Source organism: Amblyomma maculatum, chromosome 10 (assembly GCF_055883805.1).
Source record: "Amblyomma maculatum isolate TAMU_Amacu chromosome 10, ASM5588380v1, whole genome shotgun sequence".
Classification (NCBI taxonomy): domain Eukaryota; kingdom Metazoa; phylum Arthropoda; class Arachnida; order Ixodida; family Ixodidae; genus Amblyomma; species Amblyomma maculatum.
The window spans coordinates 137,334,371-137,478,549 of NC_139353.1; the positions used below are offsets into that span (position 1 = coordinate 137,334,371).

The 144,179-nt window shown below is 47.1% G+C and overlaps 1 protein-coding gene and 1 pseudogene across 1 annotated transcript; both read left to right on the forward strand.

The window, feature by feature from the left end:
- The first annotated feature begins 4,082 nt into the window (after positions 1-4,082).
- Positions 4,083-44,590, forward strand: LOC146177533 (uncharacterized; annotated as a pseudogene).
- A 17,282-nt stretch (positions 44,591-61,872) lies between these two features.
- LOC146177534 (uncharacterized) lies at positions 61,873-62,778 on the forward strand. Its single transcript, XM_084581145.1, has one exon. It carries the CDS (start codon positions 61,888-61,890, stop codon positions 62,776-62,778), a length of 891 nt encoding a protein of 296 aa, XP_084437271.1. The 5' UTR covers positions 61,873-61,887.
- Positions 62,779-144,179: the final 81,401 nt, after the last annotated feature.

A 144,179-nucleotide genomic window follows, 5' to 3' on the forward strand; every position in this document is an offset into this window, starting at 1 on the left:
CTGAGTAGCCAAGATGGTGATGTCGTCCCCGTATAAAGTGAAGCCAATATCATTGCGGGTCAATAGTTTTTTTTTGCTAAATTTATCATTGCTATACTAAATAGCATTGGAGAGATTATAGAACCCTGCGGTGTACCTTTGTTCGGCATGGGTACTTTTGGTGATCGGATCTCTCTAGTTCCTATGGTGGCTGTGCGATCTGAGAGGAAAGCCTTCACGTATTTGAAGATTTTCCCCGCAGTTGATATTGTTTAATTAGTGCAATATGGTTTGGTGGCCAATGTTGTCGAATGCTCCTTTGAGATCTAGTGCCAGAATGAAATTTTCGCCTTTTCGAGGTATGGTGTTGATGACTTCTTCCCTAATCCGGAGGAAAGCATCTTGCGTGCAGAGTCCCTTGCGGAAGCCCAGCATGCAGGAAGGAAAGATGTTGTTTTCGTCGATGTAATTTTGGAGCCTGAGGTGGACTACTTTTTCATAGAGTTTTCCCAGGCAAGAAGTGAGGGAGATGATCCGCGTGCTTCCAAGCTGATGGGACGTGTCCCTTCTCCCACAGTTCTTCGTTGATGTACTTCGTTAGGTCTTGCAGATGTTCGGTGCTTAAGTTCCTAATCATGGCGTAGGTGTCTTTGTCTCCTCCAGGGGCAGTGTTTCTTGTAAATGTACGGGCGGCTGAGTAGACCTCCGCCAGTGTTATGGGGGAGTCAAGAGAGGGGTTTGGTTGACCCGCATATGGCAAGCCGGAGTAGGGTCTCCTATGTATTTCTGTGCATGGCGGTGATCAAGTCTGCATCTGTGCCCGGGTATTTATGGGCTATGGTGTGGAGGGTTCTTCTTGTGGCCGTTTTGGTTTTTGATGGGTCTATCATGCTTCTTAATATTGACCATGCTTTAGCCGTGCTTAGGGTACCTTTCAGCAAATTGCAGAAATCTGCCCAGTTTTGCTTGGCGAGCTTTATAGCATACTCTTGTGCTTCAGCCGTAACCTGTGCTATCTTAATTTTAAGTTTTCTATTTAATTTTTTCATTTTCCACCGTTTTAATAGACTTTTTCGGGCTTCCCATAAATGTAGGAGATGTCTGTCTACTTCTGGGGTTTTTGTCGTTGTGTTGATGGTCTGGGTCGTTTTTGCATGAGCATCCTTTAGGCTTTGAACCCAACCTTCAATTGTTGTGATGCCGTCGTGTGGCGGTCTAATTTGTCTGAACTTATCCCAGTCCATTATTTTAGTAGAGCCAATGTTCCTTTTCATACGGGTTGTCATTAGGGATAAGCTAAGGATTTTGTGATCGCTGCCGAGTGTTTCTTCTAGATTGGTCCAGGTGCAATGTCTTATGTTTTTGGTGAAAGCTAGGTCTGGGCAGGTTTCTCTGCTTACACTGTTTCCTATTCTAGTGGGGGACATGGTGTCCGTCATAAGACAGATATCCAGCTGCTCAGCCACTTCCAACAACTTGGTTCCCTTCGGGGTGTCTTTGTGGTAGCCCCATGCCGTATGTACAGCGTTTAGGTCCCCATAATAATAAGGGGGTTCGTTCCCGCTATGCGTGTGCATTCCAGTAAAAGTGGCTTGAAATCTTCCTGCGTGTTGCTTGGAGGACTGTAAAGGTTTAGGACAAACACACTCTGCTTTCTTCTTTTTTGAGAGATGACCTCGATGAGAACTTGATTAATTTCACTGAAGGGAAGGTCGTGCGGTATGACTGTTAGTGTGGGGGCCACTAGTGTAGCAATTTGAGGTGCCGTGTCATGGGTGTATGTGAGGTATCCTTTGAGGTATGTTGCGCATCCTGTTTCTTGGAGACAGATGACGTCCGGAGGTATCGGTTGATTTTGAATAAACATCTGCTTGAAGGAGCGACAGTTCCACTGCCAGAGCTCTAGGTGGTTTGGTTGCCGGTTAGGGGAGGCAGCCTTCAGCGTTGCTCGCCACTGACTCGCAGTCGCTGAGATCTGTCATGCAAGCGGACCTTCGGTGGACTTTTAGACGAGGGTCATCGGGGATTCCCGTGCGTTTTCGCACCCCCTGAGTTATTATTTGGATTTTCAAATTGAATTCTTCTTGAACTGTCGCAAATTGAATTTGCGTGGCAATTTGTTGGTCTTGGAGTTGTTTGGTTAGTTGTGTCATGGTCTGTTGCATTTGATTAATCATTTGTTGCATTTGACTAAGAATGCTTGGTGCGTTTTCTTGAGTGTGAAGTCCGAGAGTTTGTGTAAGCGGTTTCTGCCGTTGCGTTTGGAGTACACTCGCCCGTTGAGTTTGAGATGCGGAGTGTTTACAGCATTTTGTACCGGTACGGTTTCCTGGGCACAGGGTAAGGCAAAATGAATTTTTTTTTTTTTTAATTTGAGAAGTTCATCTATTTCTACACATATTTCACAGCCTCAGTTTTTTTGGACACTCATATTTTGGGTTGAAAAACTCTTTCCGAAACCAAGTAGAGAGCGAACATGCCCCCTTTTCGAATACCCTCCGCGTTTATCATGAATTTTTACCAAAGAAAATTCACCACATTTCAAAGCTTGTCTGGAATCAGCGAGATATACAAAGCGGTCTGGCAACTGTTTTTCTTCTTGTAGCCAAGACAATCTAGACGCTCGCACGTTTTTTTTTCCACGTTTCTCCAAACTTAGAGCAACTGCGTTCCAGTGCGTTTCCTAAGGAATAATATACATTTTGCCTGCGTTCGTTGACATGCCCAGGGCGAAGAAAACGTTTCAACAAGCGTTCATTTCACGGCAACCGTTACAGTCGTCCGGAAAAAGGAAATGGACGCCCGCGACGTGTTGAGACGCCAAACGTAGAACCGGCCAGCACCTCAACATCGAAGCTTTCAAGCTTTTCTGTGAGTTTCCAAGACGATGATGTGGTACAGAGCAGCCTGGAGTATGCCCTAATGGACATGGATGTTATTAGTGGCGCAGTTACACAGAGCTGTGCTTGTACAGCTTGAACTGTGAAGCATGCAGTGCCGCGAAACGATTTGAGACGTCGAAGAAAATTTCTGGCCTCTATGAAGCCAACCTCAGGCTGGTCTATGCCTTGAGGTGCATAGGTAAGGGAATGGCTGCAGGAAATATACTGTGTGCCATGCTAAACCTTACTAAACCGCCAACAAAGTTTTCGAAATATAATCGAGAGCTCTTAGTTCACATCGAAGCTGCTGCTATGGAGTCGATGAAAAGGGCAGCTGATGAGGCTGTGCAGCTGACTGAAGGAGACAAGGACATAGCAGTTGCTCTGGATGGAAGCTGGCAAAAGCGAGGCCACACTTCCAATAACGGTATAGTCTCTGCGACCAGCGTAGACTCTGGGAAAGTACTGGATGTGGAGGTTATGTCTAAACGCTCTCCAAAGTGTGGCATCAAGGGTGTACAGGGACCCCCAGCACACAATTACCACGGCACCAGCGATGGAATAGAAGTCCCAGGAGCAGTGAGCATTTTCGGCAGAAGTGAGGAGTTCCATGGCGTTCGGTACGTCAAATACCTTGGGGACGATGACAGCAAGGCTTTTATGGCTGTGAAGGCACAAATACCATACGGTGATTCCGTTGAAATATCGAAGTTGGAGTGCATAGGTCATGCCCAAAAAAGGATGGGCACAAGATTACGGAGGCTGATGAAGGATAACAAAGCAAGAAAACTCTCTGATTTAAAAAGCCTATCCGGCCGAGGCCGACTGACGGATGGAGTCATAGACAAGCTCCAGACATACTACGGGTTGGCCATCAGAAGGAATGTAGGAAATTCAGAGGAAATGCGGAAGGCTGTATGGGCGACATACTTCCACTTATCATCCACGGACAATGACCCATGCCACGGACGTTGCCCAAAGGGCCCCGATACGTGGTGTGCCTTCAACAGAAGTCAGTTAGAGGGCAAACCGTTTGTCCACAAGGAGAGTGTGCCTGCATCTATCTTGGAACCAATCAAACCCGTGTATAGGCAGCTATCGCAGGCTGAGCTCCTGGAGAAGTGCCTTCATGGGCGAACTCAAAACGCTAATGAGTCATTCAATCATGTTGTTTGGGAACGCGCGCCAAAGAACGTGTTTCTTAGTCTTCAGACCCTGAGAATGGCAGCACTGGATGCTGTCCTTTCATTCAATGATGGTGGCATCGCCCGAGCCAATGTTTTGAAGTCTTGTGGATTGAACTCTGGCCGCAACACCATCAAGTCCCTGAAGGAAGCTGACCGCAAGCGAATGTACTTTGCCGACCGAGCAGTACGACAGCTCGCAAAAGAGGCCCGGCAAGCGAAGCGATAAGCTGAAAAGCGCAGAAACGACGTTGACAGTGACTACGAAGCTGGGGGCTATTAGACCAATTACTTTGATGGTGCTTGTGTAAATAAAAAAATGCTGTTAACCTCTTTTTCTACTTTGAGCTCAATTATCTCAGAAATTGTTTTTTATTACGAAAGGTACCATTATTTTTTAAACCATTTCAGATAGACGGCTGGTATTTGTTTTCACACATCTACATAATGATTGGCAACTACTGAACTAGAATTAAACAATTTGCAGCAGACGTTGTTTTGTTACGAATTTTTAAATGCACAAAGAACGCCAAAATTCCCTTACTAAGTGTTACTATTTGATAAAAAACTTAATTTTCAACTGGTTCTAGTATGTCTAGTTTAGTAAAAAGTTCACACAATTATGAACAAAATGATGCATGTATTACCAGGATACCTCGTTTAATTACTAAGAAACATGTTCCTCAAAATGGCCGAAAATGCATGAGAAGTACAGGGCTTACCCTGTGCCGTTAATGTTTTCCTGACAACCTTAATCGTCTCAAAGTCACTTAGGCTACGAAGGAGGTCTATATACCGCAGCTTCGAATAATTGCGATTAATCTCCTTAAAAAAGCCTGAAATTTAATTCTGTCATTGTTACTAAACGTAATTCTTCGTATCAACGACCACCTTTGATGCAATATCTTATCACATTTCGTTCTAGGTCGTGTTCTCGAAATGCGATTTGTAAAAATTGATTCCGTGCAGATTATAATTTGAGATTTTCTCTAAGTCACGCTAAAATAGCGCCATTTCTAAGAATTAATCCGTGTAGTCGGGTATGAATGCTCCTGTGATTTTATCCCATCTGATGCGACCTCTCGTATTTATCATTAGGCGGCGCTGTAAAACCAAGGTTGAGGAACACCACGGCCTATAGAAAGAAGTGACGCAAAGATGGAACAACGCAATGAACCTTTTTCATTTAGTCCATTTGCATAAGACTGCTGTGTCGCAGACAACCTGGCATTGTCACCGGCAACTTTGTCGACGTTACTGAAAGATCTCAAAAAGAAGAAAGCAGAAAAATCCATATCAGTCTACAGGCTCATGACGACCCAGACACATCACTTAACGAGGGATTTTAAACACACAACTCCCATGTTAAAACTGACGTTACGAGCAGAATGGAGGTTATCAAAATAAATGTAATACAATAGAAGATCGGCATGAGTCTCAAGGAATGTGAATTTATATGGAAAGTGAAAAAACTGAAATTTTATGCGAGATTTGAACCCGTGAACTAATGTTGCGAGCCAGACTAAGCGGCGACTAGGCCACCGAATGCGGGTATGAAAGGTTTGGTAACAAGCCGACTTGTACGTCGTGTGACCTTTGACCTAAGGAAGTACCTTACGACAGTGTGCAAGTGAAGATTTGTTTATTTAGAAAAGTGTACGACATACCTTCAAAGCGTCACTAAAGTGCGCCCCTAGTTTGAACTTTAAGCTGCAAATATGCTCCTGGGCCGACATTGTCATCCTACATCCATGCAGTTAGTATGAGATAGAACTCGATTTCTCTACCAACTAGCGCCTGTACAGCCGCGCTGTATCCCGAATACCACCTGCTCGTGTTTTTCGCTGACTACGCCGGCGCCCATGCCGACAATACCGACGTCGACACCGACAAAGCCTGCGCCATATGTGCCCAAAAACCCAATACAGAACAATACAGTCTAATGCGGACTCACCAGGATGTAGAATATGCAAAGGGTAGAGAATAGAAAGAATTCTTTATAACTAGACCCTTGCAACCACCTGAGGTAAAAGTCCGAGAATTAAAAGTTAGCTAAGAGGTCAAAACTTCGTTAAGAGGTTCTCCAAAAATATGGCGCTGGCTTTGTCGGTGTTGACGTCGGCATCGTCGGCATGGGAGCCGTCGTAGTGAGCGAAAAACACGGGTAGGTGGTATTCGAGAAACAGCACGGCTGTACGGGCGCTGGTTGGTCGTAGGGTTTTGTGACATCATGTGACCCCGTGGCATGGCATATTCGGTAGGAGATCCAAATTTAGAATCCAAATAAGTTCCATGCTTTGGCAGTCTGTTCAACCGTTTTTGAGGATTTCTGCTGTGATTAGCGAAATTCTGTCCTATAGATATCTCGGCTTCATTCTAACATCAGATCTAACGTGAAAAACACACGTCAGTTTTCCTATAGCTTCCCCTAACAGCACGCTTGGATACCCTAGACGCAACTTCTTAACACCAGCTCCTGTCAAACTTCATCTGTACAAGTCTCTTGTCTCCTCAGTATTAGAATACGCTAAGTCTATATGGGACCCTATCACTAAAAGGCTCATAGCCGCCTTAGAATCCATGCAAAACTCAGAAGCGCGTTTATTTTTCGTAACTATGATCGTTCTTCCAGCATCGCAGAAATAAATAATAGTATGTAATAAATAATAATAATAGTATTGAACCATCTTGCTCTGCGCAGTAAAGTAGCCCGTCTGCGTCTACTTCTTTAAAAGAAATACTGTATGAATTTCACGCCTAAAGATGCATTGACCACAATATAAATGTATTGTTACGAGCCACACTCCGATGTAACCGCAACAGTTCGCCGTCAGGGACACACTCGCAGGACAAACAGCCTAGCTTCAGCAACATTGTTGTTCCCTAGTCCAGCATATCATCGTTTCCGAGACTGAGTACCGTAACAAAACCCCCTCCCCTTCCTCTTCCCCCGGAAGAAGCACTGTCCCGGTGCGTATACTACACAAGTGAGCGCGAATTATAGTGTTTCAGACGGGTGACATGCACGACTTCTGGATGAGGAGTTGTGTAGGAGACTTGGGCTGCAGAAGCATAATCTCTTAGGTGACGTCGGTGAGTCACAGAACTTTGCATATGAGACATATGACAGAACTTTTCATATGAGATCCCAGATCAAAATGTCCTGCTGGTTGCTTGCTGGAAGTTGCTTAATTGTGCTAGAACCAACAGATTGCCTGCTGGGTTTCTGCTGGTTGTACTGGTTTCAGCAGGGTGCTTGTTAGTTTTCTACTGGTCCCAGCAGGCGGCCTGTTGGTTGTGCTGGTCCCAACAGGGCGCTTGTTGGTTTTGTTTGCTGGTCCCAGCAGTGTGCTGGTTTCCTCCTGGGATGGTATACCGGAACCAGCAAGTAACGCGCTGAAGTTTAAACGCATACATTTGACTTGATGTATGCACATGAGAGTTTATCGCATTCCCCTACTGCCAGCTGATTCATTCTAGAAAAACGGAGCACGGAAATTATATACCTTCTTTTGCACCGCGTTTCCACTCCATGATAAAAATATAACCGTAAGCGAAAACGGGAGCTTTTTTAACCGAGCTAACCAATTTTTTTTCAATCGGTACTCAAAGTAGGCTGCCGCTATGAGGTATTGTAAACAACAAAGCTGCAAGAAATTTTGTCGAAGTTTACCTTTTTTTCATCATGGCATAACGTAAGAGGCCGTTAATGCAGTTTCATTCACCTATCTGCTAGCGCAGCAGATGACGCGCCTTCTGACTATCGGGTGCAACGAAGCGGAGTGAGTGCGACGGCTTGTAAGTAGGTGATAGTAACAGTAATATCAGCACACTGTGAAATAATTCACCTATTTTTTGCCGGAAAGTTTAACAAAAGGAGCTTTTCAGCGCTTACGGCACTATCATTGCCATCCTCGGCTTGCTGCTCAACAAACCAAAAGGAGCCGTTTTGAAGTCTAGACATTTACGTAGTGAAGTGTCGTGTGCTGACTCGGGTTTGCGAACGCGAAAGTATTTTGCGCTTTTTACAAGGTTTAAACGCCGTCATCAGTACGAAAGATTTAGGGAATTTTATCAGAAGCATCTATGTAAATTTCAACTTGTCTAGGGATGGTGTGACAACTTCTGTCAAGACTGAGAAATGTAATGCGACATCAGCAAGGTTAGGACCTGCGTTTGTTAAGTAAAACGTGCGTCTCATTTCTTTTGCGGTCCTCGCGTTGTGCAACGTCTTCAGAGTTTGAATTTAAGTCTAGCGGATTAGCGAGTGCTTACTTAGGGCACGGAGAAAAGCGAACAGTGGAGTAAATGGGTACGATGCTGCCGGCGTAGTTCGGCAAGGATGACTACCGCTTACATGTCGAATTAACTATCAAATTTAGATGGCAATTTTGTCGTCCCAAGTTTTATCTGGGCCGTAGCCTTTTTGTCTAGTATTATTGGCTCAATTTCCTGTCCGTAAAAGAATATTTGTTGCCCAGTTGCTGCTACCTAGTAATTGTCGCCGCTTGCCGGTGATCCCTAACGCTAATGAACCGCGATCCCATGAAACGCTGGAAGCTAGGTTTCAAATTAGGAAGCTAGATAAAAGTGTGTAAACACCCGCTGAAGTGGTTCAGTGGTTACGGCGCTCGACTGCTGTCCTTTAGCATAAGGAATGAAATCCCGGCCGCGGCGGATGCATTTCGATTGAGGCGATAAGAATGGCGTCCGTGTGCTATGCGATGTCCGTGCATGTTATAAAGAACCTCAGGTGGCCAACATTTCAGCAGTTCGTCACTACGGTGTATCTTATAGCCTGAGTCGCTTTGTGATGTTAAACCCAGTAAACTTAACCATTCGAAAATGTGTAAACGGTAAAAAAATCTATAACTTAAAACATTAGTTGTGGTTTAGCTCTGGTTAACCCTTAGTTGAATTGCGAAAGAAACGGCGGAAGCTTTTTTTGCCTGCTAAATTATTCCCCTATCATGCCATATCAGTGACAGGTGCTACATTATTGGGACACTTAAGCTCATCCTTTAAGTGCATGACGCGAGAGCGTAAGTCACCAGCCCACATGTAAAGTCATGCTTCACCCAAGCCGTATGGACGTGCCTGCGTATCTTAGGGTTAATGAGAATGCAAGAACCATTTTCGCTGGCTGATTCACCCTCCCATGTGAAAGGAGCGACCAGAGTTGGCAGCTCCTGCCCGTAGCATAGGGGTAACATGAATTCACATGACATGTCACGCTGATGTGTTTATGAAGAAACCGTAGCTACGCCTCTTCAGGGCGTAGCTGCGGCCACCCGAGGTCTCGCTTTGGCTGTCGTAGTATAGCTTTCGCAATAAAATGCAGCCCACGCTTCTTGTGACTCGATCGGTTCATTCGTGACTCGAGCTACTGCTTTCCGCTGAAGTGGAGCACGATTTTATAACAATAATATTGTTACGAGGCACGTCGAGATATTAGGAGGCGATGGTACGTCGTAGCCGCAACAGTTCACCGTCAGGGACACACTCACAGGAGAACCAGACGTAGCTGCAGCGTCGTCTTTCTCCACTAGCCCAGCACTTCGTCATCGTCTCTTTCACTGCGTACCGTAACAATACCCCCCCGCGGAAGAAGCACAGTCCCGGTGCGTAGACTACAGAGAGCGCGATATATAAGGTTTTAGACGGGCGACATGCACGACTTCTGGATGATGGTTTGCCGGGGAGTGGCGGTTCACAGGCATAATCTCGTACGTCACGTCGGTAAGTTGCCGCAAGACCTGGTAAGGGCCCACGTAGCGGGGCAGAAGTTTCTCGCACATGCCTACACGTCGAGCAGGGAGCCAGAGGAGTACGAGGGAGCCAGGAGGGCAGTAGGCGTCACGGTGCTGGAGATCGTAACGGTGCTTTTGAGAACGCTGGGACGCACGAAGCCGGTCTCGAGCAATATGACGGGCGGCATCAGCGCGGGCGATGGCATCAGAAGCGTAACTGCAGGAGGAATCGTCAAGAGGCAGTAAGGTGTCGAAGGGAAGTAGAGGGTCGCGGCCGAAGAGTAGATAAAAGGGAGAGTATCCGGTGGTATCATGCCGTGAGGAGTTATAAGCGAATGTTATGAAAGGTAAAGAGATGTCCCAGTCACGGTGATGGTCAGAAACATACATTGACATCATATCGGTCAGGGTACGATTAAGGCGCTCAGTAAGACCGTTCGTTTGTGGATGGTAGGCCGTTGTGAAGTTGTGGCGCGTGGCGCATGAGCGCAGAAGGTCATTAACAACTTTAGAAAGGAAGCAGCGACCGCGATCGGTGAGCAGTTGACGAGGAGCACCATGAAGCAAGATGACATCATGCAAAAGAAAGTCTGCAACGTCGGAGGCACAGCTGGTGGGGATAGCTCTGGTTATGGCATACCGGGTGGCGTAATCGGTCGCTACGGCAATCCATTTGTTCCCTGAAGTCGATGTGGGGAATGGCCCGAGCAGGTCGAGACCAACTCGAGAAAAGGGCTCAGTTGGAACTGCGAGTGGTTGCAGGGGCCCACTAGGGTGAAGAGACGGGGTCTTCCTGCGCTGGAACAGCTCACATGCGGCGACGTAGCGACGAACAGAGCGGTAGAGTCCAAGCCAGTAAAATCGCCGTCGAACATTGTCGTACGTGCGGGACACTCCTAGGTGCCCTGCTGTAGGAGCATCATGAAGGTGGGCAAGAACAGCAGAGCGTAGATGTGTCGGGACAACAAGCAAAAGGTCTACACCATCTGGGCGCATACTGCGTCGGTATAATGTGTTATTAAGCAGCACAAACATACTGATGGGCGGATCGGTGCTGTCGTTGCGCAGGTGATCAATAATGGGGCGCAGGGAAGGATCACGACTCTGTTCGACGCCGATGTGGAGAAAGTTCGAAATGGACAAAACGCGGTCGTCAGCAGTATTGTCAGGAAGTTCAGGAGGGTCAACGGGGTGGCGGGACAAGCAGTCGGCGTCTTGATGTAGGCGGCCTGACTTGTAAACAACAGTAACCGTGTATTCTTGTAATCGCAAGGCCCAGCGACCTAAGCGGCCAGTAGGGTCCTTAAGTGATGACAACCAACACAAGGCATGATGGTCCGTCACTACGCTGAAGGCCCGCCCAAACAAATAAGGGCGGAATTTGGTGCAAACAAGTGCAAGGCATTCGCGCTCCGTAATGGAATAATTGCGCTCGGACTGAGATAGAAGGCGGCTGGCATAGGCAATCACACGAGAGTGGCCGTGCTGGTACTGGGCAAGGATGGCGCCAATACCATGTCCGCTAGCGTCGGTGCGCAGTTCTGTAGGCGCAGACGGGTCGAAGTGCGCCAGTACAGGAGGAGCGGTGAGCGCGGAAATGAGCGTTGTGAAGGCCTGAGCTTGTTCGTGGCTCCACGAGAAATTCACGTTTTTCTGCAAAAGGGAGGTAAGGGGACGTGCTAGGTCAGCAAAGTTCCGAATGAAGCGACGGAAGTAGGAGCAGAGCCCGAGAAAACTTCGCACATCACTTGTATTACGTGGCGTAGGAAACTCGCGGACTGCACGAACTTTATCAGGGTCGGGCTGCACACTATTTTCGTCAACCAAATGTCCCAGGATTTTGATCTGGCGGCGGCCGAAGCTGCATTTTTTTGCGTTGAGTTGAAGACCGGAGCGGCGAAAGACTGCCAGTATCGTAGAAAGCCGTTCAAGGCGACTTGTGAACGTGGGAGAGAAAACGACAGCGTCATCTAAGCAGCCTAAGCACGTTGTCCACTTGAAGCCACGGAGAAGCGAGTCCATCATGCGCTCGAAGGTCGCAGGAACGTTACAGAGGCCAAATGGCATGACCTTGAATTGGTATAGTCAGTCAGGGGTGACAAATGCGGTTTTCTCTCGATCCCGTTCGTCGACAGCTATTTGCCAGTAGCCGGAACGCATGTCGATCGAGGAAAAATAGCTGGCACCATACAAGCAGTCGAGGGCGTCGTCTATTCTCGGGAGCGGATAAACGTCTTTTTTAGTGATCTGATTGAGGTGGCGGTAATCTACACAGAATCTCCAAGTTTGATCTTTCTTTTTTACTAAAACGACAGGAGACGCCCAGGGACTGCAGGAAGGCTCAATAATATTATTTGTCAACATCTTGTCGACCTCCTTCTGTATCACGTGGCGCTCAGCAAGAGAGACTCGATAAGGCCTTCTGTGAATAGGGCTGGCATCACCAGTATTGATGCGATCGGTAACGACCGATGCCTGGGCCAAAGGTCGGTCGGCAAATTCAAAAATGTCCTTGTACGAAAGCAAAACGTCGGAGAGAGCACCGGCTTGCTGAGGTGTCAAATCCGGTGCTATCATGGAAGTAAAAAGGGTCGAACGAGAAGCTGATACGGGGGGTTCAGACAGAGGCACAGGCTTGAGGGCAGAAACTTCGCAGTCAGCCAACGGAAGCAAGTCAGCGAGTGCAATGCCATGGGGCAAAACTTGGACAGAGTGGCTAAAGTTAAGGACGGGAAGATGGGTTCTGTTATCTGTGACGGTCAGGACAGTGTGAGGGAGTATGACGTTACGGTGGAGAACAACATCGGTGATTGGACAAGTGACGTATGTACCATCAGGAATAGCAGGAAACGGGGCCAAAGGAACCTACATGGCAGCTTCGGGCAGTAGGCGAACAAACTCGACGGAGCAGAGGCGTGGCTTGATATCTGTGCGGTCGGAGCAGAAAGGCAGGTCTAAGCGAAGGAGGCCACTTGAACAATCAATCAGGGCAGAGTGCGCCGTTAAACAGTCGATGCCGAGGATCACATCGTGAGGGCAGCGGTCGATTACAGTGAAGAGCACAGGGGTAGTTCGACCACAAATGCTCACGCGCGCAGTGCAAAGTCCCACGACGGCAGCGACGCCTCCATCGGCGACACGAACGGCTGATGAAGAGGCGGGTGTGACAACTTTTTTGAGTCGGCGGCGAAACGAAGAGCTGAGGACGGAAATTTGGGCACCAGTGTCAATCAGGGCGGTAACAGGCACACCATCTACACAGATATCTAGAAGATTGCGGCGATGAGTGAGGGTCAGCAGAGGATTTTCGGGCCGGGTCGTCAATGCAGCTTCACCTCCGGGAGCTGCATTGATCAGTTTTCCGGGAGCGGGCCAGAGAAGTGAGGGGACGAGGAACGGTGAGGTAGGGGCGAGCGGGAACGGCGAGTCTGGGGAGACGGCGATCGGCTGGACATGCGCGGGGATGGCGGGTTAAAGTCACGAGAGGGCATATCACGGAGAGAGGTTGGGTGTGGTCCGTAGGCGGTGCTGCGATCATGATAGAAGCGAGGTCGATGTGGCGGAACCCAACGGCTGCGGCAATGGCGAGAAATGTGGCCGGCACGTGAGCAGTTGAAGCAGATGGGTCGGTTGTCGAAGGTCCGCCATTCTTCTGGGTTGCGGTAGCGTCGGGTAGATCCGGGGTATCACGTCGGGAAGGGCGCAGTCGGAGCCGCAGCAGCTACCACCGGAACGGTGGGCTGGACAGATGGCTGTGCGGACGGCTGACCAGAGCTAAGGCTTACGATCGCATTAAGGCCCAGTTCGCGAATTCTTGGCGAACGACAGCTTGAATAAGTGCTATAGTAGCATCCGCCGGCTGAGGTGTGAATGCGACGGGGGCCATTGCCTCCAGCTCTCTGCGAACGATCCTGGTCAAGTTTGGCTCATGGGACGGCTGCTGCAGTGTTGGCAGATCCTCGCACGAAGACGTAGCAACTGTGTTTGGCAAGCGGTCGAAGCGGGGAGCAATACGACGATGTTTAGCTTGCTCAAACCGCCGGCATACCTCGAGGACGGAGTCGACCGTCGTACAATCTTTGAAAAATAGAAGGTTGAAAGCGTCGTCAGCAATGCGCTTTAAGATGTGGCCCACCTTGTCACACTCGGGCATGGCGCTGTTCACTTTGCGGCATAGAGCTAGTACGTCTTGTATGTACGACAGATATGATTCGGTCGACGACTGTGCTCGCGATGCCAGGTCCTTTTTAGCGCCGAGCTTGCGTCCGATTGGCTTGCCAAAGAGATCCCGAAGCTTCTCTTTGCACATGTCCCAGGATGTTAGATCTTTTTCGTGCGTCTCGAACCAGACGCGCGCCGTACCAGCCAGGTAGAAAATAACATTTGCAAGCATCAACGTTGCGTCCCATCGGTTGTGCTTACTGACGCGCTCGTACATAGCGAGCCAGTCTTCGACGTCGATGTCATCGGTGCCGCAAAAGGTTCCCTGATCACGAGGCTGCGCAACGACGACAGTGGGCGCTGGTTGTGCCGCTGTGGAGGTAGCTGCGTCGGACTGCATAGTGCTAGCACCAAGTTGGCGGCCACTACGGAGATCCAGCTTGTGGTATTGGTGTCTTACCCAGCAGCTCCACCAAGATGTTACGAGGCACGTTGAGATATTAGGAGGCGATGGTACGTCGTAGCCGCAACAGTTCACCGTCAGGGACACACTCACAGAAGAACCAGACGTAGCTGCAGCGTCGTCTTTCTCTACTAGCGCAGCACTTCGTCATCGTTTCTTTCACTGCGTACCGTAACAATGTTACTATTAATAATTTTTATTTCTGCCTCAAAAATTATTCGGACAGAGGAGCTGCAGAAAAAGCTGTAAAAAAAACAGCTTGACAAAGCCACAGCCCCCACTTGCATAGTAGCAGCAGCAGACAAACAACGAATCATTCATTCACTTGTAGTCTTATACAAACAAAAAAAGAAAAGGAAAAATAATTGAGATATAAACGAGCAGCAGATAACTAGGAACTGTGCAGCATTATTCCCTGCGAATTGAACAGAGACCGCAAAAAAAAGAAGATGAGTAGTTTGCAAGAAGACAAAAGACGAGCAGCAGATAGCTGAGTACATTGCAACATCATTTACTGCGAACTGAACAGAAACAGCAACAAAAGAGCAGTTTGCAACATATGATTGATACTTTCATGAAACCATATGTATATCTTAGAACAAAAAAACAACAACAACAGTTATAGCTTTGTGGCTAAACCTTCTATACATACATGCAATTAAAGAAGTCAAAGTTTACAGACGAGGAAGCATTCAAGAGGGACGGAAGTGTATGTTGCAAGCTTTCTCGTCCGTAGTTTAGGCGTGCAGTTTGCACTATCCAGTTTTCAGGCTGTCTCAGGGGGTATTCTACTGTTTTTTCTTTCAACTTTGCAAAGTTCCGAAAACTATTTATTTTTAATTTATACTTTAGGACGAATGCTTAAACGGTATTAATACAACTCAAAGAGGGCTATCACACCAGCTTCAAGAAAGAGACCTTTGCTGGGTGACCTGTATTTAACATTAAATACACAGCGAAAAACTCTTTTTTGTAAGGTGTGAATTTTACGGAGACAGGAGACTGAACATAATATGCTGCAAGCAACTAAATTATATGATTACAAACTGTCTCTCTATATACACAAACGTAACCTTCCCAATGATACGCACCGTCCCTTGCATGCTTACAGTTTACATAGGGAGCTAAAACCAGTGCCACACAACGAACAAATTATGGCCGGGACACTCTTGACTACCGCATGCCATCACTTTATAATAAACTTAAAGCCCACATTGACTTTACTGCCCCGCTTAACACATTTAGACACGAATTAAAAATTTTTTGATGAGGCAATGAATATTAATGCGATGTTCATATTCATTTCTGAAATCTGATGTGTGTATAATTCTTTTGCTTTTGATCGCATGTACATATTCATTTTGATTGTGCTGTGAAATCCACTGCGAGATGCTGCCTGTAGGCCCCCAGGTCCAAGTAAAGCTGTCTGTGACAGCTTTTTTTCTGGGGGCCCCCAACTTGTAGGTTGGAAATAAAGTAGATTTGGATTTGGAATGTGTTGCAGTTCTCCGCACAAGGTGGCAGTAATTTATATAAGAATAACAATGTGGGTTATAAAGAAGTAGTTTGAGTGACTTGGCAAGAATGGGTCTCATGCAACCGATCATGCCAGTTACTCTGGCCAATTGCTTGACAACGCGAGTTACTTGATGTTCCCATAACATAGTGAAGACAAGGTGACCCCAAGGCATTTAAAATAACTATTTCTATCAATCTAGAGTTAAATGTAATAGAAGTCTGAGCAGACACTGGTTTGGTTTTCGGGCGAAATACCACTGCGTTTGGTTTCTTTTTATTCACGCGCAGATATCTTTAAATCTAGAGGATTTATCCAGCATTATCATTGTTCTATTACATAACTTTACTAACTCCTAAAGATCTTTTACAGCGAAACAATTACTCTTGTCGTCGGCATATATAAAAACTTTATATCCCTGTCAATATTGACAATATCATTAGCGCGCCGGAGCCGGCGCCGCGGGACGATGATGATGGTATGTACAAATGAAAGAAGAAGATCATGGCATGTACAAATGAAAGAAGGTCCACAGAAGGCTCACACAATCTGCCCGGGGGGTCGGAAGCGGCCAGCTTGGCCGCTCCTAATTACACAATGTACCGCGGCGCACAAACGGTTTCAAGCGAGAAACATGAACAATTTCAGTTCCATGGTGGCGTCGATCGGCTGGGGTATCAACAGGCGTGACTTTGTAGTTAACTGGAGAAGTTTGGATGATGATCTCGTAGCGATCAAGGTAGCGGTGGTGGAATTTGTCACTAAGGCCAGGGGTGCGCAGTGGTGTATAAAGCAGTACTTCGTCACCGGGACGATAAGAGACCACGCGATGCGTAGAATCGTAGCGACTCTTGCGAACTTCCTGGCACGCTGCTGTGTTGAGGCGGGCAAGATGACGGCATCTGGCCACACGAGATAAAAAATGGGTAGGTACTTATGTGGAGTAGTCGGGCGTAGAGAAGAAGGAAGCGTCGAGAATTGTAGTGGGAGGACGGCCATAAACGAGGAAAAATGGAGAATAACCGGTAGTCCGCTGTACTGCTGTGTTATAGGCGAAACTGACGAATGGTAGAATAGTGTCCCAATTTCGATGATCCGGTGTGATGTACATGGAGATCATATCCGATAAGGTGCGGTGAAATCGCTCAGTCAGCCCGTTAGTCTGAGGATGGTAGCTTGAGGTTGCCTTATGAAGGGTGGATGACGCGTGAAAAACTTCAGCAACGACTGCCGATAAGAAGGCCGTCCCGCGGTCACTTAGGAGCACCCGAGGAGCGCCATGACGCAATAAAATTGATCGCGAAAAGAAATTTGCTACTTCTTGAGCGGAACCGGTCGGTACAGGTGCTGTCTCAGCGTAGCGTGAAGGTGGTCGACAGCTGTTATAATCCAATGGTTACACCCACCGGAAAGAGGTAGGGGACCATATAAGTCGATGCCGACTACGTCGAATGGCGTGGCGGGACAGGGAACAGGTTGTAGAAGGCCAGCGGGCGAAGACGTCGGCCGTTTGCGACGTTGGCACAGAGGGCAGGATGCGACGTATTTGGCAACGCAGGAAGATAGGCCAGGCCAAAAGAATCGTTTTTTCACGCGATCGTAGGTTTTGTCAACACCAAGGTGACCTGCAGTAGCGTCATCGTGGAGAGCCGCCAGTATACGTGGGCGAAGCAGACGCGGCACGACTGGGATCCAGCGAGTTCCATCAGGGCAATACACGGAGCGGAGTAGGGTGCCATCTTTGAGCTTAAAATTGCGAAGTTGTCGGCGAAGCCGAGCATTGGGTGGGTCCGAAGCGCCAATAAGGCGGTCGATGATGGGTCGGCAGTAGGCATCGGCTAATTTTTGCGAGCGGAGAGCGTGTTTGTTTTCAGAGTCATCAAATGAAACTGTTGTGATATACGTCGGGGAAAGAGATGGTCGGCTGTGGTCATAGGTGGAAATGCATTTGGAAGAAAAACAGCAAGCCGATTCCGAAAGTGGACAGCGAGAAAGAGCGTCGGCGTCTTGGTGTTGGCGACCCGATTTATAAGTGACGTCAAAATTGTATTCTTGCAGGCGTAGAATCCAACGGCCAAGTCGGCCTGTCAAATTTTTGAGCGAAGACAACCAGCAAAGAGCATGGTGATCGGTCACAACTGTGAAATGCCGACCATATAGGTAAGGGCGAAATTTTTGGACAGCTCAGACGACGGCAAGGCACTCCTGCTCGGTAATGGTGTATTTTTTCTCAGCTGGAGTCATAGTCCGACTGGCGAAGGCAATCACTTTCTCACGCGAAGTTGCATCGCGCTGCAGGAGTACAGCTCCAAGACCGAGACCGCTGGCATCAGTGTGCAGGATGGTTGGAGCGCTGTCACTGAAGTGGCCAAGAACAGGGTCTGATGTGAGGGCGTGCTTCAGATTATTAAAAGCGGCTTCGCACTGTTCAGTCCACACGAAAGGGCTGCGTGCTTTAAGTAGTTCATGAAGTGGAGCAGCAATACTTGCAAAATGTCTTATAAAACGCCGGAAATAAGACGCCAGGCCGAGAAAACTGCGCAATTCTGTAATCCGTTGTGGACGAGCAAAGCTCAAGACCGCGATGATTTTTTCAGGATCTGGACGAATGCCGTCATGGCTGACTAGATGTCCCAATATTTTAATTTCCTTCTGTGCAAAGTGGCACTTCTTGGTGTTGAGCTGAAGGCCCGCTGAAGCAAGACACGTGAGGACCTCATTCAGGCGCGTAAGATGGTCGTTAAAAGTTGACGAAAAGATGACAATGTCATCCAAGTAACATAAACAGGTTCTCCATTTTAGGCCACGAAGCACAGTATCGATCATTCTTTCAAATGTCGCTGGTGCGTTACAAAGTCCGAAAGGCATAACATTAAATTCGTAGAGACCATCGGGAGTTGAGAAAGCAGTTTTTTCTTTATCGTCCTCGTGCATGGGTATTTGCCAATAACCTGAGCGGACGTCCAAAGTCGAGAAATATTCGGCGCCATGGAGAGAGTCAAGGGCGTCATCAATTCTTGGCATTGGGTATACATCTTTGCGGGTAATTTTGTTGAGTGCCCGGTAATCAACACAAAAGCGTACCGAGCCGTCCTTTTTTTTAACTAACACTACTGGGGAGGACCATGGGCTTGTCGAGGGACGAATAATATTGCGATGTAGCATGTCATTTACATTTTCTTCAATTACTTTTCGTTCAGAGAGGGAAACCCGATAAGGCCGTCGGCGAACGATAGAGTTACCTTCAGTAATGATGCGATGGTGCGCAACACTAGTCCGTCCCAGTGGTGGGGAAGTGGCATCAAAAATGGCTTGGTGGTGTTTAAGTAATGTCAGCAGTTCTTGGCGTTGGTTCGGCGTGAGGTTAGGATTAATAGTCTTTGTGAGAACAGAAAGAGAGACGTCTGGCGAAACATGGCGCTGAGGCAGAGGGGCGGTGAGCACCATTAAGGACAAAGGTTGGACATCCACCATGCAGGGGAGAGAAGTTCCTTTTGGGAGCACGAGCGATTCACGTGAAGTGTTAGTGGCCGCTACTGTCGCTGAGCCGTTGCAGAACCTCACAAGACTAGACGGGAAGGCGATACCGCGTGCAAGATGACGATAAGATGGTGCGATGAGTACGTCCCCGTCAGTGATGTGGTCAGAAACAACGGTAAGCAGTTTTTCGCACTGAGGAGGCAAAACAGTATCAGCGGTGGCAACGAGGGGATGATGTCGTTCAGAAACTTCAGATGAAAAATCGCTGTCTGTCATATGGATAACACGGTCCCCACAAGAAATTAACGCCGAAGCGGTTGACAAAAAATCCCATCCTAAAATGATCAGACGCGCACATGGTGAGAGCACAGCAAACTGCACATGATGGCGAACGCCGTCAATAACAATTCGTACGGTGCACTTTGCTAAAGGGCGCAAAGGGACGTCATTGGCTCCACGGAGTTCAGGCCCATCATATGGTGTCGTCACTTTTCGCAAACGGTAGCACAAATCAGCGTGAATGACAAAAATTGCAGCTCCTGTATCAATCAATGCTTCGACCGGTAATCCTTCAACGAAAATAGAAATCACATTACACGGGCGATTTGGAGGACTTTTGGTAAGTTCGTAGAGTGCAGTTTGACCTCCGGAAACTGCAACGCTTAGTTTTCCGGATGGCGGACAGGGATAGTTGTTGTGGGTCGGAGAGGGGAAACTGAGCGGCGGTATGGGGATAGGGACCGACGTCGGGATGCATGGGTTCCACGAGGCTCAGACGAGGATTCTGGAGGTGGGGATGATCTTCGAGGTGGGCTTGGAATAAACCGGCGTTGATAATATGACGTTGAAGAGATGTCACTTTCAAAGGTATCGTAACCACGGCGCTCGTTCTGGAGGCGGCGACGACAGACGCGGGATATATGTCCTCTAATGCCACAGTAATAGCAAATTGGTCGGGAGGGGCGCCAAGGTGCATAATAGGGTGGTGCAGGTTGAGCTGTCGCTATTGCATTGACGTGATTGTAGGTTGGTGCCGGTCGAGGCGGGGGAACTAAAGGAGGGGGGGATGCTGTGACGGGCGCGTAAGTCGGTACTGAGCGGGGTGCCGGAGGGCCAGATGTCATAGGTTCGGTGATTGTTGCCAGCTCTTCTTTGATGATGCTGCGGAGACCGGCGTCATTAGATGTTGCGGAAGAGTGATCGCACTCGTGTCGATAGACAGGCTTGAGGGCCTGGAGCTCCTCGCGGATGATGGCTCGAATAAGTGCTCGCAGGTCGAGATCAGCATAGGTCGGGCCAGTAGCGTTGGCGGGCTGCAATCGGGAGGACTGCAGCTGGTCGATGCGTTGGCAAGTCGTAATAATGGAATCAATAGTTGAAGGATTCTGAGCAACTAGAATGTTATACGCCGTAGAATTGATTCCTTTCAAGACGTGGTGTACTCGTTCAGGTTCCGCCATGGTGGGATTAAAACGCCGGCAGAGTGCAAGGAAAAGGCTTGATCGAGAAGGCGAGGTCATGACGGCAAGGACAGCGAAGCCTTGTCTAGCGTTTTAATCCGAACACGAACCCAGGCGCGCGCCGGAGCCGGCGCCGCGGGACGATGATGATGGTATGTACAAATGAAAGAGGGTCCACAGAAGGCTCACAATATATATATATATATATATATATATATATATATATATATATATATATATATATATATATATATATATATATATATATATATATATATATATATATATATATATATATTGTCACGCCACTGACGAGGAGAAAGAATTGTGCTGGTCGGGGAGAAGAGAGGAGACAGCGTTGGTGCCTTGAGGCTAGTAGGCTTCACCTTATCCCACTGCCATATCACTTTAAATAAACGCCCCTTTGCTATTTCATCGCAACAACTTGGTGGAAGGTGCTCCGTTCGATCCCTAAGTACGGCGCAGCAAGACCAACTGGAGTTTCGACGTATTCGCCGCCTTGCTGGACTGCCACCGCTTCCAACCATCATGGACCACACCGAATCTAACCGTGCCAGCCGCGACGCTGCAAGCTAGGCTGGTGACAGGCCTGCCCCCTCCAGCTCTGTTCCCTGCCAGCCTTACCGGGAACCACGACCGTTTGCAGGAAAAGAAGGTGAGGACGTTGACAAGTGGCTACTTCATTATGAACGAGTTAGTCGGTACAACCGGTGGGACCCTATCACCATGCTCACAAATGTCGTTTTCTTTCTAACTCACACGGCTATGACCTGGTTCGAGAATAACGAGGACAATTTGACAACTTGGGAACCGTTTGCCACCCAGATAAAACAGCGTTTTGGTGACTGTATCGAGCAAAAAGCGGGCTGAGCAGACCCTTGCTCAAAGAGTTCAATTGCCGGATGAAACTTGTACCACTTATGCAGAAGAGATCCTCAGATTGCGCAAATGTGTGAATTCCAACATGCCCGAAGAAGACAAAGTCGGCCACATTTTGAAGGGCATCGCGACTGACGTGCACAACTTTTTAATTGCCAAAGACACCCTTTAAACCGTCTCCGATGTTATTAAACACATCCACGCTTTTCAAGCTCTCAAAACCCGTCGTATTGCGCCAAAATTTGGGCGGCTGGCCAACGTGCCTACCACGGCCAGCCTTGATGACCATGCCCAACTAGATCTTTCTTCGACGTTCCGGCAAATCGTGAGGGAAGAACTCCTGCGGCTCAACCCACTTCCCCTGCACGAATCTGCTGAGGTCTCTGTCCAGAGGGTATCTAGACGGCCGGCTTCACCACCACAAGCGATTACAGTGCAGCCTTTCGCACAAGCTCCTGAAGTTGCAGCTTCTATTGACTATCCTCCTATACATTTCGGAAACCGGAATGCGCCGATGCCTGACGCCCCAAGGTATGACGTCGCCCCAAGTGCCCATAGATCTTCCATTCGATCTACTAGGATTCCTGAGCAGTAGGAGCATTCAGCCAGACCTACGACGCGCCCAGATGTTCCTTGCTCTTATCCACAACAGCATTTTCTACCTTCCCCGCCGATATGCTACCGCTGCGGAGTCGAAGGCCACATCGCCAGGTACTGCCGCAGTAGGTTCCCGCCACGCTATAACCGCCCGGCGCCTCCAGCAGTACCCAACAATCGACAATACAGCTCCGTTTTCCAGCAATCCAATACTGCCCGTGGGTACTACCGCAACATCCAGAACGAGAATCTCCGCGACCATTCCCCAGCATCTGATCGGAGTGTTACTCCTCCATCCGCCTTCCGTGCGCGTCGTTCTCCATCACCGAGGCGGCGCTCTTGTCTCCCCATCAGGAAAACTAACCAGCGCGACCAATGGAGGTGAGGCCGCTGGAAATGTGCTGTGTGCCAACATCCCTCCAACTGCAATGCTCAAAAACTAAATTCGTGTGTTCATTGATGGTGCGTGTACATTAGCTTTGGTAGATACGGGTGCGACTGTGTCTGTGATGAGTAATCAGTTTAGGCGCTTGTTGGGACGCAAAGTGATGTTTGAATATGACCGTGCTTCAACGTTTTGTGGTGTGAGTGGACAGGCGTTGCGACCACTGAGTGTGTGTAGTGCGCAAGTGTCTGTGGGTGGTGCAAGTTTTCAAGCCGAATTCGTAGTCTTACCCCACTCTACGCATGACATCATTTTAGGAATGGACTTCTTGAAGTTTTGTGGCGCTACCGTGGACTGCCGAAGTCAAGAGGTTCATTTTGATGGCTCGCATCTGCCGACACTTTTTGAAAGTGGCCGTGATGAAGAAACAGTTTTTAGTATTACCGAAGGCACCGTAGTTCCACCCTTGTCCGCCATGTTTGTCCCCGTATCTGTTCCACTTCTTGAGAAGGTTTCATTCCAGGCCGTGATGTACCCAGTTCACTCAGCATGCCTGAAGAAAAATGTAATTATCCCTCACTGTATGATCTCCGTGCATCGCGGTAGTGCCTCGTTATGGACCATCAATCCATTGTCCGAGCCCGCAGTTTTTCCAACGGGATTGAAGCTTGCCTCCTGTGGACACGATGCGCTCCACGTCGTTGCTTTGGTCACAGATGCTACGAGTGCCACCATACCTCTGCCTGCTGACGAAACTTCGATCATCCGCATGATCAGCGCCGATCTCAGCTCACCTCAACGCCGTACTCTTGTGGATATTCTTCTACCTTTTTCGCCTATGTTTGACTTTTCTCAAACAGGTGGACCAACCTCTCGCCCTGCACATCGGACCCATCATAGCATCGACACTGGTTCGGCCCGTCCCATTCGTCAAAAGCCATATCGCGTGTCCCCATCTGAGCGCAAAGTCATTCATGAGCAAGTGGAGGACATGCTACGGAAGAAGGTGATACAGGAGTCATCTAGCCCCTGGGCTGCCCCTGTTATTCTTGTACGTAAGAAAGACGGTTCGTGGCGATTCTGCGTCGATTATCGGCGTCTAAGTTCTGTTACGAAAAAGGACGTCTATCCTCTTCCTCGCATAGACGATGCCCTCGACTGCCTCTCTGGTGCTTCCTATTTTTCTTGTCTTGATCTCAGATCTGGCTACTGGCAAATTCCAATGGACCCTGCGGATAAGAAAAAAACAGCCTTCGTAACGCCAGATGGCCTTTATGAGTTTAATGTTATGCCATTCGGGCTGTGTAATGCGCCAGCCACATTTGAACGCTTTATGGACACAGTTTTGCGCGGCTTAAAATGGGACATTTGTCTTTGCTATCTGGACAATGTCGTCATATTTGAGAAATCCTTCCAAGAACACAATGACCGTCTAGTACGTGTCTTGAATTGTCTGCACAACGCCGCCCTAATTCTGAACTCTAAAAAGTGCAGCTTTGGAGAACGCCAAGCGCTGGTGCTAGGACACCTTGTCAATGGTGATGGTGTAATGCCGGATTCCCAGAAAACTGCCGCTGTTGAGTCTTTCAAACCCCCGCAGACAGTGAAGGAGCTGCGCAGTTTTCTAGGGTTGTGTTCCTATTTTAGACGCTTTATACATCGCTTTGCTGACATTGCTTACCCATTGACGTGCCTTCTCCACAAAAACTCTACTTTTGACTGGACACCAGACTGCGACGCGTGATTCCGTCAACTGAAGTTTCGTTTAATATCGAAACCCATCCTACGTCACTTCTATCCTACTGCATTGACAGAAGTACACACGGACGCTAGTGGAATCTGTCTCGGTGCAGTCCTTGTCCAACGGCACGATGAACGAGAGCATGTTATCGCGTACGCAAGTCGTATACCCTGAGCAAGCCGGAGCGAAACTACACAGTCACCGAACAGGAATGCCTAGCTGTAGTTTTCGTTGTGCAGCATTTCCGTTCATAATATACGGACGTTCGTTTACTATCGTAACTGACCATCATTCACTCTGTTGGCTGCGGAACCTTCGAGACCCATGTGGTCGCCTGGCACGCTGGGCCCTCCGGTTACAGGAATATGATTTTGCCGTGGTGTACAAAAGCGGGAGGCGTCATGCAGACGCAGATTGTCTTTCTAGGATGCCAATGGCCACGACTGGACCTGAAACCGATGATTTCGACAATTATATATCGACCCTCGAGCCAGCGTTCCCCGACACAAATGTTTTCAAAACGGAACAGCAAAATAATAGCAGTCTGCAGCCTCTCTTTGTCCAAGCCAACGTACCTACAAGCCGTTTTTGTGTGCATGATGGCCTCCTATGGAAAAAGAGTTATTCGCCTGTCAGCCAGCGATACCTACTCGTAGTTTCCAAGACGTTGTGCACAGACGTATTGCGTGTTATGCATGATGATCCAACTTCTGGGCATTTGGGATCGGTTCGAACACTCCACCATGCTCCAGAAAGATTTTACTGGCCCAGAATGCGCTCGACGATTGAACAATACGTTGCCATTTGCAAGCAATGTCAGCGCCACAAACGTCCAACTGCAACTCCGTCTGGCTTGCTGCACCCTGTGAAGACCCCCGACAGCTCCGTTTGATCAAGTAGGCATTGACCTCTTAGGTCCGTTTCCGAAGTCCGTGGATGGAAATCGCTGGATTGTAATCTGCGTGGACTATCTCACACGCTACTGTGAAACCGCCGCTCTTCCATCTGCTACGGCGCATCAGGTGTCGCTTTCCTTGCTGCACTCAGTCATCTTACGACATGGGCCGCCACGAATTGTCATCACTGATCGGGGCCGATAATTCACTGCTGATGTTGTTGAAGAGCTCATGCGTTTAGGCACCGTAACTTTCCGACACTCGACGTCATACCATCCCCAGACAAATGGCTTGACTGAGCGCGTCAACAGAACGCTTATCAACATGCTAGGCATGTATGTGGACGCAGGGTATAAGAACTGGGACACCATACTACCCTTCATCACGTATGCGTTTAATACCGCCACGCATGAGACGACTGGGTACAGTCCATTTTTCCTGCTCTATGCCAGACCGCCACGCTACTCCCTGGATACTATCCTGCCCTTCACAAGCCGTAGAGACCCCTGCCTGGCTGAGACCCTCTGTCTCGTCAAAGAAGCTCGGAGAATCGCCCGATTACGGTCTGGTGCTTCACAAGAATGTTCTAAAGTGCGATACGATGCCAGTCACCGGCGGGTCACGTACTCTGTAGGTGATTTAGTCTGGCTATGGCGTCCAATTCGGCGCCGTTGCCTACATCAAAACCTCTTGGCCCACTATGACGGCCCATATGTGGTTGTCAAACGCATTAGTGATTTAACTTATGGAATAGCTCGCCTAACAGCATCGGATCGCCGGTCTGCCAAAACCGAACTATGTCATGTTGCCCGCTTGAAGCCGTGTCAGCCTCGCACGACTCACGAACACGCCCAGAGGGCTTCGTCTGAGTAAGGGGGAAATGCCACGCTAATGACGACGATGAAGGATGGTGATGGTGCGGCAGAAGAGGAAGAAGAAGCGTTGGTTTCTGGGCGCTAGTAGGCTTCATCTTGTTCCGCTACATCAGCACTGTAAATAAACACCCCTTCTTATTTCATCGTAACAGTATTTTACTCTGAGCTTCCCGTACTTCCAAAGATGCCCAGCCCATATTTCCTTGTACCGCCTCATTTATGGTTCTGCCGTGGGCACATAGTGCTAATCGTCCAACGGATCTCTGATTTATTTCTAATGTCGACTGTACCTCTGATTTTAGGCACAAAACCGCATTTCCGAAAGTAAGCCCGGGCACCATAATTCCTTTCCAAAAACCCCTCAAAACCTGTTGTATCCCCACAGTGCCGTATGCTTCATTATCCCGGCATTTCTTCGCCCTTTGGCCTTAAAGTGATTGCTCATGCATTCCAATGTATACCAATCGTTCGTTTACCCATACCCCCAAATATTTATATTCTGCTACTCTGGGTATTTCATGGCATTGTATATTAAGACCCTGATCAGTTGAGCCGTTGAAAATCATCTGACCCGAATTAACTACGCTAAAACGGAAACCTAGAGCGTCCCCTTCGTCTCCGCAATACTTAACTAGAGTTTGCAATTCTTCCTGACTCTCCGCTAGCAGCACAATATCGTCTGCATAGATCAAACCGGGGAGCCGCTGCTCTACCGCCTTTCCACCTAATCTATATGACAGGGTAAAACCTAGGTTACTTTCTTGTATCCTCCGTTCCAGGTTTATTATATAAAGCATGAACAGCATCGGTGATAGATGACAACCTTGTCTTAATCATTTGATACCTTGACATCTTCCGTACTTCTTATCCCTTCCCATGTAATTTTTACTTCGTTATCCCGGTATAAATCCTGTAGGAACTCTGTTATCTCATACCCAATACCTTCTTGTTTAAATATGTTCCACAGGAGTTCACTGTTTACGTTGTTGTAAGCCCCGTTTAAGTCCGGGTAGCACGAACAGGCTATCACGAACAGGCTATCATCTAAGCGCCCACCATTTCTAAAGCCGTTGTGAAGTTCTCCGAGTATCTTGTCACTTTCTACCCATGCATGCACCTTTAATTTCACCGCCTGCATGGCCAACCTGTACATAAGAGATGTTATGGTAATCGGCCTTTAGGGTTTTATATGCATCCTGTCTTTTTTCCCTTTATAATTCAAATTCATTTTACTCTGCCTCCAGCTGTCCGGAATTTGCTTATTGGTTATGACTGTTTCCAAAGGTTTTATAAACGTTTCCTTGCTTCTTGGACCAAGTTCAATCAGCTTGATCGGAATTCCATTTGTTACTGTAGATGTGTTTTTATGAATCTTTGTTTTTGCCTTTTTCCAGTTTAGATTGGTCAGTTCTAAGCTGCTTTGTATTCTGCTATTTTGTGGTACTTCCTGATTTGCGGGGATTACCCTATTGTCGCTCCTATAAGTTATAAGTGATGTAATGTAGTCCATTGCGTTGTCTGCCTTTAAACAATTCCCCTCGTTATCTTGAATCCGGTCCTAGCCACTTTCTTTCTTTTTACCTAGCCAGCTTATATATTTCGAGAATTATCTTGGTCCGCCTCTAGAGGCAGACCAAGACTACAGACTTCCCAGACTACACTCCCCTTCTTCGTCTATTTCCATTTTTGTGACCTTGCTATAAATTTCCTGCGACATTAGACAATAGTCAATGGTCGTCTGCCTGTTGCGGAATTCCCACGTGATTTGGCCTTCACATTTTGTTTCTCTATTTACTATAACTAGATCGTGTCGCTCACAGAAATCTAGTATTAGCTTCCCGTTACAATCTGTGTATCCATCCAGATCGTCGATGTGGCCGTTCATGTCCCCCAGTAGAATAATATTGGCCCCATTTCCAAACTGGCTTATATCGTCACTGAGACGTTCAACAAGATCCTTGTTCTCTTGCCTGCATTGATGTCCTGTTCCTAAATAAACTACCCCTAGCCATGTCCTTGTTCCTGAAACCCAGATATGTTCTTTACAGGATGATTTAATTATTTGCCAATTTGTTCCCTGGTGTATCAACATACCTACTCCTCCACCCTTTTTTTCCGTTCTCGTTCTGTTGCACCCTTCCCAGACGTAGCCTTCTATAAAAGGCGGATCTTCTAGATCCCTGAGATGAGTCTCGCAAAGAGCGTACACACCTATTTTGTCATCCTTCAACTGCTGTTCTATCTCTAGCCATTTCGCTCTTTTTCTACCTCCTTTAAATTTCGTTTTTGTACTTTTTTTTCTCGACCTACTCTTGGCTATTTTGGGGGGCTCAGCCTCGGTTATTACGCTTTTTTTTCGCAGCAGCGCCCCTGCCGGCCGTCAGTGCGAGCTCGCTTCAGCCTAGTCGCGCCACTGGCGGAAGTCGCACTACGCTCCGGAAGACACAGACGCAGAGCCCCCGCTGATTGGTCGATGCTTGCACGCCGGAAATAGTACGCGCGCTGCCACGAGCAGCGCGCGCACCGAATATCTGGTACTGTCGGATCCAAACGTCCTGAACGCAATCGGTGGTGCGCGACGCGCCGCGCATGGGTAGACTTTCTCTGGCCGGCATGCGCGCATCAAAGCGCGCAGGACGCGTGCTTCGTGGGCTCATGGAATTGAGCCTTAACTGGTGAAACAGGGCGCCTTCACGTTATCATATCATAAAATATAAAACGTCGTGGTGCCAACAGAGCGCCGAAACGTGTCCTGGGCAAGGGTGCCTCGATGTCGGCGCTGCATTGAGGTACCCAGCCTGGGTCAGAGTTACTGTAGGTTTTGTTAGAGTTGCGCGAAGGTTCCCCTAAGCAACCCAGTTGTGAAATGAAGCCGCACGTCATGTTTGCAGGATTCGAGCAGCGAGACTGGAATGCAGTCGTGAAGTAATTACTATGGCGGTCTTAATGAAAATAATTCAGCTCACAAACAGCGCTGTACCCCGTCCCCACGACGGGTGATGCAATGTCGCCAGAGTGTCTGTCAGGTTGGCTTTACGGTGGAACGTGGTCGCATGGCGGTTGTCACGAAATCGGCGCACATGTTTGTCAAGCCGGCGCGGCGCGAGACCCGCGCGGCACCGTATCGAAGGATCTGCAGTGTTCGAAAAATGCCGCCTTCCCCGCGCTGGAGAGCGCGTAGCTTTGTACCCGTCGCAGTCACCCTCTTTCTCATCACCCGGCGATCAGTCCGGAAGATACCAGATGTCCCCAGAATGTTCTACGGATCGTGGCCAATGACGACGCGCGGTTCGACGGGAAGAAGAGAGAGCGCTCTAACCAGCGAAGCTAAGTGTCTGTGCGCGGTAGCTTTGGCTAGTGTTAACAGACAGACGCGGCGCGCCCTATTTAAAGAGACCGCGCCGCTTGTGTAGTTAGTCAGTCAGTGGTTGCGGCGTGTTAACAAGTTTGACAACTGGACTCCCGGGGATCACCTGCTGCTGGAAAGCCCACGGACCTGCGAGGGAGCGGCGCTCGTCTTGCATGGCTGCCACATTGTGACTCTCGAGGCGTCAGACTGCAACAGTGCCCGATGAACAATTTGGTGTTTATGTGACTCTCTCGTGTTTGATCTGTGTTGTAAAGCCTCTGTGTTATTGAATACATCTGTAGTTGCATGCTTTGCGTTAGTTTTCTGGGAACCTCTCGTCTGTACACTTTAAGTGATTGTGTGTGTTCCTCTGTATCATCTCTTGCTGTGTATAAAGGCTGTTTTGTTACTTCTGACTCCGACCCTTGCTCTGCCTTGAACCGGCGGAAGATGGGCACCAAACGGCCACCCCCTTCTGTCACTACAAGGTAGTTGAATTCCAGCCGAGCTTGCCACGCAGGTCGAGGGCATCTCCTTGGCGACCGGAACCGCTACCCCCCTCACTCTAAGGGTGTCTGGGAGTATGCGCACCGTTAAGGGCGCATCGTTAATAATCCTTCTAATTATTAACGGGTGACAGCGGTGAAAGAAATGGAACGCGTAATTGTCTGGGGTAAAGCCCCTTGATCATTTGAAAGTTCTGGCAAACTTTGATCTTCGTCGCCGCCTCGCTACTTCCTCGCCCCTTGCGCTCCCCTTCCGTGAGGGGCGCTCCCCCTGCTTTTCTGCGCGACGATTAGTCTCACTACCGTCACCGAAACAAATCCGGCTTTTTGACTTTGTTTTTCCTCAGCGCCGTTTTTTACCTGGGCTCGGCGAGCGAATATTCCGCCTGGGCTTTCTTTTCCATCTGCAAGAACTATGCCGTGCTGTTGCACGTATACCTGCAGCTAGCGGCCTGAAAATGGCTATGCGGTTTTCACGATACTGCAAGAAAAGTGTGACGACTTCAGCAAAAAGCAGTGCTTCATAACATCGGTCGAAAGAACTTTGCTCCGACAAAGAACAGCCTTGTTTGCGAGGTACGACGCCTTTCTCACTGCTCGTAATAAAGCGTCACGTGACGCTGCGTTTTTATTCTTCCTTCTTGCTCCTTATTGTATTTGCTGTCGTAATTTGTGCGTTGCATAATAATGAGCTTGTCATCATCACGCTCAATATTCTGCGGGGATTTATTATTTCGCATGCTGTCAACTTTTATACGGTCAGAAATGCAGCACTAAAGAATCTGCTATCTGGTGTTAACTATATGTAATGAAGATACAGCCTCTCAGTTTCCTCTGTCATGATTATGCTAGAACGCTTTGCCTGTTTTCCTAAAATTCGAAATACTGGCTTATAGAGGAGCTAGCCTTTGCAGCTTGTACTTGCAGGTGCGCATCGGTTACCTAAGTACAGTGAATGCTTGCCCTGAAAAACTTAATGGCAAAAAAACCCGTGCAGGGAAGGGGGGCTGATTAAGGGCTGGATAATGCATTATCGAGTTTTTTGTTTCAGTTATTGGATGCATCTTGCCATGGTTTCACATATCATTGGGTAACGAGTATGGTTTGCTTTTGTCACAGATACGGGCAATACTCAGGACGAGATGATACATGCTTCACTTTGATCATGACTATTAGGCATTGACTGGGAACCTCAGCTCTCAGAGAAGGTTATCGAGAGCCGCAATTCTGTGTTTTATTTTTCTGTGGGAAAATTTGCCATCGATGGAAAACCAGCCGAAATCAATACATCCATTTTCTGTGATTACAATGCTTGAACAATCAATAGCAATTAAGGCTAAGCCATAGTAAGAGGGCAATATTTTACGAGCAACAATGCCTAACTGTTTAACACATTAGCCATTTAAATTGTAGGTAAAATTTTTATTTTCACCCTGCCGAGTGGTTGCCTCATCTCTTTATGTTTTAGCTACATTTCACAGAAGGCCAATATGAGCCGCAACTGCTGTTTCCAGTTTATTTACTGCTGTGCAAAAGCCTCTTTCTCATTGAAGGGAGAAGCCTGTAGGTAGACGATGTACTCTCGGCTAACTTATATTAAAAGGGCACATTATAAATAAAACTTACTGCACACAAGCATGCAGAAGCAAAACAAAAAAATACATATTGAACTCGGTTAAACTCAGGTAAGTCTAGTAGACCGTAAAGTCTGCTGTTAGATTTATATTTGAGTTTCGATAACTAGCGTAATGCATTTACACTTGGCTTCGGTTAACTAATTTACAGTAATTATTTGTGTCGAACCTAGCACAGTTCAATTGCACTCAACCTAAGCTTTCGAAAGGTATATAACTCTATGCAATAATGCGAATAGTGGTTTTGATCATCATCATCATCATCATCATCATCATACCCTATACTCACTGCAGGGCGAAGGCCTCTCCCATATTCCTCCAACTAACCCGGTCCTGTGCTAGCTGCATTCACTTCCCCCTGCGAACTTCATAGCCTAATCCGCCCACCACACTTTCTACCGCCCCCTGCTGCGCTTCCTTCCATTGGAATCCAGTTTGTTACCCTAAGCGGCTATCTGTACGTTACCCTCTCTTTGCACTACATGTCCACTAGAATGTCAGTAACTTGAGTTATTATTCTGAGCCACACTGCACGCTTTCTATCTCTTAGCAGTAGTTTTTCGTCTTCCAGGTAGTCTGTGAGTCGGCTATTGATTCTTTCGAGCCATTTTCCTATGCAAGATGTAAGCGAGATAGGGCGTACGTTGTTCAGGCCTAGCTTCTTCCCAGGTTTGGAAATTGTTATAATTTCCGCATGTTCCCATTCTTTCGGTAGATTTCCGCTAGACCAGATTTCATTGAAGAACTTCGTTATTTCTTCCATTTTCTGCTGGCTAAGGTTTCTAATGACTGCGTTGCTGACTTGGTCTTTGCCGGGTGCAGTGTTTTTGACGAAGGATCTAGCCGCTGTGTATACTTCTGCTACTGTAATGTCCGCGTCCAGCTTTGGGTTTGGTATTCCTGCGTATTTCTGATCGATGTTGACTGTTCCGTCTGGCTCTCCGATGTACCTATTCCAGATGTGATCCGCGATTTCAGAGTTTGTCGATTGGTTCAGGTGAAGCATCCTCTCGATGTTCGGCTTCAGGAAGAATCTGTCAACATAGGACGTAATGCTGCAAATCAAGCACGACATCTTGGACAGAATATCAGCCAAAAACGAAGGTATTCTCCTCGCGGTGGACCTAAAAGGTGCCTTTGACAACATCAGCCACAAAGCAATTCTCGATAGCATATCGGAAACCGGGTGCGGGGAGAGAACGTACAATTACGTCCAGGGCTTTCTCAGCGTCCGGACAGCAACGATAAGTGTCGGCGGTATCAGGACCAACGAAAGAGCAACTGCCGGGAAAGGAACCCCGCAGGGATCCATCATCTCGCCCTTTCTCTTTAATCTGGCCACGGTGCCGATAGCGAGGAAATTGGAAAGCATACATAGAATTTGTCACGCACTCTACGCCGACGACATTGCGATGTGGACGACGACAGGATCAGCGGGAGAAAAGGAAGACAAATTGCAAAGAGCCCTGGATGGCATTGAAGAAATTACACGGCATGCAATGCGCCCTTGAGAAAATCGAGTTCATTAGAATCCACAAGAAAAACTTCAGGGCAGAGCCGATTCAAATTCGACTTCAAAACCAAGAAATCAGAGAAGTAAAAACCTTGAGGATACTAGGTATGTGGCTACGGAGCCACGGGGAAAGAACGCACACAATCAAGCTACTGACTCGTGCAACCAGTCAGGTATGTGGCATGATCCGAAGAATAGCAAACAGGAACGGAGGGTTAAAGAAGAATTGGACGCGATCAGAATAGTAACGGCGATGATAGTCCTATAGCCTCCCGTACCACAACGTCACCAGAACGGAATCACAGAAAATTGATGCGCAGTTTCGGAAAGCTTATAAACTAGCACTCGGATTACCAAGTCATGCATCGAATGAGGCTTTTATGGCAGTGGGCACCTTGGCCACCTACGAAGAACACAAAGAAGCAATCCTGGTCTGCCAATTGAGCGCGGACTAGAACAACGGCGGACAGGTAGACGCCTACTGAACCTCATGGGACGACCCATCGACTAGAAAACTAGCCCCCTAAGAGAAACACTCACTCCCGAAAGCAGAGCTGAATACCGGATCCTTCCAATTCCCCAAAACATGGACCCCCTACACAACAGCGAAAGACGAAAAGTGAGAAGTCACCACATACAAAACAACGTCGTCAGAAACAATAGCGACATACTCTATGTAGACGCCAGTCCATATCTGGGGAGAAAAGCGGCGGTAGCCACCACAGTTGACCACACCGAAAGAGAGGTGACCAGCTCATCGATCAAGACCAATAACTACATAGAAGATGCAGAGGAAGTTGCAATCGCCCTTACAGTTAAACACGACAGCAGCCAAGGTAGAAAACACATAATACTGAGCGATTCCCAAAAGGCCTGTCGTGCCTTCGTCCTGGGGCGCGTATGCAAACAGGCACACCGAATAATGGAGCGGGAAAAACAGATGGGCAACATAAAGCACACAATCATGTGGATACCGGCACACGAGGGAATCGACGGCAACGAGGCTGCCGACAGGATAGCCCGAGGGCATACTTTCCGGGCACTTGCGTCAGCTGCCCCAGAACCTTCACCCCTCTCCCATACGGGGAACTAATACAATACTTCAAATTAGAAAGAAAACGATATGCAGAGCCGCACAGAGACCTCAGCAGACAGGAGGCAGTAACCTGGAGGAAGATACAGGCTTGGACATTCCCAAACCTAGCAAAGTACCACAAAATCTGGCCTGGAAAATTCAAAAATAACACATGCATGTGATCAAGTCTCGGGCATCCTTCACATGATATGAAACTGCAAAGAGCAATTAAAGCAATATAAAGCTCGAGCGCTCAGCCAAGCGGAGTGGGAGGCAGAGCTGGCCCACACGGGTCTCTCTCAGCAGCGCAGCCTGCTCACCAGGGCCCGGGAGGCAGCCCGAGCCAATGGTATCCTGGACTGAGGAAACCACCTACGCTATTCCGTTAAACAATTAAAGTTTACTCGCTCCCTCTCTCCTATCTCTTAGCGTTACCCCTATCATGTTTCGTTCCATAGCCCTCTGCGTTGCCCTCAACGTCAATAGAAGCCTTTTCGTTAGCCTTCACGTTTCAGCCCCATAGGCGAGTACAGGTAAGATTCAACTGTTGTATACTTTCCTCTTGAGCGATACTGGTAAGCTGCTAGTCATAATCTGCGAGTGCTTGCCAAATGCGCTCCATCCCGATCTTATTCTCGCTTATAGATTATTAACGCTAATTATAGGGGTCGCTAACTAGTACAGAGCATTTGCAGTCATCCTACGGTTTTCAGAGGTATATAACTTGATCCTGTAGAGTAAAGTTTGACTTTAAACACAATTAACTAATTATCCTAGATCAATTCGAATCGCTAACTAGCACAGTAGATAAATGAAGTGGAAATGAGGGTGCTCCTTATAATACATGAAGGAAAGAAACCAGCAGTCGGCGAGGCCAAGGAAAGCATTGGGGATTGTATTTGTGTGTGTGTGTGTGTGTGTGTGTGTGTGTGTGTGTGTGTGTGTGTGTGTGTGTGTGTGTGTGTGTGTGTGTGTGTGTGCGTGTGCGTGTGCGTGTGCGTGTGTGTGTGTGTGTGTGTGTGTGTGTTTAATTTTTACTTGGATAATCACGGAAGTTAGTACTGTAATTTGCTTAGGGGAAATATAATTAAACACAAAATAGAAGAAAAAATAGCGTGCCGATGGTGGAGACCGAACCCACGACCTCCGAATATCGCGTCCGGTGCTCTTCCAACTGAGCTACATCGGCCGCTGTACCCCCCGCTACTTTCTTGGGTATTAATGTTGTCTGTATACGAACCTTGAGAGTGTTCACCAGCGCCACCCTCAACCATAGCGGCGGACGTGGAACGTCCTGTGTTGCCGCCAGCGTCACGTAGAACGTGATCAAGAGCGAGGGCGAAAGCTGTGCTAGAACCCTCTTACGCTACCTATGGCTTCAAGACTGCCAGAACCGAGACCCCCGTAAGCTACAAGCAGATAAATGAAGGGGAAATGAGGATGCTCGTTGTAATACATGAAGGAAAGAAGCTAGCAGTCGGCGAGGCCAAGGAAAGCATTGGGGATTGTATTTTGTGTGTGTGTTTTTTTTTAATTTTTACTTGGATAATCACAGAAATTAGTACTGTAATCTGCTAGGGGAAATATAATTAAACACAATTTCTGTGATTATCCAAGTAAAAATTAAAAAAAAAACACGCACAAAATACAATCCCCAATGCTTTCCTTCGCCTCGCCGACTGCTAGCTTCTTTCCTTCATGTATTATAACGAGCACCCTCATTTCCCCTTCATTTATCTGCTTGTAGCTTACTGGGGTCTCGGTTCTGGCAGTCTTGAAGCCATAGGTAGCGTAAGAGGGTTCTAGCACAGCTTTCGCCCTCGCTCTTGGTCACGTTCTACGCGACGCTGGCGGCAACACAGGACGTTCCACGTCCGCCGCTAAATTTTTTTTTTGTTAATATGCATGTACATGGAATTTACCTGCTCAGATTATTAGCTATTTACTTCCAGTTAACTGCCATTGCGGCTCCTAGTAGAGTGGTAAAAATTAGTATATAATGTGCAACCGGCTAGGATACCTAGAGCAAAATATTTGTTGTGTGTTCCCAAATGGTAACTTTTCGTTCGCTAATGTGCATCACACCATACATGAAAGCAATCTACTATTTCACGCTGATTTCTGACGCCAGTTAATCAGCGAGATTGTAGCAAATGGGCGGCGCAAGAAGAATAGTGATAGAACTATATCAGTGATACCACCTAGCAAACTAAAAGTACAATGTCTTCGAAACCACGTGAAAAAGATATAGAAAACCAATTTTTTTTCCCCTATGCAAATCGCCGAGACCAGCGCGTTGGCGTCATTTTTTCATTACTTAATGACGACACAGCCAAATAATTATGGTCCGACAAACAAACGCGTTTTAGCAAGGCAACCTACTGATACTTTGATAATGATACGTTTAAATGATACTGATACGTTTAAAAAGATTGATGACTGCGATATATGTAGGTTTGTTTACGCTGTCTGGGCGAACCTACTGCTTCACTTTCCGCCGCTTATTCAAAGCAAGTTTACTTTCAGTGCGTGATGCACTAATCGAAACCCGCATCCCATCCTTGGTGCGTGACGCAACGACGTCGATATATGGCATCGTGTTTAACGTAATGGCGTCTAAGAAGCTTCTCTGTCATGTCACACCTACCTTGTCTGCGTATAGTAGTTCGGCAGCTTGTTCCCGGGGCGGCTGTTCGATGAGATCCTTTGCTCGCCACCACTGCAGTTACGAGACGTACAGGTGAGGCCATAATAATACGGAGCACGCTTGTGATTTAAAAAATTTCTCAGGTGTTGCATAGTCAAAATACGATGGCTACTTGGGTCCATACGTGAGCGTACTAACATCACGTGGTAACGTATGCTTAAGGTACTCCCGATTGCTGGTTCGGTTGCAGGTGCCAAAATTTATATCTCCGGGGCATGCTCTATATTATTATGTCCGGGACTGTACGCGTAATAAGCAAGCAGAAAAATCAGCGTTTATTTCATGAGGTGCGTTTTTCTAGGCTCATACCCTTCACTCACCGTGCATGCTTGCCCAATTTATCAGAGGAGTCGCGTATCGCCAAGAAGCAGTTGCCCATCAGTTAGGCTGCACTGATACTACAGGGTCGATCGATGAAAATGGGCATTTCCTCTCACTAAACCGCATCGTTCGACTCTCATGGCCAGCTATGTTTTTCTCCCCACTCCATTCTGTAGCACATATTCTCCGTTTGTTGCTCGTGTTTGCTGAAAAAGGAGCGGAATATATCTCTTCCCATTCTGCATCTTCTCCAGTAAAGTTTAAATATCAGCTCCCAATGCCGAATTTTTATGAGTAAAGTGCGTTTAGTGTTAAAGTTTTATGATTGTGTTTTACCACAATAAAATGCACGTGGAATAATCCAGAGTACAACCCAGGGCAGGAATGTCTAAAAAATGGCAAAGTTCATTCTGACTCGCAAATATACTGCGTTTCTAAATATTCATCTATTCCGCTGTCTTTGTTCAGAGCAGGTGCCTGCGAGCTTTGATTTTGTATATGTGGCCTTGAATCACTAATTGCAGAAATTACAATTATTATGTATAATATTGCAGAAGTTATATAAACGTCAGCCAGCAGTAGTGCCAGAATCCTTGAATGCTTTCACAGATCATGATACGTCGAACGTTTGATATGGGAAAAGGAGCAGCTGCTAGGGGCGCTCTCGCCCGTCTGAGGGTAACAAACCAGCGAGGTCGCTGGAACGTCGGAGAACACAGCATTTGTCTCGGTATAAAAGCGAATGTGGATTGTATCTTCCTGACGGTATTCCTTTGAAAGAATGTCGAGGAAAATATAACCAAGAGCAATTTAACGTCGGATCAGGTCATTGGCTGCGAAATTAGATTTTGACATGGCGTTTGTGCCGTGCTTTACCCTACCATCAATGAAATATGTTTCGTGTTCATGAAGCATCGTGCGTGGAAATCTGTGGTATATAAGGTGTCTGTCGAGAACGCTGCTAGGTAATGACGCACCACATGGTTGCAGTAATTGCGGCTCGAGAGGGTGCATGTTGCATCTTTAATTTCTTTGGTATCTGCATACGGAGGACTTTTAGCTACCTGATATTCATCGGACCAGCGGATCAATTTCAATGAATGTGTACTGTGATCTTATGAAGCAGTAAAAAACAAGGGCTTCTATCTTTTGCTTATGTTTAGTTTTTTCGCCGTACGGTATAGTACTGCGTGTGCCCTTCATTCTAAGTTAAAGGCGCTAAAACAACACGCGCTCACACAATAAAAGAAGAACGGGCCAGCCACTCACAACTGATTTATTGTGAAGGAAAAGTACATATATATCACTGCCGGCACATATGTGCAAGGAACACATTCAGCATCATGTCATATAAGATAAGCTATGTTCAAGAAACGCTTTCTCTGCATTGTACAGATTGATCGACGTGTCGCTGGCACCCAAATTACCTTTCTTTCCGATATAAAATGCTTCAATTAGCCATCTGGCCATCGTATTGCCACTCCTTGTGAGAATGCGCACATCCGAAAAACATGGTTCACAAGTGCCTGAAGGGCAGGATCTATGTTTCGGAATATTAGGGCCATCTTTATTTTGCTCTACGTTACCTTCATGTTCCCGGATTCGCTCATTTACACATCGTCCAGTTGCTCGCGGTTGCTCCTACATCGGACAAACCGGGCTATGTGTTAATGAGGAGAAACAGTTCGGGCCACGCAAACAGTTCACGCAGGAGAAATCAGGAGATATCATCAGGTGTTAATGAGCGAGATATCATCAGGTTGCTATCGTAACAGAGCCGTCGACGTATGTGGTATTGTCTTCCAGCGAAGATTCACCGCTACATCGACGCTGACGCTGCGATCAGCGGCCCAGTTCGGAGGAGCGTGGCTGGTACTTTATCTAGAAACTTGTGTCCAGTGTTTCGCCCGTGCTGTGTTCCCACCTTTAATATTAATCGTGGCCTGAGGTGACCACTCAGCTTTGAAAATATAATCCTTCCAGATGGCTTACCCTACATAAAATTGCCGTATTTGTGCCCCACTGCACGGAGAATCGTTTTTCAGAGTGTAACTCTGCACTTCACTCAGCAACCTCCAAGGACATTCACTTGCGCATTTGACCTGCGGCAAGCCGCCGCAGAGGGCCTAGCGCGAACGCCGCCCCTCCCATGCCATTCTCCTCTTCATTTTCTTCGTCCGTAGCACTACCTGGGACCACCGAGCAATTGACCCGGTCGTGGACATGAAGACTCTCCCCTCTGCTACCATGTGACCGGGCGGGGTGTTTAACAACTGCTTCGCCGGCGCTTCGTTCCTTAGTCTCTCCAGGGGTAATGTGCGTGCCCGTTCCGAGTGCGTCAATGTTTCGGTGCAGCCGCCAGACTGCTGATTCCGTTCATCGAGCCGATACAGCTCTCCGGGAAGCAGTAGCGAATAGAAGCGTGATCGGTTCGATGCAGAGACCGACAAAAACTAAAAAGCCTGCATAGAGAAGAAACGTTAGTATGGCCGTATAGACAAGTGTCAGCCCGTGACGTCAGTGGAGATGTAGCGGCGCTAGCGACAGCAGTGACTTTCGTGGTGTAGGCAAAAGCGCGGGCCATCTGCATTAAATGCGCAGCGATTGCTGTGTTTTCGGGCATAATTCCCTACATTTCTGCGAGCTGTGGTGCGGTATTCGGCGGCACGACGAATAGCGCAATAACAAACGCCTGCAGCTCGTGCCTGTTTTGATGTACTGTCAACTCATACGAAGATCAGACGCGATATATTCCATGTGCGTATGATCCCGCAGGGAAGCTGCACTGTGGGTTCCATTCACTTGCAGTACTGCCTGTGCATATGTTCAGACATAAATGACACAAAAGCTGCTGGGAAAGTGATTGCAATTACCTTGAGCGGTCACTCCAGTGCGATATTGCCAGCAATAACAGACCCGGACATGTAATATAGCTTTTCTCAGTTTGTACTTTCGCGAGTTTCAACGAGTGATTCATCATCGGTTCTATAGTAAACGTCGTTATGATCCCGGCAGTCACGCAGCGTTATTTCTTATATTTTTAAATTTCATTTTTGAAGATCAGTATAAAATCTTTATGAACGAATTAAATATGCGCGTACAATCTAGCTCTAATCGAGCAGGATATTTAAGTATAGTTGGTACATGGAGTTTATTGTCCCAAAATGGAATCGACTATGAGGGGTGCAAAATAAGCAGAATAAAGGCCCAACTCCAACGACATATCCTAGGCGTCGGCGCTCAGCGTCGGCGCTGTCAGCGCCGTGCCACAGTGGGCGTCACAAGCAGTGCGCATCTCCATGGGACTCGGCGCTGGCGCAGTTGGCGCTCACTGCTGACGCTTGTATTCGCGCTGGTACGTTGTTGCAGTTTTAATATTCACTCAATAATTTCTGCTTTTTAAAGCGTTGAGGGATGTAATTTAGACATGGAACTTAATTACAGTTTACACTTTCTACTTCTGCACAAATAAACGTATACATCTTCCACATTTTTCTCGGCTTTTCAATACAGTCTGCAACGCCATCGACGCAACATCAATTTGTCCCGTTTTCCGCGACCGTAGCTGAGACGAGTCTTTTGAGTTTTGTTCCTCCACGGCTGAGATCAACCGATGGGCGGCGAAGGGTTTTGCCATCACGGCCACGTGCGACGATGCAAAGCGATGACAAAAAAAAAAAAGTAAAAAGAAAAAGCACGCGAAGACTCGGCGCGAGCGAAAATTCAAAATTCAGAGGTCGCGGCCACCCTGTCCTTTCATTGGTGTACGGCGCCTAGACGTGCGCCATTGAGAGACCTACGCGGGTGAGCAGCTCGGCGCCTGCGTGAACGCTGACGCCGAAATCTGGCACGGACAGATCTCGGCGCTCCGCTCAAGTTTGCTGGCGTCTCGTACCGTGCGCATGCTCAAACCGGCTTCTGCATACGCCAACAGCGCCGACGCTGAGCGCCGACGCCCAGGATATGTCGATGGAGTTGGGCCTTAAGATGACGCGCATTTGAACAAAAATGTCCAAGTATATTAAAAAAAAAACTCAGCAGATCGCGCAAATTTCGCTGCAAGCGATCGTGAAGAAGTTGCATCTGCACTCATGCGTCTCTCCTATAGAGCAAGGAGAACAAAATCCGAGCTTTCTTACTGGCATTCCTGATGTACTGCGAATGACCTTGCTACGTCTGTAAGATGAGAAAGGCGTCCAACGTATTTTTATCGATCAGGCGAAAACAAGTTGGCAGCGCACTTTGCGACCATGTTACAAAGAACAAAAAGATTGAGTTCTTCTTATTAGACATCAAATGCTATGAATTACATTGTCGGTAAAGTGAGCTAGAAATGTGATTTCTAGTTTACTATATATAGTTGCCGATAACATTGTTCTTTAGAGTGAGTGCTTGAAGCAGCAGAAAGCCAGTCAATTGAGTCGTCATATGAACAACAGAGTTCAAGTTATTCATATTGCCGTCCTCCTTGCATGCGCTAAGAATATGCCCGGGAGTTGAACAGGGTTAACTATTAGTCTTTCTTATACATTTCTCTTTCTGTTTTTATTTAACATAATCACTCACGGCAGTCACCTACGAGCCGTAGCCTCGCGCTGTTGAGGCCACGTAGAAGGAAGCCAATGCAGCGCTCTTCGCCAGGTAATTCCAGCTGTAATCGACTGATAACGTGATGAAATACTCACCAGGCATACACCAAGCTATTTTTACGCATGAACTATGGTGGCTAGAAAGGGGCAGTGTGACGGGCGACGCATCCGCGCCTTGTGAGGGAGAAGCACGATCCGCGATGAAATTTTCCGGTGCCGCAAGGGGCGCTGCGGCGCCCTGGTGTACAAGGGAAGGAGAAGCTGGCGGGGCGCGAGTGTACAGCGCGGGCGTATGCGGCGTGGGCTGCGCTTGTTTACATGTGGACCGCGATCACCTCAAAGCTGGGAAACGTCTCACCTGTGAAACTGTGATTATTTCAAGGTGTGAAGTGGCCAGTGTGCTTTTCCTGTGATGTGTAGTGCATAACGCTGCGTTCGCTCATGGCGTCGAAAGCGCGAACGTGTTTTGTACCCGGGTGCAAAAGCGGGTACAGAACGTGCAAAGTGAAAGCCTCTCTTTTTCAAACTGCCGAAAGATGCTGCTCAACGCGAACTGTGGTGGCGCAATATCAAGGGCGCTGACAAGGAACTTACAACCGAGTGCGTCGTTTGCGAACGCCACTTCGAATTGAAGTACATCGAGAGGACCTTTCGGCACGTTATAAATGGGGAAGTAGTCGAAATTCCACGTGATCGGCCGCAGCTGACTGTCGACGCTATCATAACAGTCTTTCCTGATGCCCCCAAATACTTCACCAAGAAAGTGCCTGTGAAACGGAAGGTGAGGAATTTGTGCGACCAAAAGACACATCCTCCAAAGCGGAAGAAAAGCACGGATGACGACGCGCAGTCAGCCCAGTCACCGGACTCACACGATGTAGCTGTCGTTTCACCGGGTCTATTACCAGCGCAAGACAAGACGGGGAAAATTGTAGAAAGAATCTGCCAAAATCTTCAGCTGCCTGATAGTTCCTGGAGTAAACTGAGATTTGCAGCAGAACTGCATGTTGCTTTTTTCGGCATTTGCGAGCGAGACGGAGATGAGATCGGTTACTTGCAGCTGCAAAAAGCGGCAACATTCCATGAAGGCAGCCAGCTGGGGTCAGTGCTGTGCTTTGTCTATGTGCGAGCTTCAAAGCACTCGGAGCGCATCGTTAAATCATCCACTGAAGCACAATCAGCCCTCGACGCTACGCACTAGGTCATGATCTGCACAGGTTGTGGACTAACACCAGCGAAATCAAGCGAGTATGTATCGTTTGCTGGCGTCCACTTTTCCCCCAAATGCGCTCTCACATGCGAAGTGCTGGGACCTTGTATCCACTGCAAATATTTAAGAAGGCTAGTTCAAAACCAGCAATCACGGAGGAAACTGCCACGTGCGGCAATAAGTCAGCTAAGAAAACATGTAAACACACGCCGCCGCTGGCAAGCCGCACAAAGAAAGCTTCGCAACTCAACGAGGTTGATCGAAGCTATGAGGCAGGCAAATGGAGGATGAAGTGCTAAGTGATGGTATCAAAGCACTGCCTCTGAAACAACAAATGGCCATTAAGACCTGCTTCAAAGCTGCAACAAGAAAGTCAACATCCGGCATGCGTTATGAGAAAGAATGGATTCTTGAATGTGTGCTCTTACGTATGAGAAGCCGCAAACTATATGAACACCTGCGCAAACAGAAGATCCTAATCTTGCACGGCCGAACCTGCCTACAGCGCTACGTTCAGAATTTTAAAAGTGTATTTGGCTTCAGTGAAAGTGTGTTTAATGCCATCGCCGTGAAAACTGAGCATATGGACATCAATGCAGTGCACGGTGGCATAGTGTTCGATGAAATGAAGTTATGCGAACACTTCAGCGTCAACGCTGCAGGTAAGCACAGTCACAGGTGCTCACTGGAGGTAATCGCTGCTACTTCTACCATGATATTTGGTACCTTGGTACCTCTAGCATGGTATGCATAATCATGGGAACTTTGTAATTTCAGGTGCCGTGCAAGGTTTCGTAGACCTAGGAAAGCATACACCTGAAGAGGAAAAAACCGTTCCTGCAGATCATGGAATGGTGATGCTCATCCAACCATTTCAAGGTCTGTGATTCTGTTTGTATTGACTTTTATCTGCTAACAGACCTTCTGTGTCACTGTTTATTGTTACATATAAACAGAAGTCCTCTCATGCCTTTCCTTTACTACAACTGTGTTATAAAAATAATCTGCTATAGTAGATTATTTTTAAAACACAGTTGTAGTAAAGGAAAGGCATGAGATGACCCCAGCTATATGAAAAAAAAAAGAAGCAGGACAAGCAGAGACAAGGATTTGATTATGTTTGATTTATTAGGCATGCAGTGACACAGACTGGGCATGTGAACAGTGTCGTTCTTAAATAAGTTTTCCATGATGCCTATGTGGGTTGTCTATTGTGAAGGTGACTGGACCCAAATACTCGCTGTGTCTGCATTAAGAGGCAACATCAAAGCTGAAATGCTGTCAAAGCTTTTGCTGGAAGCAGTACTGCTGACAGAACGAGCAGGACTGTGTTGATTTCTTGACTTGTGACGGTGCTTCATGGAACCGCAGCATTTGGAGGTCATTCAGCCTATTTAACATGGCACTTCAAGACTGAGTGTATTTATTTAGACAACACCTGATATGCATGCACATTCCTGCTTGATATCAAACTTAAAGAGATGGCTCAAAATATCCTTAATTTCTCTTTCACCATCATCAAGCCGTGTGACATTCAAACGACACGGCAGAGCTCCACTTTTGCTCTGATTTCCCACATTTAGTCAAGTGTGTGAGGAATGCATTTGTGGCCACTGGTTTCTCAACTCCAGATGGTCGTGCATGTATTGAACACATACAGCTGGCATGAGAAAAGGACAAAAGTCTTTTAACATTAAAAACGATGCCACATGTAACCAGTGCTCACATCAGACCCAACTGCTTCGAGAAAATGAAGGTGAGCTTGGCCTTCACACTGTTTAGCGAAGAAGTGATAAAAGGTCTCTTTATACTGAAATCACACCTCAAGCACTCTTTTGATTCGATTACACCAACAGAAAAGCTTGTGAAGCGCATGAGTGGCCTCATATCCCTTCTAACCTCGAGGTTTCCACGCAGTGGACTAAGGCCATCATCCCAGGGCGTTGCTGACCTTGAGGCTTTTCTCGACTTTATAGATAAATGGGAAAATGTGGCAAAGAGCACCGGAGGTGGCTTTATCAGCAAAACTACTGCTGAAGGACTGCGCGTTACAATTCACAGTGTACTATCACTTCTGACATATCTGGAAGCTTTGGGTTTTAATTATTTACTGACTTCAAGGCTAAGTCAGGACAAATTGGAAAACTTGCTCGGCATTATCAGGCAATACTCAGGGACAAATGATCACCCTAGCCCTGGACAGTTTCTTGTAACTGTTAACTGCCTCAGCTACTATTACCTTGCCCGTCCGCCCAAATCAGGGAACAGTCCAGCCCAGCTTGTTAGCGCCCTTTTTAGCTCACCAACAGCTGAAAATAATAATACCTTTAGCATGCAGGACACAATTCAGGACATGCTAAAGGTTGGTAATGTTGATGATGCTGGCTCTGTGATTCAGCTGTGCCTTACTTCAGACCACGACAGTTATGTGGCTGAGACAAGTGACAGCAGACTCCTCTTTTACATGGGCGGTTATGGGGCCAGGAAGTTTAGTCGGAAAGTTTCTTTCCAGGATTGTGCTTCTGGCCTTACAGTCACCAGAGCAGCAGCTGAACCCAATACAAATAGCGTGTTCACTCGGCATTTTGACAGGCAAGGCCTATTGTACCCTGGAGCTGAGTTGGCTGCGCTCATTAAAGTGTTAGAGGACGCATTCACATTATTTTGTTCAAAGGAAAAGCTCTATGCGTTCAGTATGCGCGATTTTGTGCAATTTCTTAGCACTTTAATACTCAACCAAGTGGGATGTGAGCTGCATCACAAACAGCTGACTGCAAAAATTATCCAGTTTGTGGTAATAACTAGGCTTCTTTTTTTACCAAGTCTTTGAATAAGGACGAGGCTATTCAGAGGGAGCGCCAGAAACATTTGAAGCTAAGGAGGGTGAAGTAGAGTCTAATGTGCGCACTTAGATCGCTGTACCATTAATAAAAAAAATCAGTTATGTTCTTGTGGACATTTTGTGCATGTGGATAGTTTGCTGTGTAATAAAAGTCATTTTTCTGGTCCTACGGACTTGTACAACAAAAGCAATGATGGGAAAGATAGAGTGCATGTTGAGGTTCGCCAGAACGTGCACTCACACATGCACGTTTTTTTTTAAAGCTGCAGCTTCCATAAACGACATATTTTGGACGTATGCAGATGCCAACAGAGAATAGAGCAACGAAGACAATGTCATTGCCCCGAGTTGTCTTGCGCGGAATTGCTAGTAAGTTTTTTTTTTTTCTATGGGAACTCGTTATATATGCAGCGGATGGCCGGATGACACAGTTAGCATTCTGAATTATCAGTGTTCGTTGTCCACTTAGCGAAAACCAGCGCGTCCAGATTGAATGTTCAGCTGTGCGTTCAGAAGTCAAATGAGATCCGTTTTCAAATCGCGCGGCTAGGCTTCTGTTTCGCGTTCCAATGGAACGAATAATGTATCTTTTCATTCTCTGTTCTCTGCAGAAATTTCGCTCTTCTTAGTAATGCATCTCTCAGCTGCAGACCTTTCGTGATGCTTGCACAGCGCGTCACACAAATTCAATTGCAACGCAAAGTTCACGCGGAGCGCGTGCTAGGTGCTGCTCCGCCCCCTTCAACCGCTGCGACAGCTGCACACCAGGGGCAAGTAGCGCCATCTACAGCTTTCATCGCTCCCCTGTGCACTCCGCCGGCTCACGCCTGTCACACTGCCACCTTCTAGCCACCATAGCAAAAACGAAGCTTACGTTCCATAACATTCGCCCGCGCGAACTGGTTTCGAAGGCAGCGTCGCTTTGCGCAGTGTAGTCACGCTGCGCTTTTGCCTACATCCTTTGCCGATCGCTTTTGCCGATCGCAACGCCACCTTTGTTTACAAACATGACGCTTGTCTATACCAATTTATAAGAGAGCTACGTTCGGATAAGTAAGTTTAACTGGTATACATGTCTGCACTTTTTAAAGTAGACCTCGCAACAGCCCATCCCGTATAGCTAGCGGGTCGTCGAACATTTTATGCTTTGAAGCCTGTGCTTTAGGTTATGCTCGTATCATCATCGCATCCGGTCGCTTCCTTTGAAAGAAAATGTATCCACTTATCAATTTCTACCCGCGTGGGACGCCTTGTAACTCACAGAGTCGAACGAGGGAAAGAAGAGGGCTTTGCGTTGACACAGAACGAATCAAGATTTCATGGGAAGCCTCAGTTCGCAAGCCAAGTTAACGAGGCACCAAGGAGACTTCTGTGCAGAGCCACTATTACTGACAGGGGTTTTGATACGCTGTTGCTGTCGGAGAAGAAAAGCAAGGAAAGGGGTCGGGGCATAGGGCAAGCAATGAAATACTATTTTACCGGTGAATCATACACTATACTGAGAATAACCAGGAGAATTTATTTCCGATTTCATGGTTCGGTGATGGATGCGCTAAGCTCTTTGGGTACCGCCACCTTTATTGCCTATCAAGCCTACCGCTCCATTGTGCAATAACGTCATAGCTCGAGCCGCTTTACAGGCAGCCTGTAATGATGGTTGCTGTGTCATTCGCCCTGCAGTAACACATATCCTAGCGAGGAGAGCAAATGCTTTTGAAGAGCTTCCGTAGGGCGTTTGCACTCAACCTGCATGTGCTTACAGGCATCAGTTTAGACACCCTGTCGAAGCTTAACATGGCGTGTGTCTGCTAACTGGGCTACATAAAGAGCGTCTGGGCAAGGACTTTATCTGTCACACGAGTATTTATAACGGTGCTGAATACGCTGGTTCGTTTATCGCGAATCAAGAGGCAAAAAGCAGCGTTTTTGAAGGGCACTTGTATGTATGTATGTATGTATGTATGTATGTATGTATGTATGTATGTATGTATGTATGTATGTATGTATGTATGTATGTATGTATGTATGTATGTATGTATGTATGTATGTATGTATGTATGTATGTATGTATGTATGTATGTATGTATGTATGTATGTATGTATGTATGTATGTATGTATGTATGTATGTATGTATGTATGTATGATAGTCTATAGTCAGGCTGAGAATGATGATGTATGGATGGACGGACGGACAGATGGATGGATGGATGGATGGATGGATGGATGGATGGATGGATGGATGGATGGATGGATGGATGGATGGATGGATGGACGGACGGACGGACGGACGGACGGACGGGTGGATGGATGGATGGATGGATGGATGGATGGATTGATTGATTGATTGATGGATTGATTGATTGATGGATTGATTGATTTATGGATTGATTGATGGATGCATGGATGGAATATAGGAGCGACCCCTTTGAAACGGGGTGGTAGCAGTTTCTACTATGCTCATTTCTTTCCCTATATCTTGAATATTGCTTTAGGTCGGTTAGCTACACAATCATTCCAATTATTAGGTTTTCTAGATTACAAACCTCATGACACTTTTCTGCTTTTAAGCCACCAATCTTGAAAGCACTTTTTGCTAGCTTCCACCGCAGATTTGTTCACCCGACCACTGTCAGGAAGAGTGATGGCGTCTGCATCGACATTTGGATAGATACCATCGCATTCGAGTATGAGATGTTCAATTATTTCTATGAATTTACCACATAGTGCACATGTGCAGCTTCTTGGTAAAATTTCTTTTTGCAGCTGCGTGTTCTAAGGCACCGTGATCTAGCTTCAAAAACGTAGCGCAATGCCTCTTGAGTTATCAAACAAAGCTTCCTTCCTGACCTTCATTTCCACTCTCGGTATAGTTCTACACTCTGTTTCTTTTCAATAGAAGTTATCCACTTTTACCTTCTGTGTTTTTCACTTGTTGTTTAACGCATTTTTTATTCTCCGTTCTTATGACCAGCATACACTGGTTAGTTTCCTAGTTCTTTTCCTCCATTGTCAGTCAACAATTGTTTGGTATAGGCATTTAAGTAATTTAGCTGCCCAACTGTTACTGTCCAATTTCCTCAGGCGTTCCCATATAATAATATATATAATGTGATTTCAAAGGAGCCACGAATCACAAATATCAACAATCTACAAGCTGTCACATAAGCGGTCGCCTTTTTCCTGACACCTCGTGTCCCATTTGCTAAATTATGCTCCATTCTTACTCGTATGAAATTTTCAATTCCATACAGCTGCTATGACAGAGTTGTGGGACCCATTATAAGCACTGCGGTAAGTATTCTGGCATCTCGCTTATTACCGTCTGCATTGACCACTGAATAAGCGATGTGACCGTGCTTGTAACAGATTTCATAACCCTCACATTGCGACTTGACATGGTCTAAATAAGTGTTAGGTCTTTATGTTTATTGTTCCCACTCAATCTGTAACATTCAAACATCGTATGTGTGTCTATGTGGTGACGCGATCATGCACTTGAAAGGGCAAATCAATGTCCCCCGAATAGCGCGGTAGATGCCACAGACTGCGCTAGAAACATTTCATTTCGAACCTCTGCTTGGATGTATCTCCTACCTCCTTAATGCGTCTTGTGATTTTCAGATCCTAAATCACGGGACGTGTGTTCTGCTTCCTACATTTCGTACGTGACAATCGTGGCGTCCCGCATTTACCAATTGCCAACTCGAAGAAAAACACGACAAAAGCTATGATGAGAAGGACCCCAGTGGAAGCAAAAAATCCCGCCAGTTCTTGAACTTGGGTGAAATGAACTTTTAGGCTTTCTTTGTCCGGACGCCCAGTAGTCATTCTGAAGGAGAACGCCTCCTTCCATCGCTCATCAGCAGGATGCAGGGCAGTTTCCATTGCGCGGCGCCAGAGATTGCTGTAGATTACTATGTAGGGATAATCTTTTCGGATACCAATTATCTCATATGCGGGCAGCATTCGCTCTCGTGATTCAACAAGGCCCTTAGAGAGTTGTGCTTTTTCATATATCCCCATTCCCGGCATGAAGCACGCAAAGCCCGACCGTCGCGCAGACCGAAAACAGCCTTCGGGATTATCGAAGGTGAGGCGCATTTTCTTCTCATTTCGCTGAAACGCGGCCTTCAACTTGGAGTGCAGAGCGGTACTGAAGACGGTGCTCTTTCCCGATTCCCTGAGCTGGCCGAAATCACTTGAAACGCAGGGCACTAGTTTATGGTTATCCAATGCAATTTCGAGCTCTTCCAAAGTGTCGACGAAATTGGGCGACACCGTGACGCATAGACGGGAAATTAGTTCCCCCCATAAGAAAACTGACAAAGGTAAAACACTCATCATCCAGGTGAGAAGGAACGTTTTGCGACATGACCAGGAGGGGCGAAGGGCTCTTCCGCTGGGAGTGCTGTACATCGGCACTGAAGTCGAAAAGAACGACGCTATCAACAACAACGCTGAGTCAGCATCATCAGAGATGTGACCAAAATCCGTAAAAGTTACCGCAGGCCAGAACAAGCCAAGATGTAAGCAGGATCAATGAAATTATCAGAAAGAACCACAACGAGTGCGTCAACGCAGTGAAGAATGAAAATTTGAAGTTGTACGAATTTCTTGCCGTGAAAAATGTCTCCTCTGAGTAATAAACAACTGGCGAAATGTGAAAGTGATGAAGCACAACGGAATCAGCATGCCAGGGCACCTCTACCAGGTCTGCATAGCCGCGGTATACGGCCTCAATGGCATTAAATGGGTTCCAGTACGCCTTAAACCGAATCGATGCGTTCTGTGCGAGCAGTGCTGTGTGTATTACAGAGTAGGTCTTAAGTGTGCATGTGCTCAAGGCTTGGGTTCCAGATGCAATTATTCTGCACGCGATTGTGATTTTTTTACCATCAGGTGGTAACGTAATACGCATCCCGCCTTTGGCGTCTCTGATAGCACAGCTCCGAGAGAAAACGAACACATTCAATAGATTGGCGTGGCTTTCTGATTTTCTAGTTCTAAATTGTGGACCATCACACTGTAAGAATTTGGTACCGAGTGCGTCTAAATATTCCTGCTGCAGAAAACGTTGGTCACTGTGAAATACAATCCATTCAGTAAAGTAAACCAGGAAGAAATTTCTTAAAATTCGTCGCATGCAAGATTTCTTTGCTTTATGGCTGCCAACAACCACAAGAACTGTACGCACATTGAACAACCTGTTTCTTTCAACGGCAGCCTCCAATTCATCGCTGCAGCAAGACCAGCTTGTCGCTTTTTGGGGAAAGGCCCTCATTACAGAATTGTCAAAGGGGCCCCTCTGGTTTCCACACGTGATGAAAGCCATCGTATCCTTCGGACCTGCCCTCTCTTCCAGAAAGGCAGACGCCTGTCTCACCAAACCAGGTAAAATGCACGCTTCAGGACTATCCGCCCCTTTGCAATGTGATTCAAAAGTTAGAGGTTTCCCGAACAGAACAATAACAAATAATACTTGGGCCACACTACAAGCGTTTGACATTATGTCCTTTTACGCTTGTGTTGGCTTTAGAGAGCCAACTCTTTAAAGAAAAGCATCTGCTACTTTGACGAGTAGAGAAGAGGCTTGTTGAGCTGATGGTCTTCTGATAAATTTGCGCAACTATGTGTTCTGAGGCCAGTTCAAACGGATAAATGTCGACTAACTATTGTTCTTATGAGAAGTCATTCATATAATTCTTCTAGGAATTGAGCTTCAGTATAACTGGGTATCAAATTAATAAAAACCACGATGCGCGTTCATATCTACAGTAATGTTTTCAATAAGTCAAGAAATAGGAGCAGTGACAGTGCCAAACAAACGACAATCAAAGTGGATTCCCGAATATGCTTTAGAAGCCGCGTTTCTGAATTTTTGCCCAGAAAAGAATAAATGCTACCAAGCATTCGGTATGCAAAGCCTTTGCGCCGCTGTCAGCAGGAGAATCCTCTCTTCAATAAAACGTGTACACGTTTTCAAATTAACAGCATCAGTTGTAGCTTCACTTGTTGAACTAGTAATGGTTATTAGCAAATGTAATACGGTGCTGGGCAGATACACATAAGTTGAAAACCTATGACCCGCGTCTATCAAACATACGTGTAAAAGCAGGTAACAGGAATCTGCAGCACGGTTTTGACGGCTTCTTTGGTATTACCAAGTTTTATCTCTTGGCTGTGAACCCAGATTTGGAGATGGTATTCATGTTATGGCCGTAGTTCCTTCAGCAGGCAAGGTATAGTTGATTTACCGCAACCGCAGTGCCGTCTGAGAAACCTTGACCTGAAATGAGAGAAAAGGCAGTTCTAGTCGCAAGCATTTCTGCCGAACAGTCATGACTGAAGCACTCCTGCTATTGAAATGCAGGGCCCTCACAAGCAGTGACCGTTGCCTAGTTTTAAGGCACAAAAAATTTTAAGAACTTTGACAGCATTCAAAGAAATAGTCTCGCTTGCCTCTCTGCGACCAAGGAAAATGAGGACTAAGTACTAAGTAGTGTGGTGCCATATTGAGAACAAACTGAACTACAACGACTGCTACCACTACTACTCGAGATAGTCATTGAAATATTGCCGTATGTTCTTTTTAAACACCTTTAGCGGTGATGGAAATTACGCATTTAATGTGATTTTGTTGATTAGAGATTGCGCTTGAAAATTTAATTTCTCTTCTATCCTTTCCCACGCACGCATTCCCTCCATCGAACGCAGAGAGGCTACTAGCAAAATTGCAAAATTTATATTTAATTATTGATGCTTGTAAGGTTCCTGTATACGGATATTACGCGAGGGGTGGATGTTGCACCTTATGGGATTTCCAATGAATGACTTGGAGCGCGCTGCAATAGTGTGTTGAACTGCCCCGGCAGGAATGCGATTCCTGTCCATTTTCTCTTTGGATAAAAAAAAAAAAACTAAGATTGGCAGTAGTATATGAAGATGGTGGCAGATATCATTGTGATGATTTAGGCAGTCAGGAACGCAGTGACCTGAGTTGCTAACTGAACTTTCAACTGGGCAATGATAAATGACCGAAAAGATAGCTGCCAATTTTAAGCTTGAATAGGGAGGCTGAAGAATAGAAAGAATTTGCACATTATGTTGGTGACGCTAGAATAAAGGCAATAGCCGAATGAATGAGTCTGATAAAACGGTGCAGATATAAACGAAGACACCGAAGAGGGCAAAACGGACAAGAGCGCACTAACAACTGATGCGTGGTCAAAGAAACACCTTTCACTTAGTGAGCATGCGCCAAGAAATTCAGCAGTATCAAGAACATAAAACCAAATCAAACCATTACCAAACTGACTATCTGCATACGGAAGAAACTAAGACAAAATTGGCAGTGGTTTAGCTCCCCTTCCTATTTCAGATGCGAAAGCAACAGCTGCATGGGTACGCTTAGAATTAGCTCTCTAACTCTCATTCCTTCTATTAGCAGCAGCCACCAGCAGGGCGACCACCTCGTGATCGGATGAGTTTAACTTCTACCCTCTTCTGTGCCGCTGAGCAGCTGCCGGGCTCTCCTTCTCCAAGTTGGTCGATTTTGGTCGCGCGCTCCTAGCTATAGACAATTTTAGTTTCGACGCCTGGGCGCAGCCATCTTAGTTCGATGGTGGCGCCCCGTATGAGCCAAACTAGGAAAGTCCGCTGCGGCTGCTCTTGACGCCATCTTCGGCTGTGCTGTGCGTGTTGACGCTGAGATGCGGCAGTGTAAAAGTGCTGTTTAGCGGTGTTCGTGAAAGCTATCCGACACCTTGGTGCTATTTTGTGGTTTGTTTGAGCGCGCCAGCAAATCGTATACCATCCGTTTGGCGTGGCGGCAGCTGTTGGGAACATCACTAGCGGCCGGGGCGACAGCGAAGAACAGCGCTCCACTTCCGCAGGACGAACTCGTCAGAGTTAACTGTGAGGATGTATATGTTGTAGCTTTCACAATACATGTATTTTCACTTATGTTTCATAATCGCAATGGTATTTGTACACACAAACACAAAGCGAATGAACCGTACGGGAAGCTATCGAACGCGGAATACAAATACTACGAAAAATGTTTTCCAGTCATCGCCGCATTGATTTAACATGAAGTGCGACCCATTTTGATATACGATCGAGCTGTCCTGCTTCAACAATGTATACTTTCAAGTTAAATCACGGTTCAAGAACAGCACATAAAAGAAGTAGTGTATAAAGTATCATCTCTCGACGCTTTTATGGGTGTTCGTCCTCACATGGTCTGGACATGCCAGCTAAACCCGTCTCTTTTACCCATAACCCCTTCCCCTCACCCGAGAGGACTGGGAGGCGGCCCTTCTCGGTTGCCTGGATCTAGCGGCACAGCAAGCGCTGGTCCAGCGAGCTCGTGTGGCGGCCCAGACCAATGGATTCCCAGAATAAGGGTCTCCACCTAGTATTGTAAGGGGAGCGGCCCGCTAGGGATGGCTCTCCAAGTAACCTCCCCTTTTGTAATAAATGCTTTCCACCACCACCACCGTCCCGTATACGTCGTAGCAGCCTCGTTTACACTACATATTGTTGAGCAAAACTTGGAAAAACATGCGCTCTCAGCTGCACGATGAACGAAGACGAGAAATTCAGAGCACATAAGCACGCTGCTTACGAATGCGGCCCCACCCGCTGGCGCGGCAGACAACGGCACTCTCGCCGAGCGCGATTTCCTAGTCTTCGCTATAGGCCTAAATGGTTTCGCATCGAAGGCACATCCGACGACGCTTCGTAATTGGTCAGCGCTAAAGTAAATGGTCTCTCATGGAACTGCCTTATTGCCAATCCCATTGCATAAGTAAAACAAAGATGTAAATTTCGTTGACGCCTCAGCAGCGGAGCCAGCGTGAGCGTGCAGACCATGAGCCGCGCTCCGCACCAGCGGCAATGTGTTGCGAAACTTGATTGTATTGCAGTTATTATAACACAGTAGGGATCTGGGAAAGAGAGCAATGGTGAGCCTTGACCGCCTAGTAAAGAGCAGAGACATTAGTCTGCCAACCAAGATCCGTATAACACGTGCTATGGTCTTTCCAGTTGTGATGTATGGATGCGAGAGTTGGACTGTGAAGAAGGCTGACCGCCGAAGAATTGACGCGTTTGAATTGTGGTGCTGGCGAAGACTCTTGAGAGTTCCTTGGACTGCCAGAAGATCAAATCAGTCGATATTGTCGACCATAAACCCTGACTGCTCATTGGAGGGTCAAACTTTAAAGTTAAAGCTCAGCTACTTTGGTCATCTGATGAGAAGAGAGGAGTCGCTGGAGAAAGATTTGTTGTTGGGAAAGGTTGAGGGTCGCCGGAGAAGGGGTAGGCAGCGAACGCGTTGGTTAGATGGCATCCTCGAGGCACTGCAGATGAAGTTATGTGATGTTAGGAAGATAGTGAGAGACCGGAAAGCGTGGCGTGACATGGTCCATAGGGTCACGAAGAGTCGGACACGACTGAACGACTAAACTGAAACTGAGGGATCAGAAATCCGCAAGCATTGTTTTTTTGCTGATGGCTTACCGTTTTAGTGAAGAGCAGATTTTATCACGCTCTTCTGGCGCTAGCGCAAGAGATCCACCATATCGTTGGCGCGGAAGGCTTGCGGGAGGCACGGCCTGCCCGGCGTGCGTGTTTATATGTTTACTACGGCGCAGGAAGCAAAATTGGCATCATATCCGCGAGTCCGTCATTGGTACTAAGTCTATCTGGCTTACACAAAACCTTCACAGGCGAATTAAATCAGGATGGACATGAAAGCGGTGAAGCAGAAGCATATCACAGCCGCACTGGGACTGTCGTTGCATGCTTCCCACATACGCTCTCGGCAATCTTGCGATTTCTTTGAATAATTGTGCAGTCGACGAACACGCATTGCTGTCCCGATGACATTACCACTAAAATAGGCGTTGATAAAGGTATTTAAGTCTCTCAAACAACAATATACCGAGATGCAAGGCCGTTCTGCTATGCATAAAGGGTGCGAATGCACAGCCCACTCGGTACTGGCAACAATGTGCAAGCGCTAAGAATCTGGTTAGACAGTATTTTCCTCCTCTCCTGCTTGCTCTCAGTAAAACGATCTCTAGACCAGATTTTGTAGCCGTTTTCTGGCGTGGGCATTTTCTACCGACTGGCGCGCCGCCGCGCGGGCGTTTCCTTGGGGACTGCGGGGCTGGCGATCTCGGCGGCCGCGCCTGCTCGGTAGCCACGATTAGGTCGACTTCGAGCGCAAGAGAATATTTCCAGATATATTTTCACCGCCCTGTTGTACAGGAGCGAGCTCATTTGCGTTATCGTGAAGTTAAAATCAACGCGCTATATACCGGGTGTCCCAGCTAACTTGAACCAAGGATTACAAAATTATATATTTGAGGTAGGTCAGTGAAACCAGTTGCACACAACGGCCGGCCTCCTTACGCACTACGGGCAATTTTTTGTTTTGCAATTACTTAATTAGCTGATTATGTTATTTTTTCTAATTTAATACATATTCATGTTAGACCAAAATATTAATTGGAAAGTTGTAGAGCACCTTCAGAAACCCCCATTCCATTAATTGCAATAAAGCCTCACATGTATCTTTTTTCCAGGCTCAAAAAAAAAAGCCCGCGGAATAAAACTAATACCACGTGACTAGCGCATTTGAGCGCCGCGATTGTGGTGCTCTCAGTCGAGGTTTGAGCGAACGAAATTAGCTGCGGCCATGTCTCCTCGGCAACGTTAAAGCGGCAGGCCGATATGCCTGCGATGGCTTCTTCGCCCGCGTCAGACAGCCGGCCACGTGACGGTGCAAGTAGCAGCGAGCTCGGCAAGCCGACACCACCGAGATTCTAACAAGGCCTTTGCATCACCTTCTCTCCAATCAGCGAAAGTCGCGACAATCGGATGGGCGATAAGGTATCAGCCACTGAATCTGCGCGTACAGGCTTGGGTAAAGAGGCGAGATGAGATTATGTGACTCGACTCAAATTCGCGCTCGCACCTTCATTTGCCGGTACTTTATCGTTATCCGCCTGTCGTGACGTAGGCTGCTGGGGTGCGCAGGCCTTGCCAAGATCGCGGTGGCGACGGGCGAACCCGAGCTCGTTCCGACCATCGCCAACATTTCAGCCAGCCGCTGCGACGGGACCATCGGGACACGGCCGCAGCTGATTTCGTTCGCTTAAACCACGACAGAGAACACCACAATCGTGGCGCTCAAATGCGCTAGTCACGTGGTATTTGTATTTCGCGGGCTTTCTTTTGAGCCTGGAAAAAATGATACACGTGAGAATTTCTTTATCGCAATTAATGAAATGGGGGTTTCTGTAGTTGCTCTGCAACTTTCCAATTCACATTTTTGGTCTAAGATGAATATTTAATACATTAGAAAAATTTGCATAATTAGCTAATTAAGTAATTGTAAAACAAAAAATTGCCTGTAGTGCTCAAGGAGGCTGGCAGTTGTATGCAACTGGTTTCACTGACCTACCTAAAATATATTATTTTGTAACCCTTGGTTCAAGTTAGCTGGGACGCCCGGTATATGATTTTGTTTTTCCTTCACGTTTATTGTGTTGGTACTCAGTGCGCAGCCACACAAATGCTGAGGAGGAGGAGGAGGAGGAGGAGGAGGAGGTGGAGGAAACAACATTATTCAACGCACTTTTAAGCGTCGAGAATGTCCTGGGCCAGAGTCACCAAGGCCCACTGGTCTTTCAGCTGGTCAGAGGATAACCAAGTCCGCCACGTTGGGGGAAGGGGTGTGAAAAGTGAGATGACTGTATTACAACACGGCATGAAAACATACAGATTTCTAATTTTGTATAGTGTTCAGAACAATTCGGGCATGTCTGATTCGGTACAAAAATGATCGCGCTGGAGTAAGGAGTGTATTTAGTTGTATGCATCTAATTATGCATATTTGCTTGATAGTGAGGAATTTATCAGGAAGAGGAATTGTGTACGAAGAGTTTCCCTAATATTGTCATATTTGATGCTGATTTCTTTTTTGTAGTGAAGAGTAGCGTCCCACGTGGATAGATAATGCTAGGGAATCCCAGGCGCCCGGTGCTGAAATTCGCGGGCGAGGTGATGAACTACCTTATTGCCTGGAATTTTAGCGTGACCAGGAATCCACCTCAGTGTGACAGTGTTGGGACGTAGCTTGGAGAGAGCTCTGTGTAGATCATCTTGCAATTGTTCAGGAATGCGACCCGTATCAATGGTGCGTATAGCCTGTATTGAATCAATGTTTATTGTATATCCTGAAGATTTAGGGGGTGCTTATGCAAGTTCCTGAATGCTGGCGACTATTGGCAAAGTCTAGAGGGTCGCTGTAGGAGGAGGATCTAAGTAAGAACCGAAGGTATGCGTCACTACTTCCATGCAGCTGTTAATTGAGTAAGAAGCCACTCCGTCGTTAGTTCGTGATGCATCTGTGTAGACGATCAAGGAATCAATAGGATGAACATGATTGGAAATGCGAGCTTAAAGTCTGCCGAGGTTAATATCGGGTGCAACGTTTTTTGGGGTGGGGGATACTCTGAGTTTATCTGGGAGCGGGGAAAGAGGGGTAATGATAGGGATGTAATGCTGATGTTTCGGTACCCTACAGTCGAACAAAAAAAAAAAAATCCTTTTAAACAACAGCAAGCATGACTCATATGTGCGCGGCTCATATATAATTCTGGTTAGTTGAAAGCGCTCATGCTTCCTGCCAGCCATAGCGAACCTCACCAATTGTGCTGTGTTGTCACCTGCGGGTGGTGAGCTAGTCACATAGAAAATCATCGTTTTGTGCTCATTAACAGCGGGTGTTTTGTTGTCCATTATTGATAAACACCGCCTCATTAGGGTCGAGTCTTATGCCTGAGATATCTGTATAGTGCCTATTAAACTGTTGCGCCTACATATCACGCATATTACGCCTTTTTAAATCCTGCATGTATATAGTCGTAATGATAAAACCATGCATCTCCATGCACAAAATTAAAAAAGTAAAGAAACATGTGCATTTGGCACATATGAAAGGCAGCCACAAAAAAATTTAAAAACGCCAGCACACTACTGCTAATAAATGATTACTGCCAGTTCGTAACTTGCACGGTAGACTACTCTCGGATATCACGTAAACGAGTGAACAGTCCGCTTTAAATTGCTAGAGTACTCTCTAAAAGAGGGAAAACGATCCACAGCACGCACTTACCTATATAGATGGTAGAGCGCGCTAACGGCGTAAGTGAAGAGCACTTGCTCACGAAGACGCGCGAGGCGCCTGCACGGCCCGCCGTCCCCGGGCTGCTCGCACCCAACACTCCCAGAAATGCCCGCGGTGGTAACCCTCCAGGAGCCGGGAGAGGGTGCCACACTGACCAATTATACGGTCTATCAGCGGGATGCGCAGACTGCCCTCTGCGTCAGCAAAAATTTTACGGCTACCCCGGTCGATTTGGACTGCACTACGGCCTGTTCATACGCTATGGTGACCCTCCTTCCGCTTAGGAAACAGGATCCTTCACTACACGTACTCAACATATACAGTTCACCTAAACTTCCCAATGTAACATACACCAACATATTTAGCAAAGCCCTCAAAGTGGCAGGAAGGGAACCCCTCATAATAGCTGGGAATTTCAATGCACCCAGTACTCTCTGGGGCTACCGTAGGGAGGAGAAACGCGGACGAAAGCTGGCGGAGCTTATTTCCACGTTGGGCCTAACCCTCCACACGGATCCCGCTCTGCCCACTCGGATAAGTAACTCAGTGACACGGGACACATGCCCAGACCTTACATTTACCAAAAACATAAGATATGCGGAGTGGCACAACACCGAGGAAACACTTGGGAGCGACCACTGCATCCTCATCACAACACTCCGCACTAAGCCTCTTACACGCTCCCACCAAAAAGCTAAACTCCCAGACTGGACACGTTTCCGATCGGAGTATAATAACTCTGAGCCTATAACCCAACAGGGCTATGAATCCTGGTCTCAAAATTTGGTGGCCCAGCTTCATAAGGTTGAACAACAGGTTCAACTCTCGGAGGCAACGCCAGCGGTGGACAACCACCTCTTGCATCTCTGGGAGGCCCGGCATAGCCTCATCCGCCGATGGCGCCGGCAGAAGCATAACCGCAAACTCAAAATTAGAATAGCGGCACTCACCCAAGAGGCAGCCGAGTATGCGGCCCAACTCGCTGACTCAAATTGGGTAGACCGCTGCAACACCGCAGCTCGACAAATGTCGAATCGGAGCACATGGCGCCTGTTCCGCGCATTGATTGATCCGAACCAAGCACGCAACGAAACCCAGAAACACCTTCAGAGAGCTATTCACGCTTTCAATGGGGACACCACTAAATTGGCTACAACGCTGAGAGACAAATATCTCTGTAGCATCCAGGACTCCCGCGGGTCGGCATACTCATATGCAGGCTCTGAGAATGAGGAGCCTAAAAGCGGCACTGGCAAAAATGAAACGTGGCACAGCCCCCGGACGGGACAGAGTGACGGTTAAGCTCTTTGCTAACCTCCCGGACTCAGCATACCTGAGCCTTCTACACTATTTCAACGCCATATGGGAAGGGGGCACACCTCTCCCAATGGATTGGAAAACCACATTAGTCACCTTCATACCGAAACCCGGAAAAGCCATAAACATCGAAAACCTTCGACCCATTTCATTGACTTCTCGTGTGGGGAAGTTGATGGAAACCATGGTCAGGGACCGACTCTCTCAATATCTAGAGCTTAAACCCGCCTTTGCGGACACAATGTGCGGTTTCCGCCCACACCGGTCCGCGCAGGACGTCCTGCTCCAACTTCACAAAGAAGTCTTGGCTCCGGTCGAATACCCCAGTAGCGACAAGGTGGTCCTCGCCTTGGACCTCAAAGGGGCCTTCGACAATGTAACCCACGACATCATCCTCACACATTTGTCGCAGACAAACTGTGGACACAACACGTTTAGGTACATCCGACAGTTCCTCACTGATCGGCAAACCTATATACGTATCCAAGACCAGGAGCATGGCCCTTACCCTTTGGGTACGCGAGGAACTCCACAGGGAGCGGTCCTCTCTCCCCTCCTCTTTAACCTCGCCATGGCTCACCTCCCCCCGTTGCTTAATGATGTCCCAGGCATCAGGCATGCTCTGTATGCCGACAACATCACGCTCTGGGCAACACATGGGTCGCTAGGGCAGATCGAGGCCAACCTGCAACAAGCGGCGACTATCGTGGACGGATATGCTCGTCGCTGTGGCCTGGAATGCTCTCCGACCAAATCACAATTCGTACACCTCCGGCCCAACCCGAAGTGTACCACTAGAATTGCCCTTGCCCTTGCTAGCGGCCCCATCCCTGAACGAAATGAGATAAGAGTGTTGGGACTCTTTATTCACTGCAATCGCAAGATTGACACAACCTTGCAGAAGCTCCGCAAGATTGGAGACCAGGTGGGCCGCATGGTCCGTCGGGTATCTAACAAGCGGGGGGGGGGGGGGGGGGGTTACGATGCAAAGACGCCCTGAGGCTGGCCAATGCATTCGTGACCAGCCGGATAATCTATGCGGCACCCTACATCCACTTGCGGAAATGCGATGAGAGCGCCCTAGAGGTGATCCTTCGCAAAATTTATAAGCGCGCCCTCGACCTCCCCATAACGACGTCCAATCAAAGGCTCATTGCTCTAGGAATGACCAACACGTTTTCAGAGTTGCAGGAGGCGTACTTGAACAACCAATACTTGCGGTTAAGCAAATCACCTGCAGGCAAACGCCTCCTAGACCGCCTGCACATTGCTTACAATGCGCGAACAGAGGAACGAACCGAAGTTCCAGAGGACTGGCGCTATGCGCTCAAGGTTCGACCTTTGCCACAAAACATGACAAAGGAGACTCACGAGGGGCGTCGCATAGCGCGTGCGGCGAACCTAAAAGAGCGCTACGGCTCTCGTCACGGAGTCCTCTACACGGATGCTGCTGGCCCACACCATGGAGGGTGGTACAAGGCCGCGGTCATCCACCAGAACACATACATTCAGGGACTCACTTTCCGCGCCCCAAACATCACACACGCAGAGGAGGTCGCCATAGCGCTGGCCGCTGCAGAGCATGACTCCAGGGTTATCATCACTGACTCCCGGGGAGCTTGTCGAAATTTAGAGCAAGGGCGCATTTCGCAACGCGCCGCCGAAATCCTCCGCAGATGCGAGTACCGGGATCGCCCGGACACACGTGTCATCATCTGGGCCCCAGCACATGCGGGACTCGAGGGGAACGAGGCCGCAGACGCCTCAGCCCGCGCGCTTAACCACCGGGCATCGCCTCAACTCCCGCCGCTTGAGGAAGTGGAACCCAATCCGGCCATTACCTACAAGGAAATTGCTGACTTGTACAAAACTCGACACTGTCTTTTTCACCCCCCCGCTAAAGGACTAACTAAAACTGAGGAGCGCTGGCTCCTTCGTCTATACACCAATACAGTTCTGTGCCCGGCAGTACTGCAGTATTTCAATCCGGCTTTTAATGGCGAATGCCCGCACTGTGGGTTCAATCCGGCTTTTAATGGCGAATGCCCGCACTGTGGGTGCGCATTTTCAGATGTGTACCATATGGTGTGGGCTTGCCCCTCTAACCCGGCTTACTCCCCTTTCCCTTCACCCACCCGAGAGAGCTGGGAGGCTGCCCTGCTCGGCTGCTCTACCTTGGAGAGCCAACGTGCTCTCGTGGCTAGGGCCGGAGCTGCCGCGGAAGCCACAGGAGTCCCGGACTAGTGGGCCCTCCTAAACTTTGTAAGAGGCTGGCCCTTAAGGCCTGCCTCCCACTTTTTTTTCTCTCTCTCTCTCATGTAAATATTATCTAATAAATGTTTTTCACCACCACCCGACAGACATGATGTCGAGAGGAGGAGCGCTCTAACAGCCTGCGCGCGAGGGCAGGGCCTGCCTCGAGGGTGGCACGCTCCTCTTCTCTTGCGGCTTCCCCAATGCACGGTCTGCCTCGAGGGAGATCGCGCTTCTCTTCTCTAAAGAACGCGCTCTCTCCCTCGAGACCGGCCGTGACCAGTGGGGTCTGTTTCCACCTCCCGTCGCGCTTCGGTGGGGTCGCCACCGCCCCACTGCTGCGCTTCTGTTATCGCCGTTCACGCGCAAGGGAAACGCGCACTCGCTCGTCGCTCCGCCCGCATCAATTGCAACAGGCAGGTCCTGATATTTCTCCCTTTATGGCTTATACAAAGACGCCTTATTCAGCTTCTAAGGTTTACCGTGTATGAGGAATAAAATATAGTCAATAATCCGCTCACGCGCCTGCGTGCCTTCGTCAGTGCGGCCGAGCACGGTCGAACGGAGTTTCGGGTACACTTACCTCAACACTTTTTGCCCCTGAATTTTGTACAAAATTAAATGTACCAGGCTATGCAGTGTGCCCTTGAAAGCTGTAAGCAGGAGTGATGTTATGTTCGTCGTTCGGCAGGTACAGAAGCAGACCACGAGAACAGTAGACGATGATCTGATGATGGTCAGGAGGAGATATATATTTACAGATGAAAATATTATTTACATTGGCAAACAGTTACAGTAACAAGTCACACAGACAACTGCAACTTAAGACAAAATAGACTCTCACACAGAGAAGTCCCTACAAGCCCTTACTTTTCTACCGAGCATCTCGGTTAAAGCCTAGGGACTGTAAATACGTGCTAAGCACGGAGCCTCAATCTTGACTGACAAACATGGTCCGAGGACCGCTTTTTGATGACAAACATCAACAAAGGCCCGAGGGCGGTCACCTTCGGTGATCCGCCCTGAAAATAAAGCAGCCAATCAAATTATTTAAAAACATGCCACAACTCCCGTGGGTTGGGAATAATCTCGGACCCAGGTCCTTAATTACTTCAAATAAAAATACAACATTCAAAACACACACTCTTTCCACTCGCCGGTCCCCAAACCCTCTCACACGGCGCCTGTCTTTGCCTCCCCTCCTCAGCGTGTTTGCGACGCGACCTTGCAGCTGTGCCTTTGTGAAAGAAACGCCGCGGGGGATCTGTCTGGAGACTAGGCCACCCCGCCGTCCCGGTCGAGGAAAAGGGGACGAGGGGCACTGTCCCAGAGCAGTGTACAGTCGCCGTCGCGTGGAATGTCTCGGGCACAGCGGGAGAACGCTGGGCTGATTGCCTACTTGGGGTAGGGCAGGGGTCACGCCTATTGTCGCCCTCTGCTGGCCGTAAGGTGGTTCGCAGAAGCGTGCCATTGTTGTTCCCGGCTGCGTTCGCCTCTTGGCGACGCCTCGGGGCGAAAGGACGAAACAAACCAGGCCTCCCGTGCGCCCCGCGAGCCCGCGACCAAGAAAAGGGGAAAAAAACAACAACAACAGCGCTCGCTCCATGGCCTCGGCGCGGGGGGGGGGGGGGTTCGACCGCCAGCTGGACTCCACGAGCGAGTCGCTTTTCACTGCGGCCTTACACGTCCCTCCTAAGAGGGTAAATGAGCTTGGAATCCGGTCATTTCAGCCTAATACAACAAAGGCCGCAACAACCCGCGAAGAAAACAAAACATGTAAGACACTTCGCACGTGAATGAAACACCAAATGAAACTCGCGACACAAGGTGGGTATAGCACAGAACAAATCACACATTCGCATCGGTGGACTGGACAGTGTTCGTGAAAGTCCCGCGCGCGAGCAATTGGATGTCCTCACGTCAAGTTCACGCGCACTCCACCGTTCACATCACACATTGCACCGGGTACGCGGGAACATTCACGCGTCGTCGAAAGGCTATGACTCAAGCGTGTGCTTGCTCTACGCCCCAAGTCACATTGGGGACACGGGTTAACGCGTCGGCGTTACCATTGCTTGACCCTTTCCTGTGGGTCACCGTCACATTGTAGCGCTGTAGGGCCAGCGCCCATCGCGCAAGTTTTGCCCCATGAGGCGTACTGGTAGTGAGATAGGAGAGGGGGTTGTGGTCAGACACCACGTTAATTTCTGCCCCGTACACCCAATGATCAAATTTCTTTAGTGCCCAGATAATGGCGAATGCTTCTCGCTCGATCGTAGACCAGCGGGTCTGCGTTGGCGTGAACCGGTGGCTGGCAAACGCTATCGGCCTTTCCCGTCCCTCGTCTCTCATCTGCGCCAAACAAGCCCCCGCTGCAACGTCGGACGCGTCGGTGAACAGCCAATATGGCCTTTTAATGTCGAGGGTGTTCAGCGATGCAGCTTCGCACAGAGCTGACTTGAGCCTGTCGAGCGCGTTTTGCGCTTCCTGGCTCCACGGAATCGTGTTAGGTACACCTCGCCTCGTCAAAGACGTGAGTGGTGCGGCCACCTCGGCGTATCCTTCAACGTAATCGCGGTAGTAACCACATAAGCCTAGCAGACTCCGTAGCTGTCTCTTTGTTGCGGGGGCCACGAGCCCACGAATGGCCGATATCTTTACTGGGTCGGGCCCATGGTTTCCGCCTCCCACTATGTGTCCTAGGTACTTAATGTGGGCCTGTGCGACCGGACACTTTTCCCGGCTCACTTTAAGTTTGGCGTCGCGCAACAAATCAAAAATTATTTCTAAGTGCCGCAAGTGTTCAGTCCACGAGGAAGAGAAAATGGCGATGTCATCGAGGTATGCGGCCGCATAAGCCTGATGTTTCGAGAGGAGGGTGTTCATTATCCGCTGAAAGGTGGCCGCGGCGTTCTTTAGCCTGAACGGCATGACGCGCCAAGCATATTGTCCCTCGTGAGTTACGAAAGCGGTCAGATGTTGGCTCTCCGGAGCTACCGGCACCTGCCAGTATCCGCGTCGCAAGTCGATAAGGGTGATATACCTAGCGCGGCCCAACCTCATGATGAGCTCTTTAGGGGGTGACATTGGAAAGGCGTCCGTGCGCGTCGCTGTGTTTAAAGCGCGATAGTCAACACATGCGCACCGATCCATCCTTCTTACCTACGCATACAACGGGATGGGCGCACTCGTTTTCCACCGGATACACCAGCCCGAGGTCTAGCACTCGTTTACCTGGCGGCTCACCTCACTCCTTAATAATTCCGGCACGCGATATGGGAAAGTGCGTTTGAGCATGTGGCCTTCGTGCAGCTCTATCTTATGTGCCCCAACTCGTGCGACTCCCGGCGTTTCGCTGAACAAATCAGCGTAAGCGGCAAACACCTCCGAGATCTCGAGGCGGTCCTGAGTAGGTAGGTGTGCGAGTTTCTCCGCATCTATCAGACAACCACCACATCTCTCAGGCACAGACCGAGGGGTGTACTCGATTTCACCAAACTCCTCGTCTTCCTCGAAAACTACTCCGACATGGCTGACACGTGCGTAGTAGGGTCGCAGCCTGTTCGCATGCACTATCGCTGTAGCCTTTTTTCCTATGTCGATTCTGTACGAGTTCTGCCTCTCTTGCGCGGTTACGACGAATGGACCGAGCCATTTGGGGGCCATTTTACTGCCAGGGTCTGTGTCAAAGAGCAGTACCTGGTCTCCGACGAAAAACGTCTTGCTCCGTGCGCGCCTGTTATACGCCTGCGCGTAACTTCCCTGACGTGCGCTCGACGTCAAACCCGCTACTTCTGCTGCTACTTCTAGCTGCTCGCGTAGCCGTCGCAAATACTTCGCGGGTTCTTCCCTGAGTGTGTTCGGGAGGGGTTGCTGGCCTGTCCATGTTCGCTGCAGAATTGCTAGCGGTCCGATAGGATTTCTACCGAATAAGAGCCGGAACGGCGTCACGCCTGTAGTGTCATGGGGGACTTCCCTGTACGCCCAGAGAACGAACGGGACCAGTCTATCCCAGTTCTTGGGACCTTTCTCAATAACATGGAACAACATGTTCTTCAAAACGCGGTTCCACCTTTCCACTGTCCCGTTGCTCTCCGGATGCTCAGGAGTCGAAAAACGCGGTGCGCATCCCAGTCTTGCTAGCATCTCACTCGTCAGCTGCGCCGTGAAGTTCGCTCCCTGACCTGAACAGACTACCTCAGGTATGCCTGTGCGGCTGAAAATCGTAAGCAAGGCATCGCATGTTGCCCTAGCGGTTAGGGATCGCAAACAGACTACCTCCGGCCACCGCGTGCACAAGTCAACGAGGCAGAGAGCGTACCTATGACCCCTGCTCGACGGAACATCGAGCGGCCCGATTATATCGACATTTACGACCTGAAACGGATGGTCGGGTCAGGTGAGAGGTGTGATGGGAACCCTATCTTTAATTCGCCTGTCTGAGCGGACTTGACAGCCGTGACATGTCCTGCAGTGTCGCGTTACGTCCCCTTCTAAGCCTGGCCAGAAAAAGCTGTACTTAATTCTGGTCTTTGTCTTCCGTGGCCCCAAATGGCCTCCCCAAAGGGACTCATGCGCAAGGCAGAGTACCTCTTCACGCCTGCTAAGGGGGAGCACAAGCTGCTTCACTTTGCTACCGGAGATCGAGTCCCAGTGATACAACAAGCCGTCTGAAACAAACATACCTGCCTTCCCTGCCTTTGCGTCAGCCCACGCTTTCTTTAAGGTTTCGTCTGATACTTGGTCGGATCTGAATACCTGGCGCTGTTTTAGGGCTGCGTCCGCGTCATCCTGGATCGAGATTACATCTTCCTTCTCGCTTTCTTCCAGATCTACTTCACAGGGCTGTTCCGTCGCCACACCTTGCTCACCACTCATTAGTTTGTCTGCCTCAGGCCCCGCCGCTTGCTCCTCGTGTGATGTAGAGCTCAGCTTTGCGCTCCGCTCCGCCATGGTGACAGACGCGTTAACTGCTTCAGACAGAGGGCAGGCCTTATTCATAACAAGTGCCTCGTAGCGACTGTCTATCTCCGAAAGCAGTTCCCAATCCTCTCTGGAGAGCAAACAATCCACTCCCTCCGCCAGCTTATCCGAAAGCGCGCATACAATGTCTACTGCCTCGGGCCCTGCTATGTGTGCGGTGGGCCGCCTGATGCTTACCGCAAGAGTGACCAGTTTTGCGTTACTCGTCTCCCCAAAAGCCGAAACTAGCTTTATCGATCCGGATGGCTCCCGACATACACTTGGCACGAGGCCTTCCCTAACCCCGGTTATCTCGCTACCGGTATCAATTATAGCTGTCGCCGGTATCCCTGCGCACTCAATCTCCACCTGCTCTAGCTTCGATTTGCGTACCTCGTCGAATGACTGGGGCGTTTTCATCTCTGCTACTAGGCTTGTCTGGGAGGTTACTGACGCCGGTGTTTCGCATGTCTCTACGTTGGCTACAGCTACCTTTTGAGCTCGAGCGTGTTTCTCCTTCTTTTGCACGTTTTGTGAAGCGCGAGGGCATTCCATGGCTCGGTGGCCAGGTGCGCGGCACTCATAACACTGAATTGGCCGTTTGCTAACATTGTTCGCCGCTTGCGGGGGTCCCTTCGGTTTTTCCGCATACACAACAATTTGTTTCGCTGCGCGCCCCTTGCCTTTAGCCTGTTCGAACGTTTGGAGAATGTCGGATATTTCATCCGGTTTTAGCCACCTCTCCTCCTCACGAAGACGCACATACTCTAAGCCCTCAGGGCTCAAGCTACCCTTTATGCGATCTGCGATGATCAATGATACCAGGTCGTCTTTGGTTTGTACGTCTCGTGACCGAAGGTAGTACTGAAAGTACGTCTTAGTGCGCGAGGTGAACTGCGCCCAAGTTTCATCGCGGCGTTTCGTCGCGCGCTCAAAGCGTTCGAGGTATTCTGAGGAGTTAAGCTTCAGCTCCTTTAAAACGGCTGTTTTTACCGACTCTTAGCTGCCACACTCATCATCCCCGAGGTTGCGGAGAAGGTACCTGACACGCTCAGCTAGTGCTGGCATGATTAAGTGAACGCGGCTTTCGTTTGGCACCTTGAACGTCGTGAAAATTCTCTCGACTTCCTCGAACCATAACGGCACGTCCGCGTCACACGGAAGCTTCATTCCCTTAAGGATTTTAGCGCATTGGGAGACTGGATCGGGCCCCATTCGACGCTGATCGTCAATGTCTGACCTTACAGACGTCTGCCCGCGTCCCGCTATCGCCATTGCAACCGCTGGATCTAGCCCAAGTTTCTGTAACTCTAGGCGTTCCTGTGAAAGAATTTTCAATTTTTCCAGCTCAAAATCTTGTTCCATGCGGCGAATTGCAACCACATCGGATACCGACATCTCCGCTACTTCACGTAGCGCTCCTGCTACAGGCTGAGTTGTCGCTTGCTGCGACTGCTCGCTGCCATCTGTTATATTTCCCCCTGTCTCTCTCTCGCCTACGCTCGCCATCATGCTCCGTGTAAAAACCATACGCCACTTTACACTTGAGCCATAGCCACTTCAACAAAGCGCAAGAAATCCCGCTTACCCGTGCTGGTTTCGCCAGTTGGGGCCTCCGTCCCTTGGTGCCGAAGCCTCGTCGGAGTCCTTCCCCAGAACGCTGCCTCTGGTTCGGGGCCTGGATCACCTTGCTGCTTCTGGCTGGACGTGCGGCCGCTTGTTGCCTAGTGGGTTCCCAGGACCTAGGTGCTCTGGGTGATGCTCGTGGTCGCTGGTTGCCGAACCCTGTCGTGCTGCGCCAGTGATGTTATGTTCGTTGTTCGGCAGGTACAGAAGCAGACCACGAGAACAGTAGACGATGATCTGATGATGGTCAGGAGGAGATATATATTTACAGATGAAAATATTATTTACATTGGCAAACAGTTACAGTAACAAGTCACACAGACAACTGCAACTTAAGACAAAATAGACTCTCACACAGAGAAGTCACTACAAGCCCTTACTTTTCTACCGAGCATCTCGGTTAAAGCCTAGGGACTGTAAATACGTGCTAAGCACGGAGCCTCAATCTTGACTGACAAACATGGTCCGAGGACCGCTTTTTGATGACAAACATCAACAAAGGCCCGAGGGCGGTCACCTTCGGTGATCCGCCCCGAAAATAAAGCAGCCAATCAAATTATTGAAAAACATGCCACAACCCCCGTGGGTTGGGAATAATCTCGGACCCAGGTCCTTAATTCAAATAAAAATACAACATTCAAAACACACACTCTTTCCACTCGTCGGTCCCCAAACCCTCTCACACGGCGCCTGTCTTTGCCTCCCCTCCTCAGCGTGTTTGCGACGCGACCTTGCAGCTGTGCCTTTGTGAAAGAAACGCCGCGGGGGATCTGTCTGGAGACTAGGCCACCCCGCTGTCCCGGTCGAGGAAAAGGGGACGAGGGGCACTGTCCCAGAGCAGTGTACAGTCGCTGTCGCGTGGAATGTCTCGGGCACAGCGGGAGAACGCTGGGCTGATTGCCTACTTGGGGGAGGGCAGGGGTCGCGCCTATTGTCGCCCTCTGCTGGCCGTAAGGTGGTTCGCAGAAGCGTGCCACTGTTGTTCCCGTCTGCGTTCGCGTCTTGGCGACGCCTTGGGGCGAAAGGACGAAACAAACCAGGCCTCCCGTGCGCCCCGCGAGCCCGCGCCCAAGAAAAGGGGGAAAAAAAAAAAACAGCGCTCGCTCCTTGGCCTCGGCGCGTGGGGGGGGGGGGGGGGGGGGGGGGATCGACCGCCAGCGCGACTCCACGTGCGAGTCGCGTTTCACTGCGGCCTTACAGGAGGTGTAGGGCGACTTGACGCGAGTGCATGGCAAACTGACGGGTGGAAATTTTGTTGACCGCTGCCGTTTTCGATCAGAGCAAAAGATGGCACCGGCGAAAATTCATGGCGAGTCTCAGATTCAGAATAAGGAACAAATATTTACGTATATAGTTAAAATTTCAGTTGTCTAATGAAGTACGGGGCTATTCTAGCTTCGTTCAAAACATATCAGTCTGTTGAAAGACCGAAGATGTATATGTAGTCTAGCGACTGACGCACGTGTATGACAAACGTAGTTGGTTTAATACATCAATAAGCAACAACTTTTAATCAAAGAAATGGGCATAAACAGTTACGCATAATTGAAAAGAGTGGCAAACAATAAAAATTTCAAAGTTCATTGTACTGCATATTCATCAATTCATGAAAAAGCTACCTGCGGCTAGAAAATCCACAGTCTCAAAATCTTCCCGGAGGGATTGTGCACATAAGGAGCTGATCTCACGTTCGTGACTGTCACGTTTTTGGCATAATTTACGAGAAGGGTTCTGCTAAATTTTTTACACATCAAAAAAGCGGACCTTATAATAGCGGAAGGAATTGTCACTCAATGGTGAATTCTCAAGTGCTGGTTAAATCAGGATCTTAAGTACTTAGAGAGCATTTTTGTCTAGTAGGTGCATGATTGCTTAAAAAAAACGTGTCCAATAGGGCTGTTAACAAACTCTGGTTTTGGATAATGCAGTCAACTAGAATATTGTCCTCGTCGAAGAGTGTATGTACATGGAGCTGCTTCTTTAGCTAGTTGCTAGTTTCAAGAAGAATAGCGCGAGCGTCACACCCGAGTCACTGATTAACTTAAGAATATATCCAGCGACGTAAGTAAAATCAGAATATATGTGACATTGGGTAATGGGATATGGCAGGAGATGCCATCACTTCCTTCAATTCCTCGGTTACTGATTGCGACACAGCAGAAATGATTTCTTCATCATCGATACAAGGTGCCTTCATTTTGCTCCCAGATAAAACGTCCGTCTTGACAATATAGTCAAGTGCCGCTGTTACGGCCCTCGCATCTAACATGTCGTTCCCTTCCGCACATTAGCCCGAAGAGAGTCTCAATGGGGTCGCTATAGTGCTTGAAACGTTTCTTCAGAGAGAGTGTCCTTCTTTAATGCCTTAGAAACTTCTTGCATATACTTTCCATGTAGCAGGAGAACGCATTTGTTAGCCACTGCAATCGATATCACCTGCATCATTTAGTGGCCTCTTTTTTACCGCTTCCAGAAAAAATAGTGTCATGAATGTCGAACACTTGTTTGTTTTCATAATAAGCATAATATCATGCAACCATTCATTAAAAGCGCGTTTATTTGCAAAATGAGAATAGTAAATTATAATAACACCGAAAACTCAACCTTACAGCGTTTACTTTGGCTGTTATAATAATATTTTGTCGTGCAAGCATAATACAACTTTAACTACATATTTATGAAATTATTTTCATCTTTGATGCAACATATGGGTTTCTCATCTAGCGCTGAAAGATGGTTTTGCTGTTCCATACGAGTTGCTGTAGCTGTAATGTTAGCCTTGAAGAAGCTTAGATGGGTTCACTGCTCATTCAGTTTTTTTATTGCTATTCTTGTACAGGCTTGGGGAAAATTCGGATTAAAATGGACAAAAGTAGCTACCATGCCGCAATGTATATGCTTGTCGAAGTTTGCTGACCGACAATGTTTTTCATATAAAGACTCGGTTCACGTGTGTAGTACGCTGACAACATGCCGCTGCAGCATCTACCTTTCGTGTTCTTTCATTTCGGGGCTGCACTCACCATGAAACCCGCGGGCGACAGCGCGAAACCAGGCAAAAGCCACCCGCCGCCACTGAAGCAGACGCGGAACGAACAGTGAGTAGGTCGCGCCCCTTGCGGCGGCGGAGAGCACAACTCAAGGAGAAAAGCTGCCATTGCTTCCACGGCGATTGAGATGGCCGTAGAAAAGAGCGCTCGCTCTCCCTTAAGTTCGGCCGTGGCGAGGGTAAAATAATCTTACACCGTGTACACAAAACACACCTCTTCTCCGCCCAACCAACGGAGAGAGTGATGCGCAGCTGACCAATACCCTGGGTCCTACCCTGGGTAGGGTGACTAGTGTTGAGCTCGCGCCGGCTGTGGTTATGACGTCGCACCTCCGCACCGGCAGAGCGCGGCCGCGAAGGCAGCGCCGACACACCGGCTGCTGTCTCTAACATCACGCGACTCCTCAAGCATGCACAGCTTGGCCCACGCTGTGCCTTGCGAAATGGCTCGACGACTAGCGTAGTGTTGCTTTCGCAAGAAAAACTAAAACTACTCTGCGGAAGGTAAAGGCGAAAAGTGCATGAAAGCGCAAACAAAATCGACTTTCAGAGGCCGAGAAACCTGCGTTCACTTTCCAGTAAGAAAACCGGTGCAGTGCTGACACACACGACACTACCAGCGGCGATTATGTTCGAGGCCTCTAATATCTCTCTTATACTCCGTCTCCTATGTCCGATATTACTTGTCGCATCCAGAATGGGCACATTCCCGCACTCGCTGTCCTTGTATTTATGCATAAAATGTGAAATTTCGAACCGCGAGCTAAAATTAGCAAGCAGCATGTTGCGCAACCTATCGTTCACGTATTTGCCCGTCTGTCCCACGTAAATTCGGCTGCAGCTAAGGGGAATGCTATACACGACACCTGTCGCACAAGAAACAATCTTATTCTCGTAGTCGACCCCACATGAAGATTTCTTATGTGCCTTTCTTCAACAAGATTACATAGCTACGGAGAATACGAGACAAACGCCAGCCTTCTGGCCTACCTTCTTAAGATAGTGAGACACCCCTGCATGCAGGGTATCCCTTCGTAGGCTTGTTTGGAAGGATTCAGCACTTGAGTGCACAGACCACTAACCGGCTTCTTCTCTCGATATCCATTCAGTAATGACACAGAGACGGCACTAATCTGTTCCAAAGGCAAACCCGATGTCTTCAGTCTACTAACTTGCAGCCGAAAACTTTCATCTACCTTGTGTCCACACGACTTAGACGAGGCCGACCGGCCAAGGTCCATTTACTAACTTGTAATGGAAAGATGTGAAAAATAGAATTCCCTTCTTTGACCTCGGCATGTTGGCCCAACCGACAGGAAAAACCCCTCGAAGGTACACCTGCAGGTCAAGAAACTTAATGCATCCACTTGCCGGAAGTTCAACAGTAAAACTCAAAGTATTAGAGCAACTCGGGAACCCCACCACCGCATCTGCGACAGATGCCAGGGCTGGTCCATCACGCACATTAAGAAACACTAAAAGGTTATCAAGTATCTGTAAATGCCAACCATCCCCACATCCGCAGAGCTTAGATTCTGTTCCAGCCTTCTGTCAAATCGGGCCAGAAAATTTTTGGCAAGAAGGGGAGCTACACACCGGGTCCTGTGTAGCTCTACTTCTTGCCGAAAATAACCCTTTTTTCTGCAAGTACCCTTCTTTTAAACACAAATGTTGTTGTAACTACCAACTGTGGATTCCAAGTAGCAATTCAGTTCAGTTCAGTCGTTCAGTCGCGTCCGACTTTTCGTGACCCTATGGACCATGTCACGCCACGCTTTCCGGTCTCTCACTATCTTCCTAACATCACGTAACTTCATATGCAGTGCCTCGAGGATGCCATCTAACCATCGCGTTCGCTGCCTACACCTTATCCGGAGACCCTCAACCTTTCCCAACATCAAATCTTTCTCCAGCGACTTCTCTCTTCTCATCAGATGACCAAAGTAGCTGAGCTTTCACTTTAAAATTTGACCCTCCAATGAGCAGTCAGGGTTTATGGTCGACAATATCGACTGATTTGATCATCTTGTAGTCCAAGAAACTCTCAAGAGTCTTCGCCAGCACCACAATTCAAACGCGTCAATTCTTCGGCGGTCAGCCTTTTTCACAGTCCAACTCTCGCATCCATACATCACAACTGGAAAGACCATAGCACGAGTTATATGGATCTTGGTTGGCAGACTAATTTTTCTGCTCTTTAAGAAGCGGTCAAGGCTAGCCATTGCTCTCTTTCCCAGAAGCAGCTAGGCGTCTCCTAATTTCATGGCTGCAGTCTCCTTCTGAGGTAATCTTGAAGCCCAAGAAGAGAAAATCTGTCACAGCTTCCACTTCTTGTCCATTGATGCTCCAGGACTTGATAGGGCAAGACGCCATGATCTTTGTCTTTTTAATGTTCAGTTTAAGCCCAAACTTCTCACTCTCTTCTTGCACGCGTATCAGAAGTCTCTTGAGTTCCACTTCACTTCCTGCCATTATAGTGGTATCATCCGCATATCTAAGGTTGTTGATACGTTTTCCAGCAATCTTCACTCCAGCCGGAGACTCGTCCAGACAGGCCTTCCTCATGATGCACTCTGCATATAGGTTAAATAGGCAGGGCGACAGTATGCAGCTTTGCCTCACTCCTTTCTCAATCGGAAACCAATCAGTAAGACCATGCCCAGTTCTGACTGTGGCCTCTTGCCCTTCATACAGTTTCCTGAGGAGACAGATGAGGTGAATTGGAACTTCCATCTCTTGGAAAGCTTGCCACAATCTGCTGTGATCTACGCAGTCAAACGCTTTCACATAATCAATAAAGCAGAAGTAGATGGGTTTCTGGAACTCTCTTGCTTTTTCCATGATCCAGCGAAGGTTGGCAATTTGGTCTCTAGTTCCTCTGCCCTTGCGAAACCCAGCTTGTACGTCCGGAAGCTCCCGATCCACATACTGCTGCAGCCTACCTTGGAGGATTTTCAACATCACCTTGCTAGCATGCGAAATAAGCGCGATCGTGCGGTAGTTGGAACAATCTTCGACACTGCCTTTCTTTGGAATGGGGATAAACTGACCTCCTCCAATCCTGTGGCCACTGAAGGGTTGTCCAAATCTTCTGACATAATGTATGCAGAATGTTAACAGCGTCACGGTTGAGGTTTTGAAGCAACTCAGCTGGAATGCCATCAATTCCGCTAGCTTTGTTCATAGCAAGGCTGGCTAAGGCGTATTCGACTTCACTCTTCAGGATGCCCGGGTCGAGATCAAAGTAGCAATTAAGCAACATCAAAAAGGAATCCACAGACACGCCACAAGTGTTCTGAGAACTTACGCATTCCGTGCTCTCTATCAGCTCGCGTACAGCATAAAACAATTCATTATGCTATATGGAATAAAATAGTTCGTCCACGTGCACAGAAATTGCATTGCTGGCTGATAAACTCCATCCATCCAACGCAGCCACTACTGCTCCCGAGTTCGCGACCTTGTAGGGATCTTCCGTGTTGAGGAACTTCAAGGAGTCATGAAACGTTTTCCGGAAATTTTGCACTGCTTGTGTAAATGGAATCCTTGTTCTTCATCATATATTTCACCTCGGTTTGTTTCATCGTCCACGTTGATTTAATAGCGACAAAAACAGAAATTCGGTTTTCTATCGCACGTTCTCCTCAGCACAACAGATAGGTCATGGCGCTAAGCCAACGAGAAGCTCTTGTAGGAGCCTGCTGAGCCGAAGTCGACTAAGCTCCGAGCATTTCTAGAGATTCTAATTGTGCTCTACTCTGCTATCACACTGTTTTTAATATGGCCGATGTCCCAGCTTCCAACGTCGCTACTGTCAGAAACATGGTTAGAAAGAAGCTGGATCTTGATCTTTGAGCCTTACGCCAACGCAACTTTTCGGGTGCGAGGTCAACAGGCTATAGACAAAAGCAGCGAAGATGGAGCCTGCGAACGACCAGTAACACTTGTGTCGAGAAAGCGCGGTAAACTGATTGATTGATTTATAGGAAGGGTAAGGCGCGGCAACTGTCTCACTTGTTTTTTGTGGACACCTCAACCGCGCCGGAAGGGAAAAGAAAGAGGAGCCGTAGTGGAGGGCTACAGAGTAATTTCGACCACCTAGGGATCTTTAACGTATGCTGACATCGCACAGCACACGACGCCTCTTCGTTTTGCCTTCATCGAAACGTAGTCGCCGAGTTCGGGTTCGAATCCGGGTACTCCGGCACAGTAGTCGGGCGTCATTACCACTGCACAACCCCGGAGGGGCGAGAAACCACGGTAACGGCGTCACAACACCGGCTTGCAGAAGCCTCGACCTCCAGCCTCCTGATCCCAGCAGTCTCGGAAGCTTGCATTGGTATGTGATGTCTGAGTCTCGCAGCCTAGCCTACGTTCAACCGTTGCGAGAGTGCGCGATCACTAACCGACGTTTTCGAACAGGTGCGGCTGCGGGCGGTGCGTGTTGGTGCCGACAGCTCTTGAGCATCTGGCGAGATCCCGGCGGCGACTACGTAGTTGAAGCAGAGAATCGTGACGGAGAGTGATGTCCTGCGTGAAGAACAAAACCGGCGACCTCACGAGCGGCCGCTTTCATTTACTGCGCAGTTTGTTCATAGCGCGGTAGGTTGTCAATGGTGACATTAATGCAGTTGCTAGTTGAAGCAGCCATCTGGGTGCATTACAGATCATGCGGCCGCTATTATATCATCATCATCAGCCTGACTATACCCACTGCAGAGTGAAGGCCTCTCCCATATTTCTCCACTTCACCCGGCTCTGTGCTAGCTGCATCCACTTGACCCCTGCGAACTTCTAACCTCATCCGCCCACCTAACTTTCGGCCGCCCCCTGCTACGCTTTCCCTCCATTTGAATCCAGTTTGTTACCCTAAGCGACCATCGGTTATCCTGTCTTCGCACTACATGTCCTGCCCATGCCCATTTCTTCCTCCTAATTTCGGCTAGAATGTTGGTAACTTGAGTTAATTATTTCTCTGACCCACTCTGCACGCTTCCTATCTCTTAATGTTACCCCTACCATTTTTCGTTCAATATAGCCCTCTGGGTGGCCCTCAACTTAAGTAGAACCCTCTTGGTTAGCCTCCACGTTTCAGCCCCATCGCATACATCTGGTTTCTGCCTATGCCCAATTTCTTCTTTACCGCTTTAAGGCTTCCCCAGTTCTTCACAGCATGCTCAATTTTCTCCATGTTATACTTCCTTATATCGGCCACCTTGCGCTTATTGATTAGCTTTGATATCTCGGCCAATTCGATCTGGTCTGATGGATTGGACGCTTTCATACTCAGGCGCTTCTTAATCAAGTCTTTCGTCTCCTTCACAGCTTACCGATATCCTCTCTAACTATCCTACCTCCTACTTCTACCGCGCACTCAGTAATGATATCTCTGAAATTATTCTTCCTTGCCTCTAGGGTAATGTTGCCATCCTCAGTTAGAGCTGAATATCTATTCTGTAGCGAGATCCTGAATTCTTCTGCCCTCCCTCTCACCACTAATTCGTTGATGGGTTTCCTTCTTACTAATCTGTTGCGTTCCTTCTTCAGATTTAGGCTAATTCGAGACCTCACCATCCACTGCATCGCACTTTCCCGATTACCTCTACATCTTGCACAATGGCGGGGGTGAACACATTATGAAGTCAATTTCATTTTTAGTCTCCACGTTAGGACTTTTCCATGTCCATATCGGGTTCTCATTAATACTACAGAATTCATCTATATTACCCGATATACACTTATCGACAAGGAAACCTACTCCTAGTTGTCGCCTCTCTGGTAAACCTCGATAACACAGTACATGCCCATCCTTCAGTACAGTTTATGCCTCATTCGGCCTCCTAACCTCACTAAGCCCTATGACATCCCATTTTATACCCTCTAGTTCCTCCAACAGCACTGCTAAATTAGCTTCACTAGCTAGGGTTCTAACGTTAAACGTTGCCAGGGTCAGTTTCCAATGGCGGCCTGTCCAGTGGAGCCAGAAGTTCTTAGCACCCCCTGCTGCGTCGCAGGTCTGACCGCCGCCGGGGTCAGTTGTTTTGCAGCCGCTGGTGACTAAGGGCCGGGGTTTTATGGAGCTTATCATGAGAGATTGCGGCCAATTACTGCACCAGGGTGGCCAATTCCTGTTCTGGTGAGGGAGTGCGTTGCTGGAGGCGTTCACCGGCATCAGGTCACACCCCAAACTTGTTTATGAAATTCCATCGACACGCGGATTTCATTTTCTTTAATCCGGTGGAGAATCGCGCGGCACCGGGATGTGAGCCCCGGTCCTCTTGCATGCGAGGCGGATGTTCTACCGCTACGCCACCGCTGCGCCGCTTTTATTTGCTGCGCAGTTTGTTCATAGTGTGGTAGGTTGTCAATGTTGACATTAATGCAGTTGCTAGTTGAAGCAGCCATCTGGGTGCATTACAGATCGTCCAAATTTAGTCCAAATGCTTCTTCATCATGGACTGCTCGTCGAGAACACAAAATAAGAGCCTTCAGCGGAAGGCGACATAGCTTGAACAAGCGACCGCCTGTTTTTTTTTTTTTTATTTTCTCTAGCTCTAATGATAACTATTGCGGAAAGCAGCGCTAATAAAAAAAGTATTCCGCTTAAATGTTGCCTGCCTACGATAATCTGCACTGTCTCTTAGGAAAGGGCAAAAAGAAAAAAACGCTGATGTTGTGTTTGCGCTGTTTCAGTATCGAGCGCAGCACAACAACGCTGGCTTTCATATTTTTCTTGTTTTCGTAGAAGGTGCGCATGAGCACGTTATACCATGCAGATCACTGGTTTGCTCAATTCCAGGTACGAGTAAACGCGAAAACACGCATCATCTGATAGTGTGAACTTGCTAAATGGAAAGGGCATGCACACTGATGTGAAGTAAAGGCAAAAAAAAAAACAACAACACTAGACGCATTTGCTTTTTTTATTAGACAGGTATGACCTTCAACCAATTCAGCGCTTCAAAACAGGAATACATTAGTAAGGCCACGAGAAATACAGTAAATATGTACAAAAACAGTCTCATATCAGAGGAGTATAGTGCTAAGGGAAATTTCATGTAGCGAAGTGGCCTGTCCCCTGCAGGAGCCGTGAGAAAATGCACAAAAAGACACAGAACAGAAAAACAAACAGAGCAGTACTGGCTTTTGCATACGATCATTACCTAGCCCGACAACTGTTATAGCCTTCCCTATTCCCTGCCAGAACAGTTACCATACCAGCACAGAAGGCTTTATTTCTATAGTTGCTGCTTTTACCCACTTGTGTTAGGCGACAGTGTTGTATAGTGTGCAAATATATATTAAAAAATTGTCTATCTTCATTGACGTCATCATCAACACCTCCACTGATATGTTGGTGGTTTTGGCAGAGCATGGTATATACAACCTCTAGCTGAGCAGCCACGCAGTAAATCTCTACAAAATGCTTTGACACTGACATCTTACATGTGTTGAATGTAGGATCTAAAAAAAAGAAAAAGAGGTTCTTTCAAAGGCTAGTACAACCTACGGAAATTTCCACAGCTTTATAAGGGCTGGACATTTTAGAGTTAGCAAATGAAGTTGACCAAGAATTACGTCATAGAGTAGTTTTGCGGCATTTGCACTAATTAGGCACCAAAAACTAACAGTTTCACTGCGCTTTCACTGCTTTGGGATTTTTCGTGCACGTGCATTTATGTGCGAATCTTCTTTTGCATCTTTCCTTCAATAGTATTTCAGTTGTTTGTCAAGCTTTGTCTGGTGCTCCTCTCTTCTCAAGTGTTTCGTCTTCTGGCGGTTTTAATATGAATCAGTACCAACTCATCCAGTTGTGAGTATTGTTGATATCACTAGCCGGACTACACTCACTGCTGGGCAAATGCCTCTCCCATATCCATCCGAATAACCCCATCTATGTCAGCTGCATCCATCTGATCCCTGGAAACTTCTTAATCTCATCTGCCTGCCTGAGGTTTTGCCGCCCCCTGCTACACTTGCCTTCCCTTGGAATCTACAAGACATAGGCACAATTAGAATGAATTTTGTGCACTCAATCCCTACCATCCTTTGACGAGTGCAATCTTTTTAGCACTTACTGCAAATACATCACAGTTGCGCAACTGTATATACCTGTTTGTATAAATATCTCTCCCATATTCATCCGAATAATCCGGTCCTCTGTTAGCTGCATCCATTTGATTCCCGCAAACTTCCTAATCTCATCTGCCTGCATGAGTTTTTGCCGCCCCTGGCTACACTTGCCTTCCCCTAGAATCTACAAGACATCGATAGGCACAATTAGAATGAATTTTGTGCACTCAATCCCTACCTATCCTTTGACGGATGCAATCTTTTTAGCACTTACTGCAAATACATCATAGTTGCGCAGCTGCATATACCTGTTTGTATAAATGTCTCTTCCATATTCATCCAAATAACCTGATCCTCTGTTAGCTGCATCCATTTGATTCCCGCAAACATTCTAATCTCATCTGCCTGCCTGAGTTTCTGCCACCCCCTGCTACACTTGCCTTCCCTTGGAATCTACAAGACATTGATAGGCTCCCTTACAATGAATTTAGTGCACTCAATCTCTACCTATATCTTTTACGGGTGCAATTTTCTTTCTTAGCACTGATTGCAAATATGTTATGTTGCGCATTTATACCTGTTTGTATAAATGCCTCTCCCTTATAACCCCGGGTGGTCGAAATTTCCGGAGTCCTCCACTACGGCGTCTCTCATAGCCTGAGTTGCTTTGGGACGTTAAACCCCACAAACCAAACCAAACCTTATCCATCCAAATTACCCGATCCTCTGTCAGCTGCATCCATCTTATCCCCGCAAGCTTCCTAATCTCATCTGCCTGCCTGAGTGTCTGCCGCCCCCTGTAGCACTCAACGTTACTAGAACCAGTTTCACTTTGAAAGCTCTCCGCCTCCGCTGTACATCGTGGGCGAAGCCCGGCAGCTCCCCAGGGTAGGTGGCGCGGAGGTCGAAACCGGCTCCTGACTGACGCTTTGGAGCGGCAACGAAAGCTTGTGCGTGGTAGGCGAAGGGAAGCATTTCCGATGTATTAATTTGTCTAAAACAAAAATGCGAGCGTGGATTTTATTTTTCAGCAGCAGCGACCTTGGTTGTCGCCAAAAAGATTAGGAATTAATGTAAAATTTTGCAAGCAACCATTCTTAAGGCTGAAGCTACATGTGCGCGAAACCTCACGCGATCGCGACGGCGATACGCGTCGCGCGAAGCCTTCACGCGAACACAACCGCATGTGTCGCTTGGCTCGTCGCTCGGATCTGCCGAAATAGAAAATTTAGCTCGTTCGCTCGGAAGTGCATGCGCGATCATTAAGTGAACACGCGGCAGTGATGTACACTGCGTACGTCACTGCCGTACTATTCGCACGCTTTATTTTTTGCAGTGTTGCCTTAGGATTGTGCTTTGCCGCGTACATTTCTAGCTTAGTAGCAATAATGGTACAAGGATTCAACGAACGTCTCATCTAAAAAAAAGGTCACGTGACCACTTGTATAGCGCAAGTTAAAGATTTTAAGTGCCTAAAATTTAATACGGTGATCACGTTCGCCGCGCCGCATTGTCAGATCCCTCTATTTGTCGCTTACATGTATCTCAAGTCTTTAACGTGTAGCAGCAGCGCACACGGGATGTTTGGCTTATTTTCGCCAACCGGGAAGGCGATACTTTTCTGGTAAATTTTGCGTGATTTGTGGTAGCAATAATTCGCCAGAAGGCCTGCTTTTGAGAAAGTGGATGTTTCTGCACATTTTAGTTAAGACAAATTGTCTATATGTTCAGAAACTTCTACAGCAGGCCTTACAATTCAACCGCGTTTTCCCCGCCGCACTTGGCAATTGCAATAGTGAAGAATGAAAATAGCGGCATGAAAAACGGCCGGTAGTGCAATATGGCAGAATCAATAGGGACTATTCCCAGCTTTTGGTTAAGTAGTGTGAAATAAATTAGTGTGCAGGCATATGATCAATAGGTAATTTTAATCAGCAGCATAACTCCTTTCTTGCGCGCCGTTTACGGAATATGTGTAGACGCTGTGGCTGCGTAGAGCTTATACCGACATGATTGCGCTGGAATAATTTTAGTTCTCAGTTGTAACCTATTGATTAGTATAATTGTGAATATATTTTATGCTGATTGTGTTCTCAATTTATTTATTTTTAATTGTGATTATATTTTACGCTACATCATTAAGTAATATATTGTTCGATTCTTATATAAAGTATACTTGCGCTAGATTAACTGCAGGACTTATTTAGTTGTCGTTAATTAGTTATCTGCGATAAAAAGTTTCACATCATGCTGCAGCATGAAATCGTACGTCGTTCAATTCAATTCAATTTTATTATATCCGTGCAGTACATTCCAGCTCATACATACAGAAGCGTATAAGCTGTATAATACAGTGAACTAGAATATTGGGTAGTGTGCTCACAAGCGCCGCTCGAGGTGTCCCCGCCGGTGTCGACGGGGAGCGGCGGTGGGCGGTGGCGCTGCGCGCGTCTCCACGGTAGGTGCTTCGAAACGCGCGCGCTCCACGGGTAAAAGCCAGTGCCGCGCTCGGCCGGCGTCGCAGTAGCCGCGCCGACAAATTGAAATATTACCGCGACATTTTACATGGGTTTTGCTGAAATGGTTAAGCGGACCTTGAATTGAACTTTATATCTGCAAATATAATGCAAATTTAACACTTGCTGCGTTAGAAGAATGGTCGCGCATGAACATGCTTAAAATAAACACAACGAAAACAAAAGCAGTTCTATTTCGCCCTAGAAACAAGAGCATAATAATAACGAAAACAATATCAATGCACCATACCAGTAGAAATCGTACCGACATTCAAGACGTTAGGTGTAATCTTTAATGAAACCCTTTCATGGAATGCGCATGTAGATTTCCTTACAAGTAAACTCGCGCAGGTAGTGGGGCTGGCTTATCGAAATAATTTTCTGCCACGTAATATTATGGTACTAATATATAACTCCCTATTTTCATCGCGGCTTAACTATTGTGGCTTAGTTCGGGGTTCAACCACTAAAGAAAACACGCAAAAAGTTTATGTGTTACAAAAGCAGTTTCTTCGGATTATTGAAAATGTCCCACGTTATTTTCATACTCATGATCTCTTTAAAAAATACAATATTATGCCAGTTACTAAAGCTTACGACTATCGACTATGTAAGTCACTTAAACGAGATTTCATAAATAATTCTAGGTTTCTGCAGTCACTAGCTGAACTGAAAGCAAACGATAGAGCGTACGCTACACGCAAAAATGAACAATGGAAGGTACACACATACAGAACTAACTATGGTCTCCAAACATTACACAACATACTGCCACGAACATTAAACGATCTGGATAGAAAACACATTAAACTTGAATCAATCACTTATAAAGAGCTTAGAAAACATTTTTTGTCCGTTTAGAGGTGTGCATTATTATTTTCCTATGCTAGAAGTCTGCACTAGTGTTGTATTAGTTATTTTTTTTCTCTCATTCCATCCCCCCCCCCCCCCCCCATCCTGTGAAGAATGTTGTCTGTTGCAACGTTATGTTAATTTTAGTGTGTGTACTTTGTGATTGTATATTTTCTGCACTGCCGATGTGAAGCTGTCATTGTTATTGTTTTGGGGGCCTGCGGCCTTGTCAAGTTGTCATTACAACTTTTTCTGCTGTGCTCCCTCATCCTATGTACACATTGGGTGTAAGTAAAACATTATTATTATTATTATTATTATTATTATTATTATTATTATTATTATTATTATTATTATTATTATTATTATTATTATTATTATTATTATTATTATTATCTGCGCTGTGCACATGTTCAAACAATGTTAATCAATGCGCTTGGCTCGTTGGGACGTTCACGTAGTGTATGTCACTCGAGCCTGCATTGTTTCACTGGAAAGAAATTATAATGCACTGCATATTCGGGGGTTATACAGCTCTTTCCATTAATGCTTAAAGTCAATAGTAATAGCTTGGGATTCATGCCAGGGATAAACGAGGAATGAAGGAGTGTCGGCCGCAACAACTGCTTATTCACAAACACCCATGCTGCAGCACACAAAAACAAAAAGGGCATGGAGATGACAGGTAGAATGAATGCATGTAATTCTGACAAAGTAAACGGAAAGATGCATTATTTACAATTCGCGTTTTTCGCAGCACGGGAGCCGCATCACAAGGTTTTCAAACCAGCTACTGCATACTTATTTGGAGAGACATAAAGTCACTGCTTTATGAAACATATATGAACAGATTTGTCACCGCTGCGTATATTTATGTTCACGTATTTTGCCGCTTATTTCCTTCACTTGCTCCAGCACTTCACAACAACGTTAGCAATGGCTTAGTTTGAGGTGTTTCGCCCGTTCTCGTTTTTCTGCCTTTTTTTGAATTAACCCCTTTCACATAGAAGTGCAGTCTGGTGACTAAATAAAACCTTATTACTTCTTCAGATCGGCCTTCTGCGTGAACGGGGCAACCAACTTCTTTATGCAGTCTATTTCTAACCATTATCAAAATATCAAGAATACTTTCAGAATCTGTTCGTTTGGGGCCGATTCCTACTCTTCTGTTGTTACGGGTATATCGGGCAGACTAGAAAATTTTGTTTTCGAGGGCCCGTATGAGTTACAACACCAGTGGGTTTCCTCTTCCTTTGTTGTCTTTCTTTCGGTATATTTTTTGAAAGATAGGCCGGCAGATTCGGCAATAGCGTCGGTGTGGCATCGGGGGATAATGCTGGCTTCCCGCGAGGGATGCGGACTTTTTCCCCCGTTCACAATATGAGCATAGCCCCGTAGAACGAAACGAAGTTCGAAATGAAGCTCACAAACAGCACAGCTCCACAGCTCTCATCCAGCCGCTTGTCCGAGTGACGGAGGTTGATCTCCCACTGCTTCCTTAAAAGTCATCTTTGGGAACGCCTAGCAGGGCTATTTTTGGGCCACCTTTAGTATGCACATAGCCAGTATTGCATCCAGGCGCGTAGCAATGGTTTTGACGACGGGCCGGCATATTTTGGTTTGGGCCTATCTGCAGTGACGCGGTAAGTTTGTTGTGCGGGTATATGTGAATGATATATGTCACCACGTGAAAGCATCCACTATATTCCTTTACGCCGATGACCCTTTACTAGTATCAGGCAAACCTAAGTTTTCATGTGCCTTGGCTAACCTTCAGGAGGCGCTATTAAATTTAGTCATTGGTTTGTCTCAAACTTAATACAAATAAATGGCACCAAATCCCGACTTGTCTGTTTTCGTAGCCCGCACAAAGATGTACTAAATGTAGTTTCTATATATTTAAACCCCTCATATTGATATTTGCGTTCTTGTCAACCTATATTTAGCGTCCCGTCGGTTACGTATCTTGGTGTACCCATATACAGTGATCTGACATGGAGTACTCAGTTGACCCACATTTGTAAGAAACTTAGGAGTGTTGCATCTTTGTTGTTTAATTTGAAAACCATGATGCCTTTTTCTATCAGAAAACTAATCGCCCATGCTCTGGGGTAGTGTTCAAAGATACGGTATGTGTTTTTTTAACTGCTCTTTCACATGGAGTTAATAGGAGTTTGAAAAACATCGCTACAAGCGTCCTCTACATGCCACGGGAGAATTTGCCCAGCAGTGTCTTTAGAACAGGCGGTTTGCCTGCTTTTGACAATCTTTTTAAACAAATTGTAGTACTAAAATATTTTTGGAGCAGTGCATACAGGCACAAAAACACGAAACCGGTACCGTTGAGACATGTTCCTCGTTATCTTAAACCGAGAGTCCGCATTCATTACGGTAAAGCAACAAGACGCTATTATGTTCCAGTCATCCTCAACGAACTACTGGACGACGTATTTTCTTTGACCACCCGCAAAACATTGAGAGTTGCTGTTAATTGTTAGAGAACATATAATGTGTACTGATGTTGTCAGTTCATTTTTGATAGTGTGTTGTGCCAAATGTTTCTTTTTTTTTGCCTCTGAGGGAGCTCTGATGGAGTTCTGATGTGGCGCGATGATTGCAGCGGCTGCCGGTTGTCGCCGCACAAGCCCGCTTGTGGCTTCGGCGCTTCGGTATGTGTATGTTGTTCTAACTATACTAAATAAATATTGTTATTTTTATTGTTATTAGCAGTCTGTCCCAGTGAATTAACCGGTTAGTACAGGCCACATGTCCGCTTACCCCCTCATGTGCGAAAGAAAAGCACGAAGAGTTCTGATCTCCAGGCAGAACATGCATACACCGACGCACTTGGTGTAGTCAACACTCACTTTCGATGGGAGCTTAAACAAGAGCCTAAACTGGCCTTTACTGAACAAACGCTTGAAGTGACCTCAAGCGCCAAAAGAACATGCGCACAGCAGAGCAACAACGAAGCCACAAATGCATACAACGCAGTAACAAATTGAACCTGCTGACAGCGACGGGCGGAGCAAAATCCTACCGTGAAGTCTACCGTGGGTCACCTGGTGCCGGCGCCGCGAAGCAGTCGCCTGTCGACACACGCGGGGCCTCCGCTCCCCGTAGAGCCGCCGCGGAGTGAGCACACTACCCAATATGTATAAGCAGTACATACAGCTTATACAGAGTCAGCGACTGTATAGGGACCTCCTATAAATGACAGATAAAGATTAATATAAAGACAGCAATAATTAACAGATAAATTGAACGTAGACAATAAATAAGTTGATAGTAAAAATAGCATTATTTTGCAACAAAAAAAAAACGAACTGAGCAAGCAAGTTAAATACCAAATGAAACAGTAATAAAAGATATGCATAAAAGGGCATGACAGTACAGACTTTGAACATGATAAACCGCATAAAAATACATACCACGCAAAGCTAATAACATAGTCAATATACAGTATCAATTTTCTGCTGTTAAAAAGAAACGTTTGACTTCGGATGCAAACATGTTTTTGCTAAGGGATTTGACGATGGATGGTAGCGCGTTCCAGATCATGATAGCAGAAAAATGAAAAGTTTGTTTCCTATAATTTGTTCGTACTCTAAGAAGTAATAATTTTTTGTTTCTTGCGAATCGCGTTTTGTTATCATTTATAGGTGAAATTCGCGGGATAAGTGATGCTGAAAGTTCCTCGTTTAGTAGCTTGTAAAAGAATGTGCATAGGTTGTATTTAACGAGTTTCGCGACTGCCAGGATTCCATGATTACGAAGTAAATGCTTAGCGCTAGAGTCTTTGAGGGTGTAAGTAATTATTCTAAGTGCACGATTTTGAATCGTTTCTAGAGAAATTAAATGCGTGTTACAAGTGTTTCCCCAAGCTACAATGGCCTAGGTGATGTGGGAATGTATGAATGCATAATACAAGGACATTAGTGTAGAAAGTGAAAAGAAGGCTCATGCTCTAATTAGAATGCGTATGCCATATGCTAATTTAGTTTTGACGTAGGCATTATCATCGTCATCATCATCAGCCTGACTATACCCACTGCAGGGCGAAGGCCTCTCCCATATTTCTCCACTTAATCCGGCTCTGTGCTAGCTGCGTCCACTTGACCCCTGCGAACTTCTTAACCTCATCCGCCCACCTAACCTTCTGCCGCCCTCCGCTACGCTTTCCTTCCCTTGGAATGCAGTTTGTTACCCTAAGCGACCATCGGTTACTCTCTCTTCGCACTACATGCCCTGCCCATGCCCATTTCTTCTTCTCACTTTTCACTAAAATGTCGGTAATTTGAGTAATTTCTCTGACCCACTCTGCACGTGGGCAATATGCAGATGGAATTTTAAATGTGCATCTTACTTCACGCCCAAGTAGATGCAGTAATCGCTTAATGTAATTATATGCTGGCCAATTTGAATCACGGTGTGGATGCAATAGTTATCTGCCTTGAGGTGAATAAAAGGAAATAAGTTTTTGAAGGATTAATCTGAAGCATATTAAGTTCGAACCAGTTTGAAATATGAGCAAGGTCCTTGTTAATATTTCTAATTACGGTCGATACGAATTTTTCTGAAGTGAAGATTGTAGTATCATCGGCATATGAGACGCATTTTGAAGAAATGAGGCGGTCATGCAGGTCATTATTATAGGCAAGAAAAAGAAGTGGGCCTAGTATTGAGCCTTGTGGTACGCCTACATTAGTAGTTTTTTCATCGGAATATATGCCTGAAATATTAGCTGGCTGCTGTCTTTTAAGAAATTTCTAATCAGCTGCAACAGTGGGCCTGTTATTCCTACCGCTTCTAGTTTCATAGTTTCATGAAAAGAATTGAGTGGTTAATAGATTCGAACGCTTTAGTGAGGTCTATAAATACTGCACCAGCGCAGTTTTCTGCGTCTATTTCCTTTTTAAGTTTATATGTTAAAGATAAAATTGCTAGGTCAGAACAGTAGCCTGGGCGAAATCCATATTGAAAAGGAGAAAGGACATTAAATTTATTGAAATATTTCTTTCAATTACTTTGCGGAAAAAAGGGAATACACAGATTGATCTATAATTTGTTAGCAAGGAGCGGTCACCTTTCTTAAACACCGGAGTGATTCTGCCGTGTTTTAGTTCCTGAGGAAAGATTGCGGTCTTAAACATGCTATTGATGATATTAGAAACAACAAGAGATATGGGTTGGGCGATTAATTTTATATAGCTAGGATGAACACTGTCGAGACCTGCGCTGGTTATTTTTGGAGAGGAAATTATGGAAACAACCTCTGTAGGACTAGTTGGGAATAAGAAAAATGAATAAGGTGGATGATTTGTGCCGAATTCGTAATGGTGCTGGCACTGAGTTATGAAGCGAAAAGTAATTACAGAAATCATCGGCAATTTCCCGAGGGCTAGAATAAACAACATTGCCGTGGGTTACAGTCGTTATCGGCACCTGTTGTGTAGCTTTCTTTAGGAATGAGTTAATTACGTCCCACGTTTTTTAGCGTTGCTACATTTGATAATTCGCTGTTCAAAGAAACGCCTTTTAGCATTCTTTAATTGCATGGATAGGCAATTGCAGAATCTTTTGCAGTGAGCGCGAAGTTTGAGAGTAATCAGTTTTTTCTTTCTCTTTTTGTAAAGGTTGTCGCGCGTGCGCATTGCCTTTAGGAGCTTGTCGATTAGCCATGGGTTTTTGGGTGACGCGATAACTTTCTTGCATTTACCTTCTGGGAGTTAGCAAGAATGAAAGATATCAGGAGCGTTAAGAAACGCGAAAAGGCTTGTTGTGGGTCGTTCGCCGAGATAAGTGAAGACCAGTCTGCGTTAGTAATGGCAGCGACGATCTCTTCTTTATCAAGCACAACTTTTGTATAGGAGATGGCGCTGTGTTCAGGATGAGAATTGAAGCGCATGAAAACTTGGTAATGATCAGTAATGTCAATGTTCAGAATGCCGGCATAGAGAAACATACTTACGTAAAGAGCGGACACTCGAGCCTTTTCGCGGCCGAGCAAGTAAGGGTCTGACCACCCGCGAGGCGGCGTAGCGATGTTCGCTTCCACTCCGCATCAAAGGTAGATAGCTTATCATACGTACATCGGCTTGCATTAGAGCGTATGCTTTCTTTGCTCTTTCCATATAAACGTTGATGCTGAGCCGGTCATGTGCCGCCGGTTACGCCCACCTCACCGTACTTTTCAATGCGTCGCCTTGTTTGGCCGGTAACTAATTTCCTTTTGCCTGCAGAAATAATTTTGCTGTTTTTGAGCTAAGAACGCTAAGAAGTCGTTTGTGGCGCAACGTGAACGTATTTTGCACGTGTAACATAGAATAGGAGATGTGACGCACTTTTAGTGTGCAGTTAGTGTATGTTTTTGGGTCGTGTTTTTCTGATGAACTTATGCATTCTTTCGACTGCGTAATTTTCTAAGGCAGCTTTAAGACAAAGAATTTTTCTGTGGCTCAGATGTATCTTAACACAAACTTTTATTCGGCAGTACAAGTGTGTGTTGTGCATTTGGGATTGTTTTGTGAATGGTGTTTACTTCGCTGTGTTTGCAAAATGAATGGGCTTTTGGCGCTTCGTAAGCACCATGTTTACATGCCAAATTTCTTGGTATGGCTAAAGCATTCTCGTTGGGGTCTAAAAAGCGCTGCTGCCTGTTCGTGGATTACATTTTGACGACACCTACTGCTATTAGTCGCTAACAGTGGATTCCCTGTAATACCTGTGCCATACGGGCAGAGGGCACTTTTGTCCGCGATCATGAGTATAATCATAGTATTGGATTACTATTATGTATTCGATGTGATGTGTTTAAATTTCTGAACAGACTACTTATCTAGGCTGATTTATAGAAATTCCGCGCGGGCTGTGCCTGCAATTTTCCCTCCTTACTTGTGTCTACCAGTTCACAAATCCTTTCCTGTTGTTTTCACGGGTGATGTTTTAGAGGAAAGACACACAGCCGGTATGCGAAATTTCTTCATCGGGACACTTTTCCGCGTGCTTCACCATACCTTCAATATTGTTGCTCTTTGTAATATGATGTATTTTATAAAGTGTGTGATTCAGTATTCTTTCTGTGCCATTCAATATGTAAACAAGAAAATAAACGTTTTTGTATGGAACCATTGCCTCCTTGTGTGCCACTGAAAAAAGCGGCTCAATAACGGCAAAAAATTACAATAAGAACAGCTCTGATCGCATTATTCTAACCTGCATGAACTAAGTCAGCCACGCTTATGTTCTCCGAGAACCTTGCCGGTATTTCCAGTAAAAAGATTGCGATCCACAACTTTAATACGTCCGTATGCATGGCATCGTTAAAGCACTTCCGCGCAACTCTAGACGATGTAGTTGAATATTTTAATGCTGAAGGTAAGTCAGAATTGAAAGCATTCTTTCGAAAGCGGAACCGAAACAGAGAAAATCACGTGCCAAAAATCTCGGAGGACGAAATTAGCGGTCTGACCAGCCGCTCGGGGCGCTGGCGCTGCTCGGCCGCAGGGCCCTATGGAAGTGTTCGCTCTTTACGTATATGTTTCTCTATGATGCCGGTGCTTGGTGGAAATTCTAGGTTAGATAGCACGTCGTCAATTAATGAACCTCCACCACCAATGGCACAACGCGTGGGCAGCGTAATTAGAGATTCAAAACCAAAACTTTGAAAACATGTAGCATAATTGATGGTACCAGAGGCACTGGTATCAAGAAGATTAATATTAATATCACCTTTAATTATGGTGCTCTTAGTTTCGGCAGTTAAAGTCATTATGGTAAGTTCAAGTGCAGTACAGAAGTCTGGGAAAGATGAAGATGGGGAGCGATAGATGCAACCAAGAATAAAGTTTTTTCGGTCTGTATTTAGAAAATTGTGGGCGAGCTCCACCCAAACAGATTCACAGTTAGTGAAGTCGATTTCTAGGTGGGAGTGAGTGAGTGAGTGAACTTTATTAACTGCTCGGGGATCTTCGCCTCTTCAGCCGAGGCTGACGAGCGGTTGGCGCCCCCAGTCCAGGGCATCACTGGCTTTCGCCAGTTTGCGAGCTCTTGTGACCTAGGTCGTGCCTGCGTTTATATGTGATGTTGGACCTTATGTATTGTCACCAACTTGCCCGTTTGAACACTGAAGGTGCTCAACAAGAACGCAACGCCCTGAATGATCAACGCCATCGAACTCCCTCCTTTACCCCGGTAATGAAGATCTCCCGGCCTGTGCGAGAAGTTCCTCTATCGTTACATTGGCCCTTATACTATCTCTCGTCACTATCTCTCGTCGCGACTCTGTGAACAACGTCCAGATCAGATGATGCAAGAGGGCATCCAGCTTTGTCTGCAATGGTGAGTACGACGGCCACACAGTCTTCGTCCTGTGTGACCGGAATTCCCTTAATTTCAACATTGTTTATCCGAGAATATTGGTCCAACTCAGAAACTTTTCCGGACAATTCACAGTTTGGGCTTTTCATTCTTGGTTTTCTGCCGCTAGCGCAGTGTTGTCGGCTGCTGGCGCGTTTTTCTCCTCGCGCAGTTTCTCAACCATGCTGTTTAAGAATTTAACGCTGGCCTCAAGGCCGTACACTTGCTTTTTAAGCTCCCTCAGCATCGAGTTCTGAAGCTTGCATTTTCAATAAGATCTTGCCAAAAATGTCCTCTGTAAGTTGGTCACCCACATTTTCAAGTTTTGACTCAACTTCCTCCACTCGTCTAGCAAGCTTGGCGTTAGTAGGCATTTCACAGGCCTTCGCGTGACACACAGACAAGCATCCAGAAAAAAAAATGGTCTGGCTTAGCTTATGGTTAAACCAAGGATGCGAAGCATACTAGCCTAAAAAATTAAACATTACCTGGCTATACCTGGTTAGCCATTCATAGACAAGACATTACCTGGCTATACCTGGTTAGCCATTTCATAGACAAGAACAACTCATGTGTTACTCTGCTTCTTCCTTTATTTTTCTCAAACCAATAAATACACTATGATGATCAGTAAAGTAATGGCTCTTTGTTTGAACATCCCTTATATCATATTTTCTTGACTTTCACCTCGGCATCGGTTGTCGAACGCTGCCATCTAGCTGCATACTGTGCACGTCGCTTGGCAAGCCGTACTTCTCGTTCTTCTCCCGTTTCCGTGGCTGCTTGTAACTTGCGCTTTGCGGTCTGGCGGTGGTGGTGAAAACTATTATATTACAGAGAGGTATATACACTAGATGGGATGCCTAGACAGGCACTCCATTGGCGTTTTCCGCAGCCCGTGCGCGCTGCGTTAATACCTTTTGGGCCTCTAGGGTGCAGCAGCCGGACAGGGTCGCCTCCCAGTTCTCTCGGGTGGGGTTGGGGATAGGGAGTTGGTTTGTTGGTTGGTTCATAGGAAGGGAAAGGCGCAGTATCTGTCACACTTGCTCTGTGGACACCTGAACCGCGCCGTAAGGGAAGGGAGGAAGGTGGGAGTTAAAGTGGATAGAGAGAAAGGGGGCCATAGTGGAGGGCTACGGAGTAATTTCGACCACCTGGGGATCTTTAACGTGCGCTGACATCGCACAGCACACGGACGCCACTTCGTTTCGCCTGCATCTTCTGTCGTTTTGTCCCTTGCGGAGCCACCGTACCGAGCAAACCCAAATACGCAGCCGGGCACAACATTGTATTGATGAGCAGGCGCAGGAGCACCCGCTCGTTAGCCTTCCCCAGCCCTTTGGACGGGGTGGGAAGAGGAGCCGCCCTCTCCATGGCAGACATCTCGCTGCTCAACTGACTCAACGAGTGCGTCGCCTTTTATACAATTGCGTGACGTCAGTATCTCCTAGCGGTAGGAGCGGGAGTTAGGCCGCCGGCGGAGGCTGCGCGTCCGCAAGAGAGCGCACGAGTTGAGCCCCAGCTTTCACAGCTGCTGTGACGTCATATCACGTGGTGCGCCGATGTAGGTCAAGTGGTAGCTACGCGGCCGCGCACGGCGCAGCAAGGAAGAGCCCGGTTGTGCGGCTAGTACGTTTCGCATAAAAAGTGTACCGCGAGAACAGGCGAGTATGTTGGCGAGCTAGCACAAAGATATGGGTGGCAGCAATGACAGCGAGCAAAATGGTTGATATTCGGAACAGTCCGGTGAACTAACCTGCGTGGACGAAGATATAACCGTGAGGCAATGCACGCGTTGCTGTCGTTGCTGCCAAAATGCTTATGAGGACTATAATTGCTCCTCTCTATTGATTGTCGTAATTAGTTAACTGCGATCAAATGCGAACTTTGTGCTAAACATCGTCATATATGTTTGGACAACTTGTAGTGAGAACGATCGCCCTGTAATAATTTTCGCTACTCTTACACATGCTGCCAGGCAAGTTGGTGTTAGACTGCGCTGTAAACAGAAAGCGCGGTAACTTGGAGAGGGATGGAAGCGTGATCAAATATGGACGAGCGCGTTATGTTCGTCTTCTTTTTTCCCTTCAAGTTCTACACACCGCGTACTTCCTTTTTTTTTCAGAATTTTCGTAAAGTGACGGACCCGGTCAGCGCGGTCAAGGTCTTTGAGCGTGCGATTTGGTCGTCCATTCACTCAGTGTGCATAGTAACTTAGAGAGGGAGGGACCTTCAAGCACGGAAAGGATTATTCTTACACACGAACACCCGCACGCTTTCAAAATAGCTCGTAGACGGTGATAATAAAGTGGTTCGCTTCCTATCCTTCCCGCCACAGTAATCAGGTGCGCTGGCAACATTACGCATCAGGCCGCCCACATAATTTTGATTTTTTTTTAATCAGGCCGCCATGGCGTTCCTAGCAACCACGCGCCGCCATGGCGTTCCCTTGCAACGGTGACGTCATGGAGAGCCAGCGGCGCAGCATGTTTGGCTGCGTCTGGAGAGGAGGCACACCGGTACAAAAAATGTTTCGTGGGGGCCTAGTGTATGTAGTACGTTATACCACGGGGGAGGGGGGGGGGGCTACTACGCAGCTTGCTGCACACTGTAGTGAACGACGCGGATCATCGCATCGCAGAGCCATTGTACTGTATCCTTCTCTACTAAAAACATTGGTCGAAACACCTCGCCCAGAACGTCAAGCGGTCTTCGTGCGCGCTCCTGCGCCGATGGTCGCGTCTTGGCGCCGCCGCTACAGACTTACCTGAATAGCAGTCGCCGCATACATCGCCGCCATTTTCCTACTGTGAGCATCGCGTTGCTCACCACCAACGCTCCCATTCAGCCAGCGACTAAAGGCATCCCTTCAAGCGTGTTCACGACGTACACCGCAGCCGTCGATGACGCAAAATAACACTACTTCCATGATGTCATCGCTGGTCAATAGTGTGTGATTAGGAGCCGTCCGTTATCGCCCCTGGTCACCTTTTGCATCTTTATATCCTTCTTCGCGGACTTTGAGCACTGACGAGTGCAACGGTGTCACAAGCTGCCTCACATACAGCGCGTTATAGTTACGCGATCTCCGGCCTTACGTATAGAGCGGAACTAGCGGGATCTCCCCGCTCCTCTGAGCATGCTTTGACATGACTCTCCGGGACAACGACCGGCAAGCGCGCGTTCTTGACGATGAGCCGCAGCACAACCGGCCGAAAGTATAAAAAGGCAGACCGTAGCACGCCCGCGGCAGTGCGCTCGGCCGCCATCTCTGAGAAAATGTCGTGTTTTTCACCGAGCCCGCGATCAACCAATGCTTTCTCACTTCTCTTGCACTGCCGCCGCTTGCGATCAGCTATGTGACTATGACGCCTCATCAAACAAGAAAGTCGGGAGATTCTTTTTTGAGAGAACTGCCTCGCATCGACAACACACTGGATCGTCTCTGCAACGCTAAGTACTTCTTGTCAATGGTCTTGAATTGCAGACACTGGCGAATCAAGGCCGATGAAAGAGACTACGAGAAAAACGCGTTCATCAAGCGAGACAGCCTCTTCGGGTACAAGGTAATTCCATTCGGCTTCTCCGCACCAGCGACGTTCAGTGAGCAATGATATACCGTATTGGATGGCTTGAAATGACAGATTTGTTTAGTATACTTATACGACGTCTTTTTGTCTCCTGTACAAATTTTCAAGAACGCCTGAGAAGGCTACTGGGAATGCTCGACACAATCAAGTTGTCAGGGATAACGTTAAAAGCAGAAAAGTGTTGCTTCTGTCTACTCCCCTTTATCCCCATCCATGGCGATGAGCCTTCCCATTCAATAAAGGGCATTCAATCTCCTAAGAAGATGCGTTGTTTCTTGGTATTATCATAAGTTAAAAGGGAGTTCGCCCCAGTCCACAGAAAGCAGCTGCGATAAGTTGCCAAAGACCGGTGACAAGAAAGCTCGGCGCCGATTCCACTGCCTGTGCTGATATTGCCGACGCCCCGTAAAGAACCTTTCGCTCCTCGCCGAACTACTGACGTAGCATACAAAGGAAGACGCCTCATTGGAGTGTAAAGCAGCGAAAGAGGAAACCTCCGAGGAAGTCAAGCGCCGCCTACAGTCCACACTTGTCCTAACGTAATACGACGAAAACGTTGAAAGGGAAATTCATACAGACGCAAACAGCGTGGTTTAGGCAGTAAAATAGTGAGAGGCGGGATAGTTGGTGACTAGTATTGGAATTTATCACGAAACCGCGCAAAAAGACGAGGGTCAAGGAAGAAGCCAACAGGACAAAGCGAAAGCGCTTTGTCCTGTTGGTTTCTTCCTTGTCCCTTGTCTTTTTGCACGGTTTCATGATGTATTCCAGTAGTTGTCCAGGCGCCGACCTCGTTCAAAGGAGTGCTGGAATAGAAAAATGTATCGATTATGCTAGCAGGTCCCTCTCAAAAGCCGAAGCTAATTATTCGACGGCCGAGAAGGAGTGAATCGCGAACATCAGGACGCCGTCAAATCTCCGTCCATATCTATACTGTTGACCATTCAAGGTTGTAAGCGATCACTGCGAGCTTTGCTGGCTCGCCAGTTTGAAAGGCTCCTCTGGCTGCCTTGCTGGATGGAGCTGTCTCCTCGAATTCGACATCACAGTGGTCTACAAGTCTGGTCGAAGTATTTTTATGTAGACGGCTTGTAACGGGCCCCTGTTTAAGAAGACGAAGACGCCGCCTTCTTGAGACCAGTAGGCGCCAGCAGGTTTTCACAGCAGCAGAACTCGGACCCTGATTTGAAAGAGCTTGCGGAGTATTTAGAAGGCAAGAGAGCTTCCCTTCCTTTTGTATTCAGTTGTCAGTTGTACATCCCATTTCGCAATGACGACCATGTTTAAACATCTTACGAAACTTGACCACATACCTGCTTGGCGTTCCTGAGGAACTCAGAAAGGACATTTTTCTATCTTTTCTGAATGAGCTGACATTTGAGCAACTCGGGATGGTGCTGACGCTTCACCGGTTTCAAAAGGAGTGTTGCTGACCGTGATTACCTGCTGACGTTTCATATACCCTGAAAACGTGCAATGAGTGCCAGCGACCCAAGACGCCCCTTGTCAGACCATCTGGTCTACTGGTCCAGATACCGTCCCCTGTTAATCCCTTTCAAAAAATAGGGATGGGTCTCCTCGCCCCCTTTCCAACTTCATCAATATGGCAACCGATTACATGACCCGCTAAGCCGAAGAAAAAGCCCAGGTCTTATGATACCGTAAGAGATTTTGCCAAGTTTTTCGTCTATTAGATTCTGCTGCGACACGGTGCCACCGAAGTGCTCATAACGGAACGGGGAACAGCATTTGCGCCGAAGCTGACGCAAGCCATCTTGAGCTAGAGTCAAACAAGTGTCTGATATAGATATAGAACTGTGTACCATCCCCAGACCAACAGACTTATGGAGGGTCTCAACAAAACGATTGCGGACATGATTGATATGTGCGTCGACGACGAGCAGACTTGAGACGCCATTCTACCTTAGGTCATCTTCGTTATAACACAGCCGTCCAAGAGACAACCCGGTCGACCCAGTTCAAACTTATGTGTGGTAAGAAACCCCCTACGACGCTCGATGCAATGTTGCTGCACGTAACATACGAGGGTATTGACGTCGCCACCTACCTTCAGCGTGTGAGGAAGCCAACCCAACGACTCCCCCGGTTATGCATTAAAGAATAGCAACGCACCGACGCCCTATAGTACAACGTGAGACCATGCAACGCGGCTTATAAGTTAGGAGACCAAGTGTGGATTCGGATGCCAATGCGCCGTCGCGGACTGAATGCAAGGCTCTTGCGGCGGCTCTTCGGTCCAGGCATTCGACACATCGGACAACTTAACTACGAGGTCATCACCGACGACGCACCACATCCCAGCAGCGCAGGGCGCGCCCACCTGTGCGCATGTTGTGCGCTTGAGGCCTTATTACGCGTGCTGGGGCCTAGGTCTTTTTGTTTTTAATATTTTTGTTTACCTTGCTTTGTTTATTTTGTAAGCATCGCGGCATTTTTAAAGGGACTGAAATACCACGAACGTTTCAAATCTTCATTTGTTGTTTTACCAGCAGCGAGCATGTGAGCTCATCACTGTGATTAAAGCGCACGGAATGAATTTGTACTCTTTCTTTGCTCATGCTGATTGCCACGAGACGCAGCGTTATCGTTTCCTTTGTCGCGCAACATGCGACGAGAGGTATTTAGAATGCCTCCTTGCCCTCCCATCTTTTTCTAAAATGTTCCAGGTTGCTCTTACAATATTTTGCATCTTTTATTAGATGCTGTTTCGCTCACTTTAAATTGAGCGTTCTCGGGTGCAAAAGCCATTGACACTTCGGCGATCGACGAGCGTGTTTGCTGCTATCGCCGCCGCTGTGATGCAGAATTCTTTTGCGGGTACGAATCAGCTCAGTTATTTCAGTGCAATACGTTTCTCCGTTTGCAGTCTTCCTCATAACCACCCCTACGTGAGAATATTCTACAAGTGAAAATAGTAAATATGGATCTTAACATATTGCGACGTGGTGGCAAGCGGAGGAACCGCGCATGATGCTGACAGATCGGGACACACTCTACTCGCTACTGACATGGCGCGGGTGCCCCAGCCTCTACAACCGCCTCCTCTTCATCTATCAGCGTTACCTAATCGTCCCTGTCGATTCCTTAGAATGTAATGAATCACATTAAGGGACCAGATTAAGGAAATGATAGTGAAGGGTAAAATGATTGCCACCGCGATCATAAAATTTGAAGAATCCTTCCATCAGACTTTCAAGGCCAGCTGTCATCAGCAGCCGGATATCCGGGCCTACAGACATAACGCATAGTTTGGTCGTCTGACGCCGTGCTTCTAGCCATCTCGTTGGAGTCGTGGGCCCAAAAGGATCGGTCCATTATATGACGGTTCTTTGTCGTTGTGTCTTGTAGTAAAGGCAGGTAAGCGAGAGGTGGGAGAAAGTTCGGCTATTTATATTTGACAAAGCCAAGATCAGGCTGAGCCGGGTGACGGAGTTCATACGGCCACGGCCAGCGAAAGGCAACAGAAGGCAGTTAGCGCTCCAGGGACTAAATATTAAAATGAGCAGTAAACGTTGCTCGAAGATTTTACAATATCGCAAGGCAAAAAAACAACACAACAACATAGTGGCACAACAAAAACAACATAGTGGCTGAATGAGATGCATCATTTATAGGCTCGCCTAGTGCAAGCGCTTTGTTCCACGCCACTCCCCGATTCCTTATGTTGATTATTGTTGCAACATGAATATTGCTGTATATTTTCACTGGTAATAATCGAGATTTTAGCAAAAACAAATTTCTCGCTCATGGCATCTTCAAAGCGGTACTCTTGTATTGAAATTCAAGGCACTTCTCGCAAATTCCTAAACGCCTGCTCTGTAAACTGCTTTTGAAAGGTTAGAGAGCTTCAGGCCAAAGCTATAGTTCCTTTCTAGTTAAGATCGGCCTTCCGTGTCTGTTTACGTCCTCAGTATTCTTCAGCAGGGTATAATACATTGGTCGTGTTCGCGCGTTTGTCAAACTAGCCTAGTTTATGTTTTTCTTTATTTATGCAACTTGATACTATAATAAACGTTTGCGGAGCTCGTATTTTCATCTTCATTATACGGAAAAAAGCTCGTGCAGGCTGTGAGAAGCACTAGTAGGAGACAAGACAAGGAGGAAAAAGTAAAACGTACGTGTTCGAGGTAAGCAATGCTTCTTTTCCCGCAGCTCAGCCGAATCGAGTCATGCATACAAGTGACAACCCAAACACGCCGGAGCTCCTCAGCCCTGCAGGCACCCTGCAATCAGCTCCACAAAACACCGCTCGGAGTCACGCTACCACAGGCTAGTCTCACTAACCCTCAATCTGAGCAGCGCTCCTGAGGACCTAATCGATACCACCACAGTCACGGCAAGTGCGCTGTAGCACAATTGAGCAATGGTGGAAATGCCTTGTTCTTTATAATCCAGGGTACTTCTCGACATGTAACGACTACATTACTTTTGTGTTGTACCGAGATGTTTTAAAACACTCGATTGTAGAGCTGAAGAAAAATCAATTACGAAATGGAAGAATAGCCTTCTGTATCATGGTCAGTGACGCCATTTAGTACAATATATTGTGGTGTGGTTTAGGTTCGACCTTTTTTTTCAGCCTGCATAGGAGTACTTTTAAAACTCACTACCCCTTTCCAGCGAGGATAGTGTCCTTGCCATTGCTCATCCTTCACACGTGGTTCTGCAGGTGCAAACAATACATTTTTGTGAACAGTCACTCCATTCTAATTATTCTAATCTATAAACTGTTCTGTCATGCTCAAGCAACCAACTGCCGTCTGTCGCTATTCCTCCGATTGAATGAACTTCCACTGCTTTTTTTAATATTTCTGATGGTGCAAATCAATCTGAGTGGTTCTGTCCAGACAGCAGTGCAGAGTTCGCGCTTTTGTCGAAACTTACTTGGGATTGACTTTGGCACTCAACTCCGGAGGTGCCCACAGCACTTCTCTCTACAAATTGCTAAGTTTAATTACTGCAAAGCTCAGATTGTCACTTCTACATTTTTAAATAATATGTATATATAGCAAGTATTATGGCATAGTTTTCTGTGAAAAAAAAGTAGAGTACCTCATCTTCCTCATGGACAAGAGCCAGAGTCCCTTTTGATGATCCTGGTTTGGGTCATTCACTTTACGATTCGTTTAATCGCTCTTTCTCGGTATTTGTGCCCCTGATCTCCCAAAAATACTCATTACAGCATTCCACATTTTGTGATAAACCTCCCCGCTTTACCTAAGATGTACTTAGGTGTTTCTGCGGACTTGGGTAAGCGTGTCTGAGATGGAATCCAAGGTTCACAAAGTGCTCCATTTCTATATCTGATCAGCTCGCCCTGGTGGCAGCTCCCACGAAATCAGCCATGTCTTGTGGTCTGACAACGTGACACAATTCGACAACTACGCAGGCAGCACAAACCACTGGGATGTCTTGACAACGCACTGGTCCTATCTAGGACCGGACATCGCAAACATCCCAGTCGAAAAAAAAACTACAGAACCATGTCAAAAATACGACAAAATGCTCCGTAGCTTTATCGTGAACGTCAGATTTTGCTGTAGTTCTGTAGTATTTCTGTAGTATATTTCTGTTGTCTGTAGTTCTGTAGCACTTTTCCGTTGTAACTACAGAAATTTCTGATGTTACTACAGAACGCTCTGTTGTCATAACAGGTTTGTCATCAAAAACCGCACAGAAATTATCTCGTAACAACAGAAAATTTTCTGTTGTTTTTTTCCGTCTGGGAAGTAACAATATTGGGCCCATGGTTTGTGGTGTGTTGGCCAGTCAGTGCGCGGGCACGTCGCTACCCAACAGCAATGGCCAGTGGCACGCCTGCGAAGTTTCGTTTATAACATCAACTCTGCAGTTTCTGAAGGACGCCGTCTTTACGGAAGTCACCTTAATCACTTTTGAGGCACCACTCTGCAGTTGCCAGTCTTCCAGCAGTGCGGAAAAGATTAAAAGGTTACAAGGATGCAGGCGCTATGGTGCGACAATAGGAGGTATGTGGAAGACTCTGAAATAAAACAATCGGATTGACTTTTAACGCTTCATATCTTTATCGCCTCCCTTCTGCGAGTCACTTTGTAGATCTTCGGGCGTATAAAGGCATTTTGTCACTAATGTAACCACGAATTCCTTATTTTTGTCCTTATTCTCAAAGACGTGCCCATCACATACAATCGTAAGCTGCCAAATTATGTGAAAGATGACCTCCATGATATAAAGCCCTACTTTTGCGAAACCCTGCGAGTAGATCTGTGTGTGCTAGTGTATCGTGTCTGAATCAGGATCTAAGTGTGCCGTGGATTCGATACCACATTCCCATCTCTGTCCCCATGTCTCGAATCAGAAGCCCTGGTTTGTAGCTCTGTCCAAGTGGATTTCATGTCGTCTCGTATTGCGCGTGGACCATTCAGTGCTGCAGCGAGTGTCCAGTAAATTACCTCCTGCCAGATGCATGCTCCCGATTTTTCCGTTACAGCGCCGAGAACGCCGACTTCACCCGATCATAAGGAGAGCGGGATATTTACGGCTACGACTTAAAAAAATATTGCTTAGCAATATGTTTTCTGTATGTCGCCCCAGGTGAGGACATTTGACGTAGTGAAGAGGAAAGAGCAAGACTGTGATTAAATCTACGCGAACCTGTGCCGGGATAGCGGATTAGAAGACTTTTTATAGTTGGCACATGCAATATCCGTAGGTGAAAATTATATTGCACGCCTTGAAAGCCTACAGCAGTGATTGAGCAGTTAAGACGCTCGGCTACTGAACCGACGTATCCGGACTCGAACCTAATCGGGGCGGCCGTGTTTCTGTGGAAGTGAGACTCAATGGCGCCCGTGTGCTGAGTGATGTCAGTCAACATTAAATATATTGTACTCATCGAGCTCGAAGCCATCAGGTAGAAGGAAAAATATCCATCCCCGGCATCCAGCCAACTATGTGTCCTCACATCGTATTGAGAGCTCGCGCCGCGGTGTTCGGTTTCGACAACCCAGGAAATATATTCGTTCCAATGGGAGAGTGCGTGCTCTTAGGATAAACAAGGCCAGCACGAGAACAATCTATCGCCTGACACCCGACACCATCGTCTTGCCAATCGAGGATAGGGTTTCCACAGAAGCATCGCGTGGAAAACGGATACGTCAAGGTCTCCCGAGCGAAGCCAGAACACGTGCCCCGTTCTGTTAGTGCACACACAATGCTTTCCGAGTGACCGTCCCTGTTAAGAGCGAAATCTCTTAGTATCCGAGCCGAACTTTAAGACTAATGAACTTTGCGCCGTAAAGTCCAAATAGGAGTGGCCTGAATTCGCACCACGTGATTCACCACAGCTGCACCGGACGCCACGGCTTCACCCGCCACCGCGCCGGGTCTAGATCTGGCAACGCACCCAGTCACATGACTCCTACTCTCTAAACCATATGATACGCAATATACAAGCTCGGCAGATACTCTCGCGTTTCAAGACTCACTCCGGAGCGCTGCGTGACTCCCTGTAGGCCGGGACTAGTGAGATAACGAGTCAGATACTGAAACCACGCTGCGTTCGGTCACCCGCCCGAGCCGCGGCATTGAGAAAGCAGCGCGCTAAACGTGATGTGAAGCAAGACATTCCAGCCCTGGTATTGCTGCGAAGCACAGAAAAAAAGATTTGGTGAATCCGTGTCTGTCGAACTGCCGAAACACAATCTAATAATCGGTGGCGTGGTCCATCCCGCAGACTATTCAGAAATGTGGCGCAACAAACACAAACACAAGAGAAGGGACACAACACACGCGCACACTACCAACTGTAATAACGATCTGAAAACACTTCCTCTTCACCACTCCTCTTCTTCTACACTCAAGCACATCTTCTCATCTTCCTCTTCTTTGCCAAGGGGATATTGGCACTTTCTTCCTCGCAGAACATAAACATTGTCCAAGCATGGCCGTCACCAATTCTACATTGTCTTGTTTCTCCACACCTCTACTTTGCCCAGAAACTCATACCAAGCTGGGCAGTCACAAAGATCACCACATACTCACATAGTCACACACTAATAACCACCGCCACACATGTACATTAGGACATGTCCATCCACAACACACCACTTGTGAAGTCACTTTGTATTGAAAAACTTTAACCTGCACGGGGAATGGGAAGAGGAACTGGAAATTTTATGTGGAGTAAGATAGGCTACAAAGCCCGGAGTTTATTTGGGAGTCCCATTGGACAAATACGGGGAAAATACGAATTACTGGAATGAAAAAGCGGAAGAAATACGGGAAAGGACGAAAGGATGGATGGGACGTAACCGCTCTATTTTCGCCCGTGCGACTGTATGCAATACCTTTTGGTGGCAAGAATAATGTATTTACTTCAAGTATTGTATTGTGCTCGAAGCAATATACAAAGGTTCCATCGTGTATTTGCGGTCTTCATTTGGTCGTCCAACTGGGAACGAATTAGCAGAGAGAATCTCTTTCGGCGAGTTAAAGACGGAGGGTTATCTCTAATACATCTATATGTGCGGCAGATGGTTTTAAGATTTTGTTTCCTACGTGACCAAAAAGATGCATTCCTGAGAACCTTTATGCAAATCATGCTATCCAGTGTAATTCCAGAGTTTATAGTCTCTTCATGCTCTGCTCGGGGATACACTGTGTCACGCTTCCTGCTAGAAGTGGTGTGGTCGGTCAAGTTTTTGCGCGTGAGGTACTCTGTAGAGTATCTAGCGACGGTACCACCTAAGCGACTGTACAAGGATCTTATTTCACAATTGTTCCCAGCTCCATTGTACAGAACCTTATACTGTGAAGGCCCAGGCAAAGATGAGCTCAAACGAGTTAAAAACATGACTGTTGCACCGGGCGTAAAAACATTCTTTTTTAAATTGCATACAGAAACCCTCCCAGTCAAAACATGGATGGAAGAAAAGGGCCTTTTTGTACCTTGGGGCTAAAACTGTCTAATATGTAGGAAACCTGAAACAGTTGAGCGCGTGTTCCTGGATTGTTGGGATGCGGTGTTTTACTGGGATGTGTTACAAAGGACACTTAAAAAAGACCTGCCATTGACGCCACGTGGAATTCGGTACTTGACAACTGTTAATGATGATTTTCAGTATGACCTCATCATGCTACTGGGCCTTCACAGTATTTGGAGGAGTAGGATGGCTTATAGACACTGTGATGTCGATGCACGATCTGTATGTGATTATTTTGTTGAACAGGTGTATAAACTAAAAGAAATTTCGAAGCAGCAAGACGCTGCGGAAGAGGTCTTGAGTCTGATGGGCGAACTTGTGGTAATGAAAGTCGATTAGACACGGTTGTCAGCCAAGGGGCATGGCAACCACGATCTTTTACTGATGTATTTGTACCAATTCATGCAATAAAGAAAAAAAAAAACAAGCGGTGGCCTTGTGGTAGAGCATCCGCCTCGCATTCGGGAGGTACCGGAGTAGGATGGCTTATAGACACTGTGATGTCGATGCACGATCTGTATGTGATTATTTTGTTGAACAGGTGTATAAACTAAAAGAAATTTCGAAGCAGCAAGACGCTGCGGAAGAGGTCTTGAGTCTGATGGGCGAACTTGTGGTAATGAAAGTCGATTAGACACGGTTGTCAGCCAAGGGGCATGGCAACCACGATCTTTTACTGATGTATTTGTACCAATTCATGCAATAAAGAAAAAAAAAACAAGCGGTGGCCTTGTGGTAGAGCATCCGCCTCGCATTCGGGAGGTACCGGGTTCGATCCCTGGTGCCGCCGGTTACCCACCGGTTTTTCAATGGGTACAAGCTTTCCCCCGGCCTGGTGCTCGGCTCTTCTGGGGTGAAATGGGTGAAATGCTTGGGGAAAGGGGCTACGGCTCAAATAGTTGCGCCGATGTGGCAGTGATTCGTTCCGCCATCGGACAACAATAAGTCCGCCTTGTGCGGCAAAAGCTCATTATGTGGCCCTTTTTTTTTTTCAGCACGGCCTTTGCAGGCCATGGTTGTTCGAAACTAAGCCCCCGAAGGAGTACAGCAGGGTTAGCACAGCCTCTTCCAAACGCACACCCCCGAAAGAGCCGGGCGCCGGGCCGGGGGACGCTTGTACCCAATTTTACCGGTGGGTGTCCGGCGGCGGGTTTCGAACTGACCACCTCCCGCAGCCGTGGCCGAGTGGTTTGGGCGCCCGGCTCGGCTGCGGGAGGTGGTCAGTTCGAAACCAGCCGCCGGATTTAGGAGCGAAAAGATTGCAGGGTGTTATAACAACGCTCGTAGGCACGCACCAAACATGCGGCATAAAAGGGCGAAGTATCGCTACTAACATACACGTGGCACGATCCATACTAGAATGCTGTGACTCATTTGATGACCGAGTGGCGATGATACAACTGGACCTGGCAAAAGCCTTTGACCGCGTTTCTCACGATGTTCTGTTTGCCGTATTAGATCATGCAAATGTCGGCCGAATAATATTAGAGGGCGTTAGAATGGCATACAAAAACTGTACCACACGGATTGTTTGAATGGAGAACTCACTGAAAGGCTCCAAGTGCGATCTTCAGTGAGGCAGGGTTGTCCACTGTCGCCAATGTTATTCGCAGCCTACCTTGAACCGCTTTGCTTGGCCATCCGGAATGATGAATGCATAACGGGATTCACGCTACAATCAGTGCATGTGAAAATACTGGCTTATGCCGACGACATCCCTGTCTTTTGTGCAAATAGAGAAAGTATTTGTGAGGTGACGAATGTAGTACAAGGCCACGCTTCGGTGTCAATGTTGACAATTTTCTAGCCCTACTCGAGTTTTACCTTAAGTCCACTGTTGTGTCGTTGGGACCGATATGTATGTGCAGAGAAGGGGCATTTGTATAGAGTCATGCGTTGCCCCAGTTCCATGTAACATCTTTTTATCTTCTGTTGACAGAGCAATTTATACATCCCTTGATGGTTCAGGTTTTAAAATTTTTAGATATGTTGATAATTTCTTAGTCATTGTGGATAAGGGCTCTGCAGTGATTCAAAGTGTGGAAAGCGTTCTTTCTATTTTTAAGATACAAGGAAAAGGACTTACGTTTACTCATGAGCTACCGGTGGACAACAAACTGCAGTTTCTGGATTTAAATACGAAAATTTGTGATGGGGAAGTGTGTTGGAAGTATTTTCCCAGGGCTCAAAAAGAGTTACTTCCATATGGTTCAGCCCATTCTAAGACTGTTAAAAGAGGGATAGCTTCCCTTTGTTTGGAGTCGGCCTTGTTAAAATCATGTGTACATATGACAGAGAAACGCTTCAATAATCAATTACAAAGGCTTGAGGTGGCTGGTTTCCCGGTTATGATTATTTGTGGGGTAGCAGAATCTCTGCTTCAGAAAATGAAAGGGAAAAAACGAACGGCAGATATGTTGAGAAATAAACGACCACAAGTGATCCCTTATATACATAGAGTTGCACACTGCCTGAAAAAGGTGGCAGGTAGGTTTGAGGTGCCAGTTGTGTTTTCTGCCCCCAAAAAACTGGGTGGGTTATGTGAATTAATAGGGAGAAGAAAGAAAGGACAATGTGAAAAGAAGCATGTAAAGAGCTTTATTGGATGTCGGGTGGGAGTTATCTATGCGATTCCACTGACGTGCGGTAAAGTAAATATAGGGCAAACTGGAAGATGTATCAATGATACAATGAGGGAACACGAGAAGTCCATCGAAAATGGGAAGGGGTCAAATTTACCCCTGCATTGTCAGAAGTGCAAGTATGAGCCGTTGTTTAGCAGGCTTAACATTTTAGGGAAGAGTCGGGATAAGATGGCGCGCGAAATGTTAGAGGCGTACTGGATACAGAAGAAGGAAGACAGATGTATTAGTGAAGCTTCGTTGAGTTTACGTAGAAAAGAATTTACTTTTATTGAGCAAGCCTCTTGAGCAATGCAAAGAATGAGTTTATTATTCGGGCCTCAAGCTGTTAGTCTTGGCCATGGTAGTTTAAAGAATCTTTTTCCCTCAAGTACATGGACTTCGTGGCTGCGTAGACGGTAGCAGGTTAAAGTTTTTCAATACAAAGTAACTTCGCAAGTGATGTGTTGTGGATGGACATGTCCTAATGTACAGGTGCCCCAAAAGTAATACGGAGCACGCGAGCTGCAGCCGAACTGGAAAAAACTGCATGCCAGCGCGCTCTATCAGCAGATGCGCGGCAAAGGGCAAGGGGGGCGTCAGTACATCCGGCTGACCCATCTCAATAAGTTGATGCTCGCTTTATCGCCTCAACGAGCGAAGCTGAGCTGCTACCATCACTGCCCGCCAGGGGCGCTTTCAATAGTTCATGGTTTGTTGTTCATCTGAGCCGTGAAGTGTTTGCTATGGGCACCGTGCGCTTTATATTCGTCGGGAACTGCATTATCTTTGCGTAACAGCCGAAGTTCGTGCTTCACTTTGCGGCGAGTTTCTACGCTGACGAGTATAAACGCTCGTCCAACGTTTTCGCAAATGCGGTGAAAATATTGCTTCGCTCTAGGCGACGCTTGAAAAACAAAACACAATAGCATGCATGAGTTGTCTTTGATACCTTTTTTCCTCTTTTTTCAATTTATTTATTCAAGACAATAATACAGAACTATTGTCTTAGGGGGACGTGACTAAAGGCAGGGAAAAAACTGCCTAACGAGGTCACGCCACCCTGAGGCAAGCAGCTGTCGACACTCAAGCACAGGTAAAAGACAGATAAAATTTGTTCTTTCACAGGACAGAAGTTTCTACATGCACACAAATGTTGAGTAAACAAGTTTACAGCCAACCGACATGGATATGTAAACACACTAAAGAAAAAACGTACATATATAAAGTAGGAAAAAAAATTATGGCACATTAAGAGCAGATTTGTCACTTATAAAACGGTATTATTCCTTTAAGAAGAATGATTTCACCTTTTTCTTAAAATTTTTTAGTGTACGGTTGTCGGTTAATAGATCCAGAATGATTGGATAGCAGTTCAATAAATCCGGTATCTGGTAGCTTAATCTTTGATATCCGCAGTTGGTCCGGGCTCGGGGCTTTACTATAAGGTTTTTTCTTAAATCATAGGTGCTGAACGGCATAGCAAGTGGGCTAATAATTCAAGACCAATTTCATCAACAGAAATTCACTTTCTTACACTGTAGAACGAAATGGTAAACATGAAAGTTAGAAATGGGTAGCTGAAAGAAAAAAGCTAAGAAAATAACCTCGGAAGGTGCCATTATATGCAAACTTGAGTTTCATAACCTGTAAAGCCCCCACGCAGGTCTACGATGTAGACCAACCGCCGAAAAAAAGATTCGTGCAGAGACGACATCGCTTTGGGAGGTTGTTCCACATCTTCTTGACAGCCTCCCACTCAAAGACCATATGGACTCGTTCTGCGGCTGAAATGAGGTAGATTGCTTTCCAACTTTCAAACAACGACCTCACTTATGTTCATATTGACATCCTTTGGCGTCCACTGCAACAGCAGCACAGCCCGTTCTTCGAGCAAGACTTTTGTGACTCGCGAAATGTGGACGGGACTACAGCGTTACAGCTTGAAGCATACATCATCATTAAAAGGATCGTACAAGCCATATGGGAGGATTTAGTGGTCGAGCACTTTGCAGCATGGTATCACCTTGATAATCGATGAGAAGACGGCAGGATGCCTTTTGCAAGGCACGCCCACACGCACATATATATATCAACGAAAGCTGTGGAAATTCCTATTCCAGGAAAAATGCCGCCCCGTGTTCCACTGGATGTTAGACGCGAAATTGTTCTCCTGTGGGCGCAAGGTTTGCCGCAACGAAAAATATGCCGCAGGACTGGAAGGTCGCTGACTGCAGTGAATCGGATTATACAAGCTTTCAGGGATGAAGGCCTTGGCGATGCTCCACGTCCAGGTCGCGAGCGGTGCACTTTGGCCGAGGCTAATCGTCGCTGGCGCCGTTGCGGATCCTTTTCAGAGTGCAAAAAAAATTCGAAATGCCCTCGGTCTAGACGTCAGTCTGAGCACCATTCGGAACCGTCTCCAGGAGGCCGGATTAAGTGGATGTGGCGGCCCAGAAGCCGTATTTAACGGCAAGACAGAAGGCACAGCGCCTAGCATTTGCTCGCGCCCACGAGCAGTGGACTGTGTACGACTGGCGACAAGTCATCTTTACAGATGAATCAACTTTCTCTTCAAGATGGGACCAGCAGCGGCGTGTTTGGCGTCCATACAATTGTAGGTATGTTCGAATAAGATTGATTTGTGTGATGTAAAGAACACATCATTCTAAAGCACAGTGAGCCATGGGCAAGTAAATGGAGAATAATGAAACTGTTTTTATTCCCTAGTCCTCTTGCAGCAATCACTTGGGTTCTGTAAGCAGAAAAGAGGTTTTCTCTTTCTCTGTGGCCTGACGATCATGGTATTCAGTTAAATGCGTTTTTTAACCATGCATTACGTAAGAGCTGATCAACGCATGTTTCTTTCGCACATATGTATCTGCCCGACTTCACGACGCAAGTAATCGGCAGTGGTCGTTGTGCCGTGAACGTCTGGAGAGCTGTCAGTGCAGAAGGCCTCGACCCTCTTTTAAGACTACCATCAAAGTTTAACGCAGCCAGCTACTGCGACATCCTCGACAACTATCTCATCCAGTACGCGCTGGACGGGCCATTTAGTGATGGAGTGTTCCTCTTGCAACTAGACTATAGCCCCGTCCACACTGCGCGAGTTGTGAAAGCCTTGTTTGAAGAGCGGGCTGTGCAGATATTGGAGTGGACTTCAAAAGGCGCCGATATGAACATCATTGAGAACGTTTGGGGAACTTTGAAAAGTAATCCGTCTCGTATCGATCCCAGCACGGGTCCAGATGAACTCTGGGAGGCTGTCAAGGCGGAGTGGGACAACCTCCGAGAACAACCTGGATACGTCGACACTTTATATGAGTCCTTTCCTCGGCGTATGACCGATGTCATTAACGCGAACCGGAGCTTCACCCGTTATTAAACTTTGAGTTTGGATAGAAGTGCCTTTGGAAGATTTTCCTTAGTCATCTCCACCCTGTTATCCTTTTTTCTTAGCACGTTTGAAAAATATAGCCGATCGCAGAAAAATAAATGAGATAACCTCGTTTTCTGTTTGTCTTTTTTCCCCTCCAATGTAAGAAAGCAAATTAGTGCAGAGGGAAGCGATCCTTAATTAGCTCACTTTCTACACTGTTGAGCCTCTATCTTTATAATGAAGACAACGAAGGCAACAGATGCAAGCTATTCTTTTTCCTTCACTTCCTTGAGCCAAGAAAACGTTGACCACACTTGCCAAAGCGATGGACAAGCGTTCGTATTCTACAGCTGGCACTCAAAATCGCAGAACACATCATGAGTTAGGTGGCTGGTGATCACAATAAAAAAAAATTACCGACGAGAACGTTACTTCCTAATGCGAAATTTGAGCGCAGCAAATAAGCTGTATCACCTTTTCGATAGATTGAGGCAAAGAAATCGAGCAAAACATGTATGCGCTATCACAGATTTTTTTTTTATTTTTCACACGTATTTCTTTAACAAAGACTCCACTTACAGTTCTTGACAGTCATGAAGGAAGCTTTGTGGTCGGAGAAATAGACTGATATATGTTCGACTTGGTGCACCAATGCTTGATTCTCAAAGACGAGACCTATACAAGTGCCTCGCGAGGTTGTCACAGCCGTGGGACGCGTTACGAGCGAGAGGAACGGGATGTTCTGCTGCATAAGTGTGAAGAAATTCCTGTTTGTCTTTATGTCAACATTAAAGTCCCCCACTACTAACATCGGTGTGGATCGATGGACGGTTAATGCGAGTTGCAGGAAGTGCACGACGTCTTTCGTGAGTGCCGTAGGGGCGAAGTAGGCAGCTACTACCAGCAAGCCGTTGGGCAACTTTGCGGCGCACAGTTCGCCAACTTCATGTGACGTGCCAAACATTTCGGCGGTCGTCTCGCTCATGGCTCAGAAAGAACTGGCAGATAGTTTCGCAGTGGCGAACGGCAGCGGCAATTTCGGCTCGGGCGGTGCACATATACAGATCCGCCGCCACCGATCTGGCTCTGATTGCCACCGCACAGGGGTTGCATTGGAGGAGGAGCGAAGAAAGGAATTAAGTTCGAGCCGGCGCTTTGACAACCGGAGACTCGCAGGAAGAGGGGGGAGGGAGGCGGCGTGTACACCCAGCGGCAAACGATGGGGGCAGAAGCGCGCGCAGCAAGCGGACAACGCGATAAAGGGAGGAGGGAAGAGATAGCAGCGACTGACTGATGCTGCTGACGCCGATAGTGAGTCAACCCCAGCTGCGGAGTTGGTTTCAGGGACAACGCCGCCGATGCCGACGCAAACAATATGATACCCTCGCTTCCGCAGCGCCAAGAACCAGGTCTAGCCGTGGGAAGGTGGTCACGTATTCGTCGACGTGCCGGGCCTACGTGAAATAACCGGCGCGTCGGCAACTGAAGAGCACCCTATCCGCCACACAGGAACAGGGGGGGGACCCTCCCCTCCTCTTTCTGCATGGCGGCGACGGTGTTCTATGCAGTCACGTTATCTTGACTCTCTAGCGGCGTCAGCGGCATGCAGCGGTATCAGTCGGTCGCTGCTAGCGCTGGGGGGATGAAAGGGGGCGGAGCTGGTTACGAGGCCGACGACGACGCCGACGCGATACCCAGGAACAGACGCCAAAGAGCTGCGCTCTAAAACAGCACAGTCTTCACGACAGACGCAGAAACCGAAGGCGACTAGGGGACGACGATCAGTTGTTGGATCGGCGCCTGCGTCTCGTCTTCCCTTTCTGCGTCCTTCGTAAAGGTTTCTCCGTTTTCATTGTCACAAACTCTCCGCGAAGCGAATAGCGAACCAAGGTGGTCAAGCAGACTGAAAATGATGGCATTCCTGATAAAGCAAAAAGCGCAAGCTACCGAACGCCAACTTTCTACACGGCGCGGACAAACACTCTTGCATAATGTATTAAAAGTACCCCTGGCGAGCAATGATGGTAACAGCGCAGCTTCGCTCGCGGCGACGATAACGCGAGCATCAAGTTATCGAGATGGGTCAGCTGGATGTGCCGGCGTACCCTCGCTCTTTGCAGCGCATCAATAAATAGAGTACGCTGGCACGCAGTTTTTTCCAGTTCGGCCGCAGCTCGCGTGCTCCGTATTACTTTTGGGGCACCTGTACATGTGTGGCGGTGGTTATTAGTGTGTGACTATGTGACTATGTGGTGATCTTTTTGACTGTCCAGCGTGGTATGAGTTTCTGGGCAAAGTATAGATGTGGAGAAACAAGACAGTGTAGAATTGGTGACGGCCATGCTTGGACAATGTTGATGTCCTGCGAGGAAGAAAGTGCCAATATCCCCTTGGCAAAGAAGAGGAATATGAGAAGATGTGCTTGAATGTAGAAGAAGCTCGAGGAGTGGTGAAGAGGAAGCGTTTTCAGATCGTTATTACAGTTAGTAGTGTGCGCGTGTGTTGTGTCCCTTCTCTTGTGTTTGTGGTTGTTGCGCCACATTTCTGAATAGTATGCAGCACCAACTAGCCCCTCAAGCCGTCATTTTGAGATACTTTTCCATCCCACAGGTTATGGAAACTCCTTGGAGGTGGTGCCTACTTGCCTTCAATTTTACAAAAGGTTTACTTAGTACATGGTAATGCTTGTGTACTTTAACACCAACGTAGGAAGAGAGCAGAAATGTCTGCAACAGATGCAGGATGACTTTGAGCTTAATGAGCTTAACATTGCGTCTGACCCTGCACCGCTTCGACTACGCAGAGGAATTCCGCCTTGGGCTTTATCTTAGAGTTTTGCCCATCCAGTTCTCCAATGCAAGTAGCCAAGGTTTAGACTATCGAGTACTCTACGACAATAAGGCTGTCCTTGTCTTCAAAAACCAAGAACAGGCAATATATAAAAATGGTTGATATGTAAAATTTAACAAGCAATACTAAAGATACTGTCACCATCATTCTTTCCCACATTTTCCAGCAATCACTCGAACACAATGCCTACCTCATGACTGGAAAGTGTGGAAAAATTATTCCAGTGCATAAAAAAGACTCACCAGCGTCCCCTAAAAATTAACGCCCTATTTCGTTAATCAGTGTTCCCTCCAAGCTAACAGAGCATGTAATTCACTCACACTTAGAGAAATTCCTGCAGTCCGTCAACGTCTTCCATCCCAGTCAGCACGGGTTTTTAAAAAACCTATCCTGCTCTACTCAACTAGCGTTATTCACCAACGACATCAGCTCTAGTTCGGACACTAACACACCAGTGGATGCGCTGTCTTTAGATTTTGAAAAGGCTTTTGACAAATTTACCCACCGAAGACTACTGCATAAGCTCTCACGACTAAACTTAAACCCACTGATGTTTGAATAGCTGCAAAAATGTTTGACTAATCGCCAACAGTTCGTATGGGCCAATAACCGCGCATCTTTCTTGTCCCCAGTCACTTCTGGCGTACCGCGAAGTACTGTTTTAGGACCCTTACTATTTTTTGCATACCTTAATGATCTTCCTAATACCTTGTCTTCTACCATTCGTTTGTTCGCCGACGACTGCGTCATTTACAGAAAAATAACAAACAGCATGGACTCATATAAACTTCAGTGTGATTTGCAACTTGTTGAGACATGGTGCACTAATTGGGTTATGAAGCTAAACGTAAACAAAACCACTCTAGTCTCATTTCATCGTCGGGCATCATAAAAAACCGAAAACTATACTTTATGTGGTGACCAAATGTGGTTGCATGCAACTACATATAAATACCTGGGCATTTCATTTACGCAAGATCTTACCTGGATATATCATATAAATAACATCACTAACGAAGCTAACCGTGTTCTAGGTCGTCTTAGGCGAACACTACGACTTGCTCCCACTCGTGTAAAACTGTCCGCTTATTTAACCTTAGTCCGCCCCCAACTAGAATATGATTGCTCGATCTGGGACCCACATCTAACCTTACAAAAACACTCGAATCTGTCAAAACAGAGCGGTAAGATTTGCCTTTTCAGACTATTCATATCACACAAGTGTTTCATCACTGAAGGGCAAAGCTAACCTTGGAAACCTATAATCCCACCGTAAAACCACCAGGCTCTGTCTATGCCACAAATTCTATCACTCACCCCTACGCATGCCAGCGCATCGCCACTCAGCCCGGATCAACCTTCAACAAGCCGTCCAACCCCCTCATGCATCTACGTCATCTCAAGTCATTTTTTGTTCTAACAGCAAAAGATTGGAACTGTTTGCCTGCCGAAGCTGTGACTCATCTCTACAACGCGTGCTTCAAATCATTCATTGAAAATATAATAACTTGATGTAAGCCCACCCCTCATGTAGTGCCCCTCGTGAGCCTTTGAGGTACTAAGAAATAAAATAAAAAATAACCTTGCTTAACTAGATATTTTGCTCCTCTTAATAAGAATGACACAGTTACCCGCCTGCCAATTGTGTTTTATTTTGTTTTGCGGTTGACGGTTGCATCGATACCGTCCTTTAGGTAATGTACATAAAGGGAAAATATTAGCCTTCGCCCGTTTTAGGCCTCAGATTCCATGGTCTAAATGGCGCCGCGGAGATGGCTCAGCTCACATTAATGTACATTTGTTTTGGGCAGATAACACAATTCTTGTGAACGGGAGTGCAGAGGACCATTCTGTTCTTACGTGTGCAATTCGGCCTCATTTGTCCCGCGTCAGGATCAAGTGGCAGGCGCTATACGATTAGTCTGGGCTTTCCATTAGTAGTATTTTATTGAGTCGACCACTTGAGGTCTGTGCGAGTAGGCGATTTAGTTTTCCTTTACCTACCTTGCATTTGGTCTGGTCATGAGATACCAGGATCGGCACGCAATTAGTTTGCTTTTCTTGCTTTGTGATTTAATGCATCAAGTGGGACCTGCTGAAAGGACGGTGTGCCTGATTGTCTAGATGTCTACAGGCTACAATTGCCCATGAGAGGACCTGCTCATGTGAGGGCCTTCCCAATCGCCGACGAGCCGAGAGACTAAAAAATGGTGTTGTCGAAAACCTATGGGTTCTCATCGGGAGCCTTTGACTGGCGAAGCTCCAGCAACTCCATCATCATCATCAGCAGTAGCAGCTGGACTATACCCACTGCAGGGCGACGGCCTCTCCCATATTCCTCCAATTAACCCGGTTCCGTGCTAGTTGCATCCACTTGATCCCTGCGAACTTCTTCATCTCATCCGATCAGCTATCTGCCGCCCCCTGATACGCTTTCTTAACTTTTAATCCAGTTTGTTACTCTAAACGACCATCGGTTGTCCTCTCTATGTACTATATATCTTGCCCATGCACATTTCTTCTTCTTTATTTTCTCTAGAATGTCATTACCCCGAGTTATTTATCTGACCCACTCTGAGCGTTCCTATTTCTTGCACCTACTATTTTTCGTTCCATAGCCCTCTGCGTTCTCCTCAACTTAAATAGAATCCTCTTGGTTAGCCTCCACGTTTCAGCTTCATAGGTGAGTACAGCTAAGATGCAACTGTTGTATACTTTACTCTTGAACCGGTAAGCGGCTTTCATAACATGCGAGTGCTTGCCAAATGCGCTCCATCCCAATCTTATTCTCCTTGTCATTTTCCTTTTATGGTCTGGATATGTGGTTACTACCTGCTCTATGTACTCATATCCTCCTACCACTTCCAGTGCGTCGCTGCCTCCTACCACTTCCAGTGCGTCGCTGCCTATTGCGAACTGCTGTTCCTTCCCGAGGCTGTTGAACATTACATTAGTCTTCTGCATATTGTGAGACAGCACTTGCACAAAACGCCTGTTCTATTCCAGAGCCAGCTGGCACACAGCGCGCGACGCTCCGAGCAGCAGTCAGCGATGATGATGATAATGATGATGGATCTATACAGATGAAAGAGGTGAAAGTTCACGCGTTGCGCTCACACAAATCCCCCCGACAAAAGAGCGGCCACCCTGGTCGCTGATTACAGGGATGAGGGACGACGGGCATAGGGCTTCATGCGCGAGGCGTGGACGATCTCTTCGGAGCGACGACGTCGATCTGCGACGGTGTGCGAGGGAATAACGCGATAGTTCACCGGAGACGTTTGTTGGAGTACTGTATAAGGGCCAATGTAACGATGGAGAAACTTCTCACATAGGCCAGGAATGCGGATTGGTGTCCACAGGAGAACTTCATCACCGGGGTAAAAGCAGGGAGTTCGATGGCGTTGATCATACAGGGCTTTGCGTTCCTGTTGAGCATCTTCAGTGTTCAAACGGGCAAGTTGGCGACACTGGGCCATACGAGTGGCAAACTCTTCGCCCAGAGATTCAGACGTAGAGGGAGCAGAGAAGAAAGTAGTGTCCAGTACTGTCGATGGTTGACGGCCATAAACTAAAAAGAAAGGGCTATAACCAGTAGTGCGCTGAACAGCGGAATTGTAGGCGTAGGTGACGAAAGGTAAAACGTTGTCCCAGTTCCGGTGATCAGGAGCGATATACATGGATATCATGTCGGACAAAGTGCGATGAAACCGCTCGATGAGTCCGTTGGTTTGAGGGTGGTAGCTAGAAGAAGTCTTATGGACGGTGTTGGCTGCGCGCAGTACCTCCACAAGGACTTGAGAAAGAAATGTCTTTCCACGGTCGCTAATGAGAATACGAGGAGCACCATGACGCAAAACTATCGCACGCAGGAAAAAATCGGCGACTTCAGAGGCGGCACCGGAGCGAAGAGGTGCGGTTTCAGCGTACCGCGTTAGATGGTCGATGACAGTGACAACAAAACGGTTGCCGTCTGACGTCAAAGGGAGAGGACCAAATAAGTCAATGGCGACCGTGTCAAAAGGCACAGATGGGCAAGGTAGAGGTTGCAGTAGGCCAGCAGGAGGCGATGTTGAACGCTTGCGATGCTGGCAAGACGGACATGATGAAATGTATTTGGCGACGCTGGCAGAAAGCCCAGGCCAGAAGTAGCGGCTCTTGATACGGTCGTAAGTTTTAAAGTGGCCTAAATGTCCAGCAGTGGGGTCGTCGTGGTAAGCCTCCATAATTTTAAAACGAAGGGAGCGAGGGGCAACGGGTACCCAGCGTTGACCCGTAGGGTGATAAACGTCGCGGTAAAGTGTTCCATGGTGAAATCGGAACCGACGAAGCTGGCGGCGCAAGCGACTGTTTGGGACAACTGATTCTCCACGGAGGCGAGCGATGATTGTGCGGCAGTAAGGGTCAGTCAGCTGCAGGGACGAGAAATCAGCATTGTTCTCGAGTGGAGCTATAGTGATGGGTGCAACATTCAGGTGGCCAGAAGAAGGCTGACTCGGATGGCAGCAGGGTGAGGAGACCGTATGTGGGGCCGCGTCAGTAGGTAGCAATGGGCAGCGGGAGAGGGCGTCAGCGTCGAGGTGTTTTCGCCCAGATTTATAAGTGATGGTGAAGGTGTATTCTTGAAGACGTAGTATCCAGCGATCCAGTCGACCCGATAAGTTCTTCAGCGATGACAGCCAACAGAGTGCGTGATGGTCTGTGACAATAGTGAAGTGGCGGCCATACAAATAAGGTCGAAATTTTTGAACCGACCAAACAACAGCGAGGCACTCTTGCTCGGTAATAGTATAATTACGCTCAGCTGCAGTAAGCGTACGACTGGCGTATGCGACGACTTGCTCTTCAGACACTGCGCTGCGTTGCAAGAGAACCGCGCCAATACCGTGGCCACTGGCGTCTGTGTGAAGTATGGTGGGCACGTCAGCGTCAAAATGGCGAAGCACAGGGGTGGAAGTGAGTGCCTGCTTGAGAGCTTTGAAGGCATCTTCACATTCAGTGGACCAGGTGTAAACCACTTGGGAAGACACGAGCTTGTGTAGCGGGGCAGCAATTGTTGCAAAGTTCCGAATAAAATGGCGGAAGTAGGAGGCTAAGCCAAGGAAGCTGCGAAGATCTTTCTGACGTTGGGGCCGAGGAAAATTAACGACAGCCGTAATTTTTTCGGGATCAGGCTGGATTCCTGCCTTACTGACGACATGGCCGAGTACTTTGATGGTCTTACTGGCAAAGTGGCACTTCTTGGTATTCAGCTGAAGCCCCGCCTGGGCAAGGGACGTGAGGACATCAGTGAGACGCTGCAAGTGCTGAGTGAAGTTTGACGAGAAGACAATGATGTCGTCGAGATAACATAGGCATGTTTTTCATTTCATGCCGCGAAGCACGGTATCAATCATGCGCTCAAAGGTGGCCGGCGCATTGCAGAGTCCGAAAGGCATCACGTTAAATTCGTAGAGACCGTCGGGGGTAGAAAAGGCAGTCTTGTCCTTGTCTGCATCGTGCATAGGAATTTGCCAGTATCCCGAGCGGAGATCGAGACTGGAGAAATACTCAGCGCCTTGAAGACAGTCTAATGCGTCATCAATACGAGGCAAAGGGTAAACATCCTTGCGCGTGATCTTGTTAAGTGCCCGGTAATTCACGCAGAAGCGGACTGAGCCATCTTTTTTGCGAACGAGGACCACAGGTGAGGACCAAGAGCTCGTGGATGGTCGGATGACATTTCGAGCAAGCATGTCAGCAACTTGCTCCTCAATAATTTTGCGTTCTGCTGCTGAAACGCGATACGGCCTTCGTCGAACAATAGCAGAGCCGTCCGTCTCTATGCGATGAGAGGTGACGGAGGTCTTCCCCAACGCTGAGGCGCACACATCAAAAGACTCTCGGTGCCGCAGGAGGACGTCTAGCAGAGCTGTGGACTGCTCGGATGTAAGGTCAGGGCTGATGGCGGCTGCGAGCGCAGAGGATGTCGGAAATTGAGGCTTGGCAGGAGGCGGTGGTGCGCTGGAAAGTGTGTTGAGGGGAACGGGATCGCAGTCAAAAATAAACCCAACTGTGGCTCCTCTGGGCAGTAAGAACGGCTGGAGAGTTGTATTAAGGGCCGCAACGACCGCGCAACCGCGGGTGAAGGAGGTGAGGCACGAGGCAAGAGCTAGGCCGTCGGAGGTCCACCGAGGAGCGGGCATAACGAAGGCTTCGCCATCGAGAGGGTAGTCCAATGCCACGATGATCAGCTGCTCGCGTCCTGGGGGCAAAACGAAATCAACTGCTGCGAACACGTGTGGTGGTGAACAATCAGAAGTCGGTAATGTATCGGGGTCCGCAAGATGAATAAGGCGCTCACGGCAAGAGATGAGGGCGGACGCCGACGATAAGAAATCCCACCCCAAGATCATGAGATGAACGCACGTGGGGAGCACAATAAATTCGATATGATGCCGCTGGTTATCGATGAGGACACGTGCTGTGCATTGGCCGGTGGGTTTCATAAGAGTTCCATTAGCTCCACGAAGTGGCGGACCGATGTATGGCGTTATAACTTTGCGCAGATGAGAACACAGAGAGAAATGCATGACGGAATAAGCGGCGCCGGTGTCGATGAGGGCCTCAACGTACAATCCTTCAACAATCACTACTAACATATTCGACGGTCGCCCAGGAGGAATTGTAGATTTCGAACTCGAAGCAGCTTTCCCTCCAAAAACTGCTTCGGTTAGTTTTCCGTTATAGGTTGGAAGGGTTGCGAGGCAGGACGAAGAGGTGACGTGCGGCGAAAAGGCGAAGGGGATCGGCGTCGGGAAGGACGCGAGGGCCGTGAAACATTGGTGGAATTCGGAGGAGAGGAAGAACGCCGGTAAAAGTCTGAGTAGGGCAGTGCAGAATCATCAGGCTGGCGCACGCGGGCACGTTCAAAGGGAGCATAACCCCGTTGCTCGTCTTGTTGGCGGCGGCGACAGACACGGGCAATGTGGCCACGTATCCCACAATAGTAGCACACAGGGCGGGAGGGGCGCCAGGCTGTAACAGGACGATGCACTGTAGGATATGGTGCAATTGCCGCGACGTGACCGCACACGGGTGCCGAACAAGTCGGGGAAGGCGGAGTGGGTTGCCGTGAAGTAATCTCGGCATAGGTTGGCAAGGAATGTTGGGGGGCGTTGGGAGGCGGCGAGGGAGGTTGGGAGGCAATGGGAGGTGGGGCAGGTGCCACAGTGCAGTTGAAATTCGTCAGTTCATCTTTGATGATGCTGCGCAAATTCACCGTTGCTGGCGGAAGAGTTGGAGATACTGCAGAGGGGTTGGTGAGGCCGTAGAGCTCCTCCCGGATCATGGTGCGGATTAGGGACCGCAAATTTCCATCTATGAGGGAGCCACCATCACTGGGGTCTTGCACGAGGCGGCAGGACTGTAGCTGGTCCAGACGTTGACATGTGGATGTGATGTCAGATACGGACGACGGGTTTTTAAACACGAAGGCATTGATAGCAGCAGTGTTGATGCCCTTAATTAAGTGGCGAACACGCTCAGATTCAGGCATAGCAGCGTCGACACGGCGACAAAGGGCCAGAACGTCCTCGATGTACGACGTATAGGACTCGCCGGGCTGCTGGAGACGAGCTTCAAGTTTTTTCTTTGCCTGCTCTGAGCGACCAGCCGGAGTGCCGAAAATTTTCTTTAGCTGGTCCGTGAATGTAGGCCAGTCAGCGATGTCATCCTCGTGATTGAGGAACCAGGTTTTGGCGACGTCAGCCAAGTAGAAGACGACGTTTAGCAGTTTATGAGCGTCATCTCAGCGGTTAAATGCACTGACCCTGTTGTAGTTGTCGAGCCAGTCGTCGACATCTTCACCGCGAAGGCCAGCAAAGATTTGGGGATCGCGCTGGCGGCTGGTGACAGTCCAAGCAGGGGCAGCCGCAGTAGGAGGAGGAGACGCCGGGGGTGAGCGAGCACCGTTGCCCTCATCCATAGCACAGGACCGTGGACGCAAGCGAAGGCCTGAACGGAGCTCCAGGGAGAACGGTAGGCGGGTCTAAAGCGAGAGGTGGGGAATACGAATCGCACCTCCGCCACTTGTGAGACAGCACTTGCACAAAACGTCTGTTCTATTCCAGAGCCAGCTGGCACACAGCGCGCGACGCTCCGAGCAGCAGTCAGCGATGATGATGATAATGATGATGGATCTATACAGATGAAAGAGGTGAAAGTTCACGCGTTGCGCTCACAATATTGATTTTTCAAGCCTACCTTCATGCTATTCCTTTCTAGGACATCAATAATTATTTGCAGTTCATCCCCTGAATTACTTAGCAAGGCAATGTCATCAGCGAATCGCAGATTACTCCATCTACCCTTATCCCTAACTGCTCCCATTCCAAGTCTCTAAATACTCCCTCCAAGCGAGCTGTGAATAGTACTGGAGAGATTGTGTCTCCTTGCCTAACACCTTTCTTTATGGGAATTTTGTTACTCTGTTTATGCAGAACTACAGTTGCAGTGCAGCCATTATAGATATCATCCAGTACTTTCACACATGGCACACATACGCCCTGATTTCGCAATGCCTGTATAACTGCCGAGGTTTCTAGTGAGCGAAACGCTTTTTCGTAATCAATGAATGATACATATGAGGGCTGGTTATATTCCGAGCATTTTTATATCGCTAGTAACTGGAGATAATTACATTTCTAACGTTTTTTTTTCTGTCTTGGCTGTTATTTCTAACGTTTTGTGCGTCTTCACTCTAACCATACACTGTTCTCATTCATAACGCTTTTCATTTTTCATCTCAGTGTTGTTCGTCTTCCTTCGCTCACAATGCTAATAAGAACAGGTCACCACGACTATGAGAAGGTCTGACCTCGCTGCGAAACCAAGTCATAGCGAGATTAAAAAAAAACTCCACTGATGCCCAGGTTTCTTGAAATTTTTTCTGAAGCCCTCTGCAACGGCGCCTCATTCTCAATTTCCGCTTTCACTCCCACCTTCCTCCCTACCCTCAAGGCCCGGTTTAGGTGTCCACCGAGAACTGTGAAGGATACTGTGTATTTGTTTATACCAACTTACATTTAGACTCCGTTGGAAAGTCCTCAAATTTCCCACATGGTTCGCATCTTTCCTGCATATTAGCTGCCGTAGAGGTGTATGCTAATTTAGAACGCGCGCTTTGTGTACATAATTTCTTGGAAAATATTCATGACTTCAATAAATTATCCGGAAGATATTGTGTTGGCTCTTTGGGTTACTCACATTTTGCGGAAAACACTGCTGTATGCTATTTTAACAATATAGACATCCAATCTGCCTTGAAACGAAAGTATTAGGTGCTTAGACGTTAATTAAATTGCGAAGTCAGTTAATGGCTTCCTGCCATGGTGTGGAAGTGGGGAACGGTTTGGCTTGGTTTACGGCGTTTAACTCCCAAAGCATCTCGGGCTGATAGGCGCCGCAGTGGAGGGCGCTGGAAATTTCGATCACCTGAAATTCTTTACGTGCACTGATATGGCAAGCAAAGGGGCGCCTTGCTCTTGGCCTCCATCGAAAAGCGGCCGTCGCAACCGGGACTCGATCTCGCACGCGGCCACTTAACGCCTTCTTCACTTAGGCATCCACAATACAGTGGATGAATTAATTGAAGCACAGCGGGTAGGACAAGTAACTAGACTACGAAGCACACGCACCGGACGTGCCCTACTCGCGAGGCTCCGGTATTCAGCCCCCAGCACCCCCTTAGCACCAGATCCGGAGCCCATGGACCCCTTAATGAGAGCAAAGATCCAAGTGGCTCCAATCGCGAAAAACATGCATCCAAACCTTAATGCGGGCCGATGGTAGGCCTGAGTACGGGCACTTCAACGTACATCAAGAAATAATGAATTCGTATTATACACCGGCTCAACAAGTTACCCTGGCAAACCTGCCGCGAGCCTGGCCGTCACGAACAATGACGGTCAGGTACAGGTAACGGGCTCCATCCTCACGACCACGATTAGAACGGTGGAAGAGACAGCCATAGCCCTCGCCATCTGATGCCTCTCATCCAACCCCCTAAAAAAAACACTTCAAAACCTGCACTATTGTCACAGACTCATAGGCAGCATGCCTAGCCTTCTGAACCGGTCTGCTGTCAAAGCCCACAAAATCCTTCGTCAGTGCCAAGAAAAGATGCACACGCCGCTTATTCGAATACTTTGGGCACCAGGTCACGCATTTCTTTCTGGCAACGAGCGCGCCCACGCGCTCGCCCACGAACTAACTTGCCGGGCACCAGGAGGGAAGACGGAAGACGGCCGATTACCAGTTAATATGGAAACCAGAGAGGAAGATGCTCCGAGGCCATCACCAAGCTCTCAGCTATCAACCACCACAGAACCACTCACGTACACACTTACCATTGAATACTACAGACAACAACGAAGAACACTACCCGCACCGCACAAATCCCTCTCCAGAGCAGATGCCACTACTTGGCGACAGTTTCAAACGCACACATTCCCGAACCTCTACCACAAACACATTTTCTTTCCCTCGCGGTACTCTTCGATCTGCCAATCATGCGCCAGCACCAAACCAACACTATAGCATTCCATATGGGCATGTCCAAAGCCGCAAGGCTTCCCGCCCATTCCCCACCCCACCGTCTCCTCTTGGGAAGCTGCTCTGTCTAGCTCACACCTGCAAGATCAGCAACGGCTGATCGAGCGGGCGCGCGGGATAGCAGCAGCTGCCGGCATCCTGGACTGAGGAGGCCGCCTGAAATGGGCACGGCCACCTAATCACCAGCGCCTAGTTATTGGGTTTAAATAAATTATTTTTCCTCCTCCTCCTCCTCGCACCCTTGGAAACAGCGGTCAATCGCCCTAACCAAAGCCTCAGTGCTGCGGGGCCATGAGGGAATGGAACGAAATGTTACTTAATTATTTAATTGCTTCCTGACACAGAGGACAGACGAAATTTATTCAGTTCACTGAAAACAGTGTTTCGACCCACACGCGCAAGATTGCTTATGCGGGAAAGTCAGCAAGTGTATGTTATTTACTTTACACTACCTTGATTTTCAATGTCGCTAGTCTTGTTAAGTTTCATGTCGACTTGGAGCAGTAATGACTTTTATTTTAGTAACCTTTCTGCAGACACCACACATCTCATTATTTACTGTGTAAATGCTGGTTAATATTATGGTATGCTAATTGGTACATGGCGATGCCGCGTGCCCAACAGGGACCTGGCATCGGCATGTTCGTGATGTAGGTGCCATGGACGCCAGACGCAGGTGCCATCGGATTCCGTGCAAGTGAAGAATGTAAGGTTTTTTGCCTTAAAAATCGAATATACTGAGACCGCCACATGCCACGTTGGGCTACTTAGTTACAAAGCAGCGAAAGGGAAACACACCGTCACTTCGCAAGCATATCTTTAGCGTAAAAAGACAGGACCACAGGAAGACAAAACCAACACGGACGCTTCTGACAACGGATTTCTTTCAGGGAGAACAAGATATATAAATATTCAACAGGCCCGGGTTACGCTGCAGAAATGGCAGTACACGCAGTAGCAGATTCATCTCGGCATTGTACAATACATGTGTCATTAACGCAGTTCTGTCTTCTTTGCCTAATACCACGGCCGGTCTCCAGGGAGAGCGCGTTTCTCTCTTCTCTTACGGCCTCTAAAATGGGGTCTGTTTCCACCGCCCGCCGCGCCTTGGTGGGGTCGCCACCGCCCCACTGCTGCTCCTCCGCTACAGCCGTTCACGAGCAAGGGAAACGCGCGCTCGCTCTTCGCTCCGCCCGCATTGGTTGCAACCGGCAGGAGATTTAGCTTACCGGAGACGTATGACGTCTCCCGGAGACGTACAGACGTAGACGTATCGGACGCCTACTGCGCATGCGTGAAAACTGCCGATACGTACAGGCACTGGAGACGTACTCCGGAGACGTATGCCGCGTGACGTCCAGCTTGCCGCAATCTCGCGAGATCTCACGAGATTTCAGCAGCCATGGAGCCAAGCCGCCAAGCTAAGCCAAGCGCCGATGGGATGGTTACGAGTGCTTGTAGAGTGCTGCTGTGCGCAACGGGCCACATAGTTCTCCCGTTTTCACATTAGCGTCATCAAATGCTGTAATACCCTTGCCCCGGCCGTGCCAAGAAAACATCATCCGCAAGCGTTTCAGGGCGGCGGACGACCAGCAAGTAGCTCGAGATCGCCACCATCCTGTACATACACTGTACAGCGCAGGCAGAAGGCGCCGTCGAAAGAAGTTGCAACGATTTCTAGGGATCCGCCGACGGCAAACGAGCGCTCGCTCCGCTGCGAAATGAAGGCGTTCGCAAAGGCCTTTACAAGCCATCCAGCGTCAGAAAAAAAAAATGATTCTGGTAAGTCACTACCCACTACCTTCTCTGTTCAGACGATCGGACTGGACAGCGGACTGTCCGAGCGGAACAATTAGTTATCATATGTGACGAAAACGGCACTTTCGAGTAGCTCGGAATGGCAGTGACTCGGCGCCTGCCGATCACGTGCGCTCCGAGTAGGAGTGGTGGTGAATGATGCTTTCCCACGATACATATGGCCCGCCCGTCTGAACACCGCCTAGTCGATTGCTGGGGAATAGCAGCGCAAAGTAAAAAGCCACTTACGTTGTGCGAATTAGATACATGATATTTCAGCATTTTTGCTGAGCATGGCTCGAGTTGCATAATATAATACACGTCATGTAGCTGCTTTTGTTTTCATGTGCATGTAAATGTGCACAGTCACCAGGAGCCACAATAAATGAAAATTGTTTGCAAGATGATTTACTTTATCTTCTGAGACAATTGTCTGGCACCATTAGCTAACAGCACATGCTGAATGCAGTGCCAAAGCCAAATATTGCAAGAGGCCATTTAATTTTTTTTTTTTTTGCTCCAAGCTTATGAACTTGTGTCCCTGTGTCAGCACGTGAAATGAAGTGCGCCAATATTTTATGCTGTTGGACAAAACATTTAGGCACTGGAAGTCCTATTAGCATTTACAAGTCGCAGAGGCTGAACTTGTTTGCTCATTGTGTTATAAAAACACCTGAAAATTAAAAAAGGATCCTTGTTAAGGACCATTGCATTGAATGAAGGCAACAGTGTCTGCATCGTGGCACTTTTCTAGTGTCCTGGCGCAACTTTCAGCTGCACAAATAGATCCTGTATTATGTTGGCAAGTTAATTACCAATCATCTGTGTCTCATATAGTTATTCCCTTTCAGATGAAAATGAGCCTGCAAGTGCCTGAATGACATGGTGCCCAGAGAGACTCATGATGATGAAAGCAATCATGACAACTCCTGGAATAGTAAGCGACAACACTTATTATATTACTTTCTTCAATGTTCTTGTTGAACATGTTACAGCTATTTACAAAGCACTGCAATGTTCAGTCTTGATTCTCTTACTGCAGTGTACAAGGTGTAGCCAGAGTGCTAAAGTAAGCTCATGCATGTTGTTATGCACCGGAAAACAGCCCAAGATCTCATGGCTGCAGAAATAATTATTTCTTTCATTTGTTTGCTTGCTTCCATGGCATAGCCACAAGTCTGCACAGTGTGGAGCCGCTGCTGTCAACACCAAGCCTGCAGTCAGTGCCCCTGAGGGGTGAGGACATATTTACGTTATTTTGAGCAGCACCAATTTGTAAAAAGTTTTATTTATCTCAATGCCTTAACAACTTACTATAGTTTAAAACTCAAGGCTGCTTAGTACAACTGCACTAGAACCTAGTTGTTAGCTTTTGCATTCATGCCAAAACTATGCACGGACCAGCAGCAGCAACAGTGCATTATACAAAATGCAATGGTCTATGAAAGGAGCGATAAATGAAATAAATGAGTAGGAAAACAAATTATTCACAAATTTTCATGTTCATGGTGCACACTCACGAGACCATCGCAATGCTTTGTGTATTGTTATGCTTGTCTGACTGTTTTGAACCTACACTCCATTTGGTGGCATGACTGAGTCTTCGGTTTGAGAGAAGAATGACGTTTCGAAGATGAGAGAACAAAAACAATGAAATTTGATTGCACTTCTGCAGACTTATGTACATACTTCAAAGGTCTTAACAGCAAAAGGTCAAAAGCAAGTTCATAGCAATGATAGACTATTGAGCCTCTTGCCCAGGGCCAGTGTTGTCTTTTTTTTACTCCACAAGAAACCTTTAAACAATCAATCCAGCCCTCTCAGAGAACTTTGGCCAATAAAACACGGCACATCTCTCTGGGTCAATCAGCCAGTCAATCAAACAGTATTGGTAAGCAATGTTCCTGCAGTCATACCTTGGGAACAGGCGAGGAGACATAGAAACTTCCTTTTTCACTTCGATAGCGTTGCAATAGTCGAACAAGGAGTCTGTCTGCCAGAAAAACACAGGGCATGTCTGATGTCACATACAGCGGATCAAAACAGCATCTGTAGAACTCAACTCCAAATGGATCAGTGTAATGGTTTTATGGCCATGTCCCTTCTCCCAAACAGCCACCGTATCTTCCTGTGCGGTGTGCCCTCAGGCACTCCTCTCCAGAATGTATTCATCATCGGGCAAAGCGTGGGAAGTTCCCACATGCTTTTTTTTTGCGGCTTCACACTTTTGTGTGATGTTTGCCTGGACGCGATGCATTTCCAGCTCTTAGGTCATTGCAGCATGCTGCTGTGCATGTGCATAATCAACGCAAAAGCTCAGAAGTAATATTTTATAGAGACATTTCTACCGCAATTACCCATTTAGTGAATTTTATCCTCAAGAAAAGGATGGCAAAATTATATTATTGTTTACTCCACCCTCCACTTTGGTCTTAATGTATTGGTTGATGTGAAAAAATGATTCAATTTGTTTTCAATGTGCATCAGAAGGAGCGTTCACTGACATAAAATAACATCAAATACCATGGAAAATCTTTTGCATATGCCAGCAACAGGCAAGTCCCAGTATAGATTGCTGTTGAACGTGACACTTAGTATTCTCTGCGAGCCTACAATTGTAATGTTCCGGCTCTCATTGCTGACAGCAAGATTAAAATAAAAAATTTTTTCTGGGAAAATAATTAGCGTTGTCTTTGACAATTTATATTAAGTTTGTTTGATTGAAACCACAACAATAATGTTAACAGGAAGGCTTTGCTTTGCTTTGTCAATGTGTCTGCATCTGTGCTGGTCATAATAGAACAGTCATCTGCATGTGGTGGTGGCAAAACTAATAAATATCCAACAGGCGCAAGATAGGTGTCAACTTATCCGCAAAGATGACGGTCTGGAGTCCTTGGACATGGGCGACGTCAGCTAGTCGGATTAGACCTAGCAGAGTTTCAGGGCGTGAGCTCGACAGTAGTTTCCCAAAATTATTTTTTGTCTCTCGATTTATATTTTAGATTTCTGGACACGCCCATATCATATGTACCAGATCCACCCTATATATGTATGACAAATTTAATGGATATGTCGATGTGGGCAATGTCTTTGACGAACACTTTCAACAACAGTGGCCAAAGCAGGCTTCCTTGTGGAACACTGTTAGTGACTGTTAGATCGTTCAAATGGTGATTACTCAGGCATGCTATTTGTGTTTATTCTCCTCTCCTTCGGGGCAAGTGCCAAGGGATATACCCTAAGACCTGTGTGCAATTCTGTTCACAACTATATAATCACACCAGGAAGATTGCTACAATGAGAATTCACTGCCTTTTCTTTTCCTTTCTTTTTTTTCATGAAATTCTAGTTTAAGATTCGTAATTATCAAAATACCCAATTGCTTGTCCATGAACCTTTTGTACTTGCTATATACCATGGCCTATTCCCCGCCGTGGGTATGTGCCATTACCACTAAAGACAGTCATCAATGGGTCTGATACATAGGTCAGGGGTGGAAGCAGGCTCAAACATTTTGGAGCAGCTTTGGGAGCAGCGAGACAATAGTTTTGGAGCAGCTTTGGAGCAATGAGACAAGAGTTTTGGAGCATTTGAATTATGTTTTGTAGCAGGTTCCTAAGGGCAAATGCCTCTGATAATTGTAGTAATTGTTTTTCTCTTTCTTACAGAAAAAGATGAGCTCTTCCTTTTTATGCAAGTTCAATGCCTCTCCAACTTCGCACTCATTTCTGACAACGGCCAACAACTTGGAACAGACTAGCAGCAAACAAAATGCTTGCTGGTGTGCTTTATAACTGAACACCTAGTGTGACCTTGTGACCTAATGTATTTGCCTATTCTGACTTGACAGATTCAAATGTCGAGTTTACCACTTCAATGCACTCAAGCAATGCCACTAATTTGGAGCTCAGATTAATGGACATGACATTTCTGCTCTCTATCTTGTGCATATCCCTTTTTGATCCTATGCCTGTGCTGATAAATTCCTGAGCAGTGGTCAGTAGTGCCTTCAGGAAATGTAGATGGCACTGAAGGGTAGCCTTTTCATCTTTCAGCATTTTTACTTCACTACCTCCTTGCAATAGTTCTATCATTCTTTGCTTGAGCAATGCTGGGGCTCATTTTTTAAATCTTGGCAATAGGCCCTGTATGGCTTTCCAACACTCTTGAGACGCTTCCTAGTGAGTGACATCTTTGGAGTACCAACCCATAACGATTCAAGTATGATTTTGTCTGCCGTAGGCCCGACAAGCTTGTTACTGAAAAAGAGGCTCGATAAGTGCCTGTTTGTTCTTAGACCACAACCATTAGAATAACTCGTGGTTTTTCCAGTCGGACAAGTTTCCTTCCGAACGACTCACGGTAGTTTGCACCTATCTGCTTCGCTTGCTGCTCTTGCTTCTCTCTCAACCGGCGATTCGAAAGGCTCAGAGGAGGTGCTACGTCACATGCACAGTGCATTTTTTTTGCAATTATCTCCAATCGCCAGTGACTCATATTAAATTTACTTGCAAACAAATATTTATTATGCCACATGCTTCCTTCCCTTACAAAAATTTCGTTTGTATTAAGCCCAGTGCTAGATGCGTTATATCTTTGCCACTGGTGCAAAGACACTGTTTGCGTGTTGCACTAAATTTGATGGTAGAACATTAAAACAGCCAGTTTGGAGCAGTTTTGGAGCAATATTGCATTTTGGAGCAGGATAGAGCAGGAAAAGCAGTTTGGGAGCAGAATGGAGCAAATGGAGCGGCAATTCCACCCCCGATAGGTGCATTCACAAGAGGAGACTGCTGCACGTCCGTGCCATGATATAGGGGTATGCCATATGCCCAGACATTTCATGAATAATCATGTGCGTAGTTATTCACTGCAATACCAGCTGGAGAGCAATATTAAACAACCTCCAGCTTTCTCATAACAGCTTTAATTTTACAGTAATTTCTGTGAACACTGCACCTTTTCATTCCAGGATGGTAGAAGAATACAACACGGATGTTTTATGCAGCACGTGGTGACGAACACTGCCCCGTGTGAAAATGGACATGTGAAGATCAGCTGGTGAAATCTTGGCAATCAGTTGACAAGATGCGGATTGCGCTGATGAAAGAATGAAAGTTATTTATGTTGGCACTATATCACATTGCAGATAGCACTAGTTTATTTTCTCCAAAACTCTCTCGACCATGTTCACTTTGCCAAATAAATCCCAAATACATTTTTGCAACAAAAATGCTGTCGGTGTGTTTCTGTTCTTGCATTTTATAGTGCATAAGTAGCTAAGGCTACAGTTTCGCAAATACAGGTCCAAAATTATCTGCAAAGGGCATTACACTAATTTTAAATTGCATATTTTAAGAAATATTTGCATTGTTAGAATTGTAAACATATGCAATGACTCGAAAAAAAAATATGTGCACAACCTCTCTCAAGTGAGCCTCAGCTACAACGTTGAAAACACTGTTAGTGGCCTGTGGTCACCACTTCACCGAAAGAAATTCAAAATGTCCCGTCACATAGTGGTAATTGCTAAAAGCATATCGTAGGTCAGTGTTTCTCAAATAAGGGCTCGCGAAGTGATTTTCAGGGTCCACTAAACCCACAGCTGCAAAAAAAAAAGAAAAGAAAGATATGCGTGATAGCTTTGGCCTGACTAGACACAGTTTTGCAGGGTTAAAATCTAGGAGATTCAAAGGCGACTTTAGTTTATGAAAAAAAAAAGAGTGCGGAAACAGAGGGAGAGGGCATCTGCGGCATTCGTTGATGCCAACGCTGGTAAAAGTCGAGCTCTGGCTGCACTACTGGATGGGGCTACAATGCAAAGCGTCTCGGGCATGATGACAACATGACAGCTCAATGAGAGTACAATTAATTCAGTAGTGTACGGAAAACTCTGAATAATGACTCTAGCAGTACATGCGATCAATGAATATATGAGCTGTGAATTAGCGGTATGAAGTGAAAAACAATAAAATGGCATCATCACGTTTTGCATCTGGTAGCACAGGTTCTCACTGAAGCCGTCAGACGGCCTGACGAAGACAAGCTGTGGTGGTTCGCCGCCTCGTTCGCCAAAGCAGATGGCACTTCACACATACAGACACTTTTATAACTCAGATGCCACCTTTCCTTAATCTAGACAATACACAAATGCACACACAACCGTTCGGGTGAAACACTAGAGACGGCCCACGCGGCACAACTCAAGTACAGCGTTCAGACTGGTGGTCTAGTGCATATTTGCGGTCACAAGCATCTCGTGCCACTAACAGTTCGAAGTCAGCGTAGGGAACAAGTGAAGCCGTTGGTCCGGAGCACAGCTGTCGGGTGTCCACCGGTAGACAGTCACGCAGTCGAAGGAGCATGGGAGACGACGCCAAACCAAAGTCATCTCGTCCTTTCAGTTCGCCAAGTAGCGAGATGGCGAACCGAAGCTGTCATGTCGCTGCACAAAACACTCAGGCAAAAACCCCTGCATTTGAACACGAACACTATCATACGCTACCCTAAACGCCACCATGCACACACCATGTCATGTTGAACACTGTGAGACGAGAACAACGAGAAAGTAGTCATGCACTGCTGCAATCAATTGAGATACATATTGCAGCATCTCGCATAAAAAAAATTCATAAAGCTGCATCTCGGCATAACAGCGTCAACAAATGAACACAGAAATCTCTGGGTAGCATTGTTGCATGCAGTGATGCTCATCTTGGAAATGGAGTAACTGTTCTAAAAAACACGGACAACAGAAACAGAAGTGGACATGGACGTACACAGGCTCACAACTGTATTTTACTAACCGAAAGAGGACATTATACAGCAAGCAAAAGTATGGCGTTGAGCATGCGGTTTTGTGCACTTTATATGTGTCATCTTTACTTAGTAAAATCCAGTTGTGAGTCTGCAAGCCTCCTGTCCACTTGTTTCTGATGTCCAAGTTTCCTAGTGCACTTACCCTATTTACAAGATATGCACCACTGCATGCTGCAATTACTGCTGTAAGGAATACAGAGATGAATTCTGCGACTGTTGACAAATGCCTCAACTATGAAGGTCACTGCTTGCCATGCTTGTCCATATTTTACTGAGAAAGGCAGCCTAAAAAAAAATGTTGCAAATTTTTTGACCGCAGGACGTAGGCCGACACTTATGTCTGAAAAGGCACAAGGTATTGACCAACAGAGGCAGACACAAGACAAAGTAGATAGACACATGACAGCTGTACAAAGATGTTCGGCAGTTCATTGCGCAACTTTATACATGCGCCCTACCTGTTACCATCTCAAAGTTTGGTTCTTGAAATGGTTAATAAAAGCAAAATCCCGTGCTACGCTGCCAAACCCCCCCTCTACAGCATTCCTAACACTTCTCATTGCCTTGTTAGAGGCAACATGATGAGGCTGCAATACGGCACCTCCAAACAGCTTGTAGAGTAGCGGCCATCGGGGGTAGGCTGCATCACTATAGATCACATATTTATGACCCATGGTGATCTTCTGCAGGTTCTCAAAGTGCACCGTCTCCTTGAGAATCCCTAAAAGATAGCAAGAATTAAAAATATAACCAATGCGGGTCTACACAGGTGCCTCTGTTCTTTTTGTATAATGAGATGTAATTACAGTTGCAAGTTTTTAGATACAATTTTTTCCTACAAATTTATAAAATGCCACATGCTAACACAATCTTGCATCACATACTTAAGTGCCACGTTTCTTTACAGATGAAATGCTGTTTTTCATGAGGTGGGTCATTGAGTACCCTTTCCCAAAAACCAACTCAAAAAATATAAAAGTACTTGTGGAACTTTTGCAGCAGAGATGTTAGGCTTTAATTTGGAAATGCACTCCCCTGAATATGAAAAACATATTACAGCTAGTTACTGCAATGAAGACATGACTGAACAGGCTTACCTGCATCGTGACGCCTGCCTTTGAATGGCCCACTGGCAGACTACGGCATTGGTACACATTAGTGCCTGATATTTCTGCACAGGCTCCACTTGTGCCCAGAGAAGTCCTCCTTCTGAGACACAGACGGTCGACAAATTTGCCCTGCTGTACCATGATGAAACCCCAGCAGTTGAGCACGGGGGCCTTCCTTTGCATGCACCACCTGAGGAGGAAAAATTTAAGCGGCTGCAAGCAACGATCGCTTATAGAGTCCCTATAAAGTGGTCATGAGAAAATAATCTTTCAGTGTGCACCTTCTTTACTGTGCCATAGCATAATACTTATTGCATTGCTTTTGGAAGAGTTCACTAGCGTTACCTCGTACAGGCCCATCAATTTTAAGGTGAAAATCTTTAATGGCTCATACTGTCGCCATTCGTTTGTTTGGTCACACTATAGCTGTCAATCAAATGACGTCATAATGATGTCATCAGAAGAAATTGAAATCCTGTTTCCGCTGGGAGCCGAACCTCTATCCCTCGCATCCCCATCCGAGCGCTTTAGCCAACTGTGCAACGCTCGGGATCGTGAAACACACATCAAAATTCTCCTTGTCTACTGTAAGGATGATAGTAGCGATGACAATGAAGTTGGAATTAGCAGTGAGGCATTAGCAATGATAATGACGGTGAATTTCATTCATAATGATGAGAGCAAACGTGATGCACCGTGTGCACCAGCAACGCTTAAATTTTCACATTTCTGCAGTGTAGATTCCGCAGTGCTCCCGGATTTTTTCAACACTATCATCGACACTTGATTTTTTTTTTCAAAGCAAGCGAAATTCAGAAACCTACACTAGGTTATTTTCTTTTTTTTTGTAGTTGAAAGATCATATATACATCTCACTTTTGCAAACGATTTGAGACAGTAAGGATGTAAATAAAGACCAGGAATTGCACAGAAATCATGTGCCAAATCAAAAATGAGCCAGATTCTGCTGATGTGGAGATGGAAATGAGCCAAATCTATTTTATTCTTGACAGCTTTTTTTCTCAGCTTTAGCATGATAGGGTGGACTACTGCGAGTGTAAATTCAATTATTGCTTCTCCGTAGCTACTTCCTTATCACTGCCTAGGATACGAAGAGATCACAGGAAAATCTGAAGCCAGAAGATAAAAACACTGGGAACATAGGCCTGCAGCAGACAAAGCAGTTTGTGCATAAAGCTAGCACAATAACTTATAAAAGACTACATTCAGTTTAGCCTGTTGGCAGCGGCTTTCTGCAATTAGCAACATAAGCAAATAGCGGAAACTGGCAACAAACGACAATATTTGCCGCTGTCTTGTCGCTTTGCATCCTATGTGCATCTACCATTCCCCGGCAATACAATGGTGCACTGAATTAAAATAGCTCTTCATTAAACACATTCCAACTAATTTCTACCGATCGAAAATAGCCTCACATCTTTGCTTGAAGCAGAAGCCAACTAAGCATTTATTTGCTCACTTGCAAATCAGTGCTGCTGATTGCGTGACAATGAATATTACAACTCTTCATCAGCTGTATTCACAGTATGATCATTTACAGGTATTATTTTCACAAAGAGACTAGAAACGACTCTGAAAAAAATTTCATTCAGTCAAAGTAGGGTCAAATATAGATTTTCATATCGATAAGGGCCAAATCCAAAATTGCTTACATTGTTTAAATTATTGCATAATATTTTATGAAATTTCTGGGTTGAGTATTTCTAATACATGAAGCCAATTAAAAAATAACTTGTGCTGATAACAACCTTTTGCGTATTTCTCAGTTTGTGTTTCCGTGGACTTTCCTAATTTAATAAAAAAAAATATCGACTTGTAAGTGTGCTAGTGTTTATGTTGATGACCTTATGCTGTGCTAGTAGGCAAGATCGAAAAGCAGCATAGCACTGGTTGCATTCGGGACGTTAAACAGTTTCACTAAATTCGATGTCGACAAGAGAGCACCTTCCCAAAGCTCTACAACCGAGTTGGAGAGCAGGGGTATATATATATATGCCTTTGCACAAGTGTGCCTAAGTTAATTGATGTAAAAATATAAATAAATAAAAATAAAAAACTGAATGATTACAGCAGACGTTCGGTGACTGGGCACGAGTCAACTGCAATCGTTAATGTATATTATGTTTTACAGTAGCCAAAACTGCTCGCCTGCTAGGTAGGTAGGTAGCAACTTCAATGATTCAAAAAAAAGAACCAAGTGAGGGGGGGGGGGGGGTAAAGGGAAGTGATGGAGCAGGACGACGATGGGCCCTCAGGCCGCTCTAGATGGCCGGGTACTTTTGAGCTTCGGCGACCCCTCGGGCCCAGCTCACTGTCAGAAGCTGTACCTCCGGCAGCGAGCTGCGCAAGAGCAGCCTCCCATCGCTCCTGATGTCTTGGCCCTTGCCACGGGGGCTTGGGTTTGTTCGGGCAGTTCAGGAAGACGTGAGTGAAGTCGGCTCTGGTGCTAGGACACAAGTGGCAGTGAGGAGAGGTTTCGCCACGGTTTATAATAGAGAGAAGGAAAGGGGTCATGACTGTGGCCGTCTGAAGTCTGCGCCAGAAAGCCTGGTCGCTTTTGGGAAGAGATTTATGCGGAGGAGGGTACAGAAGGCGGGAATTTCTATAAAATACGGTGAGGTCATGGTAGTTAAGAAGCCGATCTCTGGCACTGCGAGACGAAGGCACCAGGTCGCTCTCAGCCCGGTTGACGAGTGCTCGGACTTGGGAGTGAGCGGCTGTGTTGCCTGGGTGTTCGCTGTGCGCAGGGACCCAGAGGAGGGTGATGAGGTGATTCGGTGGAGGGGATGATGCTAGAATGTTTGCGGCCGGGGAGTGGATTTTGCGATGGGCATAATTACTAATTGCTGTTTTAGAGTCTGAGAAGGTATACTCAGCAGAGGAGTGTGTGATTGATAGGGCAATTGCTGCTTCTTCAGCTTGCAGGGAATCCTGCAAATTTGGAATGGACGACTGACTATCGTGTTGTGGAATTCATCCACGACGGCTAATGCGAAAGCTGGTCGGTTTGAATATTCGGCCGCGTCTACGTAAACTGCCGGAGCGCCAGGAGGGTAGTGCTTGTGCAAAGCCTTGGCTCTAGCTTTCCGTCTCTCACGATTATGCTCCGGGTGGGTATTTTTGGGAAGAGGCGGAATGTAAAGATTGTTGCTAACAGCGGTGGGAGGATTGCGCGTGGCCGAGGTATGACCGGATAGGTTTATCCCAATTCGGCGCAAAAGAATTTGGCCGGTTTCGGTATGGGAGAGTCTGTGGTACTGACTAATGAGGTGAGCTTCTACCAGCTCTCCTAAGGTGTTGTGAACCCCTAGTTGAAGTAGCTTTTCAGTAGGCGTTGATTTAGGGAGGAGGAGAGCGATTTTGTAAGCTGTGCGGATAAGTCTGTTGAGTTGCTCGGTCTCCGTGGGTGTGAGGTTAGAGGTAAGGGATGGAGTAGGTGATCCTGCATAGGCAAAATGCTTGAATGAGGCGACGTGTGTCTGCTTCCCTCATGCCGCGATGGCGATTGGCGATACGCTTAATTAGTGAGGCTGTATTCAATATGGCAGCACGAATTAATTTTATGGTCTCGGCGTTGGAGCCGTTGTCAGAAATACTGAGACCTAAAATTTTGATTCTATTGACCCTGCGGATGGGGGTGTCGTTTAATGTGACTTGAATATTAGGGGGGTTCCGTTCTTTTAGGTCCGTGACTATGAGCTCAGATTTAGCTGCCGAGCAGCTTAGACCAATGCTGCTTACATGCGTAGCAACAGTGTCAGCGGCCAGCTGAAGTTTGGATTCTATTTCGCCATGGTTGCTGGTATTGACCCAGATGGTGATGTCGTCCGCATACAAGGAGTGGTAGATGGAAGAAATTTTGTCAAGTTCCCTCGCTAACGGGAGAAGAGTAATGTTAAAAAGAAATGGGGACAAAACTGCTCCCTGGGGCGTTCCCTTACTGCCTAGCGTGAAAGGGCAAGTTTTTACTGTGCCTAATTGTAGGCAGACGGGTCGGTTGCTGACAAAGGCAGCAACATAGTCATGCGTGCGAGAGCCCACGTTTAGGTCGCTCCGTGATTGTAAAATGGAGGAGTGGGCAACATTATCAAAGGCCTTTGTCAGGTCCAATGCAAGGATAGCTCTGGTGCTCGCCTGCTAGAAACGACACAACGCCGTTACGCGCCAGAGAGCATTGGCCCCATGCCATCATCCCTAGGAGCATGAGCGCTGGTGCCTTTCGACTACAAAATGGTAGGATTTTGACGTAGTTATATCGAGTAGAAGGCTCGGTAGCGTTTATGCACACATGGAAGCTGATGGGGATGATGTGCAATGAGTAGCGCGAAAGTGCGTAGCAATGTGCACGCGGGACGATACGACATCCCGCCCCGCTTCTCACAAGGAATTTATCGCTTTAAATCCGCTCCGGCCTTTTTTTTTTTTTTTGAAAGCGCTATAAGCGGTCACAAGTGTTAGACTGTTTTGATAAGCTCTGAACCTCAGGATTAGCGCTAATTCACATTCAAAGATGACTACTGAAACGCCACAGCCAGTCAGCTTTGTTTTACATGTTTCGGCGGGCATATTTATTTGACACAAAAAGCACTGCTATCAATAATTTGGCTTGTAACCGTCAAGCCACCACAGCCACCACACCATGCGCTACTTACCTCGGAAAATCGCTAAAGAGCTTGCAGATCAAGCCACTTGTCATATCGTAGAGTAGATGACCGAAGTAAAAATCGAGCTGTGCCAAGGTGCCTCGGAGCCGGAGACCCTGACACGCTGCGCACTGATGACCTCATTTGGAATTAGGAGGGCTAAAAATCCTGTTGAACACAGTGTTGTTGTTGGCGCTGATGTTTAAGGGTACCACGCCCACGTAAGTTCCTTCGAGGCTTTGGAATATCGCGCTCCCGTTGAAATCTATGCATGTCTTTAATTTCATCCCATGATAGGGTGCTTAAAAGCTACCTGTCGTGAAGGGTGAAGGATGCTGTCGGCATGATGTAACGTAACGTGGGCAGGTTGCACCGATAGCAGGAGCATATTCTAGCACACGACCGAACACCTGCAAACACGAGCAGTTGTTTCCTTCCTCCATGCGAGCACCAAAACAAACGGATTTAATGCAACTAGGCTTGGATTGTTCAGGCTTGCTGCAGGTGGCAAAGTGGTTAAAAGTGAGCTCAAGTATATTTCTAGGCACTACAGCTCAAATCAATAATTATTCGAAACACAGCTAACACGTCAACATGATGACTTCGGGGGATCTGCATGTGACATTTTTGTGACATTATTTGAAGTATTTATTACAAATAGCAATTCTATCTTTTTTTTATTGGATAGCCATCATCATCATCTGCATGTACGTCTAGCGATATGTCTTACGGATGGGCGATACGTACAGCTAAAACGTGTTTTGCCCGGTGTCAGCCGAATACGTCTACATCAGTTTTCAGGCATGCGCAGTAGGCGTCCGATACGTCTACGTCTGTACGTCTCCGGGAGACGTCATACGTGTCCGGTAAGCTAAATCTCTCTATTTCACCCCTTATGGCTTATAGGAAGAAGCACACGAAACGAAGAGGCGTCGTGTGCTGTGCGATGTCAGCGCACGTTAAAGATCCCCAGGTGGTCGAAATTACTCCGTAGCCCTCCACTACGGCTCCTCTTTCTCTCTTTCCACTTTCACTCCCACCTTCCTCCCTTCCCCAACGGCGCGGTTGCGGTGTCGACAGAAAGCAAGTGAGACAGTTACCGTGCCTTTCTCTTCCTATAAATAAATAAATCAGCCGTAATCAGCGTCTGATTTATCGTGTATGAGCAATAAAACAGTCAATAATGCGCCTTCGTCAGTGCTGTCGCACACGGTCGAATGAAGTTTCGGGTGCACTTACATCAACACTTTTTGCCTCTAAATTTTTCACAAAACTGTATGTACCATTTTATGCAGTGTACCTTTGAAAGCTGTAAGCAGGTATAGCGCGACCTGACGCTAGTGCATGGCAAACTGTTCGGTGGATATTCTGTCAACCGCTGCCGTTTTCGTTTAGAGCAAAAGAGGCACTGACGAAAATTCATAGCACGTCTCAGATTCAGAGTAAGGAACAAAAATTTACGCATACAGTTAAAATTTCAGTTGTCTAGTGAAGTGGGCTGTTCTATCTTCGTTTAAAACAAATCAGTAGGTTGAAAGACAGCAGATGTATGTGAAGTCTCGCGACTGACGCCTACGTAAACAGTCATAGTCAGTTTAATACAGTGATAAAAAAACAACATTTAATCAAGGAAATGGGCATAAACAGATATGCATAATTGAAAAGGGCAGCAAGCAATAAAAAAATGTCCTTCAAAGTTAACACATTGAACTCATTCATCATAAACGGTACATGCGGCTAGAAAATTAAAGTCTGAAAATCTTTCTGGGCGGTTTGTGCACATAGGGAGCTGGCCTTTCGTTCCTGTCTGTCACCTTCTTAGCATAATTGACAAGAAGGAGTCTGAGAAATTTCTCACATATTAAAGAAGCGGACCATGGCTATTGTCAATGCCTTCCGGGCAACTCAGCAAAGGTGAGTTCTCAAGTGCTGGCTGGACTAAGATTTGAAGGACTTCAAGGAAGGTGTGTGGTAGGTGCACGACAGCTTTTTCAAAAAAAAAAAAGACACAACCTTGTCCAAGAGAGCTACAAACTCTGGTTTTGGATAATGCAGTCCGCTAGAATCTTGTCCTCGCAGAATAGTGTACATGGGGCTGCTTCTTTCGCTGGTTTCAAGAAGGATAGCACAAGCGTTACACCCGAAGTCACTGATTAACTTCACAATGTATCCAGCGACGTAAGCTAAACCAGAATACGTGACAGTGGGTAATGGGATGACAAGAGATACCATCACTTCTTTCAGTTCCTCGGTTACTGATTGCGGCAGAGCTGAAATGATTTCGTCAGTGTCGACACTAGGTGCCTAGGCGCGCAATACAGCACGACATACAACTCCTATAGTCACCTCTGAATAAATAGCACAGAGAAAAGCTTTTATATCCATTATTGAGAAGTGCCCCTTGAGTAACAGTGGCGAATGTGTAATAAGCAAAGCATTCTACCAAAATAATGGGGCAGCGATTGCTCTCTAAGGCAGGCATTACTGCACAGATAGTTGCAAGGAACTATTAGTTCAAAAACATACTAGAAAAAGAAAGAAAATATTGCTAGGAATTAGTGCTTGAAATAGATTTCCTGTTTTTTCATGAAATAATCATGATATCATGTAAACATTTCATTAAACCAACGTTCATTTGCAAAATTAAAATAATGTTTATAATACAACATAAAACATTTGCTGGTCTATAAATTATAGCAAAATTGAAAACAAAACTTAAAAGCGTTAACTCTGACGTTATATTACTAATACTTTATGTCATGTAAGCATTGTGCATCTTACATTACATTTTTATAAAATTATTTTCATCTTCGGTGTTACCTCGATGGTTTCTCATCTAGCGCTGAAAGACGGTTTTGCCATTGTTGCTGTTATGTTTGCCTTGAAGAAGCTTCGATGTGATCACTGCTCATTCACTTTTTTTTATTCATCTTCTTGTGCAGGCTTGGGCAAAAATTCAGATTAAAATGAACAAAAGTAGATACCATGCCGCAATACATGTCATATGCTTGTCGAGCGTTTGCTGAGCGACAGTGCTTTTTAATATAAAGACTCCATTCACGTGTGTAGCACGCTGACAGGATGCCGCTGCAGCGTCTACCTTCTGTAATCTTTCATTTAGGGGCTGCAGTCACCACGAAACCCGCGGGCGACAGCGCGAAACCAGGCAAAAGCCACCCGCCGCCACTGAAGCAGATGCGGAGCGAACAGTGAGCAGGTCGCGCCCCTCGCGGCGGCGGAGAGAGTGACTCAAGGAGAAAAGTTCCCATTGTTCACGCGACGATTGAGAAGGCCGTAAGAAAGAGCGCGCGCTCTCTCCCTCGAGACCGGCCGTGCTAATACAAGAGCGCTTTCGGGGCTGCACGAGCAGTTTTTTTTTAACTTCTGCCAAGACATACACAACGGAATTTATATAAGCATTGCAGCGGTCAACAGGATTCGTGCGCTCCTTATGGTAGAGATCTTTTGCATGACCCCGGAGTCGGTCGCTCACGCAGCCCTCGATTGCTGCGAAGTCCTTGGATTGCCAATAAAAGCCATAAGTGGCCACATACCTGCACAAGTTATACTACAACCTGAAAAAATGTGCCTGGTCAGTTTACGTGCCGATATCTTTTTCAGCCCCCAAGAAACTTGCTTAGCTGAGCCGTCGCATTACTTGTGACTTGTGCAGTGCACTATGTACGTCCACTGTTGTCAGCACGGCGGTCTACAGCGCTACAATGGTGTGCTGCTGAGGAAGCAAAGTGAGCTATTGGCAGGACTGCTCTGTAAGTGGTACAGTGCAGATGTCAGTGAAAATAATATGCTAAGTGCCTTTGTTCTAGCGCTATCATTGTCCCTACCAACCGGAGCCCTGCTCTAAAATTTCCATTTCTTTCTGCGAATGATCGCTGTTCCAGTGCTCTGAACAGAGGTGCTGACGACTGTACGAGGCTCCCCTCTCCTGTGAAAGAGTGTGTTTGGTCAGACAGGGAGCTGCGTGAACGGCCGACTGTGGGAGCATGCAAACGATCTCTATAATAAGGAGCGCACGACTCTTGTTGACCACTGCATTACTTACATCAGTTGCGAGCCACATTTCTGTTGCTTATCAATGCTTGGCAGAAGCTTTAAAAAAAACTGTCTGCGAAACCCAGAAAGTTTTTAGTTAGTGACCGTATCGCACATCTACCGTATTGCACAATGTCGAGGGGTATTCCTAATGCGTGCACTGTGATTTCTGCAGCGGATCCAAGTTGATTGTTGTCACTTGTCAAATGACAAGTAAGCGGTCGCCGCTCGCTTCGATCGACTGCACCATGACAAAAATAAAGAAAACCGAGCCTGCCTTGAATTAGGCCGACTCAGAGGTTTTTTTTTCTGTTTTTTTTTTTTTTTTTTGAGTATCACAACTCAACAAAAGCTTTGTCCGAATTGGCTGTCGGTTTCCTGTCAATTGCATATCGGGGATCGTGGCTCGGGCTTTCCTCGCTCTGGCTGATTGTACTGACGAAGTTTAGAGACCAATCTAACATATATTGTTGTGAGGCTACCCAAACGTAATAGAAAATAATATGCCTCTGCCAGTGCCAATAGGTATAACGGCCTTAGACCAATCTGGCAGTGGCGCCGGCCGCTCGTTACGAGATGGCGAGCGAGCAAGCTTCGTTGATTCAAAACGCGTTTGACAGCGCTACAATACGGTAACGCAATACCGCCATCACAATGGTGTTGTTGCATATTGCTCGGTCTTTATTTATTGCTTGAAACAAAAAGTGGCTTAGCTCTGCTATGCCTGGATATACGTAGCGTAAAGCATGCGCAGTAGCGCGCGGCGCAACTGTCGTAAACACGGCACCATCTAAAGGTCACGCGTCGAAGAGGAGCGCACGTCGGCGGCGGCGGTGGTGGAGAAAACATTATATGTACACAGAGGTATATACACTAGGTGGGATGCCTAGACAGGCACTCCATTGGCGTTTGCCGCAGCCCAGGCGCGCTGCGCTAAGACCTTTTGGGCCTCTAGGGTGCAGCCGCCGGGCAGGGTCGCCTCCCAGTTTTTTAGGGTGGGGTTGGGGACAGGGGGTGCGTGGATCTGCTTTTCTGGCAGGCCCACGCCATATGATAGGTGTCAGACACCTCCCCACAGTGCGAGCACAGCCCGTCAAATTGTGGTTCAAAATGTTTTAGAGTAGCCGGACACAACATTATATTGGTGAACAGGCGCAGGAGCACCCGCTCACTCGAGCCTTCCCCAGCCCTTTGCGCGGGTAGGAATGGTTTGGTGCGTGGATCTGCAATATTCACATATTTCTTTAAATTTGTAAGCTGGGCTGAAATCACAATCCTGGTCCGCGTTGGGTCCTGTGGGAAATGCCCGGAGAGAGAGCGCGCGGTTGGCGGCGTCGGCTGCTTCATTCTCTTGATACCTTGGTGGCCTGGAGCCCAAACGAGAGATCAGTACGCGGGACCCGAATCTCGACTACATTTTTGGTAGATGCGGTAACCTAGGGGAGCAGTCCACCCTTGCTTAGACGTTCCGACAAGCCCCTCGCGAGTCGG

Excerpts from the sequence above, each read along its gene's own strand:
- LOC146177534 (XM_084581145.1), top strand. The coding sequence starts at position 61,888 with ATGACAAAGGAGACTCACGAGGGGCGTCGCATAGCGCGTGCGGCGAAC.